Below are 144,179 nucleotides of genomic sequence, written 5' to 3'. Positions count from 1 at the left end.
GATGAGACATAAGCCCTACAAAGATTAAAGCTTCAGGAATTCAGTTCACTGAATGGGATATGCCCACTCGAATCCTCCAAAGTAAAGGACCAATAACTGCACCTTGTACCTTTCAGCACCAAGAAGGAAGCACATTGCTTGGTAGAACTTTTTTGAATCTTGGCAACAACAGCTGGAAGTACTCTTTATACCCTTTACCTGAAAATGTGGAGGGCAGTCACATGCAAATTGGATGGAGAACATGAAAGAGCTCTTCTACTAGTGCAAGCCCACTGCATGGGCCACATAGTCTGACAGACCCTGGAGGTGCCTGTGATGAGAAAATTACTATGTAGTGTTTATAGCAAGTTCCAATATGAAAACCACAATTTAAAGGCCCAAGGTTTTTCAGAAGGACTATGCCATCTGTAACGGAGAACTATGCACCACTTGAAAACCAGCTTCTAGCCTATCCTAAGTCCAGTCGGCAGTGGAATGTCTTATCGTAAGACATCACATGACCATGTGGTTAGAACTATACACTATGAGCTGGAATCTAAGACCAAAAATTGATAAGGCTCAGTGGGTACGATAGCAATCCATCATAAAATCATAAATGTTATAGCCAGGATCTGACATAAAAAGGGCCAGAAGCCCCAAATATACTGCATGAGCATATGGCCCAGACCCCCATATCAAGCTCCACTGTTGCTCTAGTGCTTTTCACTCAACTCACATGCATGACCACATGGCTGACACAACCCTTTTGACTGACTGACATAGGATGGAAGAGTCTCAGGATGTGTTGGCTTAATATGTTCATATTGGCAATGAGTTGCTGTGGCACTATTTCCCACCACAGGAGTAGCTCTGCAACAGTGTGGTAAAGGGTCTTCTTTCCAGTAGACAGAACTTTGTGTGATCTCCTAATCATCTACGTTGTGTGGAATATGATGGGGCTTGAGATAAGAGTACATGTGGAACCATTAGCAGTGATGCATGTTTTGGCTGGTTAGTTGAGGGTTTAGAAGGAAACGTATTGGAATATTGGAGACAATTTCTGAAGAAGAGGCATGTAGATGGATGCAGGAACATGAATTCAAAGGTAAAAATCTTTGTGCTACATATTAATGCTCACCAGAAGGCATTTAAAGGAAGAAAACTAAAAGTTAACCACATAAGCACAATGACTTAGAGCCTCTATCAGTGACAGGAATAATGGACTCAGAAACAGAGTAGACATGGTGGTAGGAATAGAAGCCATATGGGCTTGAAAGCTGGTCTCCAACAAAAACAAAACCAAGAAAACTTGGTCTCCAACCCACCAAGCCAGATCTCTGTACACTGTCAAGATTCCAGCAAAAGAGAGAAACTCTAAGCCCCCTTTACAACAATTCCTGGGGGAGACCAACCTACTACTGGCTGCAAATGCATTATATTGAACTCTTTTTTATGCTGCAGTGGAGTAAATAATTAATTTTGACAAGGACTGCAGATATTTGGGTATAGACTTTCCTTTCCTGCCTTAGCCAACACCACTAGCCAAAGGTGTAGATAGAATTTAGTCCCACTGATACAGAATACTGAAAACAATTGCTTTGTACTAAGAAGTCCACTTTACATCCGGGAGATACAGCAGTGGGCATATGACTAAAGCCATGACGTTCCATACCACCCAGAATCTGCTGGCCTGATGGAGTAAAAAGTCAGTCTTTTGAAGGTATATAGTTGAGGGCCGGCGAGAATATGTTGCCCTCTGGGGATGGGACATTTCTCAATGTTATACGGCCTATATTGTCCCCAATATCTAAAACACATGGGTTCAGGAAACAAGGGATAGAAGTGGCAGAGTGGTGAACTAACCATCAGCCCCAAGGGCCCATTTAGGGAATTTTTGCATTTTGTCACTGCGAATTTAGGTTCTGAGAAACTCAAGCAGAGATATCCAATAGAAATTTTTTCAATGTTGGTTACGTTCAATGTCCAAGCTGTCTAGAACACATGTAGCTATTGAGCATTTTAAATAGGGCTGATGTGACTGAGGAACTTAGTTTTCTATGTAATTTAATTTAAATTAATAGAAATGCAAATATCCATAGCCACGGGTTTCCTGCTGGCTACAGTAGTGGGGCAGCTCGAGTCTAGGGGACCTAATTCCCAGAGAGAAATGGTTTGGCCAGAAAAGAGCAAGAATCTCACTACTGTTACATAGATTTAAATGTAATCTATGACCGCTGCTCAGTCATTTTCAGCAACTTGTGCCAAGAGGAGAAAGGCCAGAAGAGGGATCACCTGACTTTAGCAGATCAATTGATTCTAATCATTTGCAGGAGGAAGAGTTTTGATATATGAGGGGGGTAAGGAGGAATAGAATTATTACCTAGATGATCTCCTAAAATGTCCCTCAGTACTTCCTAGACATTTTGTCCCCTAGGTGATTTTTTTTTCCCTAGACAATTTTTGACAGTATATGGGCAAGTGCAGCAGCCAGGATCTGGGAAAGCATAATGATATGACTCAGAACCTTCAGAGATTATGTTTAGAATCACCTAAGCATGTAAGTTACGTAGAGCAGCACCGATGTCAGCCAAAGTGAGGACAACCTACAGGGTGTAGTATCGGGGCAAGATGAAAATGGCCAATTGTAGCCTGAGAACAGGGATACGGAGTGCTGTAATTCTTTCAAATAATCTTCCTCCTGTAGCTTCTCCCAGAAATGAGATCAAATAGAATCAAGGAGTTGTTCTGAGAGAAGAACTTTCCATGAGGACTGATTAGATGCATAGTAAATGGACTTTGTGGTGGAACACCCAGATTCTCCTTTGAGGAGCAAAGTATTCATTTCCTCAGATGACTAGTGTTTGCTGCCAAGAACTCACATCTTTACCCTCTCCAGAGAAGAAACTGCTTTGCCCAAAGCTATACCTATTCCCTGGGACCAGCCCCATCCAATGACTGTTCATTGAGGGATACAAAAACCCTCTACTTTTGCCTCCATTTGAGATAGAATGTGAAGGGCAACTCCAGCTGCAGGACTCCCTGGGGCATCAGCTGAGACTTCTTGTTTAATAAGACTGTGATTCAATATCTCCACTGGACAATTTCTGTTTCCTTCACTCACTCTTTATGGCTCTTGTTCCTGAGTGTATTCTCCAAAAGACCTTGCCCAATGATCTCAGAGTTTGTTTCTGGGGACTTTAACCTAAGACTCCGAGTTCTTGTTTTATCACCTGTTCCACTGAGCACTCTTTGCTTCAGATCTCTGCTGACTCATATGGAAGTTGACACTTCTCAGAATAGTTTGGTGCCTTAGAATGCCATCACCTGTGGAGTATTTGGAGTTTTCATTTTCTTCCTGTCCTATAGTCCTCTCTCCCCTCCCACAACCAGTTTCTGACTGGGGAAGTTTAATACAGGCAAAAGGTCCTAATTGCTTGGGGTAAAGCACCAAACACATTGACTAAATGGAAAAAAACAGACATAGGTAATTGGCAGGATTGTCAACCCAGTGTTTCACATTTACCCCATGCCTGGGTATGTTTTACTATATTTGCACTCTCCTAGATCTCAAACCATATCATTAGTTCTCATGGCTCTGGTTTCACTTCCTTTGCTTCTGTGTATCATAACATTTTCCCCATTGACATGGTTTCATAGTTTAGGAGGCCATTTGTACCATCCCAGCTGGAAGACTTTTTTTTTTTTTTTCAAGTGTGTTTGCTTTGTAGATGTGCATTGTTTTGTCTCACAGATACATCTATTTGAGCCTCAGTTGACAGCTGGTATAACCTAATATTATCTGGTCAAAATACCCAGCTCAAGTCACTTGTGAGAAAGAGTTGAACTTGAGGATTGGTACTTCTTTAAAGACAGAAATCTATTACATTGCCTTGGACTGCCCTCTGACAGGGCCCTCTGCCCTTCTTAACTTATTAAGAAGGTAATTAAAGATGATATTTGACTTGCATTTATTTTTTTCACCTGGATTGGAGTTTGACATTATAATGTCTTTATCCAGTCTATAGAAGTTGTTGTGAAGGTTTGAATCCTTAAAACCACTGATTTTTTCAAGTTTTACAATGTGTAACTTATAATTTACTTTAAAAGAATACTTGACATACAGAGCTATTTATACAACTTATTTCTTTTGTTTTTACAACATATATATGAAGTAAGTACTCAAATAATTTTTTTAGATTTTTCCCCTAGGTTTTATTTCCTCCTAGTTCTTCCTATCCTCACCTTTAAATAAATACATGCAGAAAATTGCCCTGGACTTTTTGCCTTAGAGAAGTGATATTATATTATAGAAAAAAAAATTAGAAATATTTAAAAACTTCCTGGCTTCAAAGATACAAGTCCAGTTTAAAAATGTATTCTTTGTGACTTGCAGCAGATATCACTATTAAAAGAGTGTTTTTGAGATAGAAACTGCAAGAAGAGAGAGGGAGGGATTTCCCCAGGAGAAGAAAAAATACATTCCCCTAGCTTTGGAGGAAAGTGTAATTGAATGGGGAGTAATGAACCATCGGTGATACTTGTGAACCCCCCCCCAAAGTGTCTTGTGTTCCATTTTCTGGGCAGAGCCTTCAGCAAGTGACAAGACTATAAAGAGACTGGGAGGACCTGCAAATCCTCTTCCAGGTAGAGCCTTCAGACGCCAGCAGACTCCCAGAGACAGAGCAGTTGTTATGATGTCTAGGACAGAGCCTGGTAGAGAGGACTCTCCTGATGATGGGTGTGAGTAGCAGATACCTGGTCATGCCCCCAAGTGGTTCTGGAGCAATGGAAGGAAATGCAGGATTAAAGAACCTGATGGACAGGAATAGGGAGGGGTCAGCAGTAGCCTGTTGGACTGATGGTAGTAAGAAGGGACAGGACAATGTATTTTTCAGCATGTCTTCAGAGACAAAGGACTCTCCTCAGGCTTTGGCTGTTTAGAGGTTTTTTTGTTTTGTTTTGTTTTGTTTTTTTAAGATTTTATGTATTTATTCATGAGAGACACAGAGAGAGAAGCAGAGACACAGGCAGAGAGTCCTACGGGAAGCCTGATGTAGGACTTGATCCCAGGACTCCAGGATCACCACCTAAGCCGAAGGAAGACGCTCAACCACCCAAACAACCACCCTGTTTAGAGGTTCAAAATAGAAATTAAGTTATATATTAAAAAAAAAGAAGAAGAAGAAAATGAAATCATAAGAGTTATAATTCCGTGTAGGGACTTGACACTGTCAGATGCTCAATAGTTTTCCCAAGGTAGTACAAGCAATGGTGACAGAGAAGGAAGAAGCATTCAGGTTTTCCAGCTTCAAACCAATATAATTTCTCTCTTCTTTCATCACCAATATATATTTACCTTAAAAAGTAACTTTAGTCCCCCAAACCTATAACCCCAGTTTGCTCATGAAAAAAAAAAAATCAGACAAGTATGAATTGGAGGCCATTCTACAAAATACCCAACCGGTCCTCCTTAAAGGTACAAACTTCCATGTCAAATAAGTACTAGAGGCATAATGTATCACAGGCATCTGTGACTAACACCGCTATAGGAAATGTAGGAAAGTTGATAAGAGAGGAAATCCTGAAAGTGCTCATCACAAGAAGCAATTCTTTCCTTTTTTTTCTTTTTCTTTTTTCTTTTCTTTTCTTTTCTTTTCTTTTCTTTTCTTTTCTTTTCTTTTCTTTCTTTTCTTTTCTTTTTTTTCTTTTCTTCTTTTCTTTTCTTTTCTTCTTTTCTTTTCTTTTCTTTTTTTCTTTTCTTTTCTCTTCTCTTCTCTTTTTTCTTCTCTTTTCTTTTCTTTTCTTTTCTTTTCTTTTCTTTTCTTTTCTTTTCTTTCTTTTCTATTGTATTGAAATCGCGGGTTTTAACTAAACCTATTGTGGTAACCATTTCACAATATATGTGAATCAAATCATTATGCTATACACCTTAAACTTATGCAGTGATGTATGTCACTTATGTCTCAATAAAACTCAAAAGAATATGAACAGTAAACAAATAAAAAGGCAATAAAAACCTGAAAAGTGTCGCAACAAAGGGGAGGTTAAGGAGACGTGATGACTAAATAGAATGTGATATCCTGGCTGAGATTCTGGATCAAAAAAAAAGATATTAGGCAAAACCTAAGAAATTTGAGTCAAGTAAGGATCTCAGTCCATAATCATGTATCAATATTGGTTCATTAATAGTGATAAATGTACCATGCTATTCAAAGATGTTAATAGTTGGGGGAACTAGGTGTGGGATTTATGGGCATGCTGTGCTATCTTCCAAACTTTTCTATAGATCTAAATCTCTTCTAAAATTGAAAGTTTGGGGCACCTTGGTGGCTTAGTGGTTGAGGGTCCACCTTTGGCTCAGGTCGTGATCCTGGGGTCCTGGGATCGAGTTCCGCATCGGGCTCCTCACAAGGAGCCTGCTTCTCCCTCTGCCAATGTCACTGCCTCTCTCTGTGTCTCTCATGAATAAATGAATAAAATCTTAAAAATTAAATTAAATTAAAAGTTTATTTGAAAAAATAAGCCAAAAAAAAAAAAAAAAGTAACTGAGTATGCCCATCCTGGAACCCTGCATTTGTTTTAAAGATATCACACTCGGGCCTCTATGTCAGAAATACTATTTCTCAGAATAACAGTACACCCTTATTCCATTTTTCAGTAACTCTTTTTTTTTTTTTTTTTTTGAACTCTAGTTTGGCTTGATTCGATGTGCTTTCAATTTTTCATTTTTACTCGATGTTTCTCTCACCTCGTAAACCCAGACTATGCTAGAATAAATATAGATAGATGAATAACTAGATCCACAGAAAGAAATATATGACAGACACAATCACAGACACAGTAACACACAGTTACACTCATACACATGCAGATAAACACACTCCAAACACTTCAGTTCTCAGATTCAGAGAAGCGGATGGTTGAAAAAATCTTGAGTATGGGTATTTGTTATTACTTGCAGGGAGGCTTTTGTAAGTTATTTTATATTTTCTAAGTTCAGTTTTCTTATGGAAGAAATAGTGTTGAAATTGGTGACAATATCCCAGTGGAATGTCTGACCCAGGTGCTCCATTTTATTATGAGGTGCTGAAAATCTAAGGGCCAGGTTCAAATTCATGGTTTCTGGTCAACTACAATGCTCAATCCTGTTCCCTTACCCATTGTTTCCTTAGGCCTGTCTGACAGCAGGTCCATTATTTCCCTTATTCATGTAGTTCTTATATATGCGAGTCATACATGTTTATGCCTGAGGAGTTGGTGCCTATGCCCTGAGAAGAGAACAACTGTAGGCAGAAGATGACCAGCAGATCCGAGAGAGTATTAGAAAGGGATCACCTTTAATTTAAGTCTTTGACTTAATAATGAAGGCCAAAGAATGGGACTATGAGTATTTGCAACTTAGGGATCAGAGGAACTTGGAGCCCCATCGCAAAGTTTACTATTGGGGAAAAGAGATGTCAGGGGTAGACAGATGTTCTTATTAACAACAGCCATTTCAAGATGGTTTGGACTCTATGGGCCTGAAGATGATTAGAGCTGGTTCCCTTGTGTGCACTTTCTTGATTCTCCAGAGACTCCCTCTGTGTGCCTCTGAATTCAGCTTCCTTGATTTGGACAACGCCTCTCTTCAAACTGGCTGCTCTTGAGCTCTGCCAAGTTTCTGTATGCCACTAATATAATTCGCAACATCTTTTTGTCTGAGTCTGTTTCCCCTGTTATCTTACTTCATCAGACAGTATGATTTTTTAAATAACTGCAAGCCAACATTCCCAATGGGATTCCCACCAGTTCCCTGGAGATTCATGTATTTTCCCTGCTTTTTGAATGGGAGTACAGCTCCTTTACTGATCTGCTTTTATGTCACAAGGGACTTTACTTTTCTAAAAATAAATCAGGAACTGATCTTCTGGAAGTCTCACTGTAGAGTCATAGTCCTTACCCTCATGCTGGTCTTACTGAAGCTCCTTTTACTGGGCATTCAGAGACCTAGGAACCACCCCACCAACATATCCAGAGGGTAGGAGGTACGGAATGGAACTCAAATCACACCAGCTATTTTCTAAAGAAATGCTCCAAATGTTTTCCCTAATATCTATTCTCTTGACCCCCTTTCACTTCTTAATTGATCCAACAGTTCCTGAGTCAGCTATAGGTTTTCTACTTTGAAGTTTTGCCTGTGGTCCAAAATCTCCTTTGTAATATGGAGTCTTGGTTCCTCAGCAGAAACTTCAAATTTCACATCCTGTTACATGTACTATGTCAGTGATGATGCAGCCTGGAGAATACTAAGGTACGTTTCTCAATGGAACTTTATTAGTGTTCACCCATGTGCAAGAGTGAGCCCTTACGAAGATGAATCACAGTGCAATTAACATTGGGCCTGTATAGATTAAATAGACATCTGCAGACCACTGTGAAGGGTTCTCGAGATTTGTAGCAAAATCTCTTTGGGAAAATGAGAATTAATTTCTAAAGACAAAAATTGATAAATACTATTCTGGAATAAACTGATTGTAAGTTAAGAACTTGCTCAAATTGGTGATTGACCTGCTACCCAAACCCTCAATGACCTTGACACAGAGGCACATTCTATGAAGATATGTGGCTGGAGCCACGGTACAGGCTGTGATCTGAGAACAAACCGTTGACCTTGAGGCAGCTGACAATCCCACCCAACTGCACACGAGTTTAACAGTCTTGTCTCTGTAGCCTTACACTACAGACGTCTGAACAAATTAGTCTTACTTGACCTGAACAAAATCTTAACAAATCAGAACAAAATCTTTAGATTTTTGAAGACATTTACTTAAAATTATTCCTCTAATTTATTCCAGCCATTCAACATGGCTTAGGTGAACTTACTAAATGAATTTAAACCTTAATAATCTTGAATGTGGGCAGCATCTATATTTTTTGTGGTGCCTTGTACTTTGGAATTTGTTGATAAATGCATTCTGAATTTATTCATCTTGCCTATCACAGCTACTAACAAAAGATGATATAAATTGTCCTGTAAAGGAAGACAGGTGCAGTCATATTTTATGCACAGAATGCATTCTTGAAGACTTCACATAATTTGAAATTCAGATAATTCAAAATTATTTTTCTCATAGGAATAAACATAAAATAAAATTTGCATTGTTTCAAATTTTGCATCAAAATTAGAATCTATTAATACTTTATTAATATTGCTATTTCAAATTATCACAACCAAAATTTACATAAAATAATACCCCACTGTGTATGTGAGCAATCACAAGGTTACCGCTATGTGTCTTAAATGCACGGAGTTAGCTCATTCTTCGGTTTGTGTTTTTACAGATACTAGTAATGGTAATCCCTATATGGCTGGTTCTATATAAAAATAGTGTTTTCTAGAGTGTAAGTGTGTGACAAATGAATATTAGATTCGAAATATACATCTTTCATTAAGTTACTCTGCTTTGTTTATATCCAGAGTGAATGGAAAATCTTTCTGACTTCCAAGTTTTGAACTTAGATCCTGTGCCTCAGTGGTTAGAGGGAACATCAAGTCTTGAATTTGCTTCCGATGTTAATGATCACAAAATATCTCAGGGAGGACTGGGCGTTGACTAGCAGCCAAGTGCAGAAAGCTTAAAAAGAGTGCCTCAATTCTATCAGAGTATATATTTTGCGGTCTGTTAATATTTTGCATTAAGCCAATTTTGAGCTATTAAAGTTTTTCTTTTCTTTTCTTCCTTTTATCTCTTTAAGTTTGCTAATCATCAGGAAGCACTCACTTTCATCTGGGATTTGTTTGCATTGATTGTGTTTCCTCAGGTCCTGTGCTTCATAACTAAGCTTTCAGAATTAGTGTTGGGGGTGGCTGCCATGCTGAGCTGCTGGAAAGTACTAACTCGACCCACCCTCACCCCAGACCTGGTGCCCTCCCTTTGCTCTTCCTTGGGTTGTGAAATTAAAAATAGGGGCATAGTGTCAGACAACTGGGAAAATATTCCTACTCATTTTATGTAAGTGGACTGACTTGAGGATATGTGCTGGTCATATCTGTTAGGAGAGTAGTTCATTATATTCAATTTTGGTGATTTTCAACTGTGGGCCTTTTGAAGGGTTTTCTACCTTTGTTTGAGGTCATATTGGGAAGATCTGTCATATAGCCCTTCTCTTTTTCCTCATGGCTTAGGATCCCCTGTTCTATCAACCTGAATCCCAGCAAGAAACATATGATACATTCAAAATAGTTCACTTGAGAAAAGTTTAATAGAAAGACCGGGATGAAGGGAACCAGCTAAGGTGTTTGAGGTGCTGGCTACACCTGAACAATAAGAAGCCACTGTTAATCCTAGGCCTGAAGGAAAGAAGTGGAGAAGAGTATTATTGAAATCCAGTGAGAGATGGAACCATGGACAACCGCATGTCCCAGACATCCAGTGGGGAAATAAATAACTGACATCTTTCTTTTAACCCCTCATATTTTGCCTATACCTCTGCCATTCATCCTCTGTGGAAAGCCCAACATGACAATAATAACCAGTGAAAGCACAGAATGACAATAACAACAGCAACAACAACCGCAAAACACCAATAAACCTGGCAATGCAGTCTATAGAAACTAGTTTCCAGGTCACAGAGCTGAGCAGAGAGGGGATCTGGGGCAGAAATGGAGAATCACCAGCTCATCTGCTCTCTCACTGATCCTAAATTAACTATTGCTTGTGAATACCCTCCATTTGACTGTCTTATCCTTCTATTTGCTTTTCATTTCTACATGCTTTGGTCTGTTTGGGCTGCTATAATATACCACCAACACGGTAGCTTATAAGCAAAACAAATATATTCCTCACAGTTCTGCAGGCTGGGAGATCTAAGATCAAGGCCCCACATGATTGTAATTGGTGAAAACCCTCTTCCAGGTTCACAGTTAGCACCTTCCCTTTGTGCTTTCAGCTGGGGGCGGGGGGGGAAGGAACTCTTTTAAGAACACTAATCTCTTTTGTGAGGGCTCCATCCTCATGACCTAACAATTCTCCTAGGGATACCTCCTAATAGCATTATCTTTTGAGGTTAAAATTTTAACATATGGATTTTGAGATGACACAAACATTCAGATCATAGCGAAGGGGAAGTGTTTTCATTCATTTTTGATTTATTGAGTGCAACTATGCCATCAGCTCTACACCACTAGAGCTGGGAATACAAAAACAAAATAGATACAGTCCTTGAGCATTTGGAAAAAATGTTCTGACAAGGTGCTTGACAAGGGGCTTGAAAGGGGAAGTATGAATGAGAGGCACATCAATACATCCATTGCTCCTCACTCATCCTGCCACTCCCTGGCCAGCCATCTTTGTCAGCAACCCCCTTTGGTCAAGCCTCATACCTCTCCACAGGCCCTGCCCTGTTATCCACCAGAAAGCTAAAATTTCATCCTCCATCTCTGCAACACACAGACACACACACACACACACACACACATTAGTTAACTTTTGGAATATAATGCTTTAATGTTAAGAAAACCAGTTATAGGTAAAAAGAGAGACAATAGAAAAGGAAAAAAAAATAAAAAAATAATGTACTTTTAAGTTCTTGTCAATTGCCCACCCAACTTTCCTAGGGAACATATAAATACAAACACATATGTGCACAAAGGTAACCCCAGAAAAAAAGAAACCAACGAGGATGCTGTAGGCAACGCGAGTAGACAGGAGTGAACGGAGTTCATCTTTTGACTATCACACTCAACATTTCTTGGAATGTACAGGGAAGCCACTGGCAGAAAAGCTTGCTTTTCACAACTCACTTCCAAGGCCCTTATTTGGAACTTTCCAAATCCATCAGCCTTCTACTGAGTGTAGCCATGTCTTAAGCTCCTGGAACTACTCCCATTTCCACCACCAAAAATATGTTGGGAGAAAGGAAAACAGTACATTTAAATACCCCTATCCTACTGCGGAGTGGGGAAAACTGCTATTGAACTCCAAAACATTTTGCCACAGACACATTGTTTACACAACACAGCTGCTGGAATGGCTCTGATGACAGGAACTTATTAAGGCCTCTGGGGGATGATGAGATTTGTTGAAATCGTGATGTCTGTTTGCTGCCCTTGATTGATGCAGCATCACCAGTCCTAGGCTTCAGGCATACTATGGCTTACACAAGTTTTCTGGTCCGAACTGCAAGCCCATCCCCACTATAAAAACACATCAATCCCTTGTTTAAAAGCTTCCAGTGTTTCTCACAACCTGAGATAAAATTCAAGTTCCCTAACAATAGGCATAATATCTCATGATCTGGCTCCTGTCTCCACAATTGTCCTTACTGGAAGCATATTGTACTTACCCTAATAACCACAGGCCCTTTCATCCCCCCTCCTACTTCTCTGCTTAGAATGTCTGATCTATTCCTGAGAATTCCTGTTTATCTTTAAGATTCCTCTTAGGCATTAACCCCTCCCTGAAGCCTTTCTTGATTTCTTTCCCCTTCATACTTACCTGGTCTTCATTGAACTCCATCAACATCTTCTAGTTTCCCCTGTCAGTGCTATGAGCACATCCCATGCCAATGGAGGCCTACTAGAGGCTCATGTCTATTCCACAGGCCTCTATAGACTACATCATTGTATCTTTGGCCATGGCTTTGATCAAAATTTGGCCCCACACAAATCCATGACTTACAGTGGAGATCCAAGTATATTTGGCTTTTCATAAATCTAGTACTGTTTCTGAGATATAGGGGGCTTCAAAGAAGAATAGCTTGTATGACTATTTTTGCCTTTTTCAACATCATACTGAAGTACTCGGCCTCAACGTCTTCCCCACCTGACCCTCCTATTATATATTCTGCTTAGTGTGGACAGACTGATACCAGAGGAAAAGGAGCAGTTTATTCCACCACTCTCACCTCTTTGGAAGAAAATAGCCCTGCCAGGCTGGCCTGCTTTCCTCCACACCCCAGGGATTCTGGTATATACAATTTTCTCCAACTGATGATGCTTTCGTCTCCCTGAAAAGACCATGAGTTCCTTGAGAGTAAGAATCTTATCTAATATATTTCTATGTCTTAAATGTTGAGTAAAATATAAAGAAGGAAATGCATCCCAATACTGAAGAGTAGTATCATTCAAAGAGAACATGATCTTTAAATTCTAAATAACCACTTTTCAATGGAATTTTCCATCTTATCACTTTGGCCATGTTAGAATGCTGTTTTCTGGTAGGACAGAGGAGAAATTGCTGATTTTAATGTGGTCTTCAGGAATCTACCAGCCACAACTATATTTTCCCCAGATATCCTCCAATTGGAGATCTCTTAAATAAGAATCTTGAGGGGCACCTGGATGGCTCAGTCAGTTAAGCATCAGACTCTAGATTTCAGCTCAAGTCATGGTCTCAGGGTCATGAAATCCAGTCCCATATTGGGCTCCATGCTCAATGGGGAATTTGCTTGAGATTCTTTCTCTCCCTCTGCCCCTTCTTCTGCTCTCTCTTTTTCTCTCCCTCTCTCTCATGCTCTTTCTCTCTCCAAATAAATAAATACATCTTTTGAAAAAAAGAATCTTGAAATTAGTTGAAGTTAACAGGATTTTTGATTAAGGATATATGAAAGAAGATTGGTTTACTGTCATTGTTTTGCTTCAAATTTTTGCCCTTTGCCTTTCTTCAGCTTTTCCATCGCTTCCTTTCCCATGGGCACCTTGAGTTGTTTTTAAATTTCAGCTTCAAGAATTTCAGCAAAATAGTATATTGGAAATAATCTTCTCAACTTGCCTTAAATATTAGCAAGTATCGCAAGTATAATATTCTGGCACCACTTTCTAATGTGCATGTGTGCATGTAATTGTGTGTGTATGTGTGTGTGTGTGTGTGTGTGGTTTTCCTACACTACCAGGTAATTCTATGACATCAATTTGGTACCCTAAAATTCACCTTGATTCTGGCACTATCTACCCAAAGACAGCAGCAGATTCCACAGGTTAAGGACTCAATCCCCAAGACCCTTCTCTACTTCAGATGCCAGTTGCCAGCCCAGGTTATTACCTGTGCTCTGACCAACTGGCTACAGATCAGAGGTTCCCACAGGCTCCATGTTAAACTTGATTAATTAATTTGCTGGAGCTGCTCATAGAACTTAGGAAACTATATACTCACTAGATTATTGGTTTATTACAAAGGGTATTAAAGGATGTAAGTCAAAGACCAGATGAAGAGATACATAAGGCAAGGTCCCAAACAAAGGAGGTTTTGTCCTGGTGGAGTCTGGGGGTAACATGATGATATGTGGAAACATTCTGGTTCCACCACATGGTTCCATAGCTCTCCAAACCCTATCCTTTGGTTTCTTATGGAGGACTCATTACAGAGACATGATTGATTAAATATTTGGCCATTGATGACTGATTCAACCTATAGGGCCTTTCTCTAAATGAATGAATGAATGAATGAATGAATAATATCTTTAAAAAATTCACATGGCTGGTTATCTTGGCAACCAAACTCCATCTTTAGGTGCAAAAATCACCTCATTTACATAACAAAAGGTACCTTTGTTGTTCTCATCACTTAGGAAATCCCAAAGGTTTTAAGAGTTTTGTGCCATAACTAGAGACAATATATACTTCTTATTATAAATCACAATATCACAGCAAGTATCTACTAGCTTACAGATCCCTTAAAGATGAGGAAAATCACACTATGACTACATATGTTTTCAGATGGATGTACAATTTATTACTCAATTTACAAGTAACCAATTTTATCCTCCAAAAAGCAAATCTATTTTTTTGATTTACTTGAGAGTATGGAATAGGGAGGAGTATGTGTATAGGAGTCAGAATACAATTTAATTTAGTAATGAACAAGGAAAGGAAAAGTTTTATTCAACATTAGCTTGTCTGTGTTGTCTTCTCAGTGTTCTATAAAGAAAAAAAATAATAATTGCTACCATTTACTGAATTGATTTTATGTGCCAAATGCCTGTATAAATTTATTCCCTTATATGTTTATTAGCATGAAATCTTAGGGAAAATATGAAGGTGTTTCATATACAGAAGCATATTTTTTGTCTAATGTCACAGCTTATAAAGGTCAAGAAAGATGTTAAGTCCCAAAAAGTAAACCATATTTAAAAGATCCAGGAGAGATTTTGCTGGGGAAGAAGAATTTCCTCTGCCCTTCAAAGTCCTTCTAGCTGGACTTAGAATCAAATTGACATGAAACATTAACAGGAGAAAATCAAATTCAATACTGTGTGTAAGAGGAATCTACACAGACATGGAAATTCCAAAGACAGTCTGGTAGCATGAAGCTCATAGGAACTAAGGGGAGGGAGAAGGGGAGAAAGATCATTAGCAAGAAGGTGAAAGGAGATGTTTGGAAAACAAAAGTTGCTCAATTATGCAGATTAGCTTCTTAGATAGAGGAATCTCTGTTTAATAGCTCTCTTCTTGATAAAAGCAGGCAGTTGAGGGGGAAGTAAAGAGCTTTTTCTCAATCTACTGGGTTTGGATCACTTTTAATTTAAAATAATGTTCATGCCAAACTGGCCCATCTTAGAGTGGCTTGTTCTTGGCCCCTACAATTTCTTCTAAGCTGTGATTTTTTTTTTTTTAATTACAAAACTCTTCATCTTAAACTCCATAGGTCTTGACACTCACTAGCAAGCATAGCAGCTTCCTTAAAACGTTATTCTGCATTGAATGTCTATTCAACTAATTCTGGATAAATACCCCAAAAAAATCTCCTTTTTTTTTTTGGCTTTGTATTAAATTATTTATCTTTCAGGTCCAAAATAAATGCTAAAAGCTATCCTTCAGAAAAGAATCCAGTATGGCTCAACCATAGTTTGTGGGCTTCTTGGATTTACTTGGTAATCCAGTAATTGGACTTTTTACTCTTCATTCAACTTAAAATAGAACGAGCTTAATAGTTTATTCACTATTCCTGGTCCGATCGTCTACTCTTGGGAGAAACATACATCTTAATGGAATGGATATGATGACCTTTCAAGCAAGTATTGAGACCTAGAATGACTTGAAGCCTACATGGCCACTCACTTCTGGGCACTTTATTGTCACGGAAGAGCTCTGCCAAGAAAATTAAAAACAAACACTTTCTTCCCAAAGTGCCAAATATTTCTCCATTATGAAATTTCCATGAAATTCCATGGAAAGTCTCTCCTGTAAAATGAGACTCCATACTTGTGCACAGCTGCAATACCTGGCAACTTCCCTAGCCCTGGGAAGCTAATAAAGCAAACAACAACTCTACTGGCTGTCGAAACCATGAACAAGTTCTGGAAATGCCAGCCTACTGCTGCTTTCACCACAGAACACGAATAGCACACCGAGTTTATTACCTGTGTAGTCTCATTGAGCAAGATGCTACTCAAAGGACAATTAGACAGTGGTTTATTACAGGCATATCCTTGAGTCTTTAAGCAAGGATGACTAAGTCATGAAGAAAATGAAGAAATCGGTATTGTGTGCTCAAACATGTCAGGATTCAGTCGGACAAGATGGGCATAAGTGTTTTCTAAGTGTCTTCCTTCCTTTCCCTTCCTAGGAGAGCAATATGCCATCCTTTGAACTAAAAGTGCCCCTGACCTACACTGAAAATTAAAGATGAATGTTCTGCATATCAACTGCAATACAAATCATCTCTTATCCTCTTGAGTTTGCAGAGAAGATAACTCTTACTTCATTTGCTATAGGGCGGTGTATCTTTTTGGCATCTTTCACAGTACTGTGCTGTTCTGGACTCTGTCCAGAGTCAACAGCTGAGCAGCATGATGTAGCCTATGATTCAAAGGCCCAGGGCAGAAGGGAAATAATTCCCCAGTGCCACTTTGTATTATCTTGCTTTTTACATAAATAAATCAACATCCTCTGAAAGATATTTGACCATGTAGGTAGTAAATTTAAGAAGTTTGCTTCATGTGAAGATGAAACAAGTGATATTACGCCCTTTAAAAATTGGTCACTGTTGAGAGAAGAACCACATGTGTCAGAAATTATTTTTAAGATATGCATTTGGAGGGAAAAAAATCACTGTTATCAGAATGTCAGGTTCTCCCACAATGGATTTTTCCCACAAACTTTTTTTTTTTTTTTTGGACTATTCTAAAAATATAACTGCCTTAGAGTAGATTTGAAAAAAAAAATACATTTTGTTAAGTTTTGGATATTTCATTCACATACCTTAGCAAATAGGTTTTAAGATGTATTTAATTTAAGTAACTTTTTAATGCATTTAAAATGAACATTAACCTGTAACATACCAACCTACAGCAGACTGGCTTTCCAGCTGTGCACTGAAAAATCCATATTGGATTAGACAAGGTAAATATAACCTAGTTCATGATTCTTAAATAGACCTGACATTTGGTGTTGAAAACATATAAGATCTGTTGCTACTACTTAGTCTACAAAGAAAAAAAAAATGAATGTTGGGCCCACTTTTAAAATCATGAGGTACCATAAAAATTTTGGCATTCTGAGGACTCCTCCTGATTTGGAGAGGGCTGGAAAATTTGAAAAGGGCTAGAAATCTCACTGTTATGGTAAACTGTGCTCAACAGGATCTAGAACCCTATCATCTCTCCTTATCATAGGGGATATATTCTCACACCTTCAGGGAATGTCTGAAACTATAAATAGTACCAAACCTTATAGATACTTACATTTTTCCTTTATATCCATACCTGTGATAAAGTATAATTTTGAAATTAGGCACAGTGAGGGATTAATAACAATAACAAATAATAAAACAGAGCAACTATGACAATATGGTGTAGTAAAAGTCATGTGAATGTGTTTGCTGTCTCTCTCTCTCTCTCTCTCTCTCTCTCTCTCAGGATATCTTCTGGTCCAGTATGCTCTCCTCTTGTGATGCTGTGAGATGATAAAATGCCTGTGTGATAAAGGGAAGTGGGGTGAATGATGTAGACACTATGACGCAGCGTTAGGATACTGTTGACATTCTGACAATACATTGGAAAAAAGATCGTTTGCTTCTGTGGTTTGACCACAGGTAACTAAAACCACGGAGAGCAAACCGTGAAGAAGGAGCAGCTATTGTATTCACTTCTCGGGGAGGGTCATTCTTCGCTGTGGATGCTTAACAGCTTCCCTTGCCTCTACCCACTAGGTGCCAGTAGCATCCTCCCAGTCATAACTATCAAATATATCTCCAGACATTACCATACGTGCTGGGAAGGGGAGGTGAATTATTCTTAGCAGAGAACCACTGCTCCAGGGGGAGAAAAATGGGATCCACAACCTCATACCATTTGAGGAGCACATTTCTGTCCTTGTGTAGAATGGTCTCTGCCAGGTTGACATTGCTGACTCCCCAGATGTTGAAAAATGCTTTCTCTCCTACCATCTGTGTGGTTCTGCGTCTCCTCTCAGGTGCCTATTGATTGCTTTCTCTTCATATCCCTTTATGCTACAGAGGGAATCCAGAAAGATTCAATAGTAGATTATTTTCTCGGATTCCCCTTTTTTCTACCAATCTCGTCCATATCCATGGATGCTCTTCATACTGCTTCTCCTCTGGTTCAGACTTTTCTAAGCACCAGGTTTCCATTTATCTGCTTGAAACTATGCATCCATACTTGAAATTTATCAAATCCACTTACTGAAAAGTGATCTCATGTCTCCAAATCTCTTCATGCTACCTCTTCTGTTAACTATTATTGCCCTTACCAGAATCCAGGTGTCCTTGGTTTTAAAATAGGGAGTTGTCTCTTCATTATGATCAACATACAATCATTTATCCATAAATCCATTTATACTTGCTATCCCATAATTTCTACCTTACCAAAACTTCTTATACCTATACGCTCTTTTAGAGATTTCTGGATCTATCTACTCCAGGCTCTCATTTCTAGTCGACTTCTGTTTAACAAGATTTACCATTGCCAAACAGCCATTTCCCATCTCCCTTATCTATATAGTTCTGTAAGGGGATCCTTCCCAAAGATCCTTCCCATTTTCTTTCTCAAAGCCAAATTTTAATAACTTCCTTGTTTCTAGAAAGTTAAGTCCTTCATGATCTAGTTCAAACCTTCTAGTTGTCTTTTCAGTATTTGCTCTCTACTTATAATTTCAGCCCAATGAGTGTTGCCTGAAAATAGCTTGGTTTCTCACTTTCCTATTTTCCCTTAAGCTCTTTTCTTTAGCACTAATATTCTTTTTTTTCTCTGCCAAAGCAGTCCTACTTAAGCATCAGGAGTCAGGTCAGGGTAAAACTTCCTCCAGATTCCCAGATACATTTAATCTTCCTCTTTCCCATTCTCACTTAAATTCAACACTTAGTTTATGCCAGTTCACTTGCTTTTTCCTTTATTAAGCAGTGAGTTCTTTGTATTTCCTAAATTATGTAGCACAATGTTTTATTCTTGATAAGTACTTAATTAATGTTTATTGAGGTATGTATTCTTATCAGGTAAGATGGACTTGCTTGGAACCTAGGTTCATCAACAGTAAGAATCCGATTTACACATGAAGAATTATTCACTAGCAGATCTCCCTTAAAAATCTGAAATGCTCAGTGGCAGATTATATTTCAGAAAAATGATCGCTGCACTATTTCCAATCCCACATGTTTTTCTAGAATCTTGCCCTCTCTATCAGAAAACATTATCTATTTCTCCTCCTTTTGAAATTGAGAAGGATTTTGTGATTGCCCTAACAAATAGAATGCAACTCAGGGACGCTCTGTGACTTTCAATATTTAGTCCCAAACAGCAATCTGGCCTCCACCTTGCTCTCTCCAGTCATTCATCCTTGGAATCCCATCGCTATGTTGTGAGGAAGCCCAAATTAACACATCCTAAGAGGTGCTTGCATAGAGGTGAAATGAAGCCCCCCACCGCCAACCATTGGCCAGCACTGAACTCCATAATCAGTTATGTGAATGAGAGAGTGAGCCTTCAGATGATCCCCCCAGCACCCAGTTTTCAACTTGTCTTGCAGAAGAATCGTCCTCCAGATGACATGGAACAGAGAAGAACAAGCCATCCTACTCTTCCTGTGCAAATTCCTAACCGTGAGTATAAGTGATTGTCATAGAATACTGTGGTGGGGTAATTTGTTATATAGCATTGTAACTAGAACACACTTTTAAGTAAATATAGTAAGAAATAAAATATTTTCCCACTTTCTACTCATATGTAAGAGATGAGGCCATAGTCTCATAGAGAAAGTTTCTTACAGTTTCTTTACAGTTTCTTAAAGTTTCTCCTTAAGGTGGGAGACAGGGACAGAAAAACTGAAACAAACTGATGAGAGTGATGACTAGAGGGAAGAATGTATATAAATTACAGCTGCAGTTTTAACAAAAATCTATATAATATTTTGAGCATGATAATAATAGGTCTGTTCATGATATAAGAATTTAAGCTTCTATCAACTTCTGGGAGAATTTCTACTTAGAGTGAAGATATTTTGCAAATGCAGAACACCAAATGTAAGCCTTTAAGTACAGGCATAAATCACAAAAGGACAGATTTTCGGGGAGATAATAAAATAGTTCTGGTTACTGTACAATTTGAGAATTAGTGTTTTTGTGGTGTTGCTGTCGTACATATCGCTAGAAGATATTTACTCTGAAGAAACATTGGTGTTTTTGCAGGTGTATCAAAGAATCCTAGCCCAGTTTCTACTCAGCTGCCTTCGTATTATGAGTCTACAGGGAGCCAAATCACAATGCTTTCCTGGTTGATTTCTTTCCGAGTGATGGGACTGTCAGGTTTTCTCTCATTTCCAATAATTGGTGAGCTTCCTTCTCTTCTATTGTTGATGTTTCTTGTAGTAACAGATATCCAGTAGCACTTGTGGTGTCATTTATTGAATTATAATTGAAACACTACTTTTAAAAAATTCTTAAAGAATTTATTTATTTATTAAAGAGAGAGAGAGAGAACTAGTGGTGGTGCAAAGGGAGAGGGAGAGAGATAGAAAAGCAGACTCCTGGCTGAGCACAAAGCCCCACACTGGGCTCCATCACAAGATCCTGAGAGAGCATGGCCTGAGCCCAAATCAAGTTGGATGCTTAACTGACTGAGCCACTCAGGAGCCTCTGGGACATTGCTTTTAAAATGGGGTAACCACAGCAATTGTGAAATCACTAATTTTATAATTAATTTCTTAATGGACTTAGGAGAATGATAGTGCTTACTCAATATCAGGTATGAAAATATACTTAAAATGAGTCGAAAAATACTTTTTTCTGTATCTCTAAAATACAATGATTGATTATGAAACAAAACAAATGCTCAAAGCCTAATGAATTAGGTATTATTATGCATACATAGTGGCAGTTGGTGGGGAGGAGAACCTTCCCTTATTTGCACATTTTCCTAGATGTGGAACTATTACTATTTTGCCTTTACAAAATTCTTTAAATTTTTAAGTGAAATGAAACTTAAGAGAGTTCAGTCAATGAATAGATTTAACTTTAGGAAATTATGAATTGAACCTTAATTTCATTATATATAGAATAAAGATGTTAACAATAAAAAATATAAGAGCAAATGTTTATTGAACACTTACTGTTTGCCAGACACCGGTAGGCATTGTTTAATTTTGAAGTTTATTTCTCACATTTAGATAATGACACACTTAATCTATATAATAACTAAAAAATAAGCTTGATTGATTGATTGAGGGGATAAACATGTTATCGTTCCCTTCTTTTCAGATGAGGAAAGAGAGTCACAGGGAGATTATATATGTATATATTTCTATCCATATAGTCATTCTTGACATAAATTTGTTTGTACTTTTTGTAAATATAAACACGACACACATTATTTAGTGTGTTAAGTTTTCTAAAGAAAGACACATCACTAGTTAACCAGCATATTTTCTGCTTTGTTTTACAATGAATATAATCCAGTTCCTGTCTAATAATTGTCTTCCATGAAAGGCCCATTTTTCTCCAGAAATGGTCTTTGAATCGAGTGTTCTAGCTGAGGGGCTTACTGTTGTAACGGTTCCCGCAGCCATCAGTACATTAGCTCCAACTGCTGCTGTATCCATTGCCATTTACGTTTCTCCCAGGAGAATTTAGATGAAAAAAGGAAACTGTTAGTGCTAAGTGTGTGCCAGGTTTGAATATAATCTCTAAACACATTCTAGCTGAGCCTAGAATGAGAATATTTTCTCTTATTTTCAGTGAGCAAAATACTATGTTATAGAGTACAAAATTTTAACACATTACAATAAAAACAGCAGTATCATAAAAATGCACACTCTTAGGAGGACAGAAAGGATTTCATTTGAAATACTAGTTTTGAAACTAAACTCTTGCTTCCCAAAATTTAAATATTGGGAACCCAAGGACGCAAAAATCAAATTTTTTTATTGAGATTTTTTCAGATTGGTTTTCCCTGACACCAGGTTGACAAGCATACATGTAATTTCAAACAAGGAGTTTTGGATTAATTTAAAATGAAGATTTTATAAAATTCAATTTTACCTTACCATGCCTTTCTTATCCTAAAGCTATATATATATACACATATATACATATGTGTATATATATATAAATCCATAAGTACCTACACATATATATCTTTGTCCATTTTCATCTCTGAAACTTATATTCAAAGTCACAGGGAGGGTTTCATGCAAATCCTAAACTGAGAAGACTGGGAGTCATGCAAGTCTTTGGAAATTAAACCCTTCATCTTCCAAATGTGGTGTTATTGCTTCGGAATGAGAGAGTTAAAGGCTGAAACCTGCTGCTAAATGATCCTGCTCAATATGTTTGTAGGTGCAGCTCAAAGAGAATCCAAGGGATTCCTCCTTGTTTTTGTGTGAGTAGGTGATGTTTCACAGTCGATATGGGGAAGTCTGACACATTCCATAGAGAGAGGATGGTGCACTGCTAGCTTGAGCACACTTTGGAAATGTGTCATTAGAGAATAGAGTCAGAATAACTGAAGAAATATAAAATAAAAAAAAATAAAAGTAGAATAAAGCAAGAAGCTATGAGTAAAGATTCTGGGAAAAGATTGAAACTAAATGTAAGCCGTCCTAATAATACCCGGCAAAACCACAACCTCCTGGAATTTTAAATCAGAAATATTATAGCAGAGTAAACCCAAATATAAATGACTTAAATAACGATTCCAGAATCCCACAAAACCATCCATCCACGCTTCCATTTATCCACTTGTTAGTATAATTGGTAAACCAAATACAGTATTGTGGCCCTCTGACCATCTGAGACACCAGAAGTCAGACTCTTTTCTAAATCACAAAGGTACTATTAAAAGCAATATTGAAAAATTTAATGAGATGGGATAATGCAAAGAGCCAGTCTCAGTAAATGATTAAGTGACTGTTATGTTTTTATTGGGTTTAGTGCTTCTGGTATATATATTATTATGGCGGTGTGTAAAAGCGGTATGAGAGGGATTGTTTTCTCCTAGGCAATTTCACCCTTTTACTTCTGAACAAGAAGAAAAATACTACCTTGTCTTACGACTGTTACCAATCCCTCATACATTTTTCCTTTTTTTTTTTTTTTTAATTTTCTTCCTTGTTTCTCAGAGTTCTAAACTTAAGAAATTTGATGTATAGATGTTCATGGCTAGAAAGTACAATTAAATTTCAGGGATATTGAAGGATGGTATTGAATCATTGCAATGAATTGTACTTCTTAAGATAACCCTAGGTATTGGGTACACACTGTGGTAGACTGATAGTACTGATGATCTGAATCAGTACTATCCCTAGATCCATGCCCTTTGCATTTCCTCTGAAAAGAGTTGAGGTCTATTGCCTTTCCTTGAATCTGGGCATAGACATGTGATTTGCTTTTGTTAGGCAGGAAGAATTTACCCTACCCTCCAAGGTCCTTCTACCTGGAATAAGAATCCAATTGACATGAGACAGATTAACAGGAAAAAATAAAATGTAATGATGTAAGTACAAGGAATCCACACAGACATGAAAATTCTAAGGACCGGCAACATGATGCTTATATGAGCTAAGGAGAGGGGTAAGGGGCTGAGGATGCAAAGGGGACAAAGACCACTAGCAAGAAGGTGCAAGGAGATGCTTGAAAATCAAAGTTTGCCCGGTTCTGTAGATAAGTTTCTCAGGTAAAGAGGAATCTCTGTTCATAGCTCTCCTCCTGATAAAAGCAGGCAGTTGAGGGGGAGGTAAAGAGCTTTTCCTGAACATACTGAGTTCCTATTGCTTTTGACTCAAAATAATGTTCATGCCAATATGGCCCATCTTGGGGAGGCCTGTCCCTGGCTCTTCAACTTTGCTTAAAAGGATTAGCAGGCTTTATATAAACAAAGGCCTAAAAAGCTGCTTGTAAAGTTCTACTTACTCCCTTGGAAGCCTGCTCCATCAGGAGATGTGGAAGATGGAAGACCAAGATGGACAGAGTTCAATTACCCATGCCAACAGCCTTCTGTATCAAGTCTCTCAGATACATGAGACTGAGAGAGCCCAGCAGATCCCTGCAGAGATGAGCCAATCCCCAGCCTACCTGGAGACGTGTAAGAAACGACAAATGGTTGTTGTATTAAGCCATTACGTTTTGAGATATTTGTTAAGCAGCAATAGCTAATGTGTACGATGCTTCAAAGATTTATATTCTGCATCCTTAAATACAATATCTTTTGGTATTTGAGTGAGGAATTAGTTTTGGCCTATGCAAGGTAGAGCTTAAGAACATTTTTGACAGTAACTTATTTTTCACCCCCATAACTTACAGTTTGAATAATATTAAAATCAACCTTTTTTTTTATTAGAAAACTGAGAAACAGGTTAACTAATTAGCCTAATATCACACATTAGGTAGGGCCTGGATTTTAACCCAGGTGGTTTGACCCCAGTGCATGGGATTTTATCTATTAAGCCATATTAAATAAGACTACCACCATTTTGGTAGAACACTGCATTTTTTTTTTCAGACAAGGGCTAAGGTTATTGCTTCTTTCATTTGTCAGAATTTTTTTCAATGTGATCACTTTCCTATTCCTTTTAATATTTTTACATAAGCCAATCCATGGTTTCTTTGAGTAGGATCCCAAGTTAGCCAACATAAATGATTTCATTATCAAATGAATATTTGATACTCTAATGGATATATTGATACTCTAATATCAAATGGATATAGTCTATTGACCTTCTCTAGAATCTACAAGTATGAATGCTTACCAATGTGTCAAAAATGTAAATGTTCAATGATTTTTAAGGACAGTTATTTAACTTAATTAGTATTCTTTCCCTCTGCTCTGGACTTTTGTTTAATCACTTTTGAGAAAAGTGTAAGGAAGTATCCTATCATGGACTAGGAAAGAACTCTCTAGTTGACAGAACCTACTACCTATGCAGCAGTCAGGCTACAGAAATACTCATCTGGGAATCAAACAGGAAATCCTAACACCTGACTTATTCCACCTGTTAGCCCTGACTCATTCCAGGCACAGCTGAAGTGATTAACAGGGTATCATGTCCACTTCCTGTGTGGGGTCTATTTCCTAGCTCCAGGGAATCCTCCCTTCCTGGATGATTATTTCCCAATGTTTTAGGGAATATATTTATTTAAACCTGTAATGTCACTAGGAAAGAGTGAAGAAAATATCAACAATAATTTTCTTCACTGGGAGAGTGAAGAAAATATTTTAAAAAAATGGAACTGGAGAGAAGACAGATTTTGTATTTTAAATTCAAAGCAAATGAGTCTGTATTTTGGGACGAGACCAGTTGCATGTGAAGAGCTGAGTCAGACCTTCAGAGTCAAATGACAGTTGATCATTCCCTCCTCCTCACCGCAGTGTGGAATATGAGAGCAAAGGGACCCTCATTGGATTTAAAGGGCAATAAATACAGACCAAATAAAAAAATATTTTCTCACACAGCATATAGTTAACCTGTAGAATTTCTGGCCCAGAGGGTCATTTAATTAAATAATCTACACAGATAGAATTAGGTAATTTTACGACCACTAATAACATTTTCAGTGCTACAAAAGTGAACATGATGAAGGTAAATCAACTCCCATCTTTCAGGCATAAGTTCAGAGTCCATAGAAGATAGGAAAAATTCTCTTTCCAATTGCAAATAACATTGGACCACCCAGTAAACCGCACTGACTTCCTTATGAGTAACAAGAGAGAAACTTGGAATAACCTTTCCTTCAATTGTGAAAGACTGACCCCCACTCAAAATACAACACTGATGCCAAAAAACGTTAATGGTTGAATCCATATTGGCCAAATTTGGGGATAACTATTTTCTGTATTATGTTTTCTACCCAAGTAAATGTTTGTAGCAACAAAATCTGTGAAAGTAGGGAAAAATAATTAGAGAAGTCAAAGGTAGATGTGAATGGTTTTAATTACACAATCAAAACAAACAAGCAAACAAGCCCAAAGCAACTTTTAACAGAGTTTCAAAATTTATTTCCACTCAGATATTGGTATATTTCCTGACAGGCAAATTTGGTTATTGAAATACAAGGAGACCGTTTTCTCAGAGAAAAATGTGGGGATTTATTAGTATGATCAAGATGCCATGACAAAGTATCATAGAGTGAGTGGCTGAAACAAAAGAAGTTCATTTTCTCACAGTTCTGGAGCTCGGAATTTGAGATCAGGGTGCTGGAACATTCAGGCTCTGGAGAGCTCTCTAATGGTTTGTGGACTGCCCTCATGTCCTCATCTAATGTGTCCTCATGTAATTATATCTTCATGTAAAGAAGAGAGAGGAGAGCAAGCTATCCACTGTCTCTTCTTAGGAGGGTACTAATCCTATCCCATAACAAGGACACCACTTTCATGGCCTCATCCTAACCTAATTACCTCCTAGAGGCCTCATCTCCAAATACCATCATCACATTGGGAGTTAGAGCTTCAACCTAAGAGATTTGGTGAACACAATTCAGTTCATAACACAAAATATTTACTAATTCCCAATTTAGTCAATAAATACACAAACTTTCATAGCAACCCATATGTATTCAACTCCTACTACTTATCAGGCAATATCCCAGGCACTGAAGGCAACGAAGGTGGGAAAAAAAAAAAAAAAAAAAAAAAGACCATTTTAAACTGTGTTCCCAGTTCCATTAGGGAAGTCTCTATACAAATAAAGGATCCTAATGCAGCGTTTAAATAACATAAAGAGAGAATGTACCCAATGCTTTGGGATCTTAGAAGGGAAAGAGGGTAGTTGGGAAACTAACATTGAGGCTTAATGTACAAGTACAATGTACAAGGCTTAATGTACTTGTACAATGTACAAGTAGAAGCTTCTCAGGCAGACACGAGTATCCCAAACAGCTGTTGAAGTCAAGTGCAGTCCCACCACATTCTAGACACGACCAGTAAGACAGTGATGGGAACTGATAATATTCTTCTGAAAAAGGTCTTTTGAGATAAAATGTGAAGCTTCTTGCTTTCTACAGAACATTATAAAGTCACATTTCTCAACTGGAGGATCGGCCATAGACAAGTACTGTGTTAGTAAAAGAGGAAATCTACTCCCAAACTGTTCTCGTTTCCCACAAGTACTAAGAGATGGCTTGAAAGTGACAGGTCGGCACCATTCACTTCTCCAGAATTTTGGAATAGCATCGACAAAAGGAGAATCTGGAGCAACTATGCAGTTTTAGGGCATCCACACACAAAAAGCTAAATGTGTGATGGAGACAGAGTTACCAGCTCCTGGGCAGACACGTTACGGGTCTCCAGCCACTTGCTGCAGATAAAGAGAGTTGGAAATGAACCATACTGGGAGGGGAGTTGACCGTATTGAATCAAAGTGAACTGACACAGACAACCGAAAGTTCTTTGCGACTCATTTTCGCACCCTATTTACACCACCAATAAATGAGCCTTTTGCCAGATCTGAGATTTAGACACTTGTCAAAACACCTTCATGGCAGACCACTTGCGGTTGTTTTGAAGGTTCATTGCGAGGGACCAACAGAAGAAAGGAAACCATGTGAAGGTATTACATAGTTCAAGTGGCTAAGTGAGCATTAATTAAAATTAAGAGTCTCCAAAACCTATCAAGTATCAGAGATTTAAATTATAGATATGGTTTGTGTCCTGTGAATATTTATTGTCATTTTTATTGATTGAATAGGCAGCAGTTTTCTTCTTTGCTGCAGTAATCTTGATTGTAATTATTATAAACATTTGACAACATTTCTAATTAAATTGTCTTTTACGTATTTTTCTCCATATAAAGCATAAAACTAAAAAATGCAGTGAAACTGAGGTATTCCTATTTTTTGTGCCATATCTAAATCTATGAAGACTATGGAGTTCTGTGGTCATCTTCAAAGAAGAAAATTATGATATTTCAGCAGAGCCATGTGCTTTTTCTTAATTCAGTCTATCTTTTTAAAGCTGTAGTTTATTTCTTTCTGTAAAGCTGTGGTTTTTTAGACTCAAATGAACAAAGCACCCTAGATCTATGTGTTTAAGTAAAGCTTTGGTCAATTGGCCTGTAATTTAGACATGTTTCCTCCTGTAATAGATGAGCACCTTCTACATCCTTAACCCATCTAATGTTACAGTTTACTGTAGGAAACACATACACCCATTTTTTTTCTGAATTATCTACTTCTGTCATTTTTAAAAGTCTTTTCCTTCCTCACATTTAGCTCCTCCACATAAATATAAGCACAAATTCTCATATTTGTTTCTAAAACTGAAGAGCATATTTCTAGAAGATTGTTAAGTACCATACAAAACGAACAAAGATTATGAAAGTCCTGCTTATGAAGCAGAAATCATATCTCAGAGAATAAGTTCTCTGTGGGTTATCTTATTCACTGTGTTTCGAAGTGACTCAACCCCAATCCTGCTTCTGCTAGTTACCATGCTTATCATAAACACAGTTTTGCAATGCCGCCCATAAAGAAAATTTAAAGGTGATTATGGAAAACTCACTAGTTATCCTTTTTAAGCATCACAATAGGATTTACAGTACCCACAATCATTCTCTTTTGACTGCTTGCTTCTTTTTTTTTCCCTATCTAAATTGTGAATGCTATTAAAGAATACAATAAGGTTATGTAATGGAATTTAAACACACTTTATTGCAACAATATAAGTCCCATGTACAGTTATAAGCAATATGGCTGTACTTAATAATTTTACATTACAAGCATAATTGTGGTATCAAATTAGTAAATTTCACAAAGTACTTGCATTAGAAATTTGTATGATACAATATATTTCAATTCTCAGTTGCACAGGAAGATAACAATTTGTTTAATAGGAGGACTGGGGATACAGTTCATACTCTCAGATCTGATTGTCCTGCTTTATACAAAGCGTGGACTCCTAGTTATAGAATTTTAGAGCATGAAAAGCCCTTAGAGATCAACTAGTTCAACAACCTCATTCTACAGAAAAGAAAGTAGAAGTTAGTGGAAGCCGTCTGACTTAAATCATGAACCATCGCACGATAGTGACAAAGCTAGAATGATGGCCAGTTCTTAACTTTCTCAAGATCTTGATGGGAGATGGGGGCAAAAAAACTCAGATTTGGAAATCTTACACACAGCAAAAGGGTATTTAACACCTTTGGGTTGGACTCAGTCACCCAGGGATGGAAGGTGGGGAATATTCCAACCTGTAGCAGTTACTCAGAGGAAAAAGAACCAGTAAAGAAGGCTGCAGAGGGGTAGCTGGCAGTATGATAAGGAAATCAAGAGAATGTGGGATCATTACACCCAAGAAAGGAAATAGAGCCTGGGTCTGTAGTCAATGCCGCTGAAAGATTAAGTAACAAATGCCAGATGAGGAGACCACTGGGTTTAGCAACCCGGAAGTCACTGGTTTCCTGATAATTGAGCCTTGATGGGGGTGGTTAGGACCAACGCCTGATTGGAGTGAATAGAGTTGAGAAAGTGAACAAAGTGACCAAGGCATTAATCTAAGGAGGATTTTTTGTATGGTGACAGTAGCTGTGGGAAAGGAGAGGTTAAAGGAAGTCTTCATGAAGCTACTTCTTTAAGTTTGTACTCCCAGTAACAAAACAACAAAGATTACATTGCTGAGGGAAATCAGCTTGAGATCTGCTCCAGGGGGGCATATGCACAGCACCTTTTTTTTTTTTTTTTTTTTTTGGTGGGGGGATTATTAGTTAACCATCCATCCTAGAATGAAATGTGTGCTCAATTTATAAAATGCTGCTGGAATCGCTGAGGGTGAGAGACAGAACTTTTTCATTCTCCATTCTGTCTTAACCTACCTGAAGCCCCAGCCAAACCCTCAGAAAACAATCCCTGTTTTTCTCTGCACTCGAAGACACTCCATTTCTAGAGCAGTCCACCTTAAAGACTTGTTTCTTCTAGCAGGGAGCTCATCAATATCTGCACAGCCTCGCAGGCAGCTAGGAGGCCCGTCCATTAATGAAATGTTAATGACTGAATTAGACCTGTAATAACTGAAGTAGGAGGCACTGCTGTGAGTCCATTAGCATCAGCAGACCCTGCTGAGGAACAAGTAAACACTGCACACAATGAGAAAACTTTCCGGCAGAAGACTTGGAAGTGTTACACAGGTGTTTTCACATGGAAAATGACATTTCCCTGAAATAGGATTAATTTATTTAGGAAAGCTAATTCCGGTCACTCTATTTCTTCAGACAAAAATAAAGAATACAAGACGGATGGTGTACTTACTCAAGTGTTTTGAGTTTTTTTTTTTTTAATTCCAATATTGCACAATTGTTTTTGCAAGACTTTTTAAGGATAACTTACATTTGTCAGGTGCCAATTATTCCCAATGACAACTGGTCTTCTTTTCCTCTTGCCTCGTGTTCTTTTTAAGTGGTTTGTTTTTATTTCTCAGATCCTCCCTTCTTTTAAATTTTTATCTTGCGTTTATGCTTCCAGTAAACCCTACAATCTTTTCAATACCGCCTACCCGTTTTCAGAAAGGGGAAGAACATAGGGGGATTTAGGATACTTTTTAAGGCTTGATTAATATAAAATGATGGTGGAATTCACTCCTGAGATGTAAATATAAATCATATGCCATATAAAGTGAAAGCCGTTATGTATTAGCATGTAGCTCAATTCAATAATATATCGTTCTTGTAATAAGCTTGAAGATTTATCATTTTTATTTAAACACATATTGTAATTCAATAATATCTGAATTGTAGCAACTTGATGTGAGGCAAAAATAATTGCTATCTCAAGTTATTACAAAAGACAGAATAGCTAAGGCTAATTCTATTGGAATTCTTTATTATGTCTACTGTTGGTCTCATTATTGTCCCATATTCACACTTGGATTGCTAACCACAGGTAAAAATGACGAATAGGTGTTCTGGGGATTAGAATTTAGGGTTTGCTAGGCATCTGTTGTAGAAACACATACAAAACAGCTATTAAAAATCAGAATCATATTAATGTTTTGGTTAAATCAAATATTATATATTAAATGAAGTACCCAATAATGTGTATCACAGTTTATGTTTAACCCCAAGCTCTTAGTTCTATATTTACCAACTGGCTGTGTGACACTAGAAAAGTCCTTTCACCTTTCAGGGATTGATTTTAGTCTTTAAAAAGAATGTTTTATAAAGGATAATATCTATATATATTTAAACTTTGTATTTATATGAACTGAAAATTTACATAACTATGTTTCTGATATATTAAAAATTAAGAGGTAGGAATAGGAGATGAGAGAAAGTAAATTTAAAAGATGAATTTCAAGTCTACCAGCCAATTCTGCTCCCCCCCAAAAAAAAAAAAAAAAAAAAGGAAAGTCATATCAGGGGAACCCAAATTCACGGGAAAAGATACAGTCTACATGAGCACAAAATAAATATTTTAACAGAATTCACAAACACAACAAATCATAAAACATTCTTGTTTGAACAAACTGTGCTCTAGTACAGCCCTTAAGAGGTCAGATATGAAAGGAACAAATGAAAATACTAGCATGTTTCTTCGCTGAAGCCTAAATGTTGGTTTATTATGCAAATAATTTGCTCTTTGATTTACATGTCTGGAGTGTTGTGGTTAACTTTAGACCTTAAAATACACACACATACATACTCCCACGTGCATACACATACACACTGACCATCTTGGTTCCTTGAAATCTTTGTCAGTTTTCTTATTTCATTCTAGCTTGTTTTCCAGATTCAAGGGGAGAAGTTCTGCACAGTATTTGCAAATAGCAAGCATGACACTTGAGTTGAAATTCAGACGATGCAATGAACTGGCCTATAAAGATGAGGTCAGTGACAAATAGTAACACCTGACAAAAAGTATCATTTTGATTACAGCTAATGCAAAGCTTTTCTTCCTTCAGAACTTCCAGGGTCTCTAAACACTGCCTTGCAATTTTAAATGGATGAGAAAGAGAAATCCATCAAGCCCAAATGGTACAGTGATAACTATGAATATGTAATTTATGGATAATCTATTGGAGGTATTTTCCAGGAGAGCCAAAGATCAAGTATGGTACATACTGGTAGTATAAACACCATATGAGTTACTACAAAATAATAGGCTCATAAAATCACTCACAATAATAATAGTGAGTTTAAAGCCAATTTGAAGTGGTAGGCTATGAGCTTCGAAGTGAATCTCAGCATTTAACGGTGGATTTCTACTCTATTCCTAGACAACTACTGATTTCAGAATCAAACATCAAAATTCTTTGCTAATGTGAAATGTACCCCTTACACCTTTCTTTTTTTTTTGTCTTTAGGTAAGTATTTTGTAGAGTAATGAGCGAACCATTTTTAAAGATTTCTTCAGTACCAATTTCAAGGGGAAAGTCTAAGCATATCTATTATTTTTCAATAAGGATAAACTCCCATTAGTAATATCTATGTAATCATTCCCTCTGTCAAAGAATGGGATTGAGGTTATGAAGAAGTATAGTAAATGCCCCATGCTTTAAAGGCTCCATAATTCTAAAATATTCACAATGTAATAGAATATACAAATATCCTATTATTATGGAATAATAATGTATGGCTTATCCTACTGTGAAAAGTAGCATGAAATTTTCCAAAGTAAGATTAAATCAGGATTCAATTAACTTTTCTCCCATGGGATTGTTGAAACCCAATCATATCAGATGACTTAGCAGAGATTCTAGGGTCCACATGGCACGGATGCCCTTCTCCCTTACTTGGAACAGTATTGGTCCTTTTTCAGGCTATGTGAATATCCATCCATTGGCCCTTGCTCTAAAGAAATTATACTGGAGAAATCTTTTTTTTTTTTTAAGATTTTATTCATATATTCATGAGAGACACAGAGAGAGAGAGAGAGGCAGAGACACAGGCAGAGGGAAAAACAGGCTCCATGCAAGGAGCCTGACATGGGACTCGATCCCAGGACTCCAGGATCAAGCCCTGGGCCGAAGGCAGGCGCCAAACCTCCGAGCTACCCAGGGATCCCTGTATACTGGAGAAATCTTAATTAATTAGTCATCTAGAAACCCCAGCAATGATACTCTCTTGTTTTTCCCCCTGTGTTATTAACACTCAGAAAAATCTCTCTAATACTCTAAATTGTGGATAGAGAATAAGGCTTTCTAGCTAATCAAAGAGCTGTTTTATTGATTCACACATTCTTTCTTTTATAAAATTATATTAAGCACCTGCTATGTACAAGACAGTTCATTTTTATGTCCTGATAGTTTATTGCTCTTGAAACTTTCAAAGTTCAATAGAAGGTATCCATTCATTCATTCATTCATTCATCCTTTCATTCATTCGGCATATTTCCTGACCTCTTATATTCCAATCAGTGTTGTAAATACTAGAGACACAGACATGAAGGAAATTGTCAAAAGTCTCTACTCCCGCGGGGCTCACATGCTCCCCATGGAGAGACTAAAAATTAAATAAATGTCACAAATTAAACAATGTGATGTAAGATTGATAGGAATCGAGAAGACAAATAGAGCGGACTGAATCAATAGTAAGTGGCTGAGGTGCTATTTCAGATAAAGTGGTCTGAGAAGGCCACTTAGAGTTTTTTACAGAGACACCTGAACAATATATTGGAAGAGAGCTTCGAGGCACAGGGGGGAAACAAGCACCTTGGGCCTGAGGTGGGGATAGACTTGGCCTATTTCCTGAACATCAAGTAGGCTAGTGCAGTTAAAGTGGAATGAGGGTAAGTGGGAAGTTTATAAAATTGATCAAAGGTAGGAAGGGAAAAAAAAAAAAAAAGGTAGGAAGGATATGCTAAAGGTTCGGGGACTCTATTCAAGGTGAGATTGGAAGAAGATACAAACCAGGTACTGCGTCTCCATTCCACAGTTGTTTAATGCCATAAGGGGTAAAAATAAGTTAATACAGAAAATAAAAAGAAAGATGTCTGACTTTACTAAGACTGCAGATGTGTCGAAGGAGATTGGGGAGGGTCAAGAACCTATAACCCAGAGGAAACTATGATCACATTGTGTTGCTGTGTTGTGATCTAGCGGTCATCACACATGCTTTCTCAGCTATTAAACAATGTGATGCATGTGTTTTTTTAAAGATGTATTTATTTGAGAGAGTGTGCGTGAGTGGGGGGAGAGGGGCAGAGGGAGTGGGAGAGAGAGAATGTTCAAGCAAACTCCATGCTGAACAAGGCTTGAAGAGAGTTTGATCCTACGACCCTCAGATCATGACCTGAGCTGAAACCAGGAATCAGACCCTTAACCGGTTAAACCCCCCAGGCGCCCTTGCACGTATTCTCACTGTAAATTATGACCATGACTTGAGACCCATGAAGCTCAGGATGCCTTCAGATCACTTGACTAGAAAAGCAGAGAGGAGAACCCAGTCCACTGCAGACTGGATGGAAAAAAGACTTCAAGAACACTGGACAGAGGACAGGAACCGTGAAAGCCCGTAGTAACCCTGTGGGCTTTACACTCACATACCTTTCATCGCCCAAGGTGGCAATGTTTTCTGCTTTGATTCTCTGATATTTTTAATCCAGAAGCACTTCTCCCTTGAACAGAAGGGTAGAAACGACTCTGTCTCTGTTAAGATCTATACGGCAGAGGTTCCTATTTCCTTGTCTCTCTTGGAGTAGTCAGCCTACTTTGAGGAGTACTTTCCAATTGCTCTATTGTTTCTCAGAATCACATTTAGTTTCCAAATTAGATTTTATTTTGTAAATGCCTTCCATTTCCCATTGATTTCTTGAGCTTTCTGGTCTGCCCTTTGTGAAGGAAAAAGGGGAGATTATAGTTTTTCCTTCAGGTTAATGCCACTCAGCTGAACGAGTCAGTGGCGACTATGACCATGTTTCAGTTTTTTATTATTATTTTTTTAATAATGAATTTATTTTGTATTGGTGTTCAATTTGCCAACATACAGAATAACACCCAGTGCTCATCCTGTCAAGCGCCCCCCCCCCAGTGCCCACCACCCATTCATAAAGCAGAACTTCAAGTGTTCAGGAACAGAAATGAATGGAGTGCTTGCTAAAAATCTAAGTACTGAATAATCAGACCTGTTTTATATTCCAGCAAATCTGAAGGATTGTTCTCAGGGGAAATCCACATAGATGGTTTTCTACATCTTGCTTTGAGTTACCTTCCACCCAGAAATATTTTTCCTTATTTTCCTTCTTGGAAATTTGCATTCAAAAGGGCCTAATAACTGTTTCTCCCTTATCTGCGTTGCTATCCACACGTTTGAAATGCAATCCGAATGTAAACCCAGCTGACCCTAGTAAAAGCAAAGTCTTGGTAGCGCCTCTGCTGAGAGCAAAGAAGCAACCGACTGAGGTTTTAATGACAAAAGCAAAGGCAAAGGACTCTCCCTTGGGTCAGTTTCATCAAAATGGGTGGGCGAGAGTCAGCCCTCTCCAGGCCAAGAAAGGGAAAGGCAAAGCAGAAAACGATGAACGGGGTTGTGCACTAAGCTGGATAGCTTCAAGTTGGGTGTGAACAGCCATCCTAGTATCAGTTCAATGATGGCTTCTTTGTCATGCACCTTTGGGCCAAGGGGACACATTCTGGAAGAGAAAGAATGAATAGATAATAGGAAAAAATTCCGTACTTGCGAACAGGACTGTTTTTCCTGGAAATTCTCTACAAGTACACTGATCCATCGCGAGCTCTGAGGGAGGGAGAAGGCAAGTCATTGCTGAGCTCTTACTTTGGATCGTGTTCTTTATGAGGATAATTTCATTTTTTCTTCACAAATCACTGTGAATTAATCTCAGTTTTGAGATGAAGAAATCGAGGCTCAGATCGTTAGGTGGCATTTGAACTACATGGCTCGAAAGGCCAAGTCCTGCTCCCTGGGCCACTGCCCACCTGATTCTGGACCGTCTGGGTTCCGAGTACCAAAAGGAGTACAGGATTCTGTACTTTTAATAAGCTTTTCAGGTGAGTCTTCTAATCAATGATCTCTGTCAATCACAGCAACAGGCCGTGCTGCCTCTCAGAGAGTGAACATCTCACCCCAGTGTGCTGAGAGCAAGCAAGCAAACACCTCGTCATAGACAATGCATCAAGGATACCATCCAGTGAATAAAAGAAGTTATTTTTCTGAATTGTCGGAAATATGTTTTCAACTCTACAGGGCAAGGCAATGCATAAGTATGTGATTGCAAAGAGAAAGAATAAGTAAGATGACTCTAGGCTAGTGACGGAGCCATACAGGGATGTACCTTACAGGGTCAGAGCAAACAGAACAGACATTTAAGGTTTCCAATGGAAAATATCTCCTTGGCTAAGAGAGGAAAGAGGGAGAGAGATAAAGTGAGTTGCTGATGAGTAGTGAAAGACATTAATCCCCTCCCCTCCATACTGGTGTCAGTGACTTCTTAAAGGTGGAAGTAAGAGGATCACCATGATGTGGAGCCCAAAGAAATAGAGCTGATGCCTCTGTGGAAGAGAGATATCCAATAGCCTGCGGTGAGGCTGACTTTTATCATATGTGATGGAGTCCTTCAGAGTGCTGGGAGGCTGAACAAAAGCAAATAGAACTCCAAGGCCTCGCATGTCCATTGGAGAAAATAAATAAAGCTTAAGGGGTTGCAAGGGATGTCAGTGGATTATGCATTTTAACCTAGGAAGCTTTAGTGTTTGTATGCAATCATCATACTTTAAGGATGGTTATGTGGTATTTTCTTCCATTGTAATTCTGTTAGACATCTGTGGAGAGGATGCTTTTGCTGTTTTCCAGCTATTTCTGGGAGTATGCAGAAAAGGGAAATGTCCCAGCCCTCTCTTTACAGATCCCACTCATCTTTTCAATAAACTGTTCATCAGATTCTCTCCAGGCCAAGACCGTAGCCAGCAGAACCTTATCACGGGGGCTTCTGTAGCTCCAGGTCAATTGGGCAGGAGCAGACAGGGACTGACAATAACACCAAAGTCATGACCCTGAAAATATTTATGAAGTAGTTTCCAACCTTGGCTGTGATTACTATCACATAGAGAAGGGTTTTTTTTGTTTTTTTTTTTTTTAATCTAATACCCAAGCGGCACCCCAGACTAATTAATTAGTTCATAATCTGTGAGAGTGAGGTCCAAGTGTCAGTACTTTTGAAAGCACACAAGGTAATCCCAATAAACAGGCAGTGTTGAAGGCCACTAGTCTGAGATTTTGCCCATTCTCTCAGAGTTTAAAGGCTTTACCAACATCTTATAATGTGGAAGATGGAAGTTAATAAATGTTAGTCTTGTAAATATATAGTTAGTTGTTATGTATTTGCTTTGAAAAGCAGAATGTATTCATGCATATCATTCCTTTATTTCTAAATCAATCTTTATTTCATGTACTGACTTAAATATGTTAAAGGATTTCCTACATTATCCAGGAAAAAAAATGCATTAATATTCAACGACCTCAGCTTTTGACCATACACTCATGAATAGGTTTTGATTTTCAAAGGTAGCAGCTATGGAACTAGTACCTAAACAGAAAACCTCTCCTATTTAGCTGATGCAGTGTTATGAAATTTGAAAGAAAATAAAAATAAATATTAAAAACTTCTTAATGGTAATAATCATTAAGTCAGTCCCAAATTCTGGATCAGTCATTGTCCTTTCTCTGTAATGTCACAGGAAGAGGGACTCTTTTCACTCTACTCTTTTAAAGCATCTGGTTTATTAGAAAGCTAATTTTTTTTCTCTCCTTCTCTCTCTACTACAGTCCTTGTTTGTTTTTTTTTTGTTGTTGTTGTTGTTGTGGTTAGTGCTTAGGATGGATGACTATCGTAAGGAGGCCTGATAAAGGGGGACATGGGATCAATAGAAGCTATTCTGTCCAACAGAAATTCAGCCTATTAGTTACTCTGGGCATCTTGATATTCAAATTTCTCATTCCCAAGGTAAGGAAAATGTTATATTGAAGGCTTTAAGGCTCTTCTGCATCACATATGTTGTAGAGAAAAGAAATCTGGATTAGGAGCCAGGGCCTAGGGTCAGTATGCAATACTCTTGAGTTAACAATTTGTATATCTTGCACAAATCACTTGCATGAATTAACCAGCTTTTCTGACAATTTTTTCGTCTGTCCACTAAGGGGCTTGTACAACACTGAAGGGCTTAGTCCCTTCTAACTTGAACTTCTTACGGCATAATTTTCACTCTGTGACCTATGGAAATAATTTCATTTTGAGGAGTTTGATGGCAATTCATTTCATTTGTTATAAATCAAATGTAGGGTGAATAAACAAGTTATGGAGGGTTCCCAGAAGAGACTGGAAAACATTTCTTTCCTGTAACTGTGCTGTTTATAACTGCAGGTTACACAAATTTCCATATTATTTCAGTTGCAGAAGCTCTACTCAACATTGATTTAAAGCATTCAGATTATGTTAAATATGTATGTTCTATGAAATAACATTATACGTACATATAATTAAACATCGTGGTGTGTGTTTTTGGACAAATGGTGTTGTCTCAATTAAAGAAAGAAAGAAAGAAAGAAAGAAAGAAAGAAAGAAAGAAAGAAAGAAAGAAAGAAGAAAGAAAGAAAGTGTGGGGGGAGGTTGAGGAGGGGCTAGTTCTAAAACCAAACAAAACCTCAAACACCAAAAGCTACATAAATCAAAGCTTAAAATCTGACTGGTAACAGCAGGACCAGATCCATGAGTATAAACTGACAGAGGTGTGTTTTCCAAAGCTACTCAATCCACTTGTATACACAAAGCTTGAATTTATTGGACTTTGCCGCAATGACCATTTGCTTCTATGGCTCAAGCTTTGTTTCCTTGAGGGTTTCCCAATCCGTCTCCCTCTTGAGCAAACTCATGAGATGTGTCCTTTTAATCTAAACCACTTGCATTCCTCTTAGTCTTTCTCCTTTTAAGGTAAAATGGATTTTAATTCATGTTAATGCCAATGAAATTTAGCATAGTCTGATTCTAAGGCACGCAATTTCTTTCCATATAACTCTTATGGAATAATGATCTCTATATACTTGAAAGACAGGATAGGGACGCCTGGATGGCTCAGAGGTTGAGCATCTGCCTTTGCCTCAGGGCCTGATCCTTGAGTCCCATGATCAAGTCCAGCGTTGGGCTACCTGCGGGGAGCCTGCTTCTCCCTCTGCCCGTGTCTCTGCCCCTCTCTCTCTCTCTGTGCTTCTCATGAATAAATAAATACAATTGAAAGAAAAAGAAAGAAGAAAGAAAGAAAGAAAGAAAGAAAGAAAGAAAGAAAGAAAGAAAGAAAGAAAGAAAGAAAGACAGGGTAAGCAGACTTAAAGATTCTTTGGAAGGTCATCTAAGTCATATTCCTACCTTCACACACATGTACTCTTGAACAGAGAAGCGAGCTTCTCAAAGCTGTTCTTCTATTTACTTCACTGAAACAATCTAGTTTCATGTGAACCAATCATTTTAACAGGATGTTCCTATTTACTTATTCATAGCACCTAAATTATGGTCAGAGACATTGGACCATATAGAATGACAGGCCTGGGTTGGAAGCAAACTTCCTTGCTCCTGTCACTTTGACCCATATTATACATGGGGGACTTAGGCTGACAAGTGTTCACATTTTCTGATATGCACATTTTCCCAGAGACAATCTGTACACTCTGTGAATGTTAAACTGATGTTGCACATAACTGGGTAGCTCAGAAGTGTCAGCTTTGTATATTGTTTTTATGCTCCAGGTCACAGTCCTTGCAAGGGCCTCTACTTGCAGCTACCAGATGAAATGACAGTCCTTCCCACACAGTACTTTTTAGTACATTTGGTGAAATATGTGATTTTTTCCCTATATTTTAGGCTATATCAGTGAGGATTCTGCTATCTCCAACCTATTCGGACACAGAAACAAAAGGATGCTGATTTCCAGCATTTTCATCTAGAGCTATGACAGAAAATCAAAGGCCTTGGAATCTCTTCTTCCTCAATGTATGAATCCAGCCCTTCTTCAAACATTTGAATTGGAAAAGAATTGGAACTCCTCTGAAATAAAATACATATATGAGAAAAGTATATATGAAAAATATCAAGTCTTTTAGCCTGCCTTTTATCAGACCTCTTATTTGTATTATGACTATCCATTAACCCAGGAAAAATTTCAAACTATTTATCAGCATCACAGATAAAAGTCAACTAGTTTATCTTTAGTTCCTATTTAAGAAACTTACCAAAACAATTTGTGCTTGTGGTTGGTTGTATCCAAGAGTTGAAAGAATGTGTATGTGAATATGTATATGTGTGTGTGTGTGTGTGTGTGTGTGTGTATGATGACTAATATTTCTTTATATTTTAAGGTGGACCTCTGCTAATTTTATTCTTCTCTTTATTGTAAAAGTAATAATCTTTTTTACAACAATCTTTATTGAAAAAATTATATATATATATATATATATATATATATATATATGTTTGTATGATATTGGGTCTACTCTGATGGCAAAGGGCTTTTAACTATTGCTATAGCTTTATCTGAAGTCAAAGGAGGAATTTAGCTCTGAGCATGTCCTATATTTTGTTTTACTTAAACCATTTCTCTCCTTGGCATATTGTTTGTTATATATTGCCATGCCTAAATATCTCTTAATCTTCAAGACTCGGTGAAATAGTTCCTTCTTCCATTGAACAAGCTGTTCTTCCTAGAAAATCTCATAACTCTTTATCTGACCTCTTTTTATATTACCTCTTGCTTTTGGTTCTTGGCCCATGTGCTTATGTCTATAAAAAAAGAAATTCCTTGAGGGTCGCCTGGGTGGCTCAGCGGTTGAGCGTCTGCCTTTGCCTCGGGTCATGATCCCGAGATGCCAGGATAGAGTCTCACATCGGATTCCCCACAGGGAGAGCCTACTTTTCCCTCTGCCTGTGTCTCTGCCTCTCTCTCTCTCTATGTCTCTCATGAATAAATAAATAAAATCTACAAATTAAGTATATGGTCTTCTGAGTTACATCAGGTAACAGAGGATCATTCACAGACTAACTGGTGAAATTATAACTAGGATTTCCACTTACATAAAAATAGACCCCCCTCAAAAAATAAAATACCCAGAATATCCGTAGAATTAAGAATACAGGTGACTCCCTTTATTCCTCATAAAAATCTTTCCTGTGATCACTGATTTCAGCAGGGCTTGTTGAGTAAGTTGCCACCAGGCTCTCAGAAACAGATGTTTATTTTATTTTTTCAATAAAGATTATTGTAAAAAAAGATTATTACTTTTACAATAAAGATAAGAGAAGAATAAAATTAGCAGAGGTCCACCCTAAAATATAAAGAAATGTTAGTTATTCCACATAGTCATCTTGGCCACTTGAAAGTTTGGTCCTGACCTATCACAGTTTTCATTTGATTTTTGCTGAAACCTCCATTGCTCTGAAATTGTGCAGATGTGTCTAAGATAATAAGCAAACTCTAAATACGATAAGAGAAACAATTGATACTAAATTGACTACATTTGGGGAGTTTTTCACTAATATGAAAAATGACAAAACAAATGCTATACTGGATTAAAACATTTGCTACACATATAACTTAGAGTCATAATCTTCCTTATAAAGAGTTTCTACAGATTGACAAGAAAAAATATTTTAAAATTAACACAATATCAATAGGCAATTAGTTGAAAAATGTTACAAATAGTCAATACATATTATTAAGAGAATCCAGTTTTGTAATAAAATAAATTGACTGTTTTAAAAACTCCTATTTAACTATCAAGTTACAATGCTGTAAAGTTTGAAAATATCTAGAGTTGTTGTAGTTTTGATCACCTTTAATTAACAATAAATTTTACAATTGAATTGTCCTTTGACTCAGGATTTCTGCTTCTGGGAATTTATCATAAAAACACCCCAAAATACAAACACATATAAAAATTCATTATAATATTATGTGTAATAATATAAATCTTGGAAGAACTCAGGAGTTTACTAATGGAGAGGATTAAAATAATTCATTACGTATGCATATTGGTACCTGATTATGATATGAGAATATATGGATATCTTAAGTTTAAGAACTAAAGAAATTCAATGTATTGATATGTGAAGAAAGTATGTTTAAGAATAACATGGATTGTATGATCTTTTATATAAAAATCTGGAAATTATTAATATCTATAAAAAAAGAAAAAATAAAGGAATATGCAGAAGCCTTTTGAAATACAATCTTCTCATGAGGTAGAATTATTGAAGATACTGAATTCTAGAATATATTCCTCTGTTGCTTGACTTTGGCACATGTTTATGTTACTTGTTTTACTCTGAAAATGTATTTGTTCAAAGAATTTAAATAACATCTATCTAACAAAGTACTGCTAATGTTCAAATCAGTACTAATTATAAGAGAAATTTACTTGAAAACTAACTTTATGTGTATTTGGTGAATATTAGTAATTTAACTCATACTTTTCAGGGCATTAATCCCTGCAAGATACTGAACAATACTATTAAAAATTCAACAGAACAATTACTATTTATAATTTTAACAATACCTTTCTTTAAAAATCAATATGGTATAGTTAAACTCTCTTCTTATAAAATTATTGACGATCTCTTCTGATAAAATCATGAAAGATTATTTCTCCTACTGGGTGTGAAGTGAACCTAGAAATGCACTGTAGCCTAAGATTAACTCCTATGTCCCAGAAAAATGATTAAAATAATTATTAACAAAGAAAGAACCCATGGAAAGGCCAATGTAACCGATTTTCAAATCTTTTAGGATGGTTACTCTCTTTTGGGATTCAGCATACTTTAATCACATTTTACTCTAAATAGTAAGAAAAAATAGAATTTAAAACATATCTGTCCTTTTAAAAAAATCAAATATTTTTATTTCACCCTTCCTAAAATTACATTGCCACCAGTAGCTGAGAAATCAGTTGTTGACTGTTAAGTGGGCAGAGGTTATTGTTGTTCTTTGGTAGGCATAGATTCATTGTGCAATTAATATCCTCTCTAGAATTTGTGAGTAACACATCATTCTACTTTTTTTTTTTCAGCCAGACATTAAATATAATAAAATATGTTTTGACTGGTCTTTGGCTCAAAGGGATTTTTATAAGCCTCAAAACATATTTAAATACATGTAAAATGCAACACAGTATCCTGACTTCCATATAATTCCATACCTTACAAAAATAATTTGATATTTTAATGAAAATAAATATGCCAGAGATGATAATGCTTTTATACTCCACAGAGAAAAAATACCTTTCGTCTATTTAATACTCTTTAGCCACAACATAACTAGTGATTCTCACTTGACAAATACTGTCTCCGAGACAATATAAATATAAAGAGGAATACATTCTCTACTGGATAGCATTAACCTTTACTCAATCATTAAACAATGAGAAATATTGGACTGTTTTTGTTATGGATTAAGAAAATGCTTTTGGATACAGATAAACATTTGTCCCTGCTGGAATCTCCTTTAGCAGTAATGCATCATTATGCCTGACCAGCCCTAGAAACCTTGGAAAGACAAAATATGTACATGTTGGTTGTTAAGCATATGTGATGTGTTTTGCTTTGTCACCTGGCAACCAAAAGATTTTTGAACTTTGCCAAAATCCAAACTTTTGAGACTCTTAAGCTGCTTAATTTTTATATTCATAGAATGTAACCCAAGGTATATTTTTGTTTGGAAAGCTGCTTGACTTCTTGAGTTTTGATAGATTTTGTTTAACTTAGGTTGTTTAACTTTATTGTTAGGCATGACAACTTCGATTCAGATCAGAGTCCATGCGAGTTATTCAGACCTACACGGATGGTTGATGAATCTTAGAAATCTCACAGATTTCAGGTCTTTATTATGACTTGATTTAACCGGGAGAGAAGGGAATCAGAGGATGAGTATCTCAATCTTGCTCAGATCTGTTATTTAAAGTAGCTTTGAGACTTCAGAAAATCATGGAATATCTCTGGTCCCAGTTTCTTCATTCGTAAATTAAGAAGGCTCACTGAAAAAGTTCAGAGTCCTGAATATATATTCCCTTTTTCAAGTGGGAGGAAATGTAGAAGATTTTCAGTCTAGTGACACATGAGCACATAGGTCTTTTATTCTTATACAGCCAAATCTTCTTTTGTTTTTAAAGATTTATTTATTTGAGAGAGAGAGAGAGAGAGAGAGAGAGAGAACAAGGGGTGGGGCAGAGACAGAGAGAGTCTTAAGCAGACTCTGCCCAAGGGCAGGGCTCCATGCAGGGCTCCACTTGGGGCTCCATCCTACTACCCTGATTTTATGACCTGAACAGAAACCAAGAGGTGGTTGCTCAATTGTGCCACACAGGTGCCCCATATTCTTATTGAGTCAATTCTTGACCCCTATATTCCATCCTCAAACCCTCCAGCATGCTCCAATGTATACCTACTATTTCTAGGATATAAATCTGGCTAAAAATGCATTAGAAGAGTCATAAGCTTTTAAGAAGTGTTTTATATTCACTATTGCTGTGCACCATCAAAGATACTGACTTATTTTTCTTTTCTTCTTTTTTAAAATCCCCCTTCCCTTCTTACATTTCCAATATGAGCCAGGGATAAGCCATGTGACTCCAATTTAATTTGGTTACCTGGATTTTTACAAACAGTGGGCTGTTCTGGAAAACTGAACTAAACTGTGGAATTGATTGACTGCAATTGGCGAATCTTCTATAAACGCTATCTTTATAAAGCAACTAAATTGCATTCCCAAATGATACATCAAATAAGGATGAATAGTTTCACTATCTTTAACATTTGTTTGAGTGATGTTGTATCACTGACTGTGACATTCAAAGGATAGAGGGCCTATAAGTAAATATTTGTCAGTGGAGACGGTCAGCCGATGGCAAAATAGACACCAGAGCGCTACATAATTTGTGTCTGTTCAGAGAAAGACTATTCAGATTTTTATTATCCTAATGATAAAAAAATTGCTCTTGCTACTTGTTCCAGTAAAACAGAGAAGTATTCGCAAATGCTAAAACAATGGTAGCTCCTTTGGTGAGTGATGCACCACTTAGTAATAATGTAGTACATTTTGAACAGATCTGTAGTTTTTCAATGACAAACATCAAATAGAAAGAAAAAGGTTATGTCACCTTCACCCTCACAGTACTGTCATTTATATGCTATCAGCTCATTAAATTCACATTAGGATACTCCATGGGACTTGAGTTGCTATTAGTGCACCTAAAATGGCATAACAAAATCTCAGTTCACTTTAAGAGAGATGGCATTGCGACATTTTGTATTTCATCACTGAATTATTACAGTCTCAGATGCATTCTGCTGTGATGGTAATGGAAGGAGGAGTACAAGAGAGGAAAGCTGTCCATTTGTTGTTCCCCAGGGAGAGAAAAAGCAAAGTTTGATTAAAAAAAATTTAAGGAAGTGAAAGTAAAGCATTAACAATTTAACCTCTGGATCAAGGCTGAAAATACATGAGTGAAGGCAAATGTTACATTCTGAGATAGGCTCTGAGGGGCTAAAGGTAAGTGAATGCGTTGCACGCCTCAGAAGTTCGGCTGGTTAGCTGGTTTATGTTGACAGGTGGATGGCCTCCTGGACTCCACATTACTTTTAACAAGTACTCACTGGTAGCACAGCACTGTCCTTTCCTATTCTGTCCTCACCGGGTACATCCTTGTGGAAAAAATGCGGGTAGCTTCTCCTAAGTAAATGATCCTGTGACAAATATTGTGAATATTGATAGTACTGTCATGATAACAGAAGCTTTTCATGATGACAAACAAAAGCTTATTGTCTCCTATTCTGACATACGTGTTTCTAGCCAAGATTTTATGAAACAATTTTAGCACCACTTACAATGATCAAATTGTGCATTTGTCAAGAGTATAGTCACCAGGGAAAGAAGCCTGGCCTAGCAATGGTTTACATGTGATACCAGGATTGATGTTGTCTTTGAAAACCAGTGCACTTAGGAGAATTTTATTTTATATTCAACCGACAAAGAAAAGCAGAGTGTATGCCTCATGTAGTGTGCTCACGTATAGAAAAAGAGAAATAAACGTGTTTATCATGAGATGAAATCATGTAATAGCACAAACATCCTCTTTTCTCAAGAACATGTCTTAATGATAGGATTAGAATTTGAATAGAAAAAAATGCTTAATTTTAAATCCTTATGTTGTCTTGGATGTTTAGAAATAATCACCACAATATTTCATGGCTGAGAGTTTATATTATACCACTAATTTTTATATCACTGTGTCACTATAATTTTTCAATTATATCACATTTATATCACTATATTATTTAAATTATAGTTGTGTAGGCATTTTAGATTTCATGAGTATTGCTTTTCTTGCATACTCATTGTCATAAAATAAAAGAGAACCCATCAACTGTGTGGAAATATGAATACCTACCTGTTGCCTGTTAGGAGAATTGGGTTGTAGCTGGAGCTCTGCTGTGGTTGGCAACTCTGATCCCTTGAAGTGTAGGTTTTCTCACCCAAAAAAATGAAGAGTCAGAACAAGACAATCATTCAGATTCTCTACCATTCTCAATATCTCTGTGCTATAAAAAACAACAACAACAAAAACAAACAAACAAACAAAAACCAAAAAACAGGGTGTTAGAAAAAGAGATCTAACAGGAGTCTGAGATATTGATCTTTGCATGACTATTAACAAGCTGAGAGACCTAAATTGAGCATTTATTTGCTCCAGGACTTAGTTTGCCTTCCTGTAAAATAAGACAAAACAATTTCTGATCTCTAAAACATCCTGAGATCTAAAGTTGTATGGCTCTTTATTCTCCAGTCCCTTCCTAGCCCTATCAAATTTTACCTGGTGACATTGGACGAAGCACTAAATCATACAGAGTATCCATCATTCTTTGTGGAAATTATATCTAATATACCAATCTATTCCCAAGAGTTTAGAAAATGTTACTTGGTATGACCCTGAGTGAACAGCTTCAGTGAAGTCCACTAGACACAAAGTCATGAGGCATCAAGGTTGATTTTTGCCCCATTAATGCCACAATCTCCCACAACTTTTTCGCCTTTTCACCTCCTCAGCCCAGTTCAATCATCTAGTTATATGACATCACAGCCATCTGACCTCACAGCCATCCTGATAAGGAAAATGAGACCCATACAAGATAATGACTCATCCAAGGTGACATAGCAAAGAGCTAGAATAGTGATAGAGTCATGCAGAGCTTGTCTAGTCACTGTCCTGTCCCATTAGGGATCTTTCCTATACGTGGTTGATGGCAGAGTGGATTCTTTGAGGGAGATTTGCATTCAACAAAATGAAATTGTTATTGTAAAATGATAAGACATTGATGGGATAGAAAGAATCAGCTGGCACCAGGGGAGAATTTTTCAAGGAAAACCAACTCATTTTGGGTACCCTCTGAAATGAATAAGTAATAGATTTTTTTTTCTCAACTTGAGAAGTTCTCATTCATATTCAATATATCCCAGAACACTTGGAATGGCATTCTGAATCTTCTTTGTCTTTATGTCCCAAAGTCACTTGCAAAGCCTGGGCTTAAGGTGCAGACCTTATAAACGTGTCCTCTACTGCATCACTGAGTCTGATCATTTTTTTAAATAAGCTGTATTTGTAGTCATATACCCCTTCGTGTGTCCTTTTTCTCTTCTTAGACCGTGTGTGTGTGTGTGTGCGTAATATCTCCACACCAAGCAGCAACAGAAAGTGTTATGTAGTCTGTACTTTCATATTATGCTTCTAAAATACAAAGTGCCCCAAAGTGTATGAATATGGTCATAAATGTCACCTCGTGAAGCTGACATCACTCAACATAAAACAAATGAGATTAGCCATTTGTAGCAGTAATCTTTCCGAAGAGGCTATTTTACATGTCTTGATGATAAGATAAATGGATTTCCTAAAATTCAGCAAAGAGCCTTATGGAACTTTCCCTGAACCCAACAAGGAACACAGCAATCAGGAATGTACGTAATGAAAAACAAACTGGAAAGTAACTAATTGTGTGAAATACTTAACATAAAGATAGGTTATCACAGAGTCTTTTATTAAATGATAAGGGATTTTATTTTGTTTTGTTTTGTTCTCTAAAACAGTAAATACTGAAATTGGTCAGTGCTTACTCAGCAATGACTCAGAAAGAGGGTGGTTGGTTTGGTTTTTTTCTTAGCTTCTTGGCAGGTATAAATCCGAAATGCAGAAGGATTCATCAGTCTACCACTAATTGAACACAGCATTCCCCCAATAGCTTCCAATTGCCTTTGTTTCACCTCTTGATTTACTACAAAAACTATCTGATCTTACTGTGATTTCCCAAGAAGACTTTTTTACTGGGAAGGAGCATGTACTTTCCAGCTGATGCAAGTATTCTGTTACACAGAGCAGTGTGTTGTTCCGTGTAAGTGAATAAATTGGCATTCTGGTTTATAAATCTGTTTCCTGTAAGCTTATTTACCATTAATGAGTCCTCTAGAGTCTGACCATCCCTGGGAAAACTGATAAAATAGCGTTCCTGACTAGGCAAAGCCAAGGGCCACACCCTGGGTCTGAAGTAACTCCAGCAAATATTATTTATATGCCATGGGTTTCTGCCGGAAACAGCAATTCAGACAGCCTTACTCTTTACTGGTAATTACAAATTAGAAAAACTCTTAGAAAAAACTCTTAGGAAGAAGACTTCACTTTTGGAGATCCACAATGTATTTTATATAATAATGGATTATAAAAGGTGCGTCTGACGAGCATTGTAAAAACCACCGTTTCTCAATCCCCTAATTTTTTTCATTGTGACCCATGTTAAACTTTCTGGGAATATATAATGGAAAACTCTGTTTTGGGGATAATACAGTTCTAGTGGTCCTGAAGAATACTCAGCAGTGTAGCTTTTCGTCAGGAATTTCTACCTCATTTGCATCAAGATAAAAAGGAACATTTATCAGCATACAAACCCCAATAATGATACTATCTGACATTATAAAATAAAGCTAGTTTCAGGTGGAAGCTGAGGAGATCTGCATTGGATCTTCACTAATGTTTGGCAGTGTCTTCACCTGATATTTTGTTAGCTTCCTTTTTTGTAAGAGGGTTTCTTCTCAACAAAGAACGCAGAATATAGTATTTAAGGTAGCTGTAGGACATCAGCCAGGATGGTTCTGTCACAAAACTTGATTAGACTTAAAAATATGCAGAATCAGTCAAATCCTACTGTGTTGGGATCAAAGAGAGTATCTATCTAATAAATATCACCTCTCTTCCTTATCATAGTTCTGAAAATAATTAATTTTCAGAAAATTTCAGAAATAACAGAGCAACAGATGAAACCCAATGATCACTTTATTTACTGACCAGATGGGAGTCCCTTGATTAGAATGACAGCCACTTGGACCCACCAACTGAAGCTTTGAATTTAGGTTGAATGACTTGAATGACCCACCTGGGCCCTAGCAGATTGGACTGGACAGGTGGTGAAAAGGCAGCCACTGGAGCAGTAAAGGAACTGTGTTCTCTTTGTGGGAAGAAAGGAGTGGAGCAGTCCTGAGGATGCCTGCTTTATACCTCAAGTGAAGGAACTCTGTCTGGGATGGAGCCAGTGAAGAGGTGAGAGAAAGTCTTCTTCCTCTTTGTGGAAGGGATAGGCAGGAATAGGGAATACTAACTTCCTCCTAACACACTATTACACAATTTCTAAAAATAAGTTAAAATAAACATTAAAAAAGAAAAAAAAAAAGCACAGTGTACTCTTCCTGCAAGACAGAGCTCACAGAAATTTGTTAAGTGGACAAGTAATTATGTAAATGTGCCTATCGCTTGACAAGAGAAGAAGAGACAGAGATGCAATGAAATGAGAACTTCCATGCAGACAGAAGGGTAATCGGGGTTTTCCTTTCTTCCCACCAGAAATGCATTAATATTACAACAATGGCGTTAAGTGGTATGTGTTTCCCAGGATTGATACACCATGCTTTTTGTTTTGTTTTGTTTGTTTTCATCACATTTATTCTTTTCTCAAATATTTCAGAGGGGTCACTGGTATGCAAATTAATGGTTGTAAAAGTCTAAATATTAAATGTGTTTCAGTTTAGACTATTGGGTTGTCTAAAATTAATCAGAGTGTACCTTTAAATTGCAGTCAGATGGATGATTTTTAAAAATGCATAAGACCACAGATTTAAAAATCATTGCATTAATAGCGACTAATTTTTATTTTCCATGCGAAGTGTATATTTTTTTAACTTGTACATCTCTATGTGCTTACTCAGTAACTGTTGATTAGGTACCTAGTTATAGCATGCTCTGTCTTTGCTATAATCTAGGATTCAAAACCAAATATAATACCGTTTTTGCCCTTGAATAATTTTGACTTCCCTTGAGGGGAGAAAAAAAAAAAAAAAGGAAATCAGTGATTATCATACAGTGTGAAAGATGCTTCAGTGGTGGTATGTATAGTGGTATTTCCTGTGAGAGACCTAGCATCTACATTAGACTTGGCCATCAAGAAAACTAGGCAAACTGTGTTCTAGATGAGGCTTTCACTTGTGCATGTTTTCTTTTTTTTTTAACTTCTGTTTTTGTATAATTTCAAGAAAGGTTATTCTGAATCATCTGGCAGTCAATTGAAGATGGCATGCATCTTTGCATCATTATCTTTGTGTATATTTCCTAAAAACAGGAACATCTCGTATATAACATCACTGTGATGGTCAAAGTCAGGAAATTTAACACTGAGACAATGATACAGTACTACCATCTAATCCATGATCTATATTCAGAATTTTTCAATTGTCCTAATAGTCTGCTGTATTGGTTTTACCCCCTGTCCAAGATCTATTCGGGAATCACTTGGTGCAATTAGTTGCCAAATCTCTTTAGCTTCTTTTACTCAGTCTCTATCTTGACCTTGATATTTTTTGAGAAGTATTGGACAGTTATTTTGTAATTCAATCTGCATTCATTTGATGTTTTACATGATTAAATTCAGATCTTGACTTTTTTGCAGGATCACCAGAGGAGTGAGAATGTGCCCTTCCCAGAAAGCCTGTGATGTCCACTTGTTCTAACACTTGGCCACTTGGTTAAGGGACTGTTCTCTGGGTCTTTGCACTGTGAATTTACTCTTTTCTCATTTGTAATTAGAGTGTTAATGATTTCAGAAGAGGGAACTTGGGTAATTAAAAAAAATTCATATATATATATATATATATATATATATATATATATATATATAGTTTAGTTTTGGGGTGTTATAAATAAAACTGCTATGGTAAGAGCCAGGCAAGTTTTCTATTTATACTTAGTCATCAGGAAAGTCTCAATGATAATATGATAATAAATTAGAAGAGAATAAATGTTCCTAACATGGAGACTAACTTGAATGAGGAAATTTTACTTGGGTAAACTGGAGTATGTTTGGCTACAAGAATCAGAACACTCAACCCCATATGCCCTAAAAAATGGGATTTTTATTATCTCCTATAGGAGGTCTGGAAGTATGTTACCCCAAGGTTGATCTAATGGCATAAGTTTTCCATCAAAGAGCAGGAATCTCCATTCTTTGGAACTATCATTTTCAATATATTCACTTTGCTTCAGGTTTGTTTCATTATGGTCATGAGATGCACCCCCACCCCTACTCTCTAAACCTTTGTATTATGAGTAAAGAAGGTTGAATAACTACTAATTAGGCAAAACACTAGTGTTTACTCCATTAAGTGAGAGCAAAATTCTGGAAAAACATTGTGCTTTCACATTCTTCAAGCAACACATTCATTACAAGAAAAGTATTTGCTTCTAAGAGTCCACTTCACACTCCTTGTGTAATTTGCCATTATACTCTAAAATAGTGATGGTGGTTTGGTTCTGCTCAATAAGCTACGTCTGTTATCTGAAAGAAAATGTTCTCATCTTTTCCCAAAATGGGTGATAAAAAGTTCCCTTATTTATCATATCTTCACAGATTGCCCTTAGTCACTTTTCTTGTTCCGTCACAGTCCTATCTGGTTATATGTTCTAAGAACTAAGCTGCAATGTTAACTTTCAGTAGCATTTCTTATTTTTAAAAAAATAGGAAAAATTTAATAGAGGGACAAAGAAAAAGAACATGCATGATTATTTCAGTCATCATGCTAGAGCTAACATTTGTAACTTCCTTCTTCGTCTTACCAAATTCATGTTACCTTTGTCCTCAGCCTGAGTTTGGGATAACGGAGGCTTTTTTGCTTGATAGGATGAGTCAAAGCTTTCTTTCTCAATGTTCTATGTTTTAATGGCTCTGCTGTTATAAATTTATTACTGGTTTCTTGAATATTTTAAGTTATTCACGGTGTACAATGCTATGTTATCTCACAAGTGACACAAATACAGCGAACTACAGTACAATTGTAAATAAAATGGTTACTTGAACTATCCTATAGAGTCATTATATGAGACAAACAAATGACACAAGAGAGCACTTCAAAATTAATAATTCTATTAGAAGTTAAAATGAAGATGAAACTACCCCAAGCTGAGCCAATCAGGTTCTTTTTTGCCAGAATTTATAAACCAGGACTAAGAGATTCCAGTTTAGGCCTGCCTGGGTCTCCTAAAAAGAGGAGATATAAAAACTTGAGATGGCAGTGTGATGTATTTTAACAATACTGAAAAGCAAAGGAAACCAAATCTGCAGAGAAAGAAAGTGAGAGAGAGAGAAAGAGAGAAACAGAAGAGAGGAATAGACAGAAGACAGAGAAGAAATGACAGAGAGCCCCTTCCCCCCCACCCCAGGTCTGACACTGTTCTAGGGCAACCTGCTTGTACACAGGTATTTATGTGTTTATGACCTAGCTCTAGTCGCTCTAGCGAAACTTGAAATGTAAAAATCCTTGGAATTCAAGATTATTATCTTTTGAATACAAAAGTTACATTATTCTTACAAATAATGCCTCACCTACATTTTCTTTAACTTCTTTGCTTTATTTAGCTTACGTTGTTATATTTTATTTGCATTCAGTGAATTATGACGCCAGCGTGTCTTTCTAAATTACTTTAGCCTGGGCATCTGCCTTCTGCCTCTACGGACTGTGAAATGCTCCTTTAGGAGTCAGGGAAGAATCTCATCCATTTCTCTATTATATAAAATTGTTTTGCTCATATGATCTTGACAAATTCATCTCAAATCTGCATGATAAAACTTTAGCAAATGATTTTCTCATGCTAAAATAAAAAGAGATGTTTGTCCCAACAGAAGAGATGAGAGAAACATTTGCTCGGTAGTCTCTGCAGATGAAGGACCTGCAATCTGTAGAACATGTCATAAATATCTGTGGAAGATGAAATTTTATGAAATTTAAAATGCGCTCTACTTAATCCACAATGGATTATTCCACATGCAGTTGATGGGGGGTGACCGAATTTTGGTATGTCAAGTACTGCTACATAAAAAAGTAAACGTGGAACCTAGAAGCCTCACTTTGGAGACACCAAGTAGAATTGAACTATGTGCACCACACATCCCGATTCAAGTCAGATGAGGCAGCTCGGAAGTTCGGTTATTTATTTTTGTGCTTAAAAACTCAAGCAAATACGTCTAAATTCAAATTTGAGGAGAACTAAAATATTTATTTATTTATTTTTCCATTGGAGTTTTGGGTTTCCATATTGGTCATTTACAAAGCTGGGTTCCAGGTGGCTCTTTGGAAACATCTCTGCTACGTTCATATTGCATTAGAAAACACGTTATGGCCAGGGAGATAGCAGTAATTTTTCAATGGCAGACAAAATTCACAAAGTTACTTCTCAAAGGAAGCCTCTCTCTCTTAGCACCATAACCATTTGTGGTCAAAATGGACTTTCTTCATTAAAGGATTTATGACACTCTGGCTATTGACCTACCAAGAGAGTTGTACTAATTTTTTTTTAAAATGGACATTTCATTGATTTAACATATGTTGGACATTTATGCTTTATTTATTTTACTTAATTATAATTCCTTTGAACTTTTGCTCTGAGGTAGTTTTAATGTGAAGGCTCAAATCTGAAACTTTTAATGAAATAAAGAAATTTTGTTAGTAACACAATATTTTCCTGGAAGAATAAATATGTTTCCGAAAATAACTCACTTAATTGTAGGTAATAACTTTTGTTTTTAGATAATCAGCAGAAGTTTTAAATAATTTAATGCATGAAGAAAACCCATGTGTATATAAACACATTTGATATACACACGGGCATATATGTACATAAACTCAACAAATATATTTGAGTGTCTACTATGAAATAGTAATTGGAAATGTAACAGTGAACAACCAGTTGTGGCTGCACTCTCTTCAACCTCATAGTGAAAATATATAGGAAAAGCATTTCAAAAGCTATATACACTGCAAAAATAATAGGAGGAAAATGGGAATGGGGATATGCGTCAATACACATTTATTTAGGTACAAGTCCCTTCCTGCTGCATTTCTTGCTTTCCCCTGTAGTCACTTCTGTGCTCACTCATGATTTTTATAAATAAGCTGTTTTCCTTTTCTAACCATACTCAAATATTACACCAAAAATGCAATGTTTCATTCCTCTATATCCACATACACACTATTTTTTATGCTTGGAATGTCCATGTTTCCTAATCCTATTCTCCCATGTGAAGGTCAAGTTTTTTTCTCATTTTTTCCACTTTTGATGGAGATTGGTACGAGACTTGCCCTCCAACCAAAAATATACAAGGCTGCTGTTTTTAAACATGGGACAGTAGACAGAATGTGATCCTAAAGAGAAGAGAAATATACAGAGAGCTCCAAGATCACCCCAGATCTCTGCTTAGAGGCATTTTACTACCTTCACAGAGAGAGAAGACGCTAAGGTAAGGGAGAGAGAGCAGAGTTCAAGGTTGCTGAGTGAAGTGGGGCCATTTGGGGCCTGGGTTTCTAAAAAAACAAACTGAAAAAAAAAAAAAGGCTAGAGAAACATGGCTTTAGAAGGAAAGTCAGAACCATAAGAAGTAAAAAGAAGCGTCAATCAAAAGTAAAAATATAACATTGATCACCATCTGACCTATTTTATGTTTACTTCTTTTCTTATTTATTTTCTGCCCTTGAGATATATGCTGTGAAGGTGGGGCCTTTTGCCTTTTTTGCTCATTCTATATCCTTAGTGTAAGAATGACTCTCACACAGTACATGCTTGACAAATATTTATTGAATGACCAAGTGAATCTCACATAACGAAAGTCTCAGGTTGGGCACAATCACAGAAAATGAAAACTGTGACTTCAACTTGGTCCTCTAGGATTCCCTCAGGTCAATTCCTGTACATGGGTCACTCCGTTCTCAAGCTGGCCTTTCTTGTGGCCAAAGCATGATTATTGATAGCCTCTAGGATAGCATGTCCCCTTGTTTTTGCAGCAAAATAGGGAAAACCCACTCTTTCATTTGTGGAATAAAACTCTTCTCTTCCAGGGTTTGGTTTGCATTATGTCGAGGGTCAACAGCTGAAATAAAAATAACCATTGTTGGAATTCTACACATTGATTAAATTAAGTCTCAGTCCCTGAACCTGTCACTGGCTTGGGTATGGAAATAGGATTAGGTGATTAGTTTAGATTGATCAGGATTAATATCCAAAACTGGAAATGAATGGAGAAAGATTGGAAATATCAAAAGGTAAGAAATGAGGTAAGCAAATGAGTGCTATGTAGGAGGCCAACATCGTCCATTATATATATATATATAATTGCAGATTGCAGATTAAATGATCAATTATATATATGTATATATATATAAAATTTATTTATTTCACACCATTTTCAAAGATTTTATTCTCAGCAGTGTAACAAACATCAAAATAAAATCTTCTAAAAAGAGCAATTTCTTTGTTGCGTCAAAAAATAACTGTTTAAATGAGAAATGAGTGAAGACACTTTAGGGAACTTTCAATTGACCCTTAGAACATATAAAGCTAGCAAGCATTGGGAAAAGAGAATTGGATCTTTGTCTGTTTTCAGCACTGTGTCCATAGTCCTAAACACAGTCCTTGGCACAAAGGATGCTTTTCCTCAATGAACACTTGATGAGTGGATGGATAAATTCAGGTGTTTGTTTTGGATAGAGAAAATCATAAGCTATAGACATGCACCTTGCCTCCAGGTAAGATTGTCTCTAAATGATTCTAGTTATGCATGTGGGTTAAGGTTTATCAGAGCAATTTTAGAAGAAATAAAAAGACCAATGACTAGGGGGTTAAAGTCTACGATCTTGCTACATGGTGTTTTATTCACTGTATTTATTATTTGCTAGTTTCCCCCTCTTTTTCTGCTTTGCCTTGGTCATTAAACATTTTGTATTAATCCATTTTTACCTCCATTGTTGACATACTATTTACATCTTTTCATGTTTTGGTGGTCGATCTATATTTAGTATATCTGTGGTTAATCAGTTTCTTATTTCCTACAGTATTATACACTGTTTCATAAGTAGTGGAAGGACCTTATGACCGTGTATTTCAATTCCTCTCTCCAGTCCTTTGTGCTATTGCTGTCATATATTTTATTTTATACCTGCTATAAACACACAATACATTGCTGCTATTTTTCCTTTTGACATTCAGTTATCTTTTAGAGCAATTTAAAAAATGATTTTACTTTCATTTATCCCATTCCTAGTTCTCTTTGTTTCATGGTAAAGGATCAGATTTCAGTTTGATATCTTATTCCTTCTACCTGAAGAACTTCCTTTAACATTTCTTGCAGTATAGGTCTGCCTGCAATGGATTCTCTTGTTTTGTTTGTCTTGGAAAGCTCTCATTTCTACTTCTTTCTAGAAAACTATTTTTTCCTAGGTAGAGAATGATGGAAGGCCAGTTTGTATGCATTTTTTAATTTGTGGTTTCTCATGAGAAATCAGTTATAGGACATTTGTTTCTCTGATTGTCATGTGGCTGCTTTACACATTTTCTCTGTCTTTTGCTTTTAGCATTTTTTTAATATGATATGCCTAGGTGTGTTCACCACACACCTCGCTGCCTCGCCGCCTTACCCCCAGCCAAGCCAATCCTGAAGTGGATTACTTAGCCTGTTCTGTGTTTTTGAGCTTCCTGGATCTGTGATTTGGTGTCTGTGATTAATTGCAGAAAACCCTTGGCCATTATTGTTTTTTTAAACATTTCTTCTGTTTCATTCTCTCCGTCTAGGATTCCAGTTAGATAATTGGATTTTTTTGATATCATCTCACAGCTATCAGATGCTTTGTTCTGTGGTTTTGTTTCTTTGTTTTCTCTTTTTTATTTTTTCTCTTTGTGGTTCAATTTGGGTAATTTCTGTTGAGCGATTCTCAAGTTTCCTGATTTCTACACTGTGTTGAGCTTACTACTTTAGCCAGTCAAAGGTGACCTGTATCTATTATTATGCTGTTCATTTCTAACATTTCCACTTGATTCCTCTTTACGATTTCTTTCTCTCTGATGAAACTAGCCATCTAATCTTGCATGTTGTCTACTTTTTCCGTTTCAGAGTAGGTAACACATTAATCATAGTTATTTCAAAGTCTTTGTCAGATAGTTCCACATCTGTGCCATATCGGAGTCTGAAGGTTCTATTGCCTGTGTTGTCTCTTGGAGTATGTGTGTGTGTCTGTGCTGCCTTTTCATATCCTTTGCAATTTTTCATAGAAAGCCAAATATCTGTGTAGGAAAGTAGAGACTCAAGTCAAAAGTTTCTGTGCTTGTCAACAGGCATACTTCTCTGTCTGCTAGGTTTTTAGTGTGGAGGTTTGTGTTCTTTTAGCCAAGAGTTAGGCAGTTCTGAAATTGTGTTGCTATGTTTGCCTTTAGTGGACCACAATTTTCATATTTCTCTAGCAATAACTTGGGTTTAAAATGGAGGCCAGCTTCTTAAAGTTTTTCCTCAATTTCTACTCTGCCTTTACTTTCAAGCTTCCCTTTTGTGCTATACCACAGAGAAGGCCTATCCCTTGCAGCTTTTCCAGCAGTATTTCATTATCAATTTGACTTGTCTTTTAGCTTGGAGACAGGAAGTAAAGGAAGGAGTCCTTATGTCTCCCAGATCAGGTTTCCAAAATGTTCCTGCTCCTCCTCCAGCCATAGTTCTTGTTAGAAATATACCCCTGTCCATTCTTTACAGTTAGAGGATTTTTGTTGCTGTTCCCTTTGCCAGGTAAAACAGATTTTCATCAGTGTCCTAAGAACAACAAATTTTGTTGCTCTTCCTTCTGGAGATGAAGGCTTTTGTTCCATAAAGGAGATGGGGGGAAGGGTGGAAGTAGGGAATTGTTTCCTGCACCATTTTCACTGTCTGCTTTCCTTCCCAACCTGTATGAGGGAAGCTGTCTCCAGACCCTTCCTCATTTTTCTGTGTTAGTGCTGGATGTGTTTCATGGAGTAAAAGGCTGCTAGAGTGTGAATGCCCCTCCCTGTATTTGTGCTCTACCCCCCCACCAAAACTTCACCTCCTCCCATCATTCTGCACTCTGCCCCTCCAATTTAACAGTTATTCTAGTTCATTTCCAGTGGTGCCCAGTGTTATCTGCCATAGGTAAGCAAATGCTTGTATCTTGTCTCCCCCTATAGTCAACTGTCTCTCTCCAGTTTTCTGGTTAGTTATTTGTCTTGCAATCTGTTTTCTCCTAGGTTCATAAAAACCTGCAAATCGGCTATTTGTCCAGCTTTTTTATTTCTTTCAGTATAGGAGCAGTACTCCTATCTTTCCACATCCTGCAGCAGAAACAAGATCTCAACAAGTCTAGAGACAAAAATATTTTTTAAAGAACTACACATTGTGCCCAAAGGTTCCATTTTATTTAGAAATCAACAATTCTATTTATTTATTGTGAAATTTGTGACTTAATACAAATGAAAATGAGAACTCCACTACAGCAAGTAATGATGTAATGTAATGAGTGAATCGATAAGTGCCACAAAGGTAACACTTAAATTTAAAATTTTCTCTTTATGATGCTATATATTTAAATCACCTAGACTATAATTTCGGAAAAAAACATTTTAATTTAAATTTAAAAATGTCACTTATGATTTATGTTATTCACTGATGGTTGGGTAAGATCTCTTCTGAAAAATTTGAAAATATCTAGAAATTACTACAGAAGTTGTAACTGAAACCAAAAGGAAATGACATGAGTTTCAACTTTTTAAATATGGTAGCTGCGTAGGGTCTAACTGGATCTTTTGATTCCCGTGACAAATGTTGGTTTTCTGTGTGACCAAATCAAGGGGAATCTAAGAGAAGGACAAACTATGAGTGTGGGGAAAAAAAAAGAAAAAAAAAAAATATATATATATATATATGAGTGTGAAGACCGTGGTAGGGTGAGATGGCAAGAGATTAAAGTAACCAATGGTTGGGTAGAAGCAGTACTACACAGAGAAGGCAGAAACAAATAAGACATGACATAAATGGTGATTATAATGACTTGGGGACTACTTTTCTTTCTTATGTGTAACTCAAATTTTCCTATTGGCCCTAGACACTAGGGTTTAGCCAACATTGGACGCTTGATGTATCTGGGGAGGAAATGTAATTCTTGAGTACCTAAAAACATATTTGGTGATTTTTAGTCAAAATCAAAAGAAAAATGGGTAAAATTTTCCTAGGCTCAGGTCCCTGTAAACAATTATGGATCAGATAAGCATTCCTTAAATGTGTTGCTCAGTCAACCTAATGTTCAGACTACATGTGTAGAAATACTATGTTATTTATATTTTAAAAAGCTATTGCAAAATATTATGTTTGTTTGTTTTTAAAGGGAGATGATTTCAACAGCAACTTGGGGTTTTGTTTCCTGAGTCTAGTTTAAGAGAGAAACACATAAAGAGAATAATACATTTAATGTGGGTTTTACAACATTGGTCTGACACTCCTCTCTCCTTCAGCATGAAGTGCCATAACTATTTTCATAGACAGAGCTAAAGTTGTTGGTTCCTGGAAATTCTGTTGGCCACTCAAACTTACATATAAGGCCGAACTAGGTTTTCAAAACTCGTGAAGGTAATCAGATGTACTAGAATATTTCTAATTTAGCCAAGAGGTTTTTAGTACATTATATAAAAACTTAGAGGGAGTGTGAGAGAATGTATTTAGAGACAGTATTTAAATTCAAATGATTAGAAAACATTTACCCTTAAAATTCAGAGGAACCATAAAGATCAAGTCTAATCATACCAAAATGTGGTCCATGGATTAACCTCACCAGAAATATCTGAAAAATATTAAATTCAGAAAATTTTGGCCTGTATCTGAGAGAGGATTTAGTATATATTTTGTGATGGCCTAGAAAGTAACCCTCAGTGTGATGTCTTAACCAGAATTTAAGATGACTACCTACAGTTCAACCTATAATCCATTTCTCTAATTTCAATTATAGTCTTAAATAATTAAGATTTAATGATGTAAGATAATTATATTTTGGTACAAACAATGTTTAAAATGTTAGGGAAAAATAAATATTTCTGGCATCTCACTATACAATTATTATTATTATTTCTCATAAAATTAAATTGAAGAGAAGTGAGCTTCTGTTCTGTTGCTAATTTGCAAGATCGCCATCTAGTGGCAAATTTTTCCCATTGCAAGCACACAGTCCCTACAGCCCAAGAAGGGTGTCGTCTCCAGATTTCATGGCCAGGTAGATCCATCAGAGACACAAGATGTGGCAGTGTGATTTTGACCGTATCAGGCAACATTGTACAGATGGTAATATTCCTCCCAGATTTATGAGTCATGAAGTAATAGCTGGGAAAAGAGTAGAGGACATGCTACATGGTTAAATTAAGTCATTAAAAGAGAGGAAACTGAATAGATTGTTTCATTTTCTTTTCATTCTGCCCCCTTCACATTGACAAAGTGTCATACCAATACTATTATAGAGAGAAATTACATGAAATGGCCATAACAAAAAATGAACGAACGCTAAGAATAAGGATCAAGAATGGAAAAGATTTTTTTTTAATTTAATACTTTTTTTTATTTATTTTTTTTAAATACTTTTAGAAGTTCTGCTTACCTCCTGCAGAACTGGATAGTCAGAGTTCCCCTGAAGCACACTCTCTACCCGCTTCTTCTCTTTACTTACATTGGAATCTTTATGAATAATAGAAATGTATCCTATGGAAGTAATATCAGCCCTTCCAAGGCTGATATACAAGGTGCAATACAAGGTGCAAGCATCCACTAAATTTTGAGATCCTCCTTTTGGACTTTGGACAGGTCGTTTTATAGCTGGAGTCATCAGTTGTGTACATGACAGGTGGAGCTTGAAGGAAGTAAGGATATTACTTCCTGGCCAGAATTAACACTCACATTAAGATCCTATTGTGCCTAAAATTCAACAAATAAATGTCTTGTACTTCCTAGGAATCCCTAATTTTGTCTTCTTTCACAATGTCATTAATGATGAAGAACAGCATTGTTTGAGATACAACTAAAAAGAGGGGGGGAAAACTGTCAATTTAACCATGATAGTCTTAGTGAGATTTATCCCAATTACAAAGGTGTTAAATCACATTTTAAAAATATATTCATATCCTTGGAATATGGTAAACGAATTCTGATAATGAGAGAGAATTGAGAATGCAAGCTAGGATAACATTAACGCACATTTAAGCATTAGTGTCAACCAGCAAAAGCAGAGCCCTAAGGAAATGGATCATAGGATAGCCATGTTTTGATAGAAGAGGAGGAAGAGAAAGATAAACTCTAACTGCTTCACAAGGTTGACTAAGCCCAGCTTTATTTAGACCGTACAATTGCCTTTGAACAACTCCTTTTAGCAATGTTTATTTAAAGAGGTCACTATTTGAAGTTAGCATACTGAATTCCATAGCTGTTGACCCTTTGGAAAAATAACTGACTCGGAGAAAGGTTAGGAAAGGTGGGAAAAGTCTATGAATAAAACTTTTTCAAACTAGGAAGAGGTCAAAGTACAGGTTGATCAAAGACAAAGATGAAATGCAGAAGAATGTAGATAAAGGTAAAATAATGAGTACTGGAAACACCAATAAAAAGAGAAATGTTTTTTTAAGTGGCTAGGTGAGGCTGCTCCACTAGGAAAGAGTTCTCAGACACACTGAGCGAAGGACTGGACTCAGTCCTGTCCATACACAGCAGCAACAAAGAAAACAAAACACAGATTCTGTGTTTCAATTCTAAAATAGGCCAACTCACTGAATTTCAGAGCTCTGAGTAGAGGCATGGGGATAGTCTCATTGTCTCTTGGAGCTGCACTTAGATTTTACAGTAACACAACTTCCTTTTTAACTCAGAGAGTAAAACAAAAGTAACCTAGAAATTCTCTCCTCTCTCTCAAGGAAAAAAAACAAAAAACAAAAAACAAAAAAAAAACTATAAACTGAACTAATGCGGGGGCAACACAGGATGTTACTAAAAATGTGTATCAAGGGAATAGCTGTTCCCAATACTAGAATTATGTGATATCTACATAACATCATTTGAAAGATTAAGAAAATATTTTCTTTCTTGGATTATTTTTTCTCGGGGTTCTAAAATTTATCATCAAAGAATAATTTATTTGTGCTTTCGTGTATGTGTGTGTGTATGCGTGCATGTGTGGAAATTTCAAAATTCCAACAAGATAAAAATGTCCAGGACATAGGGTGTGAACATATTATACCTGATTCTTTAATAGGCTTGTTTTATAAGCCTAGGATAAGTTGCTAAGGAGTGTTAAAACCATGTAGCATGTACCTGCTGTATGATTAACCCTAGGAAGTAAGAATTATAGGGAAAGGGAGGAGGACCTTGGTGAACTAAAATTTTAGAATTTGAAATATGCTAGATGCTCTGTTTAGTATTTTATATACAATCCCTTAATTCTCATCAGAACATTGTTAAGTAGATATTATTGTCTTCATCATTTTACATAAGGAGAAATTGAGTCTCAAAGTTGTTAAATAACTTGCTGAAGACAACAGAGCTGGTCAGTGGATAAACTGAGTTAATCCAGGTCAGTTTACTTCAAATTTCTATGAAACCATATCAAGATCTGTGGGAAGAAAGAAACACTGTACTAGTGGTTGGAAAGACACCAAATCAACTTTACGTCTACCAGAATATTTTCCCAGAGTTGCCCATAAAGTTGTAACATTTGTTAGATTTTAGTAAAATTAGCTCAGATTTTCCAGATTAAGCTTACATCTCTTGAATATTTATGATAAAATAGGTTAAATCACATTCATGTCATCTAATGCTCAAAATAACCCTGTGATATGGATATTTTAGTAATCCCCATCTCAGATTCATACAGTTGGTATATAATAGAGCCAGGACTCTAGCCTACTCCTTCTTATTTCATGTTCTGGACTTCTTTAAAAAACTATAACACCTGGAGTATGTATTTTGCCTAGGAATTTTGAAAGACTTTATGACCTTTTCCTAAATATTTGCTTTAATAATGAATAGAGCAAGAACGTTTCCTACCTGCTCTCTCCCAACTCTGCTTTTGAGTGTTGCACATAGCACCTTTTCTTACCAAATTCATTCATGACTATAAATTGAAAAAATTCAAATTCTTGTAGAGAAAAATTACTTTTATCTAGACTTAATCCAAAGCTGATGGACCACCAATCACCATCACCATGAACGTTACCATTATTAACAAAATAAAGTTTTCTTTGGGAGAATAAGGTAAGTCAGAGAGTTACTTATAAAGAATGTTAGCATTTCCAAGAAACATGAGTTGAGAGCATAGAGTCAGAATATGCCACCCAGAAAATTTCTTTGCACATCTGCAAATAGTTATTGAACGTGCTACGTGCCAGTGCTATTCTAGGCACCAGCAACTACAGCAACAAACAAAATGCTGAAAACTGCTGCCCTCATGGAGCTTATATTATGGAAAAAGAGACAGACAAAAATGAAACAAATATATAAAATGTTTTGCATGCAACATAGTGATGAACACTGAGAAAAAAACAGGGTGGGCAAATTTTTTTCTGTAAAGGGACAGATAATAAATATTTCAGGCTTTATGGGCCAGATGGTTCCTGTCACAACTACTCAGCTCTGCCCTCGTAGCCCAAAAGCAGTTCTGGACAATATGTAAACAAGTGGGAGTGGCTGTGTTCTGACATAACCTTATAAACTAATGGAGCTACTCATGTGAGTAATGAGGGAAAAGCTTTCCAAAGAGGGGAAACAGGAAGTGTAAAGGCACTGAGATAGGAGCTTGCTTTGTGCGTGCAAATGTCAACAAATAGGCCAGTGTTGTTTGTGCACCGGGCTGGAGTGAGCAGACATAGAACAGGAGATGTGGTCAAATTTGTAAGGTCTTATGGATCAAAGTAAGTATGCGAGGTTTTATTATGTGGGAAATGGGAAGTCATGGAAAGATTTTGAAAAGAGAAGACATATGTATGTCTTAGGTTTTAAAATCATCTCTCTGGCACCTGCATGGATAGACTCAAAGGTGACAAGAGGCAACAAGAATGATGAGGCAGTGATCATGGTAATTGGTATGGGACAAGATGGTGTCTTGGCCCAGACAGGGTGTGGTCTGACTGATAAGAAGCAGTTGAGTTCTAGATGGATTTAGAAAGTATCGATAACAAGATCTACTCATGGACGGGATATGTAGTGTGAGAGAAGCTAAGGGTGTGAGTTTTGTTGTCAGCAATGGAGGTGGAAAAGACTATGAGAGGTACAGCTTTTTTTTTTTTTTTAAGGATTGATTTATTTATTTTAGAGAGAGAGAAAGAGAACAGGGAGAGGAACAGAGAGAGAAATACAAGAAATACACTGGTTCCCTCTCAGTACACAGCAGATAGCAATCGGCAGATGTGGCAATGGGGAGAATAGAATCCAGAATTTCCTTTTACTTACTGAAATTCATAGAGTTATGGTTAAGCACCACCTTGAGACTTTTGAAATAGGACAAACATACATGAGACACGATCTTGGTTCTACAATTTAATAGATAAGCAGGCATATATTATCATTTAAGATCTGTTTACCTTAATATTCTCAATTGTAAAATAGAAATAATAGTGCTGACCATGATAGCTATCAGAATAAAGGATATAATGAACAAAAAGCACTGCACATAATGCCTCCCAAATAGTAAATGTTAAATAAATATTTGATGTTGCTCTTATCAGTTATCAAGAAAAGTAAGTACACTTCAAACGTATTGCCTTTAATTTATGAAAAATAATACTCATTTTAAAAGATTTCCAGGAATATGTAGTCTGCGATATATTAGGTTTGGCTCTACAAAAATTATGATCTAAGGGTTTATTCAGCTTCCAAGCAGACAAGGACTCCTGGATTATTCAAAAACATTTGCTTGCTGTATTTTCAAATGTTAAAAATGCAATCCCTCCAAATAGATTTGACAACACTTGTGTTTATTTGTTTTCATATTTATTTTAAGCAGTAAAGGTGGATATATTATTGCTGAGTGCTAGGCCAGGGAATTTAGGAAAGAAAAGAAGAAGGAAGGGAGAGAGGAATCAAGGCAAGAAGGTTGCTGTGAATAGGATATGGGTTTCTGATTTTCTAAAGAATAAAGAAAAGCTATTCTTTATAACATATACATTTAGAGAGTGGGGAGGGGCAGACGGAGAGGGAGACACAGAGTCCCAATCAGGCTCCACACTCAGCATTGAGACTGACACCAGGATCGATCTCACAACCCTGAGATCATGAACTGAGCAGAAACCAAGAGTCAGGCCCTTAACCAACTGAGCCACCCAGTATACTTTTATTTTTAAAGAATTTCCTTCTCTGTCTCTCCTCTCTCACAAACTTGTCATTTATCACTTTGCAATTGTTATCCTGGGTGATAAATCACGACAAATAGACTGACTTATTTCTTGACACAAGCAGAGATTCCTCGGTGGTTTAATTATTTGACAAAACAGAAAAATATATTGACACCTGTCATAGAATATCTAAATATTTGTGTTGCCTTTTATTAGAAGATAGCAGTGGTATTATTTTCATTTATGAACACCCTGTTTTGGTATGAAATATTGTTTAGGCTCATAATGCACGTTATTTGTGTTGAGGTTCACTTATTCAGAGGAATTTTAAGGACAAAAACATGCAAATGTGAATATAAATTACACAGGCCGTTACTGAAATGTGCAGTCCCATTTCCCAACTTATATGGCCCAGGGTATTCTCTGAAAGATAGAGTGCCCTTGATAAAAAGATTACTAAAGAAATGTCAGAATATCAACCTCAAGACTTGGCTTGGCTTAGTTGTATTAGAATACTAGCTTATCTTTAATATATTAATCAAACAAACAAAAATTGTACTCAGCACACAGCAGAGAGGCAGCGTAGAGGGTTGAATTACAACAATGAAAGGATTCTAAATGATGTGGGTTTGAATTCCAACTTCATGACTTGCCATGTGACATTTGAAAATAATTTAACCTCTCTGAGATTTGGTTTTCATATTTGCCAAAACATTATAACATCTTGAAATTGGGCAAAAGGATTAAATGGAAAAAGAAGAGAGAGTGAAGCACCTTGTAGGAAGAGTTAGTCTGTTGTATCGGATGTTGTACTATCATTCATTCTTATGTAAAGAAATGACTAGCATTATTCCCATTAAAGGAATATTGTAAACCAAAGTTGGAAAAGTAAACTTGACAATTAAATTAATATTCATGTTAACTAATGTATTTGTTATACATTTTAAATAGTCAAATTCTCATTTCTTGCCAAAAAAATGTTTCAATATTGTTGTTTCTCAAATTAAACTCTCCCTGTCCCTCCTCCCCTCATATAAAACTGTATAAAATCACCATTGACAAATGCAGAGCAAACATCCAGTTTAATTTTTCATCTCTTATGCATAAAAGTTAGATTATATGAATACAAAGGGCCTCTCTAAGAGTGTTCAGGAAAGCATGTAGACTAGAGTAGAGAATTAGGCCTCACGATCATGAAACTGTGCATATGGTTCTTAGAGGTATATTTTTAACAATTTCATTTCGTAGCAAATTTTAAATAAGTTAAAAAGTCAGTGGCAATTTACCTGCTCCCAAATGCTAGGGTGGTGGGGGAGGGAAGACAATGGTGTTACTTACAAAGAGATTAACAATGGAATAAACATAGGAGAACGCAATTGCAAAATTGACGTTTAGCCACTATTTGCATATATTCTTCTACATTCACTTCCATGTGTTATCATGCCAGTCCATCATTTCAATAGTTTAACTGGAGTCTTTTTTTTTTTTTCCCTTTCAAATAGAAAAAAAAAAAAAATGCTAGTGGAAATTTCATTTGTAACATAACTTAATTCTGGATTTTACTTTTGATTACAGTCTGGTTTTACTTTGATGTTTTCAAAATGAATTTCAAAGACCATTTATTCAGTAGATTTTGAGAGTAGAAACATACTGAAACTTTTATCCCACTTGGTAAGCGGCCATCCTTTAGTTTTATCCAAGTTTTCCCATGAAAATGCCAATCGGGAATAAAACTGACAAATATATTCAATCAAAGATGGAATTTTTTTGCTCTTAAGTTGCAAATGGCCTCATTAAAATAAAAGCACCACCTTAGGGATTGCATAAAGTAGAGAATTGGTACCTAAATGGTATTTATGACCAGGCTAAATGTAAAGTGAATTAAAATTTAAAGGATTATAGTCAGGTAGGCCACAGACATCTGTAGAGAAATGTCCATTAAGAAGATGAAAGAACCAGCAGTCCCTGGTGACAGGCACATGTCAGGTTAGCGGTCAGCCATACCTATACACTTAGTGCCATAGCAAATGAGAAACACATTGCCCAAGGAGGAAAGTACTTAAAAGATATTTATTTTAAACGAAGGGAAAAAAATAGCGAAACTAACATTTTGGAATTCATATCCATCATTGTCATCAAACTAAAGTCAAATGGTGAAAATAAGACATGGCTGATAATAAATATTATCACATATGTGTTTATAGATACTGTATACACTCCAACCCATGACTGTATTTATAGAATCAATTGAAAGCACAATATTTTAAGAGTGTCATTATGTCTATGGTGCTGTAACCACAAAGAGTGCTGCTGCACCCTACAAATAAAGGCCTTGTTTAATAAAAATTAAAAAAAAATGTGAAATAGCCTCTAGGGTATTAATACACCAAGGGATTTATTCATTTCATAATGTGAATGAGTCACAAAACCAGTCACTATTTTTGTCACTGTCATGACACAATACTGTCCTGTGCATGCAGCATACATAGCTGTGTTGTATCTGCCTCATTAAAATCAGTAATTCTTTTAAAATGGTCATGAAATGCTCTTGAGAGATGACTCAAGGGCACAGAAAATATAATCTCTTAATTAAAAGAGACTATTTTTCTCTTCCCTTCCCTTCTCCTTCCCATCTCTCTTCTTTTCTCTTCCCGTGCTCGCCTTGCCTTGCCTTGCCTTGCCTTGCCTTGCCTTCCCTTCCCTTCCTTTCCTTTTCTTCCCTTGCTTCCTCTCTCCTATCCTCTCTTTGTCTCTCCTATCGGTGGGAAAACACTCACCATTAGATCCAATAAAATATACTCAGTATACTCCCTTAGGTTATCAACTTTGGCATTTGATGTAGCAAAAGATGGTTGAAGTTGTTTATATTGTGGAGAAGACTTCTCCTTCTCTGACCTGGATTCGTAATACAAACAGAACCATTTCCCACTCTATGCTTTTAAGGGCAGTTCAGAGGGAACATTTTCCCTACTGAGTGTGCAACTCATATTCCCTAGGAATCATGGATTCCCAATCCAGTTTTAAACTAATGATCCCCAGATGTACCATTGCCAAGTAGAAGCCACTCTTAAATATGGACTTGTGTTCTCAAAAGTACAGAAAACAAAAATGTAGTTTTGCAATTTTATTTCGCCTTGTAATAGAGTCTTTCATCATGAATGTTCTATTGCTAGTTCATTGAACATCTCAAATGCCATTTGGATGATCCTCCCTGTCTTTTAAGATTAAACTGGTTCAAAGGTGCTGTTCTCCTAGTTGTATCTCTGTTGTCAGTCCACAGTCTCATTTCAGTAGACTTACTTGGTGGATGAAATCTCTGACACTGGAAATAAGAGATAGAGGAGGATGGCCCCCAAATCACCATTTCCCAGCCCCTGGGTCTTCTAGTTGGCACTACACTTCCACTATCTCTAGTCTTTATAAAATGATTGCTAACTACATTCTAGATTGTGTATTGGACTGACAGCACAGCCATGCTGGAGGATGTGGGTGAAAGATGTGCAGTAAATATCATCTTTAGGACAGGAATTGAGGCAAAACCCTGGTAGATTTGTTGAGGTGATATGTGGTAAGTAAATGGATTAGACATTTGTCAGGAATCTCGGACGTGTAAAAAAAAAAAAGAAAAGGAATTTCGGACGTGCAATTAGAGGTCTAATGAGAAACACAATAATTGGACCAAGATGATGATTGGACCAAGTGATCATTGGAAAAACAGAATGCACCCCAAGATAATCAGAGGAACAAAATGGAAATGGCTGTATCACAGCCCAAAGAAAAAAGACTTGCTTGAATTTTTATATATTGTGTGTACATTTCTAAAATTTAGTATTTTATTGATTCTAGAAAAAGTACCCTGCTGCTTACTTTCATTTCACATTTAAGTAGTTCTCTTCTAGGGCAGAGGTTCTCCTGAGATGACCTCCTACCTGTGATCCCCATTAGAAGCTGTGTTCTGGGACTCTTGTACCCTCTCTTCTATCAACATGAACTTGACATCCATATCTGTATTGCAGTACCTCACCCTCAACTCTGTTGGCTGGTTAGTGTTATTTAAAATCATTGAGATATTGGATAAATAAAATGTGTGTGTTTTCTTCACTCAGAATTCCATATTGTAAACTATTTAAAGACGTTTTAAGTTAAGAAATAACAAGAATTTCAGGTGGAAAAAAGAAGCAGTGATGGGAGTGATTTGATTCTCAGGACACCTCCGTCTTGCACCCATGTAGCTGGCTACTCCATCTGGATGCTGGGCTTTTCCTTCCAACTAATACAGACTTACATACACCACATCATCTCCTCTTAAACAACTTACCTGTCTCATCAATATATGCTCAGTAGTTTTGTTCCCAAACTCATTTTTATTAAATGCAATGTTCTGTGAAATATCAAAAAGAACGCTGAATATATTTAGAAGCAAAGGGGACTTCTTAATGTGTTTTGGCTATGTCAAAGCATGTGTGCTTGATAGGGAAAAATTTTCACACCACTTCAATCCCAGACTTGACTCTTCAGGGAGAATCTAAGATGGCCTCATTAGAGAGACGTTAAATTTGGGCTAGCCTCAAATGGTCTCGAGTTTGATTTCGGCTTGCCATCTCTAGAGATTGTAATCTGAATTAGATAAATCACTTGGAGTATTTTCCCTTATCACTTTTCTGTTTAAGGTGTGTACTAAAATGGATGTGATGTTATAACTAAGTAGAAAGAATGAACAAGAAGAGGCCTGCACTGCTAATAAATATAGTACAACCCACAAGCGACTAAAAGGCTGCTCTAAAAGATTTCCTTATAATTTACCCGGAGGTTTAAACTTAGATTCTGTGAGATTTGAAGAAAGGAGGAATTTCAAGAATGAGGGGGGCTCTCCACTGAAAATAAATGTCCCTCACTAGGTCTTGCAAGGGTTCAGATCGAAGCTCAAGCTGGTCTGTAAATCTCGAGGGGCAGAGGTTCGAGGGGAGAGGAGTGATTGTCACGTCCGAGCCATATATAGCTCGTCATCATTGGTTTGTTTAAGAAATGTCAGGCATTTCCTCTTCCCAACCGAAAGAGTCCTAGGAACAAAACTTGTGTTCACATAACTTAGAATTTCAGCAAAATTTCAATTTGCTTTTGAGTTTAAAATAATAACAAGAAAGGTGTGGGATAATTTGAGAGGCAAAGAAGTCTCTTGAGGAGACCGTTCTCTTGTGCCATGTTGGTGTTCTTGAGCACTGGACTCTGTAGTTGAATGTGTATTTTTTGAGATATATTGTTCTCTATGTCATATCCCTGTGTATGAAACTACTATCTGAAAATAGATATTTACAATAGTGTCATTATTAAGCTTGGGGTAGGGGAAGTCAGCACGTTCTTAATGAAAACCCTGATGGAATCTACTCCTAAAACACCAAGAAAATAGCTGTATTATTTTTATCTTGCCTTTCAGGGAGAAAATCTGAAAATGGTAAAACAAAATAAGCAATGTGTGGAACTCAGGATCCAAATGTTTCCTCCCGAAGCTGTGGATTTGGATTGACTAGGGCACACCTGGACTTAGCCCTAAGGTTTGGGGTCCATTTCCAGGCCAAAACCCCAGTTTCCAGTTCAGGGCTCCCAGATTCCATTAAGATTTCCCATGAATCAGGCAGGGCTAATTCAGTCTTGAACAATCAATCACTCTCACTCCGTTTTGTGAGTGGGAGTGATTGATGGTTCTCCTCTGGTCATGGCTGACCTAGACGTAGGAAGCAGACCTGAGCGCAATGCCTCATGTGTGAGTGGCTTATTTGGAATCAGTCAACTGCAAGGAACTCTCTTGTGTCTTCCTTGGTCCTTCCTTAGATAGACACATAGCCTCACAGCCTTCCGATGCAGCCTCCTGTTTGTTGCAAACCACTGTTTCTCTCTCCTTCCACTCACTCTCTGAAAATGGTTGCATGTCTGTACCCGGCACTCATTTTCATAGCCCTCTATTAGCCAGATCCCAATTTTTTCCCCCATTTTCAATTGTTCTTCTATATGATCTTCAACTGTTAGAATCGGGTCTGCTAATTTATCTGCTCCTCCTCTTCTCTCTTCCCAAACCTGGGCTTCGGCATTAGTTGTCCTTCCTCTTGTTTTCTCATAGAATTGTTAGAAAAGAAAGAGAAATGTAATTTGAACTCTTTCCTCCTCTTTCTGACGTTGTTCTTTTAAGCAATGGGGTGGGGGGTGAGGGGGTATGGAGGAGATGATAAAAAACATCTCCACGGTTTTGTGAATTAGTATGTTTTGTCTGTCCTGTGTGCAGCTAGTTATCTTCCATTCTTGGGAATATTCGTGTTGCATTTCAGAGAACAGTGTACCATTTTGTAGATGTTATCATTATGGCCTTTTCACCCAGAATTACCACGGCTGTTACAGTCACTACAAGGAAATGTTCTCCCACTCATTTCTCTGATAAGAAGCTGCCTCCGTCCTCATACTCCCCATGGTCCACTAGCCGGACTGAGACATTTGCAGCAAGGGCTTCAAAGGGAGGCTAATAATGTGCACAGTTTTCAGGATTGTTATTTTCCCCCCAAACTCACTGAAGTTGTGAAAACCCTTATGAAAAATGATTAGAGAAGTTGCAAAAATTCACAGACAGACACAAGGAAAAACTCAAAGCAATGCTTTTCATCATTTTGGCAAAGTGAAAAAGGGAGGGCCCGCTCTTCTTTCCTGTCTCATGGCAAATCATGATTCTGAAGCACATCCACCACATATATTTATGAAATTTTTGACAGATTCCTTTAAAGGGGAAAGCACAATTTCAATCACCCAGAGAAAAATAGCTAGTGATTATCTCACAGGCTACAAATGAAAGGGCAATCATTATTTAGTATGTAGCATATATTCATTTATTTATTCAAGATTAAGGATGTAAATGAAGATAGAGTCTTATATAATTTGAGAAAGAGTATTATAAAAATATATAACATGTACACACATAATATATATTATATATAAATAACACATATAAAGAATATGTACATACATACATATAAAGGACATATAAATACACACATACTTTCATAGATATATAAATTGATAGAATTCAACAGAACGAACTATTTTGTTCAGAAAGTAACGTGAGTGCAGATTCTTTTTGAAACAGTTGAATCTCTTAGAGGAGAGAAATGTTTTTCTTGAGGAACTTAGAGATTTTTACAATTTTGCTTAAATAACAAGGCAAAAAACAGTCTATGTTCTTTTGTAACATCTTTTTTTTTTTTTTTTCCCTTTTCTGGTGTCTACCAGGAAGACCAAAAGACAGTAACTAACAGAACATGTTTAACAAACAAGCAAGAAGACAAATGATAAAAAGGGGTCCATCTCCATTTGGCTCTGTAGGTATTTTCAGTAAGGGATGAGCAGTTAGCCTGGTGGGCTCCCTATATTGGGGACAAAAAGCAGGCAGGGTGGCCTAAGGGACAGCAGGCTTTTGCCATGTGGCAGCATCATCTGTTTGCCCTCCCTGGTTGGCTCAGCGCAGTGGGAAAGACTCTCGTGTTGTGTCCAAGGGCAGCACCTCTGAAGCTCACCCAAGGGGAGACTTTCCCTGAAGGGAGGGGCAGCTAAGGGGTCCTGGGGCAGAGCTGGCCCAGTCTGAGCAGTCATTCTATTCCCTCCGGGATCTGAGTGCTACCACAGAAGCAGCATTGTTTAAGCCATTGCTGAATCACAAAACTATTCCTTTCCTGTCAGCCATGTCACCACCCTTAGATTGAGAGCCAGGCTCACTGGCCATGAGAACAAGAGGACTTGGAAGTGGGTGGAAAGGAAGCAAGATTTCTTCCATCAGATCTTGAAGACTATGTTTCTAGCTCCCTCTCAGATAGGAAAGGGCATTGCTGCTATTTATTATCATTATTATTATTATTATTATTATTATTAAGGAATAAAGCCATATTTTTTTTGAAATTAGAGTCATTAAACGTACATGTGGCTTACGGCACAGGAAATGTCATGGTTTCCTAACCAAATAAGAACTAAGGAACTATCTAGTTATTTTTTTTTATTAGTAGTATCTGCACATCAGAATGTGTGTATTAATGTTATTTGATGAGATTATTGTCAAGCAAAGGATATGCTGGAGAGATTTGATTGCTTTAATGCTTGGGACAGGCAGATGTGTATCAAACGTACACAAACATCTACAAGCAGATAAGAAAATATTGGCCTTGCTTCAAATGAGATGGAGGCAAAGATAGGCAAGAATTATTTATCAGAAATGGAGTGGAAAAAGATCAGGGCCAGGTATGTGAAACCTCCAGGGGCTGCAGTTGCAAGCAAATGAACAGTAAAATTTTAGATGCAAGTTATTGAAGTGCTGCTGCACTTTGTTAAATAAACAACTAATGAAAACATATGAAAGTTGAAAAGGTAAAGATGTTGTCCATCATTACCTACAGATAAAGAGTAATTGAGCATATTCTGAGGCTTATTCCCTTCAAAATTATGAAACAAGATGAATTTTAAAACAAATGCTCATTTCTGCACTAATGGTCTTAAATCCAGATGGTGGTATTCTTTTTCAGCCCAGAGCATGAGAATGACTTTTCTGCATGGAGTTCAGAATATCTAAGAAGCAAGTGGTCCTCAAAGTTTGCCATGACCCTTCTAAATTGGGTAAAATAAACCAGGTTTATAAAATGTGATCACAGTGTCTTCTGATGACATACTCAATAATTAGGTTGATGACTCTTATGTTTCTTAGACCACAGTATGTGAGATTTTACATATATTTGTCTATCTCTTATACATATATATGTCTAGTATTTATATATATTAATAATAATAATATAAATTTATATAAATATATATTTTATATACATATATAATAAGCCAAAAAATCATTTAAAAATATTGAAAGCAGGAGTGCCTGGGGGTGGCTCAGTGCATTAAGCAGCCGATTCTTGGTTTTGCCTTAGATCATGTTCTCAAGGTCGTGGGATGGAGCTCCATGCCTGTCTCTGTGTTCATGGGAAATCTCTTTGGGAAGTCTCTCTCTCTCTCTCCTTCTCCCTCTGCCCCTCCTGCTGCTCAAGCTCTTTCTCTCTCTCTCTCTTTCTCATAAATAAATAAATAATAAATAAATAAATAAATAAATAAATAAATAAATCTTTAAAAAATAAATAAAAAAAAAATATTGAAAGCAGTTGTAGCTTCCTAAAAGGTGAAGATTTTAGTTCGGTTTGGGACAGAATTACTTTGTTCTGAGAAAGGCACTTGAGTAGGTTCTTTAGCAACATCTATAAAGAAAGCATGGGCACATTGTGTTCTTGAGGAAAACTTTGTTGTGACCACTGAACTGAATGCAGATGTTCAACTGGAGAAGCTAACTGTTCTATTTGGTAACGAAAATTGGGTATAGGTTTAAGAGAGTTCTGGAGGCTTTGTAACTTTAAGAAAAATGTGTCTGTACCCTGTATGGATTGAGATTTTCCTAAGCCTCGATGGTATTGCTTGATTTTGTTGCATCCTTACTCAAAACCTGAGGGTTTGAACTTTACCACAAACTGAAAGAAGGGTTTGGGAGAGAAAGATCTGGGATAAGATCCATCCAGTTTGGCACTGGCTGGGCTCTGGGTGCTCTGTGTGTGGAGTTCAAGATTGATGAACTTAGCTCTGCTAAGTTTTAAAATATTTCTGGGGCTGTGTAACCTTACCATTCTGCATCAAATAACTGAATAGTCACATTTCCAGTCATTTTTGCAAAAAGTCTACCTAAGGATAAGAAAGAAGGAGAGGCAGACCTCAGACTGGAGTTATGAGGTACTTTTCCTCTTTCTGGAACCTCATAGGGTTAGGGCTTGATCAGCGGGAAGAACAAGCCTATTTAAGGGCATTTCCATTGACCTTGCAATTAGATTGATGGGCTAGGAAATAGGATTAATCTAAAGTACCTGTGTTGCACTTCTTTCCATTTGTTTTAGGCATTTAGAAAAGTCTACCTTGTTAAAGAAGATGACTTCCATACTTGGAACTGACTAAGGGGAGAATAAGGGGTCATCTCTTAAACCCAGACAGGTAGTATAATTCAGCATCTCCCAGGAGAAAGTTTTCTCTGGAAGATTTAGCCAAGAATCAGGGAAAGGGTGAGGAAGTAAAGGAGATGTGCCACAACATTAATTTATTCCCAGTGTTCACATGACAGCCACAGGATTGCTGATTCTGTTTTAACCCCCATTGCAGTATCCTGCAGTTCAAGCCCGGAATCAACCAAATAGACTTAGCATCAACCCCACCAGTTAGGGGCTCAATCCTCCACAAGACTTACTCCACTGAAAATGTCTGCACAATTTCAGGGTGTCCCCATGCCACTCATACTTCTGATCAACTTCCTATAAGTTCAGGAGTTCCCATAACACCCTCAAGTTGGATGATTCACTGGAATAACTCAGGGAACTCAGCAGGGTACTATACTTATCATGACAGTTCTATTATAAAGGATGCAATTCAGGAATAGCCAAATGAAAGCACAGAGGATGAGGTCTGGGAAGGTCCTGATCTTAGAACTTCCATGCTTTCTCCTTGGGCATACCATCCTCCCAGCATATCAGTGTGTTCACCAATCAGGAAACTACACTGAATGCCAGCATCCAAAGTTTTTATTGGGGTTTGATTACATAGGCAAGATTGATGGAATCAATGGTCAAATGATTGAATTCAATCTCCGGCCCCTCTCTTCTTCCCAAAGTTTGGGCTGGTTCAAAATCCCAACCCTGTGATTAGTGATTGGTCTTTCTCACGAGCAAACCCTGGTCTGAAGCTACCTTTGGGTCTATATAACCAAAACTCGTCTTACTAGCATAAACTCAAATATGAACCTGAACAACAAAGCTCTTGAGTAACAGACATTTCTATCACTCAGGAAATCCCAAGAATTCTACAAGTTCCATGGCAGGAACCCATAGCAAAAGTGAAATCCTTTGTTATACAGCACATCTCTCTTAGATGTGGGTGGAGATGTTTGGTGGGACTGTCTCCTAGTATTCAAGGAGCACGGAAGCCAGAGCCATCGGATTTAGACAGATATTGGATCACATTTGTCATCACTTTGTGGGGAGACTCAGGCAAACCAGATAATACTTAAGAGATGGAAGTTGTTCATTTTTCAGGGTACTTCCTTCTTTGTTTGAACAGTGGCATAATAAGAGGAGGCTTGCCAAACCAAATATCATCTCTGAATATGGACATAAAGCCAAGGATGTTAGTCATGCCACTCTGATTAGCAACCTGAGGCCTTTACTATTATTCATACTTCTAGTCATCTTCCTGAGCACATCCTGATTTCCAGTGAGAGATCACTCACAGTCCTCCAGTTTGTATTGTTCATGCCCTGCAAGCTGGTAAGGTTCTGTGCTGTGAGAAGATAGGTACCTGTGTAGAATTGTCACAAACCAAAAGAGCTGCGGATTGCGTTTTTATAAGGAGGATGTCGAGTTCAAAGAATTGCAGGAGCTCTGCTATTAAATTTATTTGAAAAGCTACAATTTGAAAAATTCTCGAGTGAGACATCCATTTTATATGTGTATTTACCCCTAAAACATGCTTCATAAAAATCAACAAATTGCTTGTGCTACAAAACCTACCTGGCATTGCATGAGAGGATCATTCTGACTACAGTAGAAAATAACTATGCTCGTCAGAACTACAGGGAATGCAGACCGGTGCTCAAAGAAAATCACATGCAGTATCACACACTAGGCGACCATGGGGCGCACTGTTTGCTTAGTCTTTCTTTGGCTGATGAATAATGTTCCACTTTGAAGAAAGAAGACGTACGATACAGATGCTATCACTGCACACAGGAAACTGGCAAAAAGTACTTAAGTGATCTTCTACATTTACTCAGAAAGCCAGTAGCAGAATTGGGTCAAAAGTCCAAGGTTTTATTATTATTACTGAAGCAAGAGTACCTAGAAGAAAAAGTTTCAAGGGTTAAGGACGAGGTCTTAAACTGATCATTTGTATTGTTTTGTTTACCTTTACGTCATCCTGCCCCTTCTCCAGTGTCTTTGTAGACCACAAATAGATTGATTAATGTCTAGGTGTTTTTATGCTTTTTAGAACTAGTTCACAATCTCAAGTCTTTTATTTAAATTTATTTTACCAAAAGAACCAAGCAAAACAAAACTTTCTGAATACTCCAGGATTGAGGGAGGAGGAGATTTTTGGAGTCCTCTGCCTCATGCCTGTTGATTTTGTGATTAGATAACCTAGCTGTGGTTCTATTGTGCCTTCTGGTCCCTGGGTCTACTCTATAGGGATTTTTATTATTATTATTTTTTTCTTAACATGCTTGAATAGTTACAAATAATTCTTTCTTTCTAGGAGAAATTCAAAAGAATTTTGGAAAACAGAGGAAAAGTTTCTCTATCTGGTACCTTTGCTTATTTTTCTCATTTCCTTATAACAAATGAATTGAATTTCACTTTATAAAGGGTTTTGTTAGGTTTGAATATTTTTTCATCTAAAACACATTAAGTTCTTTCGATACTTAAGGGTGCATAATTACAAATGTATATCATTAAAGCAAAGCTATATTAATTAATACAAAGCTGCCCCAGGGTCTAGTAGCTTGTGGAGGCCCCAGCAAAACTACTTAAGAGACTCCTTTCTCCTTTGTCTAAGCACGTTGATTTCTTTCTTCAATTTTAATTTTGTAACTTAACACAAAGTACATTTTGTGTTTGTACACAAATGCGCACAATTAGTTTAGACAATGTAAGTCAGGTTACTAAATAATAAATAATAATAGTAAAAAATAATCACAATAGCTGTGGTTCTATCATTCAGGACAATATATAGTTAGTTTCAACCCAACTAGTAGAATAGTCATTTTCATTAAGCATTGTTTTCTTAAATAAATCCACTGATTCAAATTCAAGACAAAATATTTATATAAAGATATAAAAGCTGAATTGAGTTTTCTCTTGGATTATATGTAGTCTAGGGAGGGAAAGACAGGTCTACATTTGTGAGTTGTGTCACAATACAGATTTCTGCAAAGGGATTCACTTTGAACATCTTCTAGTGTCTTTGGTGTCATATTAAAACTGATATTATAGTAACAGCTACTAGACACTACCATAAGCTCACACCAGAGTCTCCCATTAGAGTTCTTTTTTTTTTTTTTTCCCCATTAGAGTTCTAATCCATGAAGTGAGTAACTGACACATTAAATGTTTTTTTAACTAACCTGGACCAACAAAAGATTTCCTAGTGGAAGTTTTAGGGGGCCTACTTGGGCTGGTTGGATAAGCGTGGTTTGCAGTGAGCATACTGACATGAGATATAAATGGAGGCTTTTAGAGGTTTCTGAACCTCACCACTATTGACATTTAGGGCTGGATAATTCTTTGTTGTGGCAGACTGTCTGTCCTGTGCATGATAAACACTCTAGGATGGTCAGCAGCATCCCTAGCCTCTAGTCACTAGATACCAGTAGCATCCCCCAGACTCATTGTAAACACCAACACTGCCTCCAGCATTGCCAAATGTTTTCTGGGGTACAAAATCATTCCTGATTGAGAACCATTGGTTTAGAACATGCTTGGAAATAACTTTCCTTTCACATTAAATATTTTAATGCTCCTGCATATAAGGTTTACTTTATTAATTGACTCCGCAAATGTACTTCTTCCTAATACATGCAAAGCCCACTTAGCCCAGACTCTGGGTGATTTATCTCAAACTCCAAATTGATATGGTCTAAGTTAATAAATTTTATTGTGCAAACCTAATAAACATTGTATTAATCAGAGGTTCAGATGAGTTTACAACGTTTTTAGGCCTCTATCACCCAACTCTTATTAGTAACTCTTAGTCTAAACAAAGACTTGCAAACCATGTTACAATTTGTACAACAAAGAAATATGAGGCAAAATGTTAATTCTGTTGTGGTTCAGCATGTTACCCACTTTTCGGTCTTGTCTATTATCAGATAGAGTAATTGGCTAGCTTGTGTAGCTGTAATTTTTCCAACAAAAACTAAGGCAGTTCTTGTTGAGGGAATATCTTTAATAAGAGTGTTCTGGGAGTTCAATGAAATATGTGTCATTTCTTCTGAAATCAGCCAAGTGGTTGGAAGAAATCGTGAGAATGTGAATGAAATGGGGAAAGGCTTGGGAAGAGCGTGGGGACTGGTCATGTGAGCCACAGAAATTGTTGCTTTTCTCAGCTCCCCTTCTTTTCTGATGTCCAAAACAAGAGCCTGAGGTCATCTCTCTATTTCCCAGCTGTAATGATTTCATCCTGTTCTCTGAGTATCTTCACTGGCCCTCTGTCTTTCAAGTAACTCTATACTTTTGTCTTTACTCTAAATGCCAATATAGGCTATTTGCCAAAAGATCCTAGGATGCCTGTACTATTCTTTATAACCCCTTTATTGAGCCCCTTTCTGACTCCCCTCCTATTGACCTTAACATTTCAACATTCAAATTTCAAAAGCAAGGAACTACTTGCTTATTTACCAGATGGTCTTTTTGACTTTATAATAATAACTAAAAAGACTGGAAAGCACTCGTTTCTCAGCTCGTCTTTCAGAAGTCATGGTGCAATAGGACTGGAATAGACCCTAGGGATCATCTGCTAAAACTTTCCACCAGATGGGAGCTTTAAGAAGGAGGCTCAAAGTCAAACAGACCTGAAATCAATTTCTACCTCCATTTTACATTATAAGAGTGACATTGAACAGGTTCTTAAGTTTGCTGGGTCTCAACATAACTATTTTAAAGGAGAATAGGAGATCCTATGTTCCAAGAACATATGAGATAATGCATTAAATTTCTGACACATAGAACATAATTAATACATGTTTATTTCCTCCTCATTACTCCTGTGGGAGTAAATCCTACAACCAATATCTGTAATTGGTATTCCTCACCCAAATTAGAGCAATTTTCTTTTAATTACAATTTTTTGATTAGGTAATATATACACTGGTTAAAAATTCATACTCTATAAAACTAATCAGTGAAAAATAAAGTTTTCCGTGAACAAATGCTATTACCATGTTTGTGTGTGTGTGTAACCCATTAAAGATAGTCTGTGTACATACAAAGGGAATCCCCATGCACATATTCTTGTTTGACACAAGTTGCAGCATGTGTATACTCTCCTGAGTCTAGAATTTAACATGAAACTTATTTCAATATTTCAAGGTTCCTGTTTTATTGCCATACTTACTTTTCTAAGCAACAAATACTCTCAGTTTCTCTAATATCTATCTATCTATGTTGCATATCTATCTATGGTTCTCTATATATCATCTATCTATTCATATTTCTCATTGCCTCAATTGCCGTCTTTAGGCATTTGTTTCTTTGTCAGTGACTTTCTTAACCTTAGTACCTCAAACTGAATACTAAAAAATACAGACCATTACGGAGGTCTTATTGATTGATTGATTGATTGATCAAGACTTACTTATTGGAAAGAGAAAGAGAAGGGAGAGAGCAAGCTAGGGGAGAGGCAGAGGAAGAGGGAGAGGGAAAGTAGACTCCCCATTTAGTGGGGAGCCCACATGGGGCTCAACCTCAAGACCTCAGGATCATAACCGTGAGAACTTGACTTGAGCTTGAAACCAAGAGTCGGACTCTTAACTGTCTAAGCTACCGAGGCGCCCTATGGACCTCTCATTTAAATTCCCTGTGTTTCTTATATAAGAGTATAGCTATTAAGTACAATATTTTATTTAGATAGTATCTATACAAATCTGACTTTTTATTTTGTCTTAAAAATTTTTTTTAAGATTTTATTTATTTATTCATGAGAGACGCAGAGACACAGGCAGAGGGAGAAGCAGGCTCCATGCAGGAAGCTGAATGCAGGACTCTATCCCAGGACTCCAGGGTCATGCCCTGAGCCAAAGGCAGACGCTCAACCACTGACTGAGTCACCCATGTGTCCCAACAAACCTGACTTTTTAAAAACACAATTTTTTTCATAAAACTTCTTATACTGAATGATACTAAAATTATTGAAACAATATTTGGCATAGAATCACTTTTTTGGAAAATTCTCTGATAAATATTTAAGATTAAATATTTAGTTGATTATAAATAGATAACATATTAGTTATCACACGAAGACTCATTTTATCTGTGTAGTAATAATAACATTGATGCAAACAATTAGCAATAATCCAGCTGAAAGCATATGTCTACCCTCTTAAGCTAGAGCTTGGCAGTCAATTGAAATACCTTGTGATTTCATAGTTCAGGTATAGTTGAGATTCTAGATTTTAAAAGGAGCCCTTTTAAAAATCATGTGTGCCTAACAATACATTAAATAAGCTTCTCCTTTGTAGAGGTGACAATGATTATGGAAAGTTTTCTTTGGGCTCTAAAAGTAAAAACAACTTTTTGAGGATGTGTTTTCTCTGAAATTAATTGACTTTTCATCTTAAATTATCTAGTGATACAGAATAAGCCTTGCTTGTTGCTTCAACCAACCTTGTCTATTTTTAAATCAATTCCTATTTAACTCACATGCTAAAAACAGAAAACTTCCCGAAAATAAACTGGAGAATGCCCCATTTCTCAAGTCTTTATCTAGAGCAAAGGTTTACAAACTGCAGCATAAAGTCCATTAAAGGAAACATCTGAGGGTTTTGTGAAATATGATAACTGTACGTGTGGACTTCATTTTTTCCAAAAGGGGAGTGCCCAAAGATTTCAACAATTCTCAAAGGAGGAGCCATGAAAAAAATGAAGTTAAAAAGTCACTGCTCTCAATCAAGAATCTTCTCTTGATTCTCAAGAAGACAGCTAAACAGAGAAATTCTTTCAAAGTTGTAGCCATATTTCTGAGAGATTGGAAAGTAGATTTTTTTAAGAATACAAACAGATTTCTTCAAAATGCTGAGGAGAATAGCTGTTTTCTCCTTAAATGGGGACTGTAATGGTTAGTTTTATGTGTCAACTTGATTAAAATATAATATATATATATATTATATAGTAACAATAGTATACATAGTAATATAATATATTATATTATATATATATATATATCCTTGTTTCTCTGGAAAATTCTGACTGATATTAATATAGATGTCAATATCAGAAATGGAAATAGAAACAGAAAGGATCAACACATTTGGTGAGAAATTTTTTTCTGAATTCTAATAGTACTAGACCTAAAAAAACAAAAACAAAAACAAAAACAAAAACAAAACAAAACAGAAGGAATGGCCTGGTGCAGAAGTATCAGAGATACTTCCTGAGCAGGTAGTCAGAAATAGTCTGAAATACCTTGCTTGACTAAAAACAAACAGAAACCCCATTAGCTATTGAGAAGATGTCCAAGGAACCCAACTGAGAAAGTGGTGGAAACTGGAGAGCACCATGTAGTAGGGATAACAGTGAAAGATGGCTGGAAACTTCCATTGTCTGGAGGATTCCCACATAGGCTCTCATGGCTATGCGAGATTCAGGGCTTTGTTCACTGTTGTTCTCAGAGCATCATGGGACATTGCGCTGCTCCTTGCTGTGCAATGAGCATTGTGCTTCTAACAGAATTTCATATATTAACATCTTATTTTTTTGCATAATTCAAAAATATTATATTACAAGTCTAGAAGGGCATTTCCCTTTTCATCTGTGCAACAGAAAGTTGCTAATCAAGTTAATTTTGTACACGATAAGGACAGGAATGTAAAGATGTATTCCCAACTATAAAACAAAAGAACTCACCATATCATTTATACAGTTACTCCATATTCTTGGTACCTGACTCATAAGAGATGCTCCAGACAGTCTACAGCCATACCACCCTGAACGCGCCCGATCTCGTCTGATCTCAGGAGATGCTCCAGACAAGTGACGCAGCTGAGTGGCCACAAAGCACATCTTAGAAAATTTCAATCTATTTGCACTGCAGTTGTAATTCTTTTTCTCCAAATTCCCTTCATTTTGTAACTCTTTTCCTACCCAACAGCATCCTGGCAAGTCCTGTCAGCGAGTCCAGTTGGGAAGATGCAAAAAACCCCAGCCATGATCATTTCTTAATATTAAGCATAAGCAAAGTGAAACTCAATGTATTATGTGAATTAGTTTTGCTAAATTTTTGTCACATGATATGATTTTATCCTTTAATTTTTATAAACTTAAAGTTTGCTTCTTAAGCCAAAAAGAGGAAGGGGTATAAAGAGGGCACTACAGGGGAAAGTTGTTTTTTGCTTTTTTTTTTTTTTTTTTTGAGCTCTTATTGGTGAGTTTTTATTTATTCACCACAGGAGGGCTTTAATAACTGCAATGCTTTGTTGATGGCATGGCTGTGTTTGCATTGGTCTTTCTTCCGAATACCTAGCAAGGCTCTTTCATCTTGCTCACACATCGCTTAACTTTGGATCAATGCCAAATTCCCCACCTTCATGAATGATTAACTCATGTGGCCTGTTGCTAATAATGTGTGCACTTGATGGCAGATGATATTTATTTTGGACGCAGTGAGAGCAGTCCTTGGATGTGTGATCAGGGCCGAGTGGTACAGAGCATGTGTGGACACACTTTCTGGGGAGAAGATTGCAGTCCATCTCTTCAGGTTGTCCCTCATCTCCCTTTGGCACTGTCACAGGAAGGGAGTCTTCAATTCACTTTACCATGCACAGGTTACCTCCAACTCAGCCTTGTCATTGTGATTCGTCACACTTATACTCCGTCTTTTTATGTGCTGTATCTCATTGAAGTCTCCACACACTAGGCTGGTGCCCCAGGGTATATGCCGACAACAAAGATTGCAAACATAGTTTAAAAGGAAACACCGTGAAAGAGAAAAATAACGTTCGCAGTTGCTACTAGAGACCAGTTCCCACAAACCTGGCAGGTTTTCTAACTTCAACCATAGCTGACTTACAGGGCAGCTACCGCCTCAGCGCTCTGAGTATGATTATATGTAGTCACATTATGGCTTTTTTTTTTTTTTTGTCTTTTCTTTTCTTTTCTTTTCTTTTCTTTTCTTTTCTTTTTTCTTTTCTTTTCTTTTCTTTTTTCTTTTCTTTTCTTTTCTTTTCTTTTCTTTTTTTTTCTTTCTTTTCTTTTCTTTCTTTCTCCTTCTCCTTCTTCTCCTTCTCCGTCCCCGTCTCCGTCTCCGTCTTCTTCTTCTTCCTTCTTCTTCTATTGCAGTGCCCTCCTCCCCCACCTAACCTTCTGCAATTAAGAGGTAGGAAGAACATAGCTTCTTTGTCTTTCCTTAGCTGACTTATAAAATCTGTGAGGAGCAGATGGAGCAGACCACTTCACTGCCAGAGGAAGCAATGATTCGGCCATTGGCCCTGTTGTGGGACCACATCACTTATCTGGCATATTCCCATAGCTCAGCGGTCGATACTCTGTTCTAATCATGTCTGACAATACCCAAGCTGCAGGATTCTTGAGTGTATGCCCTGCAACTGCATAGGTTCCACATTGGGAACATGTCGGAAATTCACATTCCCAACAGCCCCGCTCTGGAGACTCATAGTAGTTAAGTCACGTTTGGGCCATGGGAATCCATAGCTGACAAGCATTGCAAAGATACCAATGCATTGCTGGGTTTGGCAGTGCCCAGTTCATTTTGTGGCATTGGCATATTTTCAAGGTATGAAACTCTGGTTATAGGTACTATAATACTAAAATGACAGCCTCATTTGGACAGGAGGAGGAGGAGAAAGGGAGAGTATCATGTATAAAGTACTGAAAGTGTGCTAAGGGATGTGCTACGTACTTTATTTTTGTAGTCACATTTAATTCTCAAAAAATGCTTAAAAGTAGATTTATCACCCCATTTTAATGATGAGAATTTTTTCTACCATTATGCTCTCTACTTAAATTAGAGGTGAGATGAGTTTGTAAGGGCTTTCCCCTATTCTATCTTGTTGTGCCTACTTTGCCAATAAAATTTAAACAGCAGATTGGTATAACCTCCACAGTCATCACTGTGTGTGTGTGTGTGTGTGTGTGTGTGTGTGTGTGGTATTTTCTGGAGAAGATGATTTGTTCCTTGTGTATCATTACTCTCCTATCAATGACATAGCAAATAACACAAATTTCGGAACTTAATATAGATTTATTTTCTCATGGTTCTGTAGATCAGAAGTCTGGATAGGCTTGATTGATTCCTCTGCTTTGGGTTCACAAGGCTGAAGAGGAGGTGTTAGCTGGCCTGGGCCTTTGTCTGGAGGCCATTGAGTTGGGGGCGTGGAGATGTGCTTATCAGTAGAGCTTGGTTTATCATGGTTAGAAGCTGGGTCCTTGTCTCCTGACTGGCTGCCAGTCAGGAACTTTTCTCACTTGTAAAGGTCACTTCCATTCCTTGTCATGTTGTCTTCTCCATTTTAAGCCACTGAGGCGCATTCTTTTGTCTGCACTTGGGTCCTTGACCCACCCGCAAGTGCTCAGACTCAGTCTGGTAAAAATTTACATGTCCGTCTTCTGGCTGACATAGTTCTCTTCTGCCTATGGCTGGGCATAGGAAAACTTCATGTTCAAATGAATCACAATCATTTTCATATTTGAGTGGCTAGTGCAATCACATCTTGAATTATCTATTTAGAACCATATCTCCACATATTATCAAATGTTCAATGATCTGGTGACAGTGGTTTGGATTTTATATCCAACATAGTATTCATCTGTCAGAATAAATTGGGCTTAAAACTCAATGGTGAGACTTTAAGCAACTATTTAAGCAATGGTCTCTCATTTTACTCTTTTAGATAGTAGGCTCTTAAGTTCAAGGTCCATGAGGAATTACATTGCCTTGTTCTGCAAGCGACAAAGATGAGGGCAAAAGTAAGTGCTTATAAAAGTATACAATGATGATTATAAACATTGGGATATCTGTGAGCAGAAGAGTTACACAAAAATTTCCCTCACCCATGATTGTTGCAAATACAAGGGGAGAAAATGATAATTTTGTGTCATCCAGTCATATGAGCACATAGGGAACCATGTATTTTCCCTTGTATTTTATTTTCGAAATAGATGAAAAAGTGAACTTTTTCTAAACTGGGGTAGTAGTGGCAGGGGAAAGTTTTTAATATATTGTTTTACTTTGTACATTTTATTTTTTTCCCATCCAGCAATACAAATCTACTCCATTTTCATTTCTTTAGTGGGAAAAGGCTTATTAGAAAAAAAAAATGGATAATGGCAGAACTAAGGAAAGCAATTAGCTTTGTATAAAACACAATGTACCGTAGTAGTGTATGCAAACTCTAAATAAGGCTTTTTAGTTTAGAGCAACTGAAACACTTATGCCAAACTAAAAATAACTTTCTTCTCATTACTTTGAACCCACAGTCAGCGACACCTAGAAGGACAAGAAAAAACAAGCCATAAATGGTTTCATAGATGTCCTGCAGTGAGGTTGAATTGTATGTTTTTAATTATACGCATTAATGTCTCCTAGAAAAAAGTGCCCAATAACAATGCTTTCTCAAAGGTAATAATACTCCAAAATAAGCTCTAAAATAATCATTTAACTGTGTATTATATGGGAGGTCTTTGAAGCAGTGGAACACTTTCTAATTATCTGGCAAATACTTTTAGAGTACATACAAACTTTGCTCCTGAATTTTGTTCTTTAGGGGAGTGTAGCTGTAGCTTCCCCACATAGGATGCATGGTCCAATGAATGGGTGATCTTCCTGTGTATTGTGTGATACTTAAATAAATACATGGATCAAGAATCATTCTCACACACTGGAGAATGAGTGGGACCTACTTGTGATTCAAGTGCCACCTGTAGAGTCTGTGTAACACTACAGATATCTCTCAAACACTATCCCATCCTCTGTCCTCTGAAACATACACCATCAAGACTCCATTTCTTTGGAATAAAGTATTTTCTTCTCCCTAAATCTAGTCCCAGTTTAGAACAATCCTTTAAACTTGGTTATTCATCATTTTTAATGGATTAATTTTACACATTATTTGCAAACTGAAAGGTAATTAGTGTGCCCTGTTGTGGGTCATACTGTAGAGGGAAGTGGAGGAGGAGAGAAATTAAAAGCATGAGTAACTGGCAGATCTGGATGATTAATACCACTGGCTAAATCTGGCAATCCAAAAGCTGTATAGGTAGTTAATACCCGAGGCAGGAAAGGCTGTAGCCAGAGAAGAAAAGAGGATATCAAAGAAGGAGAAGAAAAATCCTTCAAGCGCTTTCAAATTTCACCTAATCATGGCTTCTCCTAGATTGTTAAGAATCGTGGCCCCACTTCCTGATGGACAGTAGAGAAAATTTAATTATGCTGCATTATGATATAAAGTACCATGACTTTGACTTGGTAAGAAGAGATCTGATTCTTTAAGAAAATAAAATAGCTTTCATTACTTTTTCAAGCAGAGTGCTACTCATTCTATTCTACATACTTACCATAAAAGAGCAAAGCCAGCCTTTCCTGAATGCATATAATTCATACTCTTGATTAAGGACTTTATTTTGTTATGGAAACTAATCCTTTGGCATATTTATCAGGTCTAAAGATGTCTCCATCCAAATGTGGGAAATCTATAAATTCCATTATTTCTCTATAACTGGACTAAATTTTCAGTGATGGAAACAAAGACTTTACATTCACTCATTAGTGAGTGAATGCTATATATTTTTTTTTAATCTAGAAGAGTACCATCATGGGAAACTTGGTTTGTTCAGACTTGGATTCCTTACTTTCATGTTCGTTTTTAAGATGAGGAACACACATAGGTGCTGAAAAAAAACCTGACCAAATATGACAGTAGCTTGCTTGTGGGTGAATAGGCAAGACTGTGAAAGTAAAGACTTTGAAATGGGCAAAAATACTGTGTGTCCCATCTAGCACACCCTCTGGCTTCCAGGATTCTGTAACTCCTCTACCTACCCATCGACCCATTGCTTTTGCATTGACAGCTATGGAAATTGTAGAAAAGTTATTAGCAATGTGAATGGTTCTTCTCCATAGACCTGTGAGTGAATTTTGTCTGGTGGGATGCAACTGAGTATTACCCTGATATTAGAGTTTGGCATTTATTAGACATTTATTTCAGCATTCTGATTATATCAGTAAGTAAGCGCTCTTTGATTTCTTCTTTTAAACATTTGCAACTAATTAAAGAAAACATTTGACATGTGTGCATTTTATCTTTGTATAAGGACAATGATTTCAACGCTAACAAGTCATTCTCTGATGGCTTCCACGACCTCTGCTTTAGATGTGACTGCACTTCCCTGGCCTCTGGTGTTGGCCTTGTTCTTGTTGCATTCGTTGCTTAAATTTTCACTGATGCACTGACTAGAGTTCTGTTTTCTTAGCACGATTGGAAAGCTGAGCCCCACCTTGCTGCTTCCTCCCTCACTCTCAGTAGTAATGAGTCTTCCAGCTATTCCTTGGCATTAGTCTGTTTATTTATTCCTCATCATGGAACACTGGTGAATCTCAAAATTATCTCCAATGCCCCTTTTAGGGGTACCCAAGAGTTGGTCAGTGTCTACATCCAAGAAGGAAGGAGAATCAGGATATTATTTTTCATAACTCATTTCACTGTTATTCTTCCTCTTTGCACCTGTACACATATAAGAATGTCCTCCCAGATTCCGTGTCAGAGTTCCAAATGGATTCAGTAGAGAACTCTTTCCTACTTCTCCTAGAACGTTCCTTTTTCTTTTTTTGTTTGTTTAGTTTTTTTCTATTGAGGCCAATTTCTGAAGGGTTCCAGTAGCATTATTACCTGTAGCATTACCACCTGACTCTCTACTAATCCAAACCTTTCTTCCCATAGGACACACTTTCCCTACCCCACCCTGGGCTCTAACCATACTGTAACTCCCTTCCCATTAGGCAGAACTTTCCTTTCTGAGTTTCTCAAAGTCTGCATTTAGGACCCCATGCTTTTAAGAGGTAAAAGGTATTTTTGGAATTCAGATGCTTTCCCCTCTCCTGACAAATACTGACTTTTACAATCATCATTTAACTACAGATTCAAAAACAGCCAGCTTTGATACTCAAGGTTGAAAAACCAGTGCCTTTATCCAAGGCCATACCGATCTTCTCCAACCCTGCAGATAAAATAAGTGCATTGAAATAAGCCAAGTTATTTATTCTTTTTCTTTTTATTATTGAATTACAGCTGACATACAATGCTATATTAGTTTTAGGTGTACAGCATAGTCATTCAGCAATTCTATACATTGCTTAATATTCACCATGATGCATGTAGTCACCATCTATCAACATACACTAATACAATGTTATTGACTATATTCTCTATGTTGTACTTTTCATTTCTATGACTTATTTATTTTTCAAACTGGAAGTTTGTATCTCTTAATCCCTTTTATCCATTTTCTCCATTCTCCGCCACCCCCCCCACACACACACTCATCTCCCTTCTGGCAACCATCAGTTTTTTCTCTGCATCTAAGAGTCTTTTTTTTTTTTAATAATTTGTGTGTTTATTTGTATTTTGTTTGCTTGTTTTTTAGATTCCAAACACCATATGAATGAAATCATATGGTGTTTTTCTTTCTACATCTATTTCATTTAACATAATACCCTCTAGGTGCATCCATGTTGTCACAAATGGCAAGATCTCATTCTTTTTTATGGCAGGGTAATATTCCATCACACACACACACACACACACACACACACACACACACACACACATGCACGTGCACAGTCCATTTTCTTTATCCATTCAACTGTGGAGGGACACTTGGGTTACTCCTGTATCTTGACCATTGTAAATAATGCTGCAATAAACAGAAGTATGCAAATATCTTTTCAAATTAGTATTTTCCTTTAGGTAAATAGCTAGTACTGGAATTACTGGATCATATGGTAGTGGTATTTCTACTTTTAATTTTTTGAAGAACCTCCATACTGTTTTCCATAGTGCCTGCTCCAAATTACATTCCCCCCAATAGTGCCCAGGGTTTCCCTTATCTCCACATCCTCACCAATACTAGTTATTTATTTTCTTTTTGATACTAGCCATTCTGACTGCTATGAGGTGATATCTCATTGTGGCTTTGGCATTTCCCCGATGATTAGTGATGTTGAGCATCTTTTCATATGTTTGTTGGCCTTCTGTATGTCTTCTTTGGGAAAAAAAAAGTCTATTCAGATCTTCTGCCCATTTTTCAATCAGAATGTTTTGTTTTTTTGCTGTTGTGTTATATAAGTTCCTTATATATTCTGAATATTAACCCCTTATCAGATATATTATTTGCAAATGTCTTCTTCCATTCAATAGGTGGTCTTTTTGGATTTTTGATGGTTTCCTTTGCAGTGCAAAAGCTTTTTATCTCAGAGGTAGTCTCAATAGTTTATTTTTGCTTTTGTTAACCCCGCTTTAGAAAACATACCCATAAATATGTTTCTAAGGTTGATGCCTAAGAGATCTATGCTTATATTTTCTTTTAAGAGCGTTATGGTTTCAAATCTCATATTTAGGTCTCCAATACTTTTAGAGTTCATTTTTTTGTATGGTGTAAGAAAGCGGTCCAGTTTCTTCTTTTGCATGTAGCTGTCTAGTTTTCCCGACACCATTTGCTGAAGAGACTATCCTTCAACCAGCTTATTTTTAATGAACAGTGTTTCAAAGAATATTTTAAACATACCATATCATGTCTTTTTAAAGCCCAACAACAGGTACTATGGTAAAGACATTATTTACTTCCATTTTTACATGTTAGAAAATAGACCTACAGATGTTATGTAGTTATACTGAACTAATAAGCTCACACAGTTACTCAGTGACAGGGCTGAAATTTGAATACAGAGCTACTTAACTCTTTTTTGCACATGGCTGAATTTCTTAATATAATAGAAGAGATAATAAAATGATGCTATCCTTCATTTTTGTCTACAAACTGCTACTACTATAGTATTAGAATAATGATCCCCTTCTACCCCATGTCCTTATCCCCAGTGCCTATGACTATACTATATGCTACATGGCAAGGGGGGGTGAAGTTTTAGATGGAATTAAGGTTATTAGTGATTTCATCTTAAAATAAGGATACTATTCTAGATTATCTTAATGGGCTTGACATAATCACATGAGTCATTTAATATGTAAGAGAAAGGCAGAAAAATCAGAACCACAGAGATAATATCATGAGAAAGACTTGACCAACTGTTGCTGGATTTGAGGATGGAAGGAGGCTATGAGCCAAAGAATGTGGGTGGCCTCTACAAGGGGAAAAGTAAGGAAACATTCTCTCCAGGGCCTCCAAAAAATAATAATAATAAAGCTCTGCCGATTCCTTGATTTGAGCCCAGTGAGATCCATCTTTAACATCTAAACACCAGAACTGTAAGGTAATAAATTTGTGTTTTCCTAAGCCACCATGTCTGTGGTGATTTGTTACAGCAGTGACAGGAAGGTAATATATGTGCTAAAACAGTAACTCTTTAGTGTTTTATAAATGTACATTTTCCAGACAGTTGTATGACTTTATTTTTTCATGGCAAAGACATCTTACCAAATACTTCTTACCAAAATCTGTCTGCCTCCTCTTGGACACACAGTTAAAAATATTTCTTAGTTTCCTCTGTAGATATATATGATCAAGTAACCGAGTATCAGCGGAAGGAATATGTTTAGAAGTCATGCATGACGTTTCCTGGCCAAGGCTTTTACAAAGCAAGTTTCCTACGTCTTCTCCCTACTTCCACAGACTGGATGCCACATACTAAAATGTACATAGAAAGGCAAAGAAAATAAAATAGTCTAAGAAAATTTTGAAAAACAAGATAAAATAAGGAGAAATCAGCCCCATTTGAAGATTTAATACATAGCTATAGCAAGCAAGACTATGTGGTACTGGTGAAGGGATAGATGCACAGATTAATGGAAAATAATAGAGAACCCAGAAATAGACCCACAGTAATATCCCCAACTGATTTTTTGCAAAGTTGCAAGATATTACCATTGGGACAGCTTGAATTAATGGTACATGGAGTTTCTTTGTACTATTTCTTATAGCTGCGTATGAATCTAAAATTCAAAACTTTAATAAAATGAAATTATGATTAACGGGCCAGCAAAATCAGCATCAGCAGATAGTATGCTTGTAATGCAGAATCTCAGGCCATATCCCAAATCTACTGAATCAGAAATTGCATATTTATAAAATCTTTTGGCAATCGATGTGCACATAAATTTTTGAGAAGCACTGCTCCAGACGATATCAAATGTTTGGCATTTAAGTTATCCTGATATTTTGTTGGTTTTGTGCTTTTAGTCACTTTTCAATTTTTAAATTAAATTTTCTTATGCATGACAGATATACATTTCATAGAATAAAATAAACCAGATCCTCAAATTTAAGTATATTATATCTAGAGTTTTTTAAGTTCTTTGATTTCTTGATATACTTATTTTTTCCCTAACTTCACCACAAGAAATTCTAGTCATCATTCTTATAATACTATTAAAGTTACTAAGATGTTTTTTAATCTTTTTATCTTTTGAAAATTATGATCCTAACAGAACTTAGCTTAGTATTTTTATGCAAAATTCATGCATCTAATCAATTGGGTGAAGCGGTTTTTCAATCTAGTATATTCCAAAAAATAACTAGGTTAATATATTTTTATTTTAATAATAGTTTTATAATAAATAATAATAAAATACATGCTTTTTCCTTGTCCTTAGACATTACACTGTTTTAGAGACGCACTCAAGCATCAACAATATTCTGTAGTTTCATCCATCACAATCCTCAATTTCATCACTTGTTCTCTAAAGTCAGAAGTCACGTGCTTCATTTGGTACATTCAGTGCAAAAGGTATAACCAGGTTCTTCTGTGTTCCCACTTTGATCTTCCAAACACAAGGCTTTCTTTCTTCTGAATTTTCTATCCCCTCAACCTGAAAGGTGAAATCCATGTTTCCTCAGGCCAAGAGTGCCTACAGGGTTATAAGAGCCAAAAAAACATAGTTAAGTGTACTTTCAAACACATATCCCCACTTGACCTTTGGAGCTTTAGTCCATGTGAAATTTTTTTCCAAAAAGTTCTGGGGGTCCAGGAGGATGAAATCCTGCATTTTATGCTCAAAGCTATATTCCTTGAACTTGATACTCTGCTTGATAAAAAGTAGGTACTTAGTAAATATGTTACCTGGCTGGGTTGCTGACCACCAAGGTTAGACATGATTTCGCACTCTATGTAATTACATGGATTTAAGAAACTGACCCAATTGATTCAGAAATAAGTTACTTATGAATCTTGAAGAGATGACTCAGGACAATTACAGCCTCTTTTAAGGCTCTAAAACATGACAGCATAATGACATTTATTAGTGAAAGAGACATTGAAATATCATGAGATAGAAAAGGTAAGAAAGAATCCAGTAAAGCACATGCTAACCATGGTTATAGTTATAAGTAGGATAAAAATTACTCTTCATTGATATTTATTGAGTACTTACTATGTACTTTGCCTTATTTAATCCTCACAAAATCTTATGAAGTAGGTAAAATTATTATTCCATCTATAGAGATAAAGAAGTAGAAACTCACAGAAATGATTAGCCCAAGGTCAAAAGCATGTGAGAGACATAGGATTCAAACCCTAATGTGTTTAATGAGAAGACTGAGCTCTTGCCCCATTATAACATTCTATATCAGAGGAAACTACTTGGTGGTTGGTTAGAAATAAGAAAGTCTTCAGAACATAGACAATTACTCATATTGAGAGGCTTTTCAGTGAAGATACTTGAAGTGAGGTCTTTCCAGTTACCAAGGATCCAGAATTCCTCCAACTCTGATCTCTGAAAATTCCTACTAAATCTTTTGATTTTGAATATTCATGATATCTCATTCTTTTTCTTACAGCATGTAATTCAACTTGTTGTGAATTTTAGTGGATCTCAGACCCTTTACAATATAACGTTCCAAAATACGTCCCAGATTGCCTTACTGCGCAGGAGAAGCAGTCCTCAGTAACTCAGTAACTGCATTCTTCTACCATTCTCTTCTGCTCTAGTTCTCTCAGTGATATCAAGGCCACCGTAAACATCCTACTGATTCCAACTGCCTACTATGCTCTTGATCTTATCCCAAATTATCAACGCTGCAACAAAAACTCCAAGACCCATCACAGTGAAATACCATTTCAATTCTGCTGCATTCCAGTTGTCAGCTGATCTACTGCTCAGATGCTGTGACATTTTCATGCTCAATAGAAACCTTGAATATGGAAAAGCACCCCACACTCTTCTACTCACCCCTACCCCCTTTGATCCCACTAGGACAGAGGTTGCAAAGTATTATTGCCTTGGGCTTCCAAAATCTTTCAGAGATTCTAATGAAAGAGTTCTTTCAGCTTTTTTGTCAATCTTTGCAAACTTCCCCCCTTTCCCTGGGAGCCAGGCAGGAGGCCAACAGAGCCAGAGGACAATCTGAGTGACCAATACCCAAATCCATACAGGATTCAAAATTTCCCCTCTCCTCTAACACTGATCCATTGTTTTTTGAACACACTTGGGTGCCTCTTGAGAGTTATTTTTTTCCCCTCTATATTATATATGCCAGTTGAAAGATCAAGGAAGGGCACTTACGGTTGAGATCTAAACTGCACTTTAGTTAATGGGAAGAATGTGGCTCTAGTGGGAGATTAAGAGAATCTCTCTGTCATGACTGATAGTTTAAGTGAAACTGGAGTCTCAAAGATGAAGCCCAGTTGGGGAGGAACCACAGATTCTCAAACATAATTTTAGTAGTGGAATACTTTTTAATTAACAAATTACCATGAAAAAAATTTCAGTTTATAAAACCTTTAGAATCCGATTTCGAAAATATCTTCTCTACTTCATCAACCTCTTCTGGCTCACTACCAACTACCATATTCCAATAGGGACTATTCTCATATCAAGTATTATAAAAATGAGGAAATAACATTCAATGGGATATTATGATGCATCAATAGTCATATGTTACCATATCTAATTTTTATAGAACCCCTCTTATATATAAGAAAATTAAACATAGAGAAAGAAAATAAAGGGACACCTGGGTGGCTTAGGGGCTGAGCATCTGCCTTTGGCATAAGGTGTGATCCCCATGTCCTGGGATCAAGTCTTGCATTGGGATCCCCACAGGGAGCCTGCTTCTCCCTCTGCCTATGTCTCTGCCTCTCTCTCTGTGTGTCTCTCATGAATAAATAAATAAAATCTAGAAATAAAGAAAGAAAAAAAAAAAAGAAAAAAGTAAAACCTAAAACATGCCCTTAGTTTTGTCTTAACCATTATATTCAATCTCTAGATTAACTACTCATAGAACATAACACTTTTGAATAATTGTTTACTATAAAATCACTTCATTTTAAAGGTTATACTTCTATTTATATGGTATGTGAGTAAACACTTTAATAAAGTTAGGAATATAAGGACACCTCAAATTGTGTTTCTAGTTGATATTTCTAGTCTACAATTTTTCAAATATTTTACATTTTACTAAATATGTAGATTTCAGTGGAATAAGTGAACTAAAATCAGTAGACTAGAATTTAGGCACTTGGAATTGGCTTGGTCTATCATGTAATTCCATGCAGAGTTTACTGTTAAACTCTAACCCCTGAATGTAAACTACTAGGAAGTTTCATGCTGTTTAGTCACAAAATGATCAGCTTAGCTCATTTTTTCTCTTGGTCCCAAATTCTTTCAGTTTAAGCAACAGAGGTTTAACTCTTACTAAAGCCTTTTAAGATGAATAGAGGTTTCTTGTGGTAATATAGGGGCAGCTCACTTGATCAAATGAAAAGCTGGGAGAACCAGAGAATACCACAAGAACCTCAGAAACAGGAACCAGAGATTCAATACTGCTAAAACTACCTTTTTTAAAAGCTTTATTTATTTGTTTGCTTGTTTGTTTATTTAGAGAGCAATCAGGAGGAGGGACAGAGGGGAAGAGAGAGAGAATCCTTTAGCAGGTTCCCCACTGAACGTGGAGCCTGATGCAGGGCTCCATTCCAGGACTGTGAGATCATGACTTAAGCCGAAACCAAGAGTTGGACACTTAACTGACTGAACCACCCAGGTACCCCTAAAATTACTTTTTTCTTAATACTTCCCTCTAAGTAGGCTACATGCCCTGTGTGAAGCCCAACATGGGACTTGAACTCACAATCCTGATATCAACACCTGAGCAGAGGTCAAGAGTAGGCTGCTTAACCGATTGACCCTCCCAGGTGACCCAATATTTTTCTCTTTCTTAATCTATGTTCCTGTTTTCTTCATTTTTGTCACTTCATTTCTTCATCCTTTTTTTACCAACTTGTGCAGAAAAACATACTAGTATTTCTACATATATCCTTATTTTAGTGATAAAAGATGGAAGAGAACTTTTTCCCACCAGTTTCATTAAAATTGAACATTCTAGGAAAGGAATTGATATATCTGGCTTAGGTTATGCAACCACCTTTAATAGTTGCCAGAAAGGGGTAATATGATCACTTCCACCCAACCTAAGGTCATGGTGTATCAATTTCCTAGATTAGAGGACCGACCAAAGGTTGACATTTATAAATATCATAGCCTTATAATAACGAATTTCATATTAATTTTATCTCTGTTTTTCTCATTTTTGCTTTTAAAACTCCACAGTTTAATATTCTTCTCAGTTTAATTCCAAATACAAGATGGTTGTATCTGCTTACTGTTTAATTCCTAAAAGTACAGTTTGGGCACCATTTTAACTGCAGCTACCAGTTTGTTTCAGGAATCATATATCATTTTTTTCTTTGTGCTTTACTTAAATACAACCTATATAGGCTTAATATGAAAGCTTTCAACAAATAATTTCATGCTAGGGTCTTCCATCACACGAAAACCTTGGTGGGCAATGTTTCTAAATTATTATTTAACATTTTCAACCTTATGTTTTTTGTTGAATCTTTGTCCATATGTTTGTCATGGCAAATTATTCTTTTACTGGTTCACAGTAATTTTTTTCTCTTGAGATATTCTGCATCTATCCTGTATTTCCTCTTCATGGATGTTTTCTAGAAGGAAAAATCAGAAAAATACCCTCAACCATTAACAGATGTATTTTTTCATATTTTCTGCCTCCATTTCTGTACTTTGTTATTTAATAGGTATCAGGATAGTGCAAGTTTCAATATATAACTTTCTATTCTTTTAGAGTTTATATAGTTATGTGTTATATATTAACTGAGTGTGGGATTAGCTGAGAATAGATTTTATATTATTAAAGTAGGACATCCTTGGAGCTTACTTATCCCTTTGAATATTTTATAATTCCTCACTATAATTTTTTGATAAAAAGTGTTATTTTGTTAAAATTTTCTTAAAATGAAAAAGAAAACAAGGTAATAGCTGAAAATGTGCATCAGGAAATAGGGAAGGGATTTGCATGTGTCATCCACATATAATTAGGAAATATAATTAAAATGGCTTTTGAGTACTGCACTTTATCAATCATTCTGGTTCCTGGACTTTACCTCCTGAGAAATGTATTCTATCTTAAAAAAAAAAAGTCTTAAGAAGAATCCTGCTCCCTTTACCAAGATTCTGAAATAGAATGAATGAATAAATAAATAAATGAACTACTGAATGAATTTAGGAGATGAGAAAAGGTACACATTTCATCAAAAGTAGATGATAATTTCTGGTGGATTTATACATCAGAGACAGAATGATGTCCTGCGAAATAATCTGGACCTCTGTTATCAATATAAAAGAAAGTATTATAATATTGTACAGCAACCAACAATATCTATCACTGGGAGATAATAATAATGCTTACCTCCTGGGTTACCATATGAATTCAATGAGTTAGTATATGTAAAACATTTAGATTAGTGTCTATGGCTTATTAAGTTCTTATGTTTTTTATCCTCAAACAGTAATCATTCTGGCTAAGATGGAGTAACAGGGACTGGAATTACCCTTCCATCTGAATCATACAACAACAAAGTCACACAAAATAAACAAAACATTATTTTTAAGAAGCTGGCTATCAGATGATGAAAATTAGGAAATCCTGAGAGATGGAAACCATTCAAGGATACCGAAGTTTGCCCCAGTTTACTGTCTTAGTAATTTCCCGGCCACAGCAGAGGAATGGGAAACTGAGGCAGGGCCCAGAGGAATTGGTCAGCTGAGAAAAGGTACCTGAAAATCCAGGGAAACCGAGGTGGTTGGAGTTCACAGGACAAAGTATTTGAAGAAGAAAATGGAATAAAGAAGCCCCCTGGGCATGTGCAGAGGGTTCTCCTTCAGGATGAGCAGTGTTGAGCACTACATGCAGGTGAGAAAACCACCCAACACTGAAGAATGATCATCTAAAAGGATTGGAGGGAACAGTGCCCAGCATGCACACAGGGCCAGGGGCAGTGCTTGTTTCCACAAAATGGGCTGAAAAACTTCACAGAGCATTAGAGAGAATACTCACGATGGACATGCCTCACTATTATGGAATAATTATTCCCATCTGAACACTCCTCTGGATCTGAATAACAAATCATAGAAGTAATAATTGAACAAATCAGAACTGTTCCAAGTAACTAAATTGAATCCCAGAACAAAACACAAGAAGATTTTTAGGAATGAAAAAAATCCGATATCCAACAAGGTAAAATTCACAATGTTGGGCAGTTAATCAAAGATCAACAGGCAAAATGAAGCAAGAAAATATGACCCATAATGAGGAAAATAATCAGTCAATTGAACTGACACACAATGAATATAGATACCAATCATTAATAAAAACAATATTACAAACAACAGTTATCATAAAACAAGCAGTTATTATTACTCTATTTCATATCTTTAAAAAGTTATGTTGAGACATGGTAAATACAAAAAAAAATTCAGAATTAAATCTCAATTGTAAAAACTATAATGTCTGAGATAAAAAAAAATACACTGAGTGGGATTAACTACAGCTTGGAAATTGCAGGAGAAAATAATAGCAGTAAAAAGTATTCACAGTAAAACAAAGGGAGAAAAAGGACCTAAAGAAATGAAGAGGTTGTTAGTGAGCAATGGAACAACTTCAAGTGGCCTAATATAGAGATAATTGTTGTCCTAGAAGGAGGAGAAAGAGAGAAGAGAAAGAAAACATATTGAAAGAGATAATGGCCCCAAATTTTCCAAACTTGATGAAAACTATAAATTCACAAATCCAAGAAGCTCAAAGAACTCCAAACATGAGAAATATGGAAAAAAAAAAAACACAACTATATGAGGCTTAACATAATACAATTCTTCAAAATCTGTATGAAGAGAAACTCTTAAAAATATACAGTGAAAAAAGACATGTTAGATACAGAAGAACGAAAATTTTTAAAATGACATTAGATTTTTTTTTTTTTTGGTCTGGACACAGCAAGTGAGAAGACCATGGAACCACATCTTTACAGTACTGAAAACCAAATATTGCCAATTTAAAATTTCATAGTTGGCATATATATATATATATATATATATATATATATATATATATATTTCAAAAGTGAAGGCAAAATGAAGACATTTTCAGACATATAAAACCTGAGGAAATTCACAACCAGCAGACTTGATCTACAAGATACTGTAAGTCTTTTAGACAGAAGGAAAATGATGGTGGATAAAAATCAAGATTTACATAAAAGAATAAAGAGAATAGAGAATGGCAATTACATGTGTAACTATACATATTTTTCTTATGTTTAAATATTTTTAAGGGGTATTTGACCATTTGAACAAAAATAATAATGTATTGAGGAGCTTAGAGCATAAAATGTGAAATACAAAAAAAAAAAAATGTGAAATACATGGCAACAGTTACGGTCCTCTGGGTCATCTAGAGTGTTTCCAGCATTGGCTATTTAACTGATAATGTTGTTGGCTATAAAATTATAGGATAATCACCCTGAGTGCAGGACTTGTGTTCAAATTCTAAAAAAAAAGAATAAAAATGGGTGTAGGCCTGGGATTTTGAAATTTTTGTCATACTGCCAGATGGATTGCTCTAGGACTTTGATAGTCATTCCACCTCTGAGTCTCAATGTGTAAATCTCTAGAATGAGGCCATTAATGCCACTAAATTTTACTGATAAAATGTGTGATATTAATAAAAAATTATATTATTTGATTTGTGTCTACTGAAGGCTGAAAAATGGGATAAGAGGACTATCACACTTTAACTGATGGCTCTCTAAATATTATTCCAAAGATGTGTTCCTTATGTCTTGAATCACAAATACGTGGAGAAAGAGATCAAATAGAGAAAAAAGAGGGAAGAATTTTACTTTTGAACTTTTGCACGTGGAAGATTACAGGCATAACTGGAAACTGTACAAAGGCCTTGCAATTATGGATTGATCTACCTGTATATTTTCAGAACTAAGTAATGTCTACCACTCCAAGGGGGGATTAAAAAAAAAAAGCATAATAGTAGTTTTTTAGCTATATACAAATGATAAAAGCAAAGACATCAAAGTGGGTAGCCTTTCAACTCATGCTCAATTAGAATAAAAGTTTGGTTGCTGTTTTAAACATTTATGACTAACTAACTGTGACAGGCTCTCAGCTTTGCAAACGGGATGATTTTCAGTTGACTTTTGATCTGACTGACAGCTCCTTATACACTTCAGTGTTAGTTTATAACACACAACCCCACATCTGAATACACATGTGACTAATTAGGGACTGTTTATGGATCATCCACATAAATTTAACACACAAGAGTGAAGGCATTTTAAACTAGAGGTCATAGTTTTAATGAAATAGAGTTAATTAACAAAGGTGCTTGACCTATTTTGTATTGTTAAATTTTTTAAAAAATGAATACAATCTAAAGAAAAGAGTGTTTTGCATGTATATCTGATGAGACATATCAGATCATTTTAAAAGTTAATACTATGATTATGAATAAAAATTATGTAGGTACCTTTTAAAAAAATGTTTGGATATAATCAACTTATACCATAGACAGAACTTTGGATCTTCATTTCTAAGAACTTTGTGTTTTGTCCCAAAAGGCATAATATTCAGTGCTTTAAAGGTTGGATTGCACTCTGACTCTCAGGCCTAAATTTCAGTTTTATCACTTATTAGTTGATGAATTTATTCAAATTACTTTATCTCAGGGCACCTGGGTGGCTCAATGGTTGAGCGTCTGCCTTTGGCTCAAGGTGCGACCCGGGGTCCGGGGATCGAGTCCCACATTGTGCTCCCTGCATGGAGCCTGCTTCTCCCTCTGCCTGTCTCTCTCTCTCTCTCTCTGTCTCTGTCTCTCTCTCTCCCTCTCTGTCTTTCATAAATAAATAAATAAAACCTTTAAAAAAAAAAAGTAAAGCCATTCTTTCCTTAAAAAAAAAAAAAGCCACACATATTACCTAATGTCATCGTGCCTTAATTTTCATATCCGAAGCATGGGGATAATAATAGCATCTACCTCAGAGGATCGTTGGGAGAATTAAATTTGGCAATGCTTAAGAACTGCTCAATAATTGCTATTATTATATCAGAAAAACAATAACTGTTAGTTAAAAAAATGGTTATACTGTGCCTTGGTGAGAAATGAAGAGGTAATTCTATAAGGGGACAAAAAAATTCTTAGGACATATATTTATTAGTAATATATAATAATTATAATTATGTTCATAATACAATACTTTAAATATGTAACAAATTTAGGAGCATCATTGCCCCAAATCACTCCTTCATCTATTTTGGATAGAGAGGATTACTGTTCTAAAGATTTGTCTGAAGAAAGAGACTACCTCTGAACTCAACATAATACCTTGAATGTCATCTAGTGGAGCTGCTCATGATGGCCCACCATGCTGGATGAGGTGGGAAGACACAGGGACTTCAATAAATTCTCTGTAGACCTTTGAAGATAATAGTGACCTTGACATTTCCTCTAGACACATCAGGTTCTGAATTTTTGCTTTTACTGAATTAATTCCTTTCATGTCCTGATGTTTAGTCTCTTACTCCATGTCATATCACACAGTAACTTTACTCATTCTAGCTTACCTCTATAGCCCAAGACAGAGTACAGCCACTGAAAGGTGGACCGTTCTACCTACCTTCCTAGAAGCTGCCATTTTCCTATCCAAGGCATCCACTTTTCTGTGGGTTTTTCTGCTTTCTGTGGCAAGAGTATCTTTGATGATTTGGGGCTCACTAACCCAGACACGAGTGTAATCCATGAATGGAGAGTTAACACTTCTGGAGATGACAACCAATGGGAAACAGGAACCAGTGATCAGAGGACTCCAGACTCCTATGTTTCAGAGATAACCTGCACATTTCTCCCAGACCATGAAGGAATGAAGACCTATAATAAGGATATTGATGATGTGCTACTACTCTATGTTTTTCTCCTTCCTTTTCTCATTCTCCTTATTCACTTGTTCTCCTTTAAACCATAAATTACTTGGACACAAGTATTTGTCCATGTAGGCTTTGCTTTTGGGGGGAATCAAAATTAAGTCATTTCTCCAAATTTTCCTGGCACAAGATGCTGGGTTAGGAGACTTTAATAAATCTTTCTTTCTTTCTTTTCTTCCTTCCTTCCTTCCTGCCTTCCTTCCTTTATTTTTTTCTTTCTTTCAAGATTTAGTTATTTATTTGAGGGAGGGGGAAAGCATGGCAGAGAGAGAGGAAGAGTCTTTTAAAAAGATTATTTATTTATTTATTTATTTATTTATTTATTTATTTATTTTAGAGAGGGAAGGAGGGAGGGGCAGAGAGAGGAAAGAATCTCAAGCAGATTCCCCACTGAGTGCAAATCCTGACACAGAACTCAGTGCTCAATATCATGACCTGAAACAAAACCAAAAGCCAGACACTTAACCAACGGAGCCACCCAGCCACCCCTAGACATCTCATTTCTTAAAAGTACTCAGATCCTTCTATGACTAGAAACTTTCAACTTTGAGCAATATTTCCCCCACAGACCCTAGTCTTCCAGCAAGTTCCATACCCTAGTCTTCCAAAAAGTTCCATGGCTTGTCCTCTTTCAAAAGCTCTCTCTTCATTTACTCTCTCCTCCTTCATCCTCTGATTCATTGTAACTTCTCAAACTAAGCATTTTATCTATTACTTCTTTGCCTGGTTCATGATAGTGATAATCTATGAAGTGTTTACTTTTTTTTTTTTCCAAATGAAGTGTTTCCTAATCAAAGTTTGTTATTTCACTAGAGAAAAATCTCTGGGGCAAGAAGTTGAAATAACATCTTTTCCTCTACTTATACAAGCACTTCTTACTTAATGTACAAATTCTAATAGGCTACCCAGTAAAAAGAGACTATTTTTTATCTTCAAGAGACAATGTCAAGAGATACTAAGCAAATACAGTCCAGCATAGTGAAATAGATATTCTTTGATTCTTTCCTCAATATTTGGATGGATCCCATTACCTCAGAGGAGTATGGCTTGCCTCTACCAATCCTCTGTGTTATTTAGAAGTAAGTTGTTATATTTGTATAGTGGTCCCTGAGCCTCTTAAGAGGCAATGCAAAAACCCTAAGCCAGTTCTTTTTGAGAACCAATGCTCCTTAAACTTCTTTATTCATCAATTATAACATTCTTCATTACATTCTGCTGTCCTGGAAAGCACATTAAATCAATAGAGAAGAAATAGTCACATGAGAAGTTGAGATCCAGAGTGGTTACCTGAGCTCAAAAGCAGAATATGGTTGTTCATATTAAGTGAGGCAGAAAGCCTTGAGTGTTTGCTTAGTGTTTATATTTATGTAAGAATATCTGAACTTTTGGGCATAAACTAATATTAATATTAATTTAAATCTTAATTTCGGTAGCACATATGGAAGTGCCATTTGGCCTGAGTAGCACCTGGACTACCAGTAACACCACTGCCATTGAAAGAATGATCTTAGTTCTCTCTATGAGAATGAACTTCTCAAGAAAAGTGAAAAGGAAATCAATAAGGGTGAGTATCACAAGATCAAGCAAAACAGGCATTCAAAATTGAAAGAGTGATTGAGGCCATATGCTGAAGAGAAATTTGAAAGAAGAGTCACTGTAAATTTTGATATCAAAATAATGTAATACAGTGGCAAAAAGTTAAGGGTACTGAATTCAGTGTGATTCCCAGAGTGACCACAAGACTTTTGATGTTTTAATGTCTCATTGTTCTCATCTGTATTTAGCAGACGTGGTATAAGGAGAAGACATAAATGAGATAGTCTGTGTATTTAACTTAGAGCCTGGGATACAGCAAGTAGTGTCCACAAATCAGTTAAAATATTTCATAAGCTTCAGTTAAGAGTGTTTTTAAAAGGTTAATCTGTATGGAAGCCATTGATATGAGTCAGAATACATCATGGAAAGTTATGGAAGGATATGTAAATGAGTCAGGGATGCAAGTTCGCTTAATAAATAAATAAAATCCCTCTTCTTTGTACTTTTGATTAGTTAATGATTAAATATAAAATTGCAAGACCAACGTGGAAAGGAAAAGTTACACAGCATATGTAGAGGAACATGCCTTAGACAGGAAAATTAATGGCTTTTCAATGATGGAAAAGATGAAAGACAAAATATTTTACTGGTGTTATTTTCTATTATCACATAGCTGTTGACATCGGACTTAATAATTTAGTAAAAGGCTTGCTTTAGAATACGGTGTCATTGGAGATGGCTGAAGATATCTTTATGGAAGTGTGAGAACCTTTGCAAAGGATAAAAGGCTTGCTTGGATTCAGAATGAGATAACATGTCTTTAGAAGAATGAGAACAAGGAGTACCATGGACAGTATCTCTTCTAGATTAGACCTTTCTGCCCCCACCTTCACTTTTTTGCCATAGCTATGTGCCACCTACACTAGTACTTATTTAATATCTTTCTTTAAATCAACTTCTTTTAAAAAACTTGAATATTTGTATCACCTAAATATTGCCTATATTCCCAAACAATAATACCTAAGGTATTTTTAATATATTCATTATCCTTTATATAATGCATGTTAAAGTAAATGTGCAGCTATCTCAATTTTTAAACAATAAAATCTGTTCATGCATTGCTTCAATTAATCCTGTCAACCATCAGTGATAAGCTTGCTATACTTTGAGAAGCAGTGTAACAAGGGATAGAATAGGAAAAGAGAAAGGATGCAAAATAATTTGAAGTTAGAGGTTATCATTTGTGCCCAAATCTGTAGAACTCTGAGCTATCTGGGTCAAGAACTCTTTGCTGTCCCAGGAAACAAAACAAAATGCTTTTTTTCTTATTTTTAGGATCATATCAGAATCAGAAATGTGGTGCTTCTATCAATCCTATATTGTAAAATCCAAAGATTGCTTGCTTACGATGTGATTCTCTTGGTTTGTAAGTCTTTAACAAACATTTAAACATAATTTAGCACATACTTTTAAATCTCTCCTTCAAAGTTTGGGATTTTCAAACATGAGTGCTTTATTCAAAGCTTCTGAGTTTGCTATAATCCTGAGATAGGACCAAGTGAAACTGGGGAACCCTTGCTTATTCAGACCACTCCTTTAATTTTATATCTCAGGATATTTTACGTAAGTAATATTTTAGCACCATGCCCCATAGAGTATCTCTGGAACTTTCTGAGAATCTGCAGTGTTAAAGTGCTCAAATGTCTGAGGAACTAACATTTTCTTGATAAAATAATGCTTTCATGTCACAAAAATGAAACTGTCAGCTTTCCTTTGTAGGTTTTTCTCAAGCTTAAGAGCAGGTCCTTGACAGTTCTAGAATTGCCTTTAAATATCTTATTGAAATGTAGATTAACACTGTAACATGTTATAATGGTTGGAAAACCTTTCCCTTTTAATACTTGTAGATAAGCAAGTATTAGTAAGTATTAATATCAGCTGCTATATTTTAGCATTTTTCCCCCTAAATGTTGTTCTTCCCCAGGACCTAATATTTAGATTCATTTTAAAACAGAGCAGATTACCTAAGCCTGGAATGTAGATTTTGTAATAAAAGTTAATGTAGGTAGATATGTCTTTAGAATATCAATTTTTACTACTCAGTCATTATCCAGTACAGGTTAAGGATTAAAAGCTTTTGCTCCATCAAGTATCTAGAGGGTCAAAAGATCTAAAATGGAGAAAAATAATATAATACCCCGTAAGATTTGAACACAGTGTATTAATTTAACAATACTCAATAAATATTTATTTATTATTTTAAAATTATAATCAAGTCTAGGATAACACAAGTAAAAATAAAAGTCCCAGCCCTCACATTTTGGAGTTGCGATGTTTTGTCTGGAGGCTGCTGCCCTTCTCATGATTACCTGTGCTACACAGGTGAACAGGGCAAGAGGGAGGGCCTGTCTCCTACTCCCTCTACCTCCGTGACCTTCAGCACCTGCTTCAAGACTACTTCCTTTCATTTTTGAAGCCTTGGGTTTGATAATGACAGTAATCTTATTAGTGCCATTAGCAGTCAGGATATATTGATCACGTCCAACACCAAGTAAATACCTGACAAAATAGATTCTGTAAGTAAATGATTCCTTTTTCCTTAAGTAAATGCCAGACATTTGATTTTACTTGATCACCTCCGCCATTGTTAAATAAATGGTATAATGTGTCTTAACAATTGGTTAGAATTGCATAAATATATAGAGTGAATAATATATAATCATTGAATGTTTATTCATATCCAGAACTGTGCTAGAAATCATGAGAGATGCAAGGGAGGTAAGACATCGCCTTGTCTTTGTGGAAAATACAATCATATTGGAAAGATTAGATGGATATGCTTCATTTCAACTAGGAAACTGTGGAATAAACCAAATGATCTAACTCTTAAATGTGTACTAGAATAAACAGGAACAGAAACAGCAACATCAGTAATAACTTCATTTATGAGGAGGTAGAAATGAATAATTTGGAATCAAAATTTGGGCTAATAATTTTTCTGCAAATCTTAGTGGTATTAACTTAAGCATAGAACTCACCTATTGGGGACTCTAATAAAGAAATACCCCAGGTTTTATAAATTCACTAATGAAAACATGCCACTACAGTTTTATATGTATCTTGTGCTTTGCAACCTCTAACTTTGCCAAGAATAATTACACAAACATTTGATTACAACCTAGGATGGATGTTAATACATACAGACACAGAGGAGGGCAGTTTGCTAATGGAAATGCTGAAGATTAGGTGTTAGAGCTAGTGCCCTTTTCAAAATTAAATGCATAAGATAAGAGAATTTCTCTAATAAATTGCTGTTTACACAATTATTTTCACTAAATTAGGGATTCTACTTACATTTCATTTTCAAGTGGAGGAATGAGATAAAATATATAGCCATTATTCATCTCTATGCTTAAGCATAAGTATTTTTACTTGCACACATAAATAAGTAATGTGTGTATCTGTATGAATGTATGTGTATACATACATAGCATAGATATATGTATACACACACATTCCTTATCTGTACATAAGTTTATTGAAATAGTTTTATTAAAAATACTTAAGAGATCACACAAGCTATTCAGGTCCCATATGCTGTAGTAGTTATCTAATTTATTATTATATATTTATCTAACAAAATAGTAGATTTTGAAATATGAATGTTCTTTGGCAAAGGTGGTATTAAAGACTGTGTCACAGAGATGGAATTGCTTCGATACTACAGCAAGGAGATGCATATCAAATGTATATAAACATCTGGACACAGATAAGAAAATATTGGCCTTATATCAAATGAAATGGAAACAATTTACTTAAAAAGTTTATCAGAAATGAAACGGCAAGAGGTCAGAGCCAGGTATGTAAAACCTCCAGGGCCTCTGATCCAAAGGAAAAGAAAAAAATAAATAAATAACATTAAAATACTCAATGAAATGACCTCAGTCCTACAGTAGTTCTTAAATATAAATGTTAAATGGTTAAATTGTAGAAAAGAATTGTTTCTTCTATACCATCTGATAAATGAGAAGGCATTAAAGCACTTCCTTGGGAAGTATTTCCTGTCTTCAAATGCAAGATTAAATGTGAACTGGTTCACTGTGAGAGTGCTCATGTATGAGCTCTTAAAAGGGAGAAATACTTGGTTTTCCTAATCAAGGTTAAATGTGATATCTGAAAGGAAAAAAAGATCCAGAAAAAAAAAAAAACTTAGCTAAGCCTGAGCAAAGAAACACATTTCAGGAACACATTGTGAGTTTCTATTAACATATAATAACTGAATCAAATGGGTAAGGATTAATTTTACTAATTATTCTTTTTACAATCTAGAGCATTAGAAGATTAGTTATTCCAATAATCATTTTTAAAATCTAGAATCACCTGGGAAGCTTTTATAGATTTATTTATTTATTTATTTATTTATTTATTTATTTATTTGAGAGAGGGAGAGAGAGAGAGAGTGTGTGTGCATAAGTGGGGGTGGGGCGGGGATAGGCAGAGGGAAAGGGAGAAGCACACTCCCTGCTGAGCAGGAAGCCTGAAGGCGAGCTCCATCCCAGAACCCTGAGATCAGGACCTGAGTCCAAGGCAGACAGACACTTAACGGACTGAGCCATCCAGGTGCCCCTCCTGGGTAGCTTTTAAAAATACAAATCTGTCTTCTAAAATTTATTAATTCATCCAATATTTATTTAGCACTTAATGTGTTCTAGTCACAGTGATGGAGGACGCAAAGATGAAAATACGTAATGCTTGCCTTCACAGAACTCAGTCTAGGATGGGTGGGGAAAAAATTAAGGAAATTAATCTTTATAATAAAAGTCATACAATTTTAAAACAAGGAGTTTGAGAGTAAAAGATAAACACTGATAGAAATATTTTGAGCAGAAAAACTTGTCATAGGTTTCATTCCAAGGACAGAATTCTTACTGCTGTAAGAGGATGGATTGAGTATAGGTGTTTGTGACAGAGAAAGCAGGTAAACCAGTTAGCGGATCATTGCAATCGTTCCGGTAAGAAATGACAAAGGCTAGGAGAAAAATGGTGTTCAGGATACTTTGTTTGTTCTATCCAGGCCTGTGGCCCCCCAAATATTAATGATTATGAGTGACATCAAGGGGTTTCTTAGTCTTTTAAATTCCACTTTAATGGTTTAGCTAACGGGAAATACCAGCCTGAGACTTGAGGTTGGCAACAGAATGAAGTTTGATTTTGATTCCCCAGCTCCTTCTGTGCTTTGACTTCTGCTCTTCTGTCAGAGGACACGGTTTATCTCAGACGTCTCTCACCAGGGACCTAGCCTTTCTGGTTTCCAGTAACTCTTCCTTCCCTTTGTCCTTTCAGCCTTCGTTATCAACAGCGTCTTGTTGCTTGTGCCGAGCTGTGGGGTCTTAAAGTATTTCTGGTTGATTTCCACAAATATTACTTACCCTATCTTTTAAACATATTTACATTAAACATTTCCTTCATATTACCCATTTTAAGTGGGTTACTGTTTTAGGAAAGGACCCTGAATGTTACATTTGGCAATTGTGGAGAAGACATAGACATATTTACATACATTTGAGAAATACGGAAGACAGGATTTAGTGGTGATTTAGAAATGGGGTGGTGTGTAAAAGGGAGATATCAGGGATGACTTTCAGGTTGCTGGCTTGACCAGTGGGTAAATGGAAATACTCTTTATAAGAGATGAAGATTCTCATCTTTAGTGGAGAATTTAAGGGGAATGGCAGCAGGTCAAGGCTTCTGCCTGGACCAAAACTTTTTGAAGATTCTATTTATGTATTTGAGAGAGAGAGAGAGAGAGACAGAAACAGAGAGAGAGAGAGAGAGAGAGAGAGAACATGAGCAAGGAGAGGGACAGAGGGAGCAGCAGACTCCCTGCTGATCTAGGAGCCTGATGCAGGGCTCAATCCCAGGACCCTGAGATCATGACCTGAGCTGAAGGCAGTTGCTTAGCCAACTAAGCCACCCAGGTGCCCCTGTCTGGACCATATTGAGTGGAATTCTCAAGCAGACAATTTTTAAATTAGTCAAAATTCAGAAGAGCAGGATATAAATCTGTATACATTTTGTTGAGGTGAAGGCATCAATGTCATTTCAACAGAGAACAAAAATGAACAACATATAACAAAGTTCAAATCCTCAAGAAGTTTATGGTCTACTGGGGAAGAAGTTATGAAAAAAACAATAAACTACAATGTTAAATTAATCCTACACAATAAAAGTACAAGAAAGTATAATATAATGAGAAGACAATGCATTTTAGAGGTTGAGAGAAGTGACAGCTCATATTATATCCCAATAGATACATGTTGAACTGGTGAAAAAATGGAGGAAGACTATTCCAGGCAATTGAAACAGTATTTATCTTAAATCTCTGTGGAATAAAGACATTAGTTCATTTGAGAAAGTAAAAATTGGCCAGTGTGGCTGAAGATGAGTGAGCAAAGGAAGACATTGCATGAGGTTAGGTTGCTGAGGTTGACAGAAAACCAGATTATTAATTAGGTCATGACTGTTAGGTCCAGACTACTGGGATGCTATTTTCCACCTAGTCCTAAAGCAACTTTAATGCAAATCTTAAAATGCCCACCATTGTCATACAAACTCCACTCTGAGATCTTGTCCCATGCACATCAGATAAAATTGGGATACTCAACATTTTTCAAATCATTTTACAATTGTACAAATTGACTCATCTATTTTTGTAGTAAAACACTACTTGATAAGGGCATTGATGGAAAAGAGAGAGTATATTTGACAAATCACGTGGAAAACAAAAATGTATGGGTCTAATATTTCTGTATGTCTTTATTCTTTAAATAGAACTTCAATCAATTGCAAATAATTTTTTTGTTTTTTATTTTTAATTGCAAATTATTTTTGGTTTTCCCTTTAGGTACCCTTACTCTTTATGACTTACTACATATGAAAAACAAACCTATTATATAGAAATACTGAGAAGTAAAACCCTAAATATTATTTAAAGCTTATACTGGACATTTTCACTAGGACTTTAACACTAAATTCAGTTATCCTAGTCTTTTTGCAAAAGCTAGTGCTTTTGCTAGTTTAATGGAAGATGTTCATATCTGAACCTCAGGTTGCCTGTGGTTACTTACTGTGGTACCCATAACAAACACACAATGAACAAATTATAGCTCTATTCAAGGATAATACATTTATTCTTCAAATGAAGAAAAACTATTTTCAAAAAGAGCTCATTCTTATTCAGTGCTACTATATGCTAGGCACTGTCTTAAAATCTTCATATATATTAAGTCATTTACTCCTTGTAAAAATCCTGACGCAGGGACTCTTATTATCAGGGTTTAGAGATGAGGCAACTCAAACATAAGTAGTTACTTAACCTGTCTAAGGATGCCCAGGCAGCACACTGTAGCCTGGAAATCAATGTGATGGTCTTGCTTTAGCGTGTCATTCTTATGCAGGCGCCATGCTAATCTTCTCTGTATCATTTCAATTTTAGACTATGTGCTGCCAAAGCAAGTGCAACGGTCTTGCTTTAGAATTTGCCTTCTCAGCTCTCACTGATTGGTATTTTCCCTTAATGGAAGAAGATCCATTTAGGGGCAAGTAAACTATCATATTATTGAGTAGGTCTCAGGTCAAATTGTTATCAGTGATATTTTCTTGGGTGGCAATGTCAAAGAATTGGAAACTTTTGCATCTTATAGAAATGGGCAGGGATCCCTGGGTGGCGCAGTGGTTTGGCGCCTGCCTTTGGCCCAGGGCGCGATCCTGGAGACCTGGGATCGAATCCCACGTCGGGCTCCCAGTGCATGGAGCCTGCTTCTCCCTCTGCCTGTGTCTCTGCCTCTCTCTCTCTCTCTGTGACTATCATAAATAAATAAAAATTAAAAAAAAAAAAAAGAAATGGGCAAAACTGGTCAGTAGTTCTTATAACCAGGAATATGTCACTGCAGAGATAAAGGGATATTTTTATCACTTTTGTTTTTCAATTTAAACACCTATATGATAGAACTGAGAAATGAATTTGAAGCAGTTGCTAGTTTGATCTAAGCAGATGTAAAACTGACTTGCTAGAATAGGTCTAACTGTCTTCTAAATGATGGGAAATTTGGCAGAGGAAGAAGGAAAAATTATCTATCTATCATCTATCTATCTATCTATCATCATCTATCTATCTATATAAATATCTATCATGTCTATATATCTTCCACACACATTTCTTAAAATACTGAAATTAAATGAAGTCTGATTGTAATAAATATTTGCAAATATTTTTGAAGAATAAAATTCCAGTAATTCTCTAGAGTTGTTTCTCAAGTTTAAAATGTCTGTAAAGAGCAGAAGGCATATAAACTTCATTTTGTAAGATTTTCTTCCTGTCAAGATGATTGGTTTTGAGAAGCATCTGAGGGTCTTAAGGCCACCCACCATTTTAATAACTCTGATTGTTCTGTGTATCATCAAGTCACTGTGTCCAATCTGGACAGTTTCATTTTATATAACTATAAATTTTGCTCTCTAACTGTCATTATTATAAATTGATCTCAATAAGAAAATGTTCATCATTGTTAAGGGATGGGGGAAAAAAGCTCAACACAGCATATATTTCAAGCTTCCAACAGTATAATCACACACTTCTAAGTATACAATTCTACGTGTGATTCAAAGTATAAAATTTCTAAATACTATTTTGGTCTTTTATATTTCCCATTTTATTTTTTGCTGTCAATATAAATTTAGTATCTACTGAGAAAAGGGTCTCAACTGTTGTTAAGGATTTTTTGAAGGTTATTGTCATTTGTAATTTCTTTTCTATGAGATATTTCAGTGTTCAGAATTTAATTCTAGGATGAAGTGTCAAATATGAGGTTGCTGGCTACATAAATACTAACCCCCTACCCCCAATTCAATTTCAAAGAGCAATTCAGGTGAGAGTAAATAAATAAATAAAAGGTTTGGTTAATGTTGGACATTTGCTTGGTACCGTGTCATTCAAAACTCCTTCCATTTAAAAACAAAATTTGCATTGACATATGAATGATGTATAATGCAGCATAATTACTTACGGGGTCTTTGAAAAGAGAAGCCCCCTTTTTTCCAAGTGATTTAACTTTGAAAAGGAATTACTTCACATGCCCAACAAATACTATTAAAAAGCATTTTATGAGGTTTTTTCCCTGCATATTTCTACACATGGACAGACTATTGTGTGTTCTAAAACCTGTATTTACATGACACACTTTTATGGTCCAATGGGCAAACACTACTTAGTCCTAAAATAACATCACAGTAATGACTACAGTCAAGACAGCAAGAACACTCCACCATTATTATCCATATCAGACTGCACCAGATGGGGTATGTGTGGTGGAGTGCTGACAGTGGCGAACGCTGAACAACTCTTTCTGGTATTTTTGTGTACTCTTAGGCACAGCAATATTACATTTAAAATAAGCAGTGCATCAGTTCTTTCATTTTGAAGAAATATATTGTATAATATATTCCTTTCTTCTTTTGAATCTAGTAGAGGAAAAAAATGACATGGAAAATTGAAGATGGCTTACAGTATATGGGATTTAGCCAAATTTCACTGGGTAAAAGGCAAGTTTCCAACCTCAGTAGTATTGATCCTTTTGTGTTGGGTCATCCTTTTGTGGGAACTGTGCTGTGCATTGTAGGATGTTTAACAGTATCGTTGACCTCTATTGACTAGAAGCCAGTAACCAAACCCCAGGGAGTTGTGACAACCAACAGTGTCTCTTTGCGAAGAATGAACTCTTGAACATACACATACTCTTTGAACATATTAAATTACAAGGGTTGGCTTTGTCAATATCAGAGTTTTATAAGTCTCTAGATGTAAGATGTACGTTTTTTTCTCAAAGTATACTTCATTCATGTGTATTCATTTGTTTTCCCTTCAGTCATGGTTAGAGTATATAAGCATTTTGCATCTGCAATATTATTTCACACATTTTATATTGACAGCAAGAAAATAAAATGGAAAATACCGAGTCAAATAATACATGGGGACATATTTAAGAGAAAGGCCTCAGTGTTTATTGAGGAGGAGAATTGGCTCCTACAAGTCCCCGTTGGGTCACAGGCTCCAGGAGACCTGCAGCTCTAGGCTAATTCTTGCCCAGTGTTAAGAAAAATACTTAAACTAAGAAATACTTCATGACAAAAGTGGCTCCCTCATAAAATCAGTGGAATTTTCAGTTACATTTCTCATCTCCTTATGCTTTTGGAATAAAGACACTGTTTCCCAGAACTCGGGTAGTTGGAAAGAAGAATGAGACAAGATTATTTACCACATCACTGATTATAAACATGACTAGAATTGTAAAAATAAAGAAAAGAAGTCAGACTCTTTGCTTCTGCTTCATTTTGAATGTCCACCAGTGGGTCTAATTATCATGCTGGAACTGTCAATTCTGTCATTAGGCGTAGTCAGGGATTCATTGTTTTAGTTAATCAAGAGTTGTGCTTTGCAGCGAGTAACCATATATTCACGAATTATCAACTTTAAAATTACTAGAACATAATAAGAGTGTACTTATTACTACATTTTTCTCATATTAGTTTTTTCTTTGATAATTTAAAAAGGCTTTCAGGATATTTTGTTTGCTTTAGGGTTATCACTATAAAGCTAAGTCATTATTCTGTAGCTATGAAGACGTGCCTTCTGATATATATCTCTGCATGATATAATGCCAGAAAAAAAATAGCTCTTAACACTCAGTATTGGCATTGAAATATTGGTAAGCGCTAAATAAATACAATGGCAAAAAATAATAGTCTATATTATACATACCATTGTATTATTTTTAATGCACGGTATCTAATGTTATAAAAATTCAATAAATAGTGAAAAAGATAAAAGTTTCACTCATAATCACAAGTTCCTAGTAAGTGATCACTATGTCTGGGCTAGTTTGCTCATTAATAAAGCACAATAAGAAAGCATAATTTTCAATAGAGAAAATTAATGTGATTATATTTCAGGAAATATATGTTTAACATTATAGCTTTAATATTGCATTAATTTTCAGGATACATGCAATTTTTCCTTAAACAAAATTATTTAATGTGCCAAATACTGACCTGTCATTTTATATTTCTCCAGACTTCAGTAATCCAAAATAATTTGACCTACTTATTCAGGATTATCAAGTCTTCTCAGAAGCTAAAGTGTAAAAAATATAAAGCAAACCCTTGATAGGTTAGGAGAGAGAATAAGATCTGTTTGGATGAGCAAGCACCTTAATTCCCTGAATAAATATATATTCTATATCAAATAAGCTTGGTCAATTTCTATATTTACTTTAATTTTTAATGCTGTTTGCTTTGTGGTTCTCAAAAACATTTCTCTTACGCATAGAGAACAAAATATGAAGCATTCTGTAGTTAATTTTTACAATTTCATCAGCTGGTAGCAGAGGACCAGTTGCTTAGTGGATAATGTATTGGCTTTATATTCTAAAGGACAACTTCAAATCCTGTTAAGGTTATATTTTTATTAAAATTTCCATTAATTTTTCCATCAATGTGATTATAGATTAACATTAATTAATTCTTACCATTTTTGAAGAAATAAATGGAGCCATATCTGATTCAAAGTTAAACAAGACACTATTCAAGGTTTCTTGGTAACCCTTTCCTGGGTTCAGAATTGGTTGGGGAGAAAGGGAATAAGATATCTTTAATGGCATTTTATTGAACTTAGCAATTTAAATGGCCTACCCTGATTTTCAAAGATATCAAATTACCATACGGATGATGTCTTTCTCATCAAATCTGGCTCTTAATGTTTACCACGAAAATGACAAAGGTAATTTTTAATGTTGGATGTAGTACTTATATGTATAAATTGCTGATATTAATGAGAGTTCTGGGATGAGGTCTTTCTGTGCTAAAACTGATTAATCAATAAATAGATTCATATTAAAGAAACTGACAACAGAAACCACTGGCATTGCTTCTCTGGAGTTTTAATTTATTTTTACAGCAAATGGAAAACATATCCTAGGAAGAGTATAATCTTAATGCTACTAGGGGAATTCTGGGACACATATAAAGGTGGGCCACCAGGTATCCTCTTTGCATTAAGGCATTCTAAAATGCCCTCCTAGGAGGGAGGCCTGGGTGGCTCAGCAATTGAGCCTCTGCCTTTGGCTCAGGTCATGATCCTGGGGTCCTGGGATCCAGTCCCACACGGGGCTCCCTGCAGGCAGTCTGCTTCTCCCTCTGTCTATGTCACTGCCTTCTCTCTATGTCTCTCATGAAATATAAAATAAATAAAATAAATAAAATAAAATAAAATAAAATAAAATAAAATAAAATAAAAAACTAGGAAAGATGCAAATGAGGATTTTGATCCTGGTAGTACAGCTCTGGGTCATTGGGAACAGTCCTTTCCAGATCCATGTGTGACAAAACAATTATTACAAGCTTTAGGGATGGGATGTTATTCAAAGTAAAATGCAAACTTACCTTTACACTCTAAACTTTAGTGACTAATTTGAATGTCCCATTCTCTGAAGTATTGCAGGACCTAATAAAGTTCCTACTCAGCTTATCTTAACCATTTAACAGTGATGGGAAGTTTGCAGTATTCTAGGATTCAGAGAGGAAAGCAGAGCTAAAGTTTTGGACAATAGCACTGTGATATTAAAATTTAAAGGAAAAGTCTAGGGACCATTATTTCTCTTTATCTTGCTTGTCTGTTTTTTGTTACTTGTAATGGAAGAAAGGTTTTTAATCTCTTTAGAAAAAAGGATGCGGTAGAAATGTATCAAAATGTAATCCTAGACATGAGAGATTTTTTAAAAAAGGCTGAAACCCCCAAACACCAAAATGCACGTGTTAATATTTTATATTATATATTGAGATGCTTTTACAATGAGAAAACTATTAGGCTATTAGTTTTACCAACAGTATTAACAGCCAACATTTATCGGACATTTTCTTCGTGCCAGACACTGGCGAGAGTCTTAATTTCATGGCAAGAATTTTAATCTCCCCTCCCAGCCACCATATCGGGAAGGTGTTATTATTTTTCCCATTATAAAGATAAGTAAACTGAGTTTTACGGAAATTAATTAGCAAAGACTAAATGTTTAGCAAACCCTCAGAACCAGGCTGTGACAGTCTTAAAATGTCAATGTGGAAATTCTTAAAAGGAAAAACTGTTGCAAAGAAGACTGAAAGTAATGTTCTCAGAGTGGAACAAGAAATTGAGAATATATTAATTGTCCATGTCATAAGTTGGGAGAGGAAGTATAGAGTTGTCTCTTAAAGTTGTCTGCAGACAGGATTATTACAGTAAGAATAAAATGTTTTAGCAAACCATAGATTGACATCCCCATGCAAAAGAGTGGAAAAAAAGATCTTCATGCCTAAATCTCCTCAAAAAACACGTGCATTCCATATGGGGCTGGGTGATCCAGAGCAGGGGTTCAGCACTTTTTCTTTAAGATTGGGTTTCATTCTGCTAACAGCATGTTGGCTGAATGCCCACTAGCAAGCAATTAAGACTTTGTGCTTGCCTGCATTTTAGTAGCTCTCCTCGTGAAACATGCGGCCACATGGGAGCAGAAGCTTTGCCAGCATGGGTCACGGTCTGGGAGCAGCATCAGGAGAGCTTCTATACTCTAAGGACTTGCAGTCTTCTGGGAAGTTGAGGAGAGGATGAAGGATCGATTAGCTGTGCCTGTGAAGGAAGATCAAGAAGGGAATCGTTAAGAAATGGGGACTGTGGAGAGAGATCTAAAGTAGAGTTAGGAGAAGAAAGCAAAATGCTACCAAGGAACCTAAAGAAAAAGGAGATAAATCAATGTCTAAAAATTGAGGCGCAGTTGGGTTAAATATAAGAAGAAGACAAAAACTGGATGGCTCATGAGAGTTCCTTACCACTGAACTTGGATCACACCCTTATTATTTTTTGAAAGCATCACAAATGCTGAGCACCTGAAATGTGCCAGATAAGAGGGCTCAGGACCTGAAGGCGACTGAGACATCTGCACCCAGAGATGAGTAAGGGAAGACTCCATGCCTGATGTGACACTCATCTAGATTATTACGGAAATGGCAACAGTATGACCATACTGCTTTCCTCTTCCCAGCCCACTACGTCTTTTTGTGCCTGCAAAAAAGGGTTTGACTCAGTTGGCATAAGGTGTGTCTAAAAGAATTAGAAAGCTTTATGCAAAGATGAAATAGACTCCTTGGGAGGGGGCCAGCATTTCACGTCTGAAAAGGTAATTGGCCAAATCAGTGATTTTAAATCTGATTGATTACTCAAGACCTCCTGGGCATGATTTTACAGTACAGATGTCTGCTCCCCGCTCCTGGAAGTTCTGGTTCAATAGGTCTCACCAGATATATCCTCATGATGTAAACATTGCCCTGAACAGTTTTGAAAAGGAAAATAGTATTTCCTTCTCCACAATAGGCTTTGTTAGGTAGGAAGGAAGGAAGAACCACTGTCTTGCTGGCTATATCTGCATAAAATCTGTAAAAAATACAAAGATATAGAAAACTATCCTTCAAATTATTAATATGGCCCCTTAAACAGGTAATGTCACTGGTGTATGTGAAAACAAATTTTTACACATTATTTTGGGGATACATGTATTGTGTTAACCAAAGCATACTTGATAGATAGATAGATAGAGATATAGATATAAACATAATCAGTAATTTATACTTTCTTACTATTTGGAAAGTTAAACATACACCGGGTTTATATGGAGTCCTAATTTTACCACTAACTAGACTCTAAGAACCCCTACATGACATGCAGAAACTACAACTTTCTGAAAGTCAGTCTCAATCAAAAAGAATCACATGCTCAAAGATCTAACTCCTAAGAATTCTTGGGTTTAAAATATGATTCTTTAATAAAATAAACCTTTGCTTACACAAAATCTTATGCAAATGCCTAAGATATCCAAAAAGATTGGAAGAGTTTGGGGAAGGGCAGGTGTAGGGCTCCAGAGTCCCCTCTTCAGCAATTGCATTATCGTCTACACTAGGAGCTCCTAACAGCCTCCTCAGTAACCTGGAGTTCCACAGAGCACAGGTGGAAAGCAAAAACATTTAAAAATTTATTCTAAATTTATTTAATAAATGTATGCATGTATGTATTCATTATTAATTAAATTTATAAATTTAAAATGCATTTATTTGCTAGAATTTAACTTTTAAATTAAGTAAAAGGGAACACACTGATCATAATGGATTCCAGTAGATACGTGAGGCTAATCCCTAACTGGTTACCCGAGTTACATCTCCCCAGTGGCTTAGGCCAGTTACAGAGCAGTGCACATGTGGCTGAATCTGTGGTCACTGTGGTGGAGTGCAGGAGCTGAGGTAAACAAACAACACGGCCTCTTTGTCAAACCCAACTGGGTTTGAACCTTTAATCTCCATTTGCTAGTTAAATGACCTTGAGCAAGTGAGTAGAACTTCCAGCCGTCTTCTGATCTCGGCCTGTGAAGTGGGGGTAATTTCTACCCTCCACTCTGCTAGAGATTGGTCTTTAGCGATGGGACTGACCCACACTGTTGCTCTTCCTGCATTTTGGTGCACAGGTCAGGGTAGCAATTTGGGAAATGGCTCTAACTCCTTCGGGCCTACTCATTTCTCTACACAGAGTGGACTCCTTGTGGCACAAAAAATTAATGGTGGGCTTCTGCGAGCAAGGAATTGCTACGACTTTTACCATGGAACCGAGGAGAACATCTTATTAAATTCCAAGTTCCCAAATATGATGGTCACACCTTAGTGTATAATAACTAATTACCATGGTCTTGAACTATGCTTATGTACTGATGATCACAGGGGGTAGATTTTTTTGTTACAAATCACTGAATTTTCAATATATTCAAGCAAATGCGCACCTCCAGCGAGTCAGGTGAGCCTGAAGGCTGGCAAAGGGCCAGGGTAGAGCTCTCTAGGTAAAGCATAGACCATTGTGTGTTTAAGTGAATGTGTGTGTGTGTGTGTGTGTGTGTGTGTCTGCAAGCATATCCCCTGAGGTGTACCGGAAAAGCAACAATAACAGAAATAATGACTGCGATTGCCCCTAGGTGGGAATTCCATCTCATTTTTTGAGATTTTTTTTTTTTTTCAACTGGGCCCAGAAAGGAGTGCTTAGCCTGCACAGCTTACTTCGTGTTATTTCCAAAGGAAGTAGTGTGGTACCCACCGGCACATATAAAGCTTTTGTATAATGACCAGATTTTTCTGAAACCCGTATGCGGTGTAAGTGTAAACTGATGCAATCAAAATAATCATTTATGTTTCTTTCAGGTAACAGCATCACCTGTTTTGAGAAAAAATGCTTCTGAATTCTTCCCTGTTAACGCACTTTACGAGGATTTTGCAAGCATTCAGTGCAGAGAACCCAAACATTTTATTCTGGCAAGGGAAGCTTTATAGAAATATTTGCAATATTTTGTGCTAATCCCTCCACAAGTCACTTTGGTGTGGCAAATATTTGTTCAAGCAGACTTTACTACAGTTACAGAGTACATCAATCTGTTGTTTTAACCTTTAGAAAATAACCCTGTGTCTTCTCGAAGGAAATAAAGAGTCATTGATGAAACCTTTTAAGTTTTCAACTTCTTTGCAATAAGGTGCCTGGAAGAGACAGCCGCACGTTATCTCCAGGGAATGGATTAAAGGGGATGAAGTGCATCCCTGCTTACTTTCTTGGCTCATCTCTTTATGGATATGAGGGACCTAAAAAGTAAATGGTGGTCAAAAAGAACAAACACATTTATTAGAGCAGTTAGAAAAGACCGTTTTGATATTTGCCAAGTTCCTTCTCAATAACATGTTTGGCAGCTACCAAATGACATGGCCTGCCCAGAGTTGATTTTGATGAAGCCTCTGGGATGTGTTAAAAAGTAAACCAGAGCAAATCACGTACTGGAAAGCATAACTCAATCAAGGAAAAATGTATGATTAAGGGTGACATGGGCAAGGAAAGCTTTGCCAGAGCTCAGGGTAAATATTTGTATCAGTGTGAAGAGAAAGCTTTGTGACGCTGATGTCAACCAGCTGGAATTTTCATTGTTTATAAACTTTTGTTGTTAGAGTTGAATTCTGGCAGAAAAGGTACCAAAGAAAGAGCAGTTTCCCAGCATGAAAGTTTGAATTGTGATAAGGCAGCTTGACCAGATATGAATACAACGATGCAAAGTTTCAGCCTCCCTTTCCTTCCAGAATTCTCTTGCCAAGAAACAAGCTTCTTGCCTTAATCTCCCTTTGACAAAATTCATCAGGATTACCCAAAAGACAAGATTTTGTTTTGTTTTATTTTATTTTTTCTGTGTTACAGGATTTATGGCTTCTTCTTCCTTAGTAGGATGATCAGAAAGTGGGTAAGAATCTAGATGGGTTTTTTTTTTTTCTTTTTTTCTACAGAATATTGCCACATGAGTTAGATATTTTAATGATTGGAAATAAAAGGTTTGGGATTAAAACCAATTTTTTTGAATGGTGTTCATCAACTTTGTGATGCTAAGTTATTTTTGCCCCATTGTAGGTCATGTCAATACTTTTAAACTGAATGTTCAATATGTTAAAGGACTTGGGTACTTTTTTTTTTTTTTAACTCACCAACGATTTCTATTAAAAGGAAATCTGTATTTTCTCACTAAACCATGTTTTGTTGTACTTTTTAAAACATCGGAGGTCGCCATAAATCAAGCAATATCACAAAGACGTGGGCTCATATAAGAATTTACAGAAAAAAAAAGAATTTACAGTAGTTCAGAACAAGTAACTCAACTTTAGGCAGAGAAAGAGTGGCCTCTTACCACTTAGCCCTTCCTCTCTGAAAAATAACTGCATGGTTGGTGCTCACATTGCCAAAGGGGAGCACGTTGAGATTTCCCATTTTCAGAGATGGACTGTGGCCAGAAACCTTCTCTGCTGTATGGACATTCTGACAAGTGACTCTGGCTTCTTCCCCAGGGTAGTCTGAAAGCTCCAACCTGAATTACTTTCAACGAAGGGTTCCTAATAAGACTCAATGACTAGGAAATAAAGAGAAATTCAAATTACTCTCAAGTTATCCTTTCTTTTAATAATTCCATGTTTTAAATATACTTCAGTCAGACCGGCCTACACCATAGCACAATTCAGATTTACCCAGGTATGTTGTTTATGAAAAGGCTGCATTAATTCATTTAGGAGGACTAAGTTTGAGGGATCCTCCGCTTGCCACCTCTATCCCACAGTAAATGGAAGCCTGGCCCTGCTGATGCAGAAACAGGACACATTTTCAAACATAACCACATTACCCAGCTGCACTAAGAATAGAAACCAAGGCCCTGCTGGTGTAATTAGGAAATCTTCTCTTCCGGTCCCTGGGCTTTAGAGACCTGGGTCACTCGCTAATTCCAATTTAGAATGCTTTTGTGATAAGGGTCTCTGCAAAGTAAGAAGGGAGCTGAACATGAAAACTTTTCATTTTAAGTTTCTGAGCTGGCATGTTCCTCCTGTGAAGAAGAATCTCTGGGTTTCACTGGCCTAGAAATCAGCCTTCAGAGTGCGGGTCTGTCTGGGGCATTATGATGATAGTGTGTTTTCAGGAGGTGAAGAAGTGCCAATTACTTCCACCTGAAGTTTGCACATTTCTAACCCATTGCACCATACTCACAGCCTGCGGAATTCAAAGGAACACATACAAAATAAACACCATATGCAAAGCTAGAAAATCCCACCAGGTGGGAGCCCTGGGTTTGGATACACTTCGTTTTTAGTTATATTAAGGCACACACAGATATAAAAGGAACTGACCTGTCCCTGAGCTATCTCTTCCTCATTCCCTCCCTTCCTCTCAATGACAGGACATCCTCTAGGTCATTCTCTGTTGTGGATTGGGACCCTCTGGCATTATATTTTAATTAAATGGTCAGATTATTAATGCGTGAAAATCAGACACAGCAAATGTTGAGCTAACCATTTTTCATACATAATGTGTCCATATCAACATTATAACAGCCATATACTAAATATCGACATGGTCATTTTTAAAGAACTAGCCTTGATAAATATTTGAGTTAAAGATTCTTGGGATCATGTGAAGTAGCTAAGAGGTCATGTCTTATCATTGATTTTTTTTTTTTTTAACTCTGCTGTGTAATAATAGAAAACCACTCAACCCCTCTGTTTATAGTTCCACCCCAGAAGTCAGCAGAGGAAATAATTGGTGGTACATTTTGTGGTAGGAATACTAACATGCATTCAATATTTTGTTCAAAGGGAGAAAATTCAGAATAGCTTTTAAAAAACTATCTCTGTAGCAGGGTGCTGGGTGGCACAGCTGGTTAAGTGACTGAGGCTCAGGTCATGATCTCGCAGCCTTGAGATGGAGCCCTGAGTTGGGCTCCTTGCTCATCACAGAGTCTGCTTGAGATTCTCTCCACGTCTTCCTTCTATCCTTCCACTTGTGCTCTCTCTCTCTCTCTCTTTCAAATAAATAAAGAAAGAAAACAAAACAGAAAAATAACAAAACAAAGCAAAAAAATCTATCCCTGTAGCTTAATGTTACTTGCTTTGCTATCTTCTTCAATGGAATTCTGCTCCCTTATCTTTTGAGAGTTCTCCTTCCCCTCATTTCAACCTTGTGCTACTGTGCAAGGTACCAAGTTAATATAATTTTTTACCTCTTGCTTAGCCACATTTGATTGGTCCAACTTAAAGAAATCATAATGTTTCCTAGGAATTTGAGATAAAAATATGAAATCCCAGCTCAGTGTTGGATGCTATCTTGAACAGAAAAATGCAGACGTTGGGCCTGTTGATGGCCTTATACCTCACTGGAGACTTGAGGATGAGAAAAAGCCTCAGGTATCTGGCTGACTCAGTGAGAGTAGCATGCAACTCTTGATCTTGGGGTCCTAGGTTTGACCCCCATGTTGGGTATACAGATTACTAAAACAAACAAACAAAGGAACCTAGAAAAAAAACAAAAAAAACAAAAAAAACAAAAAAAAAAACGGCCAGGCTGCAGCAAGAAGAGTCACATAAGGAGTAGAGACCAGCAAAGTATAGAGAGGAGGTTTGTGAGTCCCCACAACCAGCCTACCCAGTCCTACTATATCCCTCTCCACCAGAGACTCCAAAGCTCCTAAAACTATAAAGAAACTGTACTGTTTAAATTAGGTAAATTGCATTTCTGTTAGTTTGTTAACAGTAGTTAGGTCTTAACTCCTATGTCCACTCTGCTCAAATAAATGATAAAGGAGGGATGCCTGGGTAGCTCAGTGGTTGAGCGTCTGCCTTCAGCTCAGGTTGTGATTCCAGAGTCCCGGGATCGAGTCCTGCATTGGGCTCCCCACAGGGAGCCTGTTTCTCCCTCTGCCTGTGTCTCTGCCTCTCTCTCTCTCTCTCTCTCTCTCTCTATGTCTCTCATGAATAAATAAATAAAATCTTTAAAAAAATGATAAAGGAATTTATTGACTGCCTAGTCTTACAGAATCTCTTTTGTGATCCTAACACTTAAAATCACCTTTTTTTTTTTTTTCTATTTCACAATGGAAGAAGCAAATCAGAGAGGTTAATTGCCTTTTCCATGGTCACACAGTCAGTTAAGTTATATCAAAGTGAACCCAGAGTCCATCCTTTTCTTGTGGCTTGCTAATGTTCTTAGAAATTTAGTTGAGGAAGACAAACTCCCCTACATTCAGTAATAGAGAATATAATAAAGTTCTGAATATCATAAGTGATATATGATTGCAGATAAAGGAATGTCAACACAGGATGGAATAGTGGCTCGGGAAGGAACTATCTGAGTTACAGAAAGTACAGCCAAATTAACTTATTGATTTGGAAACGTAAAAGTCCGAGGGTCAGTTTTGTTTCACATACAACTGAATCCAGGACCTAAAGTAGCTCATCAGAACTCTTTGTTCCCTGACTCAGCTTTGGTTTCACTGTCAAGAACACCTTCATCAGGCTCCCCCCAAGAAGCCTGCTTCTCCCTCCACCTAGGTCTCTACCTCTCTCTCTGTGTCTCTCATGAATAAGTAAATAAAATCGTTAAAAAAAAAAAAAAAAAAAACACCTTCACAAATACTGTCCCTAAACACTTGCAGGGTCTGCATATACATGTAAAATGGGGGCCTCTTGCCTGAAGTCCTTTCCTCTTTCCCCAAAGATAGAACCTGGAGAAGAGTTCATTAGAGGCCCCGGATGTTGACAGAATGCTACTTGGCAGAAAATTCCAAGGTTTTGGTGCCAAAAGCATATTGTAGAAGACAAGAGGTAGGCTTCGGAGGCACACCTCCTTGGCTTTTCCAGGAAGGCCACAACAGGAGAGCAAGAGCAGCGGCCTCTGCTTGGGAGCCCCAGTCGCCCACATGTATGAATAGGACCTAGTGGCACCCACCGACTTCAGACTTACAACTGTTGAATATAAAGTCCAGGGAAAAGATAATGAAAAAAACCAGAAATCTTAAAACACCCCAGAATTGAATCCTTTTGGTGACACTGGGTCTCATGCTCATTCATACTTGATTCGATCATTGTTGACAAAAGATTGGACTATACAGATGAGCCAGTGCTGATTCTGAGTGCACGTCTGGAGCTGGGTGTTGGGATCAGCGCCACAGAAACACAGAGCTGGAGAATGGTTGAGTGGTAATGCTACTCTCTAAAGCCAGAGGATGGAGGTGGGCAGGCAATAGAACACAGCCGGCTGTTTAGGGCTTCACAGGAGAATTATAACTTGAGACGGTAAAACTATTATAATAATATATGATAATATGATAATAATAACTATTATTATTATAATTCTGAGCAGTAACATAAAAATAATAGCTACCATTTATAGAGCAATTAGTTTGTGACAACCATTTTGTCAAGAGCCTGGAATATATCATTTCATTTACTTAACAACCCTGACGTATGGATACTATCATCAACTTCATTTTATAAACGAAAAAAGTAAGGCTTTACGATTTTAAGCAACTTGCTTTGTAAGTGACAAAGCAGGAGTAGAACTCAGGACAGTGTGACACCAGCGTCATGTCATTAGCCGCTAAAATATATATACGATATAATGCGATATATGTTAAATATAAAAAATAAATAATAAATAAATAAAAATATACAACATTTATACAATATAAATGAAAATTTCATTTCTCACTCACCCCTCAACATTTGACATTATGAATACATTATAACATTATGAAAACATCTCATGAAAGGTTTGCAGAATTATAATTCTATATCTTCAATCTCATAGCAAGTCAAAAGAGAGCATGAGTGGGAAGGTAGGTACAGGGACGTTTTTCTCCTTGAACTTGTTCTTCCTTCAGGACTACATCCTAAGTTTAAGAAAGTTGGTCTGAAAAAAAAAAAAAAAAAAAGAAAGTCGGTCTGAGTATGCAGGAGCTTGGAATCCCACCTTGCAGATCAGAAGTTGTATTATTTTTTTTTCCCATTATTATTTCTTTTCTTCACGGTTTTGACTTAAAACTGTATAATAAATTGTATAACTCATTTTATTTGCCCAGGGAACAGTTTGGGTTGAATACAATAAGCAAGATTTGAAACTTTGGCGAAACTCTTCAGAGGATATCATTATACCCTTTTAAAACTCAAGGCTGAGGGGAAAAATACTTTTACCTTGTTATTTTTTAAGTTTTTATCATTATTAAAATGGTGGTAATGTCTTAAAATCATTTTTAAAGGTAATGTCATTTCTGAATAGTTAATACATCCCATGGTTCAGATCAAATGAGCATAAAATGTACACATTAAGAAGTCCTTTTTTCCATCCATGGCTCCTCCGTCCCCTATAGATCATCCCCTGATCACTTTTATGAGGTTATTGTACCTTTCCAGTATTACTAAAATTATTATGTAAAACTGTTTCACCGTAGCCATTACAATTTTTAAATTCCCAAGTTTCTTACCAAATTTTTCCATAAGGAAAAATTACAAAATCAGGGATTTCACACCATTTTAAACATACAGAGGAAAAGAAACATGGGCAGAGGAAATCTGAGCCATAGCTACAGGTATCCCTTACCATTTTTTCTTCCTTGAAATCTTGCAAAGTTGAACTCTTTTACTCTTCAGACCGTGGGGGTGATCCTGTGGGTGCCAGTACTCACTGCAACTTCAGGTACTCCGTGTTTTCCACGGGCCCGCCACCGTGAATGAAATGGACATTCCTGATGGATCCAGGCATTTGTGGAGAAGCCAACAAGGTCTCAGGACCATAAAAGTTAGAGAAGTAGGATCCCTGGAGTGTGCAATAAATCACTGAGTGTCCCCAAGAGCCATCATGTAAAAACAGAATAGTAGGTGAAATTTCAGCAGTCGGCTGAGGACAGGAGTGGGTGCTAATGACATGCAGACTTCGACGGTAACGGTCAAAGCTGATCAACATTTGGCACCTTTGCAATTATTTGTTGATTCTTCTTTCGTTGTGTTGGGGAAGAATGAAAACTTTCCCTCTACCCTTAGTTCTTGGCTCAGACCCCTTTAAGAAAAGACAGATCGGGGGATCCCTGGATGGCTCAGCGGCTTGGCACCTGCCTTTGGCCCAGGGCGCGATCCTGGAGACCCGGGATCGAATCCCACATCGGGCTCCCGGTGCATGGATCCTGCTTCTCCCTCTGCCTGGGTCTCTGCCTCTCTCTCTCTCTCTGTGTCTTTTATGAATAAATAAATAAAATCTTAAAAAAAAAGAGACAGATCTACAAGAGAAAAACACACAAGTTTATTAACATGTATACCTCCTGTATACATGGGGGACACCTAGGGAAAGTAGTTTAGAACTCAGGCTTAAATTCCAATTTAACAGGGAAAAGGAAGGGGAGATATAGGACTCTTAGATGAAACAAATGATTTTTAGGAAAAATGAATGGACCCGAGAGGAACAGATGAAAGATATGATAGTTTGTAAGGAAGCCCATCAGAGGGTGGTGTGGACGTCTAGTCTCCTCTCCTGTGACAATGCCAGTCTTCCCCGGTGGTGGAAACTCATGGGGGGTGGGGTACTTAGGACAACTGAATTCCTTGGGAGGAGTTGTCTTTAGCAGAGAGGGAAGTTCAGAGGCAGCCTCTCCCTGGATTTGCTTTTCAAGGGCCTATGAGTGCCATACTTTGGGGCTGCGTCTTCATTCACTCCTCACTTGATTCCAAACTCTATCAAGGCAATTTTGTTCACTGATGAAACCCTGTTTTCCTGACTCGAGTGTGATGTTCAATAAATAAGGAAGAGGCTGCCTGGAAGAGGAGGCGATCTAGGTCAAGGGCTGTTCAAGCAGAACTCACACCTCCATCTTGAGAGAAATTGGTGAAGAAGCTGACCTTTATGGTTTCCATCCAACTCCAGGGTGCTGTGATTCTCGGAGTAGCAGAATCAGTTACTACTGGGATTCCTCAAAGGAAAGGCAGAAAAATGCGCAGCACACAAAAAACTACGGGGTCACGTCCTGCAGGTGATGTGAGGGGTAGGGACCATGCCAAGGATGGGGACCCTTTGGGAAATCACTGATACTGCCCGGCTGCCCCCAAAGCAGGAGTGGAGCTCGGTGGCCTGAAGGATCATGGTTAGAAGAATACATAACTAAAATAAAGTCCTTACATGGGCCACAGGGCTCTTCCGTCTTCCCAGCAAAAATGTAAAAAAAGACCATGTTTCCTAAGGAAAACAAAAATGAAAGAGTAAAAGCAGGCATAGAGTCTTGGAAGCGAAATGAAAAACAAACACATAAAAATGAAAAGCAAGCAAACAAAACCCAATTGCTGTCCGGGAGGAATAAAAGCAGAGAGGGAAGTAGTAAATCAGAAAGGAATGGGAACAGCATCCTGTGTTTTCAGAACTCTTTGGGTTGAACCTCTCATCCGGTGTCTTTGCAACGTGGTAAGCACCTGTAATGGGTTTATTGGTAAAAATCGTCGCGATTAAAACCTGCCTGTCTGGAAAGGAAACCTAATGAGAAACCTTATAGAAATGGATGGTGATGCAATGGGAATGTTTGCATCGGTCGGAAATATGGGACTCGTTCCTGGGGCTGGGCCTCGCTTGACCCTAGGGCAGGGAAGCCGGGGCCTGGGACAGATGGAGAGGGCGTCCGAGTGCGCTGCATCCGGGCCTGGGTCGAGGCCCGGGGTGGACACAGGCTGGGGGAGGCGGTTCTCTGCACCGCAGCCCCGGCCCTCAGGCAGGCCACCTCCTGCCCTCTCTCCCACCGCGGGGGCTGCACCCGCAAATCCCCCCCAACGTGGAGAGGGGCCGTGCCCGACGGGCCCTGACCGCCAACAGGCCTCCCCCGTCCCTGGACTTCTAATCTCCACTCCTCTCTCGATTCTCTTGCAGCAAGCCCTTCTCCTCTTATAAAACAGAAAAGAAATAAGGCCGTAATTACTTTTTCACACCCTCTACTAATATAAGCCCAGCAAATACTCCCCTTTTCCCTAGACTTCAGTAAGCACAGATTTGGGATCCTGCGAGCGTTCTTATAAAAGGACCATGATTCTGTGGCACTAGAAATTGAAGAAAGAAGGAAAGAAAAAAGAAAAAAAAAAAAAAAAAAAAGCAACTCCCTGGTCAGCTCTTTTTAAAAAACACACACATTTGGAGTATTTAACTACTTGGGCCTCAGTGGCCTGTTAGCCCCTCTCTGTGGACTTGACCTTTGAGTGGATGAGAGTGCAAGGCCTAGGAGACTGGGGTGCGCAGGGAGAGAGGAGCCAGGTCCCAGAACCACAGAAAGCCAGACAGCTAACTGTCCCCCCACCCACCCCCTCTGTACCGTCCCCTGAAGGGGCGGCCCAGCCCTAGTGTGGACCCTGTTTCTGCTCACATCTAGGCCTAACGTCTAACAGCCGAGTTGTCAACGAATGCCATTAGCACAGACGTGCCACAGGCACTCGGGGCCGGGGCGGCAGGCAATCTAGACCAGCGCGGGCCGGGCAGGCGTGGGGGGGGGTTGGCTGGGGGGCAGCTTACAGTCATTACCGACCTGGGCTCTGTTCAAACCAGTGACCTAGAAATGAAGGGCTCCAAATCCCATTACTAATTCCCCGAGCCATCAAGTCTCCCCTATGGCCTGGATCTTGTCCTGAAACCCAGGTCTCCTGTGGAAATAGCATCCGACGGCGGCCACCGCCTTGGCAGGCAGAGGTTTTGAAACAGAGGAGGGGACACAAAGAGGGGAATGTGCACATACAGAGTTGGCTTTAATTATCACTCTGAAGTTGCTCAGCAACTTTCAACCTCAAAACCTGAGCCTTCTTTAAAGTGAAAAGCTTTGCCAGGAAGTACAAGAATGGTGTTCAAACAAACACGGCCTTCTGTTTGGTCTGAATGGGGGAAATCCACAGCCCCCCCCCCCCCAACCGAGGAATAATGAGAGGAAGCCAAATGAGAGGAAGTTGTTGAAAAGGAAAGAAAGCGATGAAATGAGTATTGCAAGGATGAGAAGAATATTTACTGCCCGAGGAAGAGAGAGGAGCCAGATGAAAGCCCCCTTGAACGGCTTTCCCCCTCTTGCTTGCTACCTCTGCGGCGCTCTCCAAGGCCTCTCATCAGAGGGGGACAATTAGTTTTCGGTGAACAGTAGGATTTGGGGGAGCTGGGTGCAGCCCAGGCCGCAGCGAGCTGCGCACAGGCCTGTAGGTGGAGCTGCACTCTGCAGTTCGAGGAGCTCGGCCTCCACAATGAAGCAATTGTTTCCTGTCTCCACTTAGCAATTCCTCCCCTCTCCTTCGGCTCTTTCTGGTCGCATGTTCTATTTATTTTAATGTATACCTTTGTGGAAAGCCTGTCTCCGAGGGGTCAGATACCCGGTTGATATGTGGCCTTCAAGGGGGAGAAAGGAGTGCGGCCTATTCCCATGACATCCCAGGGCTTTGTAGAGCCAAAAAAACCTTCTCAGGAACACCTAATCCTTGGGCTCTGGCCAAGGACCACAATCCTTCTGCACAACTGACATGGGCCACTCGGGACACTTGAGAGCTTTAGGTGTGTCTCTCTGAAGTCAGCCCCGGCCAAGCATGAGGCAAATGTGCCCGACCAAAGAAAATAAATTATGTGGACTCCAATTTTCAGCAGTTATGAAGTATTAAATTACACATGCGAAGAATTCACTCTGGGATTAACCCTTTGGAACTGGAACAGGGTCCCGTCCCAGCGCTGGGGATGGGGAAGGGAGCGGGCTCCCTGGAAGGCCTGCGTCTCCAAAGATGCAGAGGTGCCCCCCGTCCGAGGGGGGGCCAGGGGTGCTCACAGGAGGAAGATCCTAGTGAAATCCAAGCACGTTCTGCTGAGACCTGGGTTGGGACAGGGGGTGTGTGGGTTTGGGGGCCTCTGTGCCGGCTCTTAGGGCCTGCTGTGCCCCGTAGATGGTTCCAGCGACCCCGGGGAGCTCCTGAGTTCACGGTGAATGCCACCCTGGGCACATGATCTGCACGCATTGCCTCCTAAGTCACACAGGCCCCGTGGCTGCTTCTTCCCTGGGGTTTGCAGAAGTGGCGGGGAGCCACGGGAACTTGACTGAAATCACAACCACCGAACTCCTGCAGAGGCATCTGCCTCCTGTGACTCAGGGAGCCACAGCCAAGGACATCCTGCCCTGCCCCTTTCCAGAATTCTGGGGGCCCCAGCACCCTTCGAAGCACTAAGCCTTTGGTCTTAGGGATGGGGCTGAAATCGAACACGGAGATTTCTGCAGCAGAGCAACAAAAAAGCTGCTGTTTGTTTCCCTTTGAAAAGCTATTTATTTACCAAATGACCGCAGAAAGCAGATCTTCAGCAATAACAGGGGAAAAAAAAAATCAGTCTTCAAGAACCTAAATTTTTTTTTTGACCAAGTTAACTTTCCAGTACACTATGTGTCTTAGGTACGCAAAGCAGGTTTCGGGGAAGCATCCAGACCTGTCCTTCTCCTCCCCACGCCCCCTACTCTCTGCTGTCAGAGGGCCTGTGATCTACAGGACGCACAGGGTGTCTGAGGACTGGCCAGTCGAGTCCCCAAACAAACCCCTCACTCACCTCCCGTGGGCCTCTAGAAACCATAAGTATGCAACCACCTGCATGGGAAACCCCGTGGAACTCATCCACGTGCCTCATTTCAACCAAGAGGGAACTGAGGCTGGCAGAGAAACTAGTTGCTGCTCACAGCCCCCCAGCTAGGACTGTGCGCATCCTGACTTTCGATGCTCAAACAATAAATCTCTCTCGTTGGGGCAAGAGGTTGCTTGCTCTGTGCCTTAGCTGCTCCCATCGGCCCAGAGAATTGGTCTTTTCAAATCCTTGTTATTCCGAGTGGAACACTGTGGGGCACATATAGAGGCTCACTGAATTCATCCACGTGGTAACGGATGGGTGCCTGCGTGGTTCCGTGGGTTAAAACCAGAGAGCAAGAGAAAGAAAAAGGATGAGAGGGACAGATCAAGACAGAGGAAGAAGATGCAGTTCCTGACGCCGCAGGGCTGCTGGGTGGAGCAAGTAATAAAAGTAATTGCTAAGCACCCATGCAACGAGACTGCTGTGTAAGGCTAAACCAGGGTGAACCAAAATTTGCAAAAGTCATGAGACTTTTATTTTCAACAGGTGGCATTTAAGAATGCAAACTATGGACACCCAAATGAGAGCTCGATGTAAAGGGGAAGAGATGCGGGGATTTTCCTACTTGTGAAACAGGCCTGAAAAACACTGCTTCGTGTCCGTGAGCCTCTACGGGGTCCAGAGGAATGGCTGATGGGAGATAACGCTTAGAAAATGCTTATCTTACTTTTATTGGTCAGGGGTTAGCAGAAGAGAAGAAAAAAAAAAAATAAATCAATAGAAGTAAGGAGATCTGCTACAAAAGGGAGAAGCCAACTGATGCTATTTGTGGACAGACCACCGAGAGCCAAAATCCCCAAAGGAGGAAGGCAATAAAGCAATACAAAAGCCCGCCCATTGCACCCATCACGACATTCGAACCAAATTGCTTTGCCTGTGTCATATCCACCCTCGTATATTTACTCAGATAAGAAAGAACTTTTTGCTGGCAAGCACCCCGAGTTTGATTTATCACTCACAATATGCGAAGGCTGCCAAGCAAGCTTTATAATTCCCAGTTCTTAAAATTATTATCATCATCATCGGGCGTGGAAATGAGGCTCGAGGTGGTAGGTGTGTGCTCAGTACTCTTGGCAAGAAGTTGGTTTGTTGGGGCTGGTTCTCTCTGCCAAAAAAAATGTATCATCAAAGGGGTGCCTCGTCCATGTCAGACCTCAGGAAATAACTTCCCCCAGGCTGCTTGTTTACAGCAAGGACTTGTGCAGGGTGGCAGATGCTTTCAAGGATAAACTACTTCTGTCGAAAGAGGGACGCGGCCTAAATCATCCTAATATAATGATGACCCGAACTACCTGGTCAAGAAATTAAAAATGCTCATCCTCAATTTGTTCTGAGAAGATTACTCTTAGGTTTATGACACTCTGAGTTCTTCTCCGTGTGGGGGGGACCTGATTCCATCAGTAGGTACATTTGAATGCTCATGGTTCAGTGGCATTCGGGAGCTGGCCCACAGGGAGGAGTCGGATACATCCTTACGCCCGCCCCTTCTCCCATCTTACCCTTTGGGAGAAGTGTGGGCCTTCTTATTGGCCAGGTTTAAGGGTGATGCGTGGTTGAGGCATTATTGGAGTGGGTGAGGCAAGAAACTTAGTGGAAACCAAAGATAGATTTGTAAAGATCTTAACTCCCCAGCCCTACTTCACCGTAATATAGAAGAGGCCAGACGTAGGATTGTATGTACACAATTCAGTGTGCACGCATACTTCTGAGGTGAGGTTTTGGCCTGTTATCATTAAAAATAATCTTTAGTTTCTCTTTTTGTCTCCTTTGTTTGTTTGAACATACGGTGAAAAATAGCTGTTAGAACTTTTTGGTGGAGCGCACATATGATTTTTTTTTTTTTGACACAGACAAAAGCATTTTGACCAATGTCTATTATGACAGCGGATTTTATATAAATATATGTGTGTAAAATAAGCTCATTTGCACATGGCTCAGGGGAAGCTAAACTCACTATAGAAACTTCCCTGATGTTTACTTCAGCCTAGATTCCAGATTTCAGTATGTGTAGAGAAAACAGAGGCAAGTGGATAATCGTCCTGGAAAGAGGGCCTGTTACTTGCATTCGTCTTGCTACGATGCATACAAGGGACCTACCGGCCTGAGAGGAGTTTCTCCATCAGTCACAGATCCAGACCTGTTGGCATCCTCTTGCAAGGCAGTGTCCGATAGCAGAGCTGCTGCAAAATGTCACCGGAATACGGGGCCCTCTCCGTGTTTAAATGTATCTACCCATCACCACCTACCTAGCCTCTACTATCCATGACTCTATCATTGTTTTTATTCATTCCAGAAAGGAAGTAATGTGACTTATGTAAATGTGTAAAGCTGCAATGCTATAAAATTAAAATGAAGTGTATAGGGTTTAGGGAAAGGAACAGAGGTAAAAGAACAGAAGGAAAGATGAGATAAAGTCAGAAGTGAGGTTGGTACGCAAAACGTGTTAAGGTGCTTTGCAATTGCTGGGGGTGCCTACTAAAGGCAACTTTTTGGAAGCAAATGTCAAAGGGGAGTTTCAAACTATTTTATAGTGTGGTGTCCATAATACGTTGAGAGAGTTTCTTTTCTTTCCTTTTCCTTTTTTTTTTTTTTCTTTGAGACAGAGTTTCTGAGGAGAAACACAACTATGCATGATTCTAGGACCAGAAAGAACTTTCTTCTGCGGGGCCTTATAGAGAGCACAGGAAATTCAACCCAGGGCCACTGATAACATAATTCGATAGCTCAACTCACAGAGAGGCCACCACATAACATCGACACCCTTCCGATGTAGCCACTCTTCGTCTGACTGCTTTGTTAGATCCTCCTCAAAGGACTTGTTGCCTAACACTTTCCTTTTCTCTGTCTGGTGTCACTCTTTTGGTGATCTCATCTGACCTGATGGCTTCAAATATCATCTGTATAAGGACTATCCTAGAAGGTATCTATCACAGGTTTCTGTCTTGAGCTCCTGACTCAACGTCTCATGCTCATTAAACATCTCAAATTTAACATGCCGATAAAGAAAAAAAAAATAAAGGTTTTACCCCCAATATCTGTTCTTCTCTAAGATCACCTACTCAGGGAAAAGGACTCCATTATTTCAGTTGTTAAGGCCAAGAATCTCAGAGTTATCCCTTATTCCTCTCTTCCTTTCATATGGTACGCTGAAGATTTTTATTATACCTTCCTAGGTGATGTCTTGAATTGAACCACTTAATCAAGAGCCAGATGCTCAACAGACCGAGCCACCCAAGTGCCCCGGTTTTCTTCAAGTTTTAAATAGAACTCAGGTTTCTTCCTGGGGACTATAGCCCTACGTGACAAAATTTCTGTTACTCTCCTTAACCATGTCCCCAGGCTCACTTCACCTCAGCCCTACTGACACCTTTATGTTTCTTGAACTGGCCAAGCACTGTCCCGCCTCAGGACCTTTGCACTTGCTGTTCTACTTGATATGTTCTTCGTTCTTCACCTGGTAACCTCTATGGCCTTCAATCAGGTCTCTAATTAAAAGCTACATTTTCAGACAGGCCTTGCTTGAGAACTCAATTCTTTTTGCTACCACACTCTCTTCTCTTACTCTGCTTTATTGTTTTTCAGAAGGCTTAGCATGAACTGATATGGCTTTTTAGCATATTTGTTTATTTTCTAGGTTGTATGCTCTATGGAGTCAGAGTTTTTGTGTGTTTTATTCACTGACAGATCTTAATGCCTAGAGCAGTGTTTGGTCTCATTTGTATATTCTCAATAGAAAATAAATTTCGGTAAATTAGTGAATAAAACAAGAAATAGATTTTTTGATTTTCTAGAAGAATGGATGGTTTGCATATCCTTTGATGGATAGTGTTTCTCTATTTTTTTTTTTTAATAACTATGGATCGCCAGGTCATAGTCCCTGAAGAATTACTTGTAGCGTAGATTTTACATTAAGCTACATATCAAGGACAGATCCATGTGCTTCATCAACAATCCGTACTAGAAGCTGATGTGGCATCAGTGTGGGAATGTGAGGAACCTAAGGATGACATATGCCTTAATGGAAGACTCCGTGATTTCTACTTGGAGATGTGCCAAGGAAGTTTGGAGCACAGGGATAGGATCCTCTTTCAAAGAAGTAAAAAGACTAGAATGAGCTTTTATGTCACTAAACTTCAAGTCACAGAGAGTGAGTGTCGTGATTTTAACTTGGAAAATTTTAAAACACACATAACCAAATGCCTGCCGTAGACATCTAACAACACACAACAGTAACAAAATTTTAAAGGCAAAACTTCCGCAAATGCACATAAACCATTTAACCACCAAGTTACAGTGATTGGAAGAGATGCACCCAGGCATTTGGTAGTTCACTCGTGGTAAAGGATCATTGACTATAAGTCACCAGGATACGTATGGTCATGTATGCATTTTCTATTGAAGCTGTATGAAATTACTATAAACTTAATACATTAAAACAGAACTTAATTATTTTTGGAACTTCATTCAACTCTTCTAGACTCTGCTTCCAGTCTCAAAAATCCAAAATCAAGGTGTCAGCAATATTTCGTTCCTTTCTGGAGGTTCTCGAGGCTCTTTCAGGTTATCAGCAGAACTCATTTGTATGCTGTTGTATGTCTAAGGTAGGTCCCTGTTTCCCTGCTGGGCATCCAGGGTTTCTTCCCAGTTTCTATAGTCCATCTAGATTCCTTGGGCTGTATCCTCAGTAATTTTAAAGTCAGCAGGGATCACTTGAATCTCTTAAGGTGCTTCAAATCTCTCCTATCTCTTCTCTAACATCTTTTTTTGCCTCTTTTTAGCTCAATGGGGAACATTTTTTTCTGCTTTATTTTTATTTTATTTTATTTTTTTAAGGAGAGAGAAGTGTATTGAATAAACTGCTCTCTGCTTTTAAATGTTTATGGGATTCTCACCCAGCTAATACAGGCAAATCTCCTTACCTTAATTTCTATAAATTTAATTCCGTGTGCATAGTTTATTTTGCCTTTTAATGTAACATATCCACAGGTGAAACACCAGGGGGCGATGGTCACTGGGCCAAAATCCTGCTCATCACTGGACGTTTACAAAAATATAGTTTTAATTTTAGAATGGTCAATCGCAGCTCTTGTGTTTGAAGACAAATCGCAATCAATGTTCTAATTTGACCAGAACACTCCTAGTTTGTTGGAAGATCACAGTATCACCATATTGTCTGCACATGAGAAAATGGCTACTTCTACATTCTCAGCACCAAAAGGGAGTCTATGATTTGCCTTCTGACCTGTAGTAAAATCAAAAGGAATGAGAATTGTTTATTTCTTTAGCCAGTTGTGAGCAATACCTATGATTCCCTTGCACATATTATAGTGTGGACATCACACATCTTCTAGGATTCCAGGAAAGAGACAGGGTTAGCCCTAAAAATCAGTGGACAAAGCTTAAAACCAGCAGGGTGACTTTTTCAGCCATGCCTAAAAATGCTACAAAATTTGTTTATGTGAGCCTGGTCTGACCTAATAAAATATGTCTGTTTAAGTAAAAAAAACATCTTTACTTCAAGTCTATATCCTCTGACCTAAGAAAAATGTAAGAGGATACTTGACCGAAATTTTTTGTGTAGGAGCCCAGAGATTAAACTTAAATCACTGGAATCAGCAGACTCAGATCATGTAATGACATTCACCTGACTTCTAATTCTATCAATTTCTCTTTTCTTTGAGTAGTTTACTTGACTTTTATGACACGCTCAATTTATTTTCATAGAGTCGAGCATATTCAAGGCTCTACTTCATTCACTTCAGCTCTATAAAAAAGGGAGAGGAAAACCAAGATGCAGACATTTTTGTTTTTCAAAAATTTTGAATGAGTAACTGTAGCATTTCCTTTCTCCTTTCCTTCCTTCCTTCAATATTGATTAAACGTCTATTGTATGATTGTGTTGATTTTTTAAAAAATATGCATATGAAGAAGACATGCTTCTGGGATTCAAAGTGTTCACAATCTAAAGGTAATGTCAAGAGTATCTCTGAAGCACAATACCAAGAACACCTGAGTGTATCAGGAGATGACAAGAGGAGAAGGGAATGTTTGAAGAGTATTTTCAAGATGAATAGAGGTGATAAAATGGGCAGCCCAACGAAAGTGACATCAAAGGAGAGTCCACTGTGTCCAGGAGAATTCTCAAGGTATGAGTGGAGCTTGATGACTGAGAAGAGTAGCAGCATTAGTTGTGTCTGGACAGGTAGGCATAGGTTCAATTTGTAAGAATAAACGAGAATATCAAAACGAAAGTATTAGGCAATTGGGGTTAAGTATACATTAAGGAATAAAAATGGACACAAAAGGAAGTCACAGAGTGTGGGAAACCATCTCTATTAGATGCACACCAGGACTCACTAGAAGTCAGCAACATTCAAGATATGAGAGTGAACTTTAATAACCACTAATATCTTAGGATTCACCTTCTCATTTGCCTCGTAGCAAGCAACTTTTGACTGTATTCTCCTTCCTGCCTCTAGCTTCCCTTTATTCGTGGTATACTCCTGCATATCTTGGCTTCTTCTAAATTCCTTCTCTATAGGTTTTTGGGCTTTGATGCTGCTCACTTGTCAATATCCCTCTCTTGTTAAAGCTCATCAGGAGACAAAAAGGAACTGGGATTAGTTAGGACTCTGTTTGCAACCTCAAGTGCCTCCTTGATGGAGGAGCAACAGACCCAAGACTGAGCAGAGATCTTGGGCCAGCTACTGCTCAAGACGTGGGCCTGTCAGTAGATAACGGTGTTTATTACACAAAGCACAATTGTGAGAGTCCATGGTTCAGGGACCATAAGCAACAAGATTTCTCAGAAATACTGGCCAATGATGGATTCAGGAAATGACTGAATGAATTAGAAGCTAAGGATTTGAGATTTATTCTATGGGTGATGAGGATTCATAAAGAGATTTTAAAAAAGAGAGTGAATTGACTGTGCTTGTGTTTTAGGAAGATCATGCAATAGGGAGGATGGTTCGGGTCTATAAAGGAGTAAATATAATGAGAAAAGAGGAATAAGTTTGAGAGACGATTGCAACAATTAAGAAAAAATGAAGTTCAGAGGTCTGAATGAAATTGTGAGGTGGGTAGCCCCGATGGCCCAGCGGTTTGGTGCCGCCTTCAGCCGGGTTATGATCCTGGAGACCCAGGATGGAGTCCCACGTCGGGCTCCCTGCATGGAGCCTGCTTCTCCCTCTACCTGTGTCTCTGCCTCTCTCTCTTTCTGTGTCTGTCTTGAATAATTAAATAAAATCTTTAAAAAAAAAAAAAGAAATTGAGAGGTGAAGGGAGAAGAGGAAGACAGTAGGTGCAGTATCTGGAAATTTGTGCTCTGGAATCATACAGGCCTGTGTTTGAGACAGGCTCTGATAAATACCAGGCCTGTGATCACAAATAATATCAATTACCCTCTCTCAGCCTCAGTGTCTTCATGAGTAAAATGAGGATAATGCTAATGTATACTTTGTTAAACTGCAGTAAGTGTTCCCTGTGATTAAATGAGAATGTTCATATAACATTTTTAGCAAAGAGTCTGGTATATAGCAAACATTCCATAGTGTCAACTCACGGTAGTTTTAGAACATTACTTGTAGACTTCCAGGTTGCATGACTTGCTGGATAGGGAGAGAAGTTATATGGTAAGGAGGCATGCCTTCCTAAAATCCTGATCCCCGGCTAGAAAGTCTGATTCAGACCATCTCATGCCACCATCATTTATTCATGTTCTTGGGGGAAATTAGAAATCTATGGTTAAGCTTGGATGTAGACAAATAATACTCTGGAGTTTCATCTGATTCTCTTTTTGGAAGAAGGCACCAGCTAAAGACATGGCTGAGTCTCCAAAAATGATATTTGGAATTCTCAGCCAGATTAAAGAGTTATCAATTATTTTATCAATAGTATACACAGTAAAGTATAATTGAAGAGAACTTCATCACAACTACAGAAATAGCTTAGAAGAAAAAGTAAATATTGACTAACTCAGCAATGAAGAGACTTTCCAAATAAGTGACAGGGAAAGGTAGGCTCATAGGAAGCTTTATTATATCTCTTCCATAATGTGAAAATCCTCACATTATCCTGTCAATAACCGACATGGCTCTGAGGTTAGTTCTCAGGTTAGTAAAGCAGAAATCTTAAGATAGCAGAGGAGAGAGCTGTGAGAGAGACTCATGTTAGGCTGACTCTTCTTGGTTGACACATCGTCTTTTCTTTCCTGTCTCTAAAGAGTGCTAGACTCACAACAATTCTTGCTTCTCTTTTCCCTCCATGAGCTTCCCTGAAGCTAAATCTCTGTGTATTCAGGAACAATCTCTGTACAATCCTCTGTCTCCAGCACATGACCAGTCAGAGTGGTACCTATATTTTATAACTATCAACAAATCTTTGGTTCTCTCCATCAGGAAAGAGACCTAATGAAAACTGATTTTTGTGTTTCACATTAATAATGGAACATAAACACCAACTAGAAGATTTTTGCATTTCCCAGTGTCTTCTGTTGCACCAGGAGCCTACTGTGTGAAGGTGTCACTGATGTTCTCCTTTAAGTATGAATTCTCCTAAAGAAAGAAGAATGTTAGTTTTCAATTTTGTAACTCCTTACTGCCTACGATTTCCCTTACTCTGTCCATTGCCCAGTACAACTAGTGCAGAAGTCTTTTCTAGTGGGCTTTTTATGGTGCTTCTTGAGAGGCAAAATAGTTGGAGCAAATGATTTTTTGCCTGAACAGTTTGAGTTTGTCAAATACATTAAAGGTAGCCTCTAAGGAAGTACAGAGTCAGGAGTGAGGAAGGAAATGAAGAGGAACTGAAAGAAAGTGCGTCTCATGGGAATAACTTCTCCATTCAGTTGGATTCTTTGGGTCCTTACTGTCATTTATCCTCAGTACATTTATGTCAGAGTTATGCTACGTTAGAAATTAATTACAATGGGTTAAAACAATGAGAGCTACAGTCATCAGGCAGAGTTCAACCTGGACTATAAAAATAACTAGGCATTACACTAAGAAATTATTTTGTAAGGGGCTTTGAATATATACATAGTTTTTTTTTTTCTATGCATAGGTACTGCTTTTAGATCTAACTAAAGTCAAGGTGTCATTACTTTTTACAGAAGAAAATGTCATCATTACACATTTACTTAGTAGTCACTTAGGTGGCCTCTTGTACATTGTCCCAGGCACATAGTGAATACTGGAAATGCAGAAGTGAAAAAAGTATAGCCCTTGCCCTCAAAGATCTCACTGACTGATTCTAATCAATAAGGACTCAGTTATTTTTTACACATGCTTATTTCAAATTTTGAATCTAAATAATAATATAAAATTATCGTAGTTGAATAATTAATAGCCTCAAGTCATTGTTGTGATAAATTAATAAATTGAAAACCTATAAAATCATCTCCAGCAGTTTCTATTTCTGAAAACAAGAAACACAAAACTTTTCCAATTGTGGCACTATTCTCAAGTTACTATCATTTGGAACAGATTTTTTTCATCGTGTATCACATTGCATTGATTTGGTCAATGAAGATACAAAATATAATTGTGAGGGAAAATAACATGGACAAGATGAAGTAATGAAATTGTCTCTGTATAATTAAAATTAACAATTTACGGTTAAAACTAAGTCTGGGCTGACATTCTGACTTGACTCATACTTAGGCTGTTTTCTTTCTCTCTCAATTCTTGGAGGAGGTCAATTAAGATGGCAGTGTCAGCTCAGATTTTTGTAGGTTTAAAGAATCTTAGTTTGTTGAAGCATTTATATTTTCCTGATTATGGCATCCTGGAGGCTGTAATGATTCAAATATTAATATTGAACTTCCATGGATATAATAACCCCGTTGACACTGATTCTCATTTCAGGCTGTGCCCTCGAATTAAAGTAGAAGAGAATCATAAGCCAGATATTTGTATGAAACTCTTTTCCACAATTATGTATATGTCTCTGGCATAAAGTATTCTTTTGGCCTACATTGTAGAGCTAACAGACTCCTTTCCGCCTCACCCTGCTTATGTTTCTGCACTGCCACAAGCCAGAATGGGTAGGCTTCAGATCGTGGGTTTTTTTTTTTTTTTTTTCCTATTTACTGTGAATAGCTGTTCTGAAGCTGCATCTATTCAATAACTATTTATAAACAGCTCATTTCTCTATAGTAGTAGATCTCTATGTAAAGAACTCTTGCTAAATTCAAGAGTTTCCTTAGCAGAGAGAGAAGGAAATTCCAAGCATAGATTCTTAAGTCATGCATTTCAGTCAGCTTGGCATACATTTAACCAAATTACTGTGGGTCATTATTTTCTATTATGACTATTCCCTTCCTCTCTTTCTTTAGTGGCCGCACGTTGATTTGGATGCCATAATAATATTTTAAATAGCAGTGTAGTTCTGTTGAGAAAAAGAAGAGGGGAGGGAACATTTTAGTAGATATATAAACAAGAACATAGCCTATGAAAACTAGAGAGATGCAAAGTTCAGAATATGTGAAGCATCAGCCAGGGCCGATTTAAAGGATTAAATTTGCGTCAGAATTACACAACTCCAGAATAATAGGGTGCTTCAACAATCAATAAGAGGGATTCAGTGGTGGAAAAAATGAACATGAGAAAAGTATTGGCAAAATTGGGAGCATGAAGAAAGAAACTGGCATTTCTTAATTTGAAGAAGAAATGGTTTAGGGAAAACAATAGAAATTCCATCATATGAAGAGTTATTTTATAGATGATGGGGTCCAGATGTTTCCCTGTCCCCTTAGCTAATATGGAGTTATGTGACAACAAAAAATTTAGGTTAATTATTGTGGCTGTACAGGCTGAGAAACCTTGAAATTATTTATCAAGAGATGTGTATAGGAAGATTTAGTCAGCCATGCAAATTGACATGGGGCCAGGTACCCACAGGGCCTTATTAAAATTAACCTTCAAACAAGAAGCTGAGATTTTGATGGCCTCAAGCATCACAGTTAGTTATGTGCACATATGTAAAACAAACATTTTTTTTAAATGAAAGAAATTTGATATCTATTTAAGGTTAGTCAGAATCATTACTCTATTGGTATCTCAGAATAGCCATCCCATGTGTATGTTTTGTTTTGCTGTGTTTCAACTGAATGTCTCTGTAAA

General features: G+C 37.3%; 1 long non-coding RNA gene and 1 other non-coding gene across 2 annotated transcripts; one reads left to right on the top strand and one right to left on the bottom strand.

The window, feature by feature from the left end:
• The first annotated feature begins 64,518 nt into the window (after positions 1-64,518).
• On the top strand, positions 64,519-121,560 carry LOC140612130 (uncharacterized). Its single transcript, XR_012013441.1, has 4 exons — positions 64,519-64,657; positions 69,965-70,118; positions 104,846-104,976; positions 121,266-121,560. It is a non-coding gene; the product is annotated as an uncharacterized lncRNA (long non-coding RNA).
• Positions 112,361-112,463, bottom strand: LOC140612189 (U6 spliceosomal RNA). Its single transcript, XR_012013495.1, has one exon. It is a non-coding gene; the product is annotated as a U6 spliceosomal RNA (small nuclear RNA).
• Positions 121,561-144,179: the final 22,619 nt, after the last annotated feature.

The sequence above is a fragment of the Canis lupus genome, chromosome 20 (genome assembly GCF_048164855.1).
Source record: "Canis lupus baileyi chromosome 20, mCanLup2.hap1, whole genome shotgun sequence".
Lineage (NCBI taxonomy): Eukaryota > Metazoa > Chordata > Mammalia > Carnivora > Canidae > Canis > Canis lupus.
The sequence above is the reverse complement of the archived record's forward strand: the minus strand, read 5'-3'. Positions and strand labels throughout refer to the sequence as shown.